Source organism: Lagopus leucura, unplaced genomic scaffold, assembly GCF_019238085.1.
Source record: "Lagopus leucura isolate 7727_CA_CO unplaced genomic scaffold, USGS_WTPT01 Super-Scaffold_100157, whole genome shotgun sequence".
Taxonomy (NCBI): Eukaryota; Metazoa; Chordata; class Aves; order Galliformes; family Phasianidae; genus Lagopus; species Lagopus leucura.
In genome coordinates this window covers 20,536,057-20,651,888 of record NW_024962334.1, presented here as the reverse complement: position 1 = coordinate 20,651,888, position 115,832 = coordinate 20,536,057, and the positions used below count along the sequence as shown (strand labels likewise).

At 41.6% G+C, this 115,832-nt stretch overlaps 3 protein-coding genes, 1 long non-coding RNA gene and 1 other non-coding gene across 28 annotated transcripts; 3 read left to right on the top strand and 2 right to left on the bottom strand.

Annotated features, from left to right (window-relative positions):
* The first annotated feature begins 42,722 nt into the window (after positions 1 to 42,722).
* On the top strand, positions 42,723 to 45,150 carry IL6 (interleukin 6). Its single transcript, XM_042889127.1, has 4 exons — positions 42,723 to 42,995; positions 43,078 to 43,191; positions 43,313 to 43,459; positions 44,803 to 45,150. The coding sequence occupies exons 1-4, from the start codon at positions 42,723 to 42,725 to the stop codon at positions 44,992 to 44,994; spliced, it is 726 nt and encodes a 241-aa protein (XP_042745061.1). The 3' UTR covers positions 44,995 to 45,150.
* Positions 45,151 to 53,205: 8,055 nt separating this feature from the next.
* Positions 53,206 to 57,159, bottom strand: TOMM7 (translocase of outer mitochondrial membrane 7). The gene is made up of 3 exons (XM_042888523.1): positions 56,990 to 57,159; positions 54,619 to 54,667; positions 53,206 to 53,424 (listed from the first exon to the last, which is right to left on the bottom strand). The coding sequence occupies exons 1-3, from the start codon at positions 57,090 to 57,092 to the stop codon at positions 53,409 to 53,411; spliced, it is 168 nt and encodes a 55-aa protein (XP_042744457.1). The 5' UTR covers positions 57,093 to 57,159; the 3' UTR covers positions 53,206 to 53,408.
* A 21-nt stretch (positions 57,160 to 57,180) lies between these two features.
* Positions 57,181 to 70,454, top strand: LOC122189379. 13 transcript variants are annotated; one of them, XR_006181802.1, is made up of 7 exons: positions 57,188 to 57,296; positions 58,028 to 58,229; positions 60,238 to 60,315; positions 61,877 to 61,921; positions 64,380 to 64,512; positions 66,603 to 66,670; positions 69,700 to 70,450. It is a non-coding gene; the product is annotated as an uncharacterized LOC122189379 (long non-coding RNA). The 13 variants fall into 13 exon arrangements; XR_006181795.1 differs by having other exon boundaries at positions 57,181 to 57,296; positions 64,380 to 66,670; positions 69,700 to 70,454; XR_006181796.1 differs by lacking the exon at positions 69,700 to 70,450 and having other exon boundaries at positions 57,181 to 57,296; positions 64,380 to 66,323; positions 66,603 to 68,720.
* Positions 60,522 to 60,609, top strand: LOC122189888. Its single transcript, XR_006182011.1, has one exon. It is a non-coding gene; the product is annotated as a small nucleolar RNA SNORD93 (small nucleolar RNA).
* Positions 70,455 to 75,630: 5,176 nt separating the features above from the next.
* FAM126A (family with sequence similarity 126 member A) lies at positions 75,631 to 111,730 on the bottom strand. Of its 12 annotated transcripts, XM_042888205.1 has the most exons (13): positions 111,233 to 111,414; positions 102,829 to 102,872; positions 99,564 to 99,679; positions 96,076 to 96,155; positions 93,519 to 93,620; positions 89,658 to 89,837; positions 88,685 to 88,765; positions 88,165 to 88,280; positions 87,746 to 87,841; positions 86,012 to 86,128; positions 85,186 to 85,273; positions 83,642 to 83,801; positions 75,631 to 77,997 (listed from the first exon to the last, which is right to left on the bottom strand). In XM_042888205.1, exons 4-13 carry the CDS (start codon positions 96,124 to 96,126, stop codon positions 77,441 to 77,443), a joined length of 1,548 nt encoding a protein of 515 aa, XP_042744139.1. In that variant the 5' UTR covers positions 96,127 to 96,155; positions 99,564 to 99,679; positions 102,829 to 102,872; positions 111,233 to 111,414; the 3' UTR covers positions 75,631 to 77,440. The 12 variants fall into 12 exon arrangements, with proteins under 12 accessions (XP_042744139.1, XP_042744136.1, XP_042744141.1 ...); XM_042888202.1 differs by lacking the exons at positions 99,564 to 99,679; positions 102,829 to 102,872 and adding an exon at positions 111,705 to 111,730 and having other exon boundaries at positions 111,233 to 111,328; XM_042888207.1 differs by lacking the exon at positions 99,564 to 99,679.
* Positions 111,731 to 115,832: the final 4,102 nt, after the last annotated feature.

The window sequence follows — 115,832 nt, the reverse complement described above, 5'->3', positions numbered from 1 at the left end:
CCCCCCCCCCCCCCCCCCCCCCCCCCCCCCCCCCCCCCCCCGCGCCCGAAGTGATATTAGGTTTTCATATTATGACAGTGGGAGAATACAGCTAGACACAGCTGGATGTTTCACTGGAGCAGCTCTGAAAGGGCATGGCCAGATTTGCTACCCTGGCTCCAGTTGGGAACCAGCTGTGCACCCAGGTTCCCCAGCAGAACCATAAGAGTTGCCAATGACGAGTGAGCCAGGCAGAGACCAGCTGGAAGCAGAGCAAGAGGCATCCATAAGCTGCTCCTAATGCCATAAAATATGACAGCAGTTGTACATCACTTGAATCAGACTTTTTGCTTTTGGTGCATCTCATCCCATTCCAATCATTGAAGAGGGCAGTGGCTCTTTCCACTGTAGGCTTCAATTTTACTGTCCGTTGCCACCCTCATCTCTCCTTCCTCTGAAGGACATTGATGATTCCTGTTCAGATAATAGTTCCTTTGTATAAATTACTAATGTTCCTGTCAGTCATCTTGATTTCTTCCCTGAAATAGAGGGATATAACTTAAAAAAATAAAGATGATTAAAAATCTCAACAATGCCTCCAGTCTTCACTGGAGCATTGCCTTGATCCGATTTCAGCTTCTTTTGAGTTACTTAGATTCTAAGAAACCTTTTTCATTTATCAGGAGGTGCTTTGTTTGTTTGTTTTAACCCCGCTTCACCACAGCTGTGATGAATGCACAGTCCTACACCATTCTGCTTTCATATGTGTTAAACCACACATTTTGGATGAGGCTATAGGAACCGCTGGATTGCGCTGTGGCTTTTGCTGCTGCCTAATGTAAGACTGACAGGTTCCTGCACAGCAGCAGCTCAGGTTCATTAGCAACAAAATAATAAAGACAGATTTCAAATACAAATCATTCAGCCAAAGCATTACTCTTCCAAAAGTGAAGAGAGAAAATCAAGGAAATTGAAACAAAAACAAAAAACTGCAATCTAGCTCTCTAGTGGCAATGCACCTAAGAAATCAGTATTAAGCAGTCCAACATAACTATTCAACAGCACAGAACATCATAAATATTCAGCACCTAAACTGCTTTGCTGCTGCAAGTATCAAAGCACTCTGAAATGGATCAAATGGATAGTTAATAATCATTGCGTATCCCATCAGCATGAAATTGCTTGTTTAATTCTGAACAAAGTTAATTCTTGGTTATCCGAGATCAGATTTATAAACTTAACTGCAAAACCTTAATAATCTAAAGATGTTTTTTTCCAACGCTGTTTATAGTTTGGCTTTTTTGAGCTGTCTTGAAACAGTCAGTTCTCTTCATTGCTTGCCTCACACAGCTGAAAGTTACGGGCACACAGATTAGAAAAACATGTCTGAGATCTGAGTAAATTAAAACTCCTCAGCCTGGAAAGGAGCAGACTCATAAGCAATGAGATAAACCCTACAGGACTGTAAGTGGCATAAAGAAAGTGAATGAGCATTCACAGTCTCTTCCAATTCAAGAACAAGGGACCTCCCAAAGAACAGATAATGGGTATAAAGCAATGTATGATTAAGCTGTGAAGCTCTAAGGTACAGGCTATGCAGATGCTTAGCAAGGCAAAGAATCAAGGAACTCTGCAGGAGCGTTATTAATCAGTGCTACTGGTAATTGAACTCCTCATTTCTACAGACTAGTGAGTATCAAGCCACTCTTCTTCCTGGATCTTGCACAAAGATGGGCAGCCACAAAAAGCAAATGATGAGTAATCCAATCTGGGAAGGTCAAGACATGCCAGTTTGGACACTGGAAATATATATATACACACACACACACGTATATATATTATATGTATTTTCTCCATCTCTAAAACATATTTAAAAAGATCATACATGGCAACTTTCTGTTATGTTTCTGTGACCATCAGTAACACTGCTGATATTAATCCTTACTTACTCAGTATTTTTATCTCAACATCAAAATAAGCTCTAGCACAATCGTCTCTCATTGGAACTTCTGACTTTTAAGACTGATCTGAAAGACAAAGCAAATTGTAGGTAAAGCAGAAACAATTTCCAATTTATTTACTGGGGTTGGGGAGCTCTCAACTTGTATAAGGAATAGAAATTGAACACTTTCCTGAAACAGCTCAACATACAACCCTAGGAACACTTACGGATGTCGATGATGATGTCAATGACAAACACCTTTACAATAAACACATGAGCAGGATCCAGCTAAAGACTTCATGCTCATCATCAGTCACAGAGGAAGCATTTCTGGTGGCTACAGCTTTTACCTAAATATTATCCACTGTTTTGAGAGACCAGCAGGGGACTGCAAATGGGTAACTACGCACTGACAGAGAGCAGAGAACTCGGGACAGCAGTAACTGATGTTTTAAAGACTTGGCCAACTCTAATGAAGAACATATGCCTGCATTTGTATTCCACTGAAGGCACACAGTACATTATGTAGCACATTAGACTTTAAAGCTCCCTGTGTATGTAATGAATTATGCAGCATTGTTTATTGAACAATTATACTAATAAGCCATCTTAAATTTAAAGATATTTTTACATGCAAGGCATACAGTAGAAATGAGTCATGCAACTGCAGTGCCCGGAGCAAAGTGTACCTCCCTTACTGGGAGCACACAGCCAAGAGTTTACCAGCTCTGAGTAAGAACAGAGACATAGAAACAAAACACTTCTGGTTCCTCTACCATTTCAGCCTGTCTACAGCCAGCCTTGTAGCTGGAGCTCAGGACTGTAAATGATGTGTGAGATGTGTGAGCATCTTACAAGCAGCATTAGCTGGCAGCCACAGCAGCAGGTCATACTGGGATGTATTATCTACTGCTGAATGGTGCCACAGATAGAAGCTGATGAAAAACCAAATGAGAATTCTGAGATGGTGAAGAGACAAGCATTTATTTTTTGGATTTTGGTCCTAATAAATGGGGATCATCCAAATATTCCAAGAAGGACGTTGGAAAGGAAAACTAGATTTGGTGCTCCATATGCTTTAGAATCTGAATGACTTGTATATTAACATATGGAATATTACAATTTGCCACAATTATAGAATTACAGCCATATTACATATTACACTACATAAAATTGGAATCAATGTTGCATAATTATCATACGAATAGTACACAAATTAGATTGTGTATTATATGCAATACTATGTTATAATGTATTCTGGCATTTCCCATGCTCCAACTTCAAGTTACCAGTTAGAGCATTTACTTAAATTCCTACCCACAGCTCACTTCAGATTGCCAACCTACTTTAATTTCATTTCTTCACATCTTGCACAGCCTTCATCACTGGCTTGGGCTCCACCACAATAATTTTGCCTTGGCACATGTGGTTACTCAGACCTTGGCCTGACAGATTTTAAACCATTTCAAGTTAATGCAGAATTGTTGTAGAACAATCACAGAACTACAGAAAAATAAAGGGAGGAAAAGAAAAAGAAGAAAAGCCAAATAGCAGTGGAGAAGCTAACTAGAAAATAATACTCTCTTGGAACTATGAGTGAAATATAGAAACATCCTTTAGTTTAAGTGATTTATCGCAAATCAGCATCTCTAGTTACTAATTGTTGAGTGTATCTGGAACCAATGGATCAGCTACAGTCTGCAACAGTCACATTATCACTCTATTAGCTGTGATGGCGATGCACTCTTGCCCTGGCTTGTCCATGGATCCACAGCCTTCGTTTCAGCCTTACTGTCTGCACTGCACGCTCCTGGCCAAGTAAGCAAATCCCAGAGATAAACATAAATTGTTCAAACTTTCCTGCAATATCAAGTAGCACTTGTAGTTTGGATGGCTGAAAGACTTCTGAATTAGAAGTTGCCACAAGACTGCTCTTGCTGCCAGGCACAGCTAGTGTGTGCCTGAGCCAGACAAGATGGGTGATACCATCCACAGCCATGCAAAGAACAAGCCAGATGCATTTCCATTTTAACAAGAAATAGTGTTTCATACAGATTTTCAATGGTCTTCTATCCAAAAGCCTTTTCTTCACAGAATCATAGGATGGCCTGGGTTGAAAAGGACCACAATGCTCATCTAGTTTCAAACCCTTGCTACATGCAGGGTCACCAACCACCAGACCAGGCTGCCCACATCCAGCCTGGCCTTAAATGCCCCAGGGATGGGGCATCCACAGCCTCCTTGGCCAACCTGTTCCAGTGACTCACCACCCACTGTGTCAAAAACTTCCTCCTAATATCTAACCTAAATCTCCCCTATCTCAGTTTAAGACCATACGCCCTTGTCCTATCACTATACACCCTTGTAAACAGCTGTTCCCCCTTATATGTTCCTTTCAAGTACTGGAGGACTGCAATGAGGTATTCCTGGAGCCTTCTCTTCTCCAAGCTGAACAAGCCAGTTCCCTCAACCTTTCTTCACAGAAGAGGTGCTCCAGCCCACTGATCATCTTAGAGACCCTCCTTCAGACTCGCTCCAAGAGCTCCACATCCTTCTTCTCCTTTAGCAATTCCAATAACTTCTCCTGAGGGCGAAGCGAGGAGCCCAGCACCGCAGGGTGCTCCACATAGTAGGACACAAGTTCCAGTCAGAAACAATTCTGCATTTGACCAAAGGGCATGACTGAAAGCAAAACTTCACCTTTCTCTCTGCTTTATTTAATTTACTTTCAACGTTTTTCTACTGGTCTCCACTCGTACAGTCTACTTTGCATTTTCGGCAAGACAATTTTCGTATTTTCCCCACTGCTTATACCCTATTCACTGGAACAGGTAAGGACAAATAAAGAAGGGAAAAGGCAAAGAAGAGACGAGCCCTTGCCCTAGGGGCCCCGCAGCATCGCGGGCCGCTGGCACCACCTAGCGCCCGCCGCAGCCCGAGCAGGCCCGGCTCCGCCCCGCCAGCTGCTCGGCTCGGAGGCTGCCCGCTGAACCTGCGCGGCTCAAAGCCTGCTCTCCTTCCTCCGCAGCGCACCGTGCTGACTGCCACACTTCAGGGAAGCTCTGCAGCTCTGCTTGGGGACTATTTTCTTCCCTGCCGTAATTACGCGCGGCTACGTTTTTAGCCTCTCTTTAAGTACATATTAGCACTTCAAATCCCCTGAGAATTGTATGGATTTTAAAATAGAGTTTAAGGGGGCTTCTGTAATCTTTTTTTTTCTTCAATTAGCTGTTATTCACACAGATCAGGATAATACCCAATGAAAGACAATGCATTTTTGCATGGAATTCACCACAAGCAAGCTGCAGCATCTTTTTGCTACAACTTCTGGAATTAGGGCTATTTTGTCCTTATTCCCATCTGCTTCGTCATCTATGTTCTGTGTGCAAGTTTTACTCAGTACAGCTTCTTTGCATTCCCAGCCCAACATAATTGACATCTGAGATGTGACCCAGCAAACCACGGCTTGCAGAAGCACAACAGAAAGTGGATTGAGCTCTAGGGCAAAGATGCTTCTATGTCCAAGAAGGACAGTAGCTAAGGGCCATTTGGTTTTGCATTAGAGAAGATGAGTGCACCAAAACTAAGAAAACCTGTAGTATTTCCTGCATATGAAACCAAACCATAGCTCTGCTTGCAGACCAGCTCCAGCAGCCAGGCTTCCTGGGGGCTTCCCAGACAGGAAGCAACCCACAACTATTTGTGGACTTCTGGTCACCTTGGCACTGAGAGCCATCACAGCAGAGTTGTGAAAGGGCTCAGATCCCCAGTCAGGACAGTGCAGCAATGGTGCTAATGTACCACTGGGGACAACATCTGACATCTGCAGAGCAGCACATGGCACCCAGCAGAGAGCTCAGCTCAGGAAGAACTGCTGCAGGAAGATGCTATTCTTGGTGGCAGGGAGGGCTTGGGAAGGACCAGAGACCCTTCCTTAGACTGGTCACCCTGGATGAGGCGATAGGTTGCCAGATGAAAGAGGTAAATAGCCCACTCAGCATCAGGATGGATCAGCAGGAGATCAGTAGCATCTTAAGAGAGTTACGAGAGCATGCAGAGCCATGAACCCAAGCCCAGTTTCATAGTACAAATGGATGGTCTTTGATAATAAACCTCGAAGCACAAGCACAGCCCATTCTGACATGCAGGAAGTAAGTGTGTGAGAAGGGCCCTATGGTAGGGTCATTCATTTCCTGGCTGAGCTCAAACAAAATGAAAGCACACAGAAGGGCAAAGCAAAAATAGGCTACCCAGAAGATGTATGGAGACACCACTTGAATTCACAGGAGCAAAGATAGAAAGGCTGAAGTTCTGGTTGAAACTTGCAGGTGGTATACAAATCGGTAAGAACTTCTTTTCCCCATTGTTACAAGATGAAATCTAGGGAAGACAGCTCTGCTGTATAGTGAGATGGGAAAGATAGCCACAGGAGACATGAAGTGAGCTGAAGTAAGTAATCTATGTTTTTGGTGGTTTTTGTTTTTTTTTTAAATCTTTCTTTTCTTTCACCAATACGGTCTGCCATCTGGTTTCTCATTTCCTTTAGCCTGCTAGGGTAATCTGTGGGAGCATGTCAGGGAGCAACAAAAAGAGAACTCCACCAGAGACTAGGAGCCAAGGGTAAGGACAGAATAGGCAGGGAACTTACCTGAAGTCCCACCAGTGACCATCAGGCAAAGCAAACAAGTCACATCTGAAGTCAAACCAATAAATTCAAATATTTCTTCATAATCAGAACAAAACAGAATTAAAAACATAGCCTAAAATTACAACATAACTCAAGAGGGGAATTGATAACCTGGGCATGAGCTTAAATAGTGCTCCTAAGATGATGGGAAGTGGGTGCATGGGCGGAGGTTCCAGCTGAGAGTGATCAAGGCAATTCCTGCCTATTGGTGCCCTCAGCGCCCTGGCAGAGTGGCTTGTTACCTGCAGTAGAAAAGGGCACAGCTAAGGCACGCTAAAGTCAATTGCATATATACAAGTCCATAGGACTATCCATAGATGTGCCTGGAAGTCCAGGGGGAGCTACTGAAAGGTCCCTCTGTGGCATCACTGAAAGGGTCACGATGACTGGAGGAGATGTGTAATGTTTGGGAAAACACAAACATCACAGCCATCCCGCAGGAACGATAATAAGGACAACCTAGGGAAATGAAGACCAGCAAGCTGCATCTCAGGTTCAGGGAAGTAATGGAGCAAATCCTCCTGGAAGTCATTTCAGCTACATTTATGTCAACAAGGTGACAACAAGGTCTTTATAGATTGGTTAAAGGCTGGTCATAGCTGATTAACCTGATAGCCTCCTCTGACGAGACTGTGTGGATCTGGTGGGTAAGGGAGGGGCAAGCTCCCAAGATCTATGTCTCAAGAACTTTTTTCAAGGGACACGTTTCATTTGCATGACAATGACACGTTTTAAGTTTTCATGCACTATTCCAGACAGTTGTACTAAATATGTTCCCATCAGTTTGTCCAGGTCGACTGCTGAGCAAAGGAGGTTCACTGCCTCATGGATGTGAGCCCAACTGGAACCCCAAGACCAGAGCTCTCCTTTGTCATGCATTCATTAAATAAAATACAACTTAACTACGGTAATGGAATAACTACACTGAAAAAAGAAGTAGTACCTAAGCACTTCTTTTCTTATTCTCATACTGACCTTTCTCAACTCCTTCAGTGTGACTAAATCTTTTCTTTCACAAACCACAATGCTTTTCAAAATATAAAGACTACAGCTTCTGCTGTAAAGGCTTCAACATCCTCTAAAACAGAGAAAAGATTAGTTCCTGTGATTAGTATTTCAAAACACGACTTTTCTTTTGCATTCAGGTAATATAAACGTGAGAGACAAAGTACATCAAAATGGCAAATAATTTACATGACAAAAAAGGGAAAATGCAATGGATTGGGAACAGTTGTGATTAATTTTGTAAATGAGAAATTTATCAAAGAAAAATGTTTCCTGCATACTGTGGTTTATAGAAAAAATGTAACCAGACTCTATCCAAAACTGAAGATATGCTTATCATTCCCTTTGAAGTGCCAGCACGTTCAGGTAAGATTGAGTGATAAGCAGTGTTAGCAACCAAAGTTCTGTCTCAAAGGTTGTGACCTTAGATCCTGCTGAGAGTTGTGCACATACTTAGTATTAGGGAACGACTGCATATGGTGACTGCCACCGTTCCTGCTGTGATATGGGACAGGTTCTGGGCTAGCATTATCTGCAGCAAAAAACAGAGGTGTCTGTGGTCTGACTGACTCTGGCCACACTTCTCCTTGTAGCATGAGCTGGGGAGGAATAGTCCACCTGTGCCCCTCACCATGCATTGCATGCAAGCCCATTTCTTGCCATTGTCTGTGAGTGACCGTCTGCTTCAACATCATGGATGTATTAAAACAGTTTCATTTTAAAGGGGCCCTTTGTTGGTCTTTGTTTTTGTTTTTTTTTTTTTTTTTTTGGGGGGGGGGGGGGGGGGTGTTTTTGTGGGTTTTTTTATGAGTCGTGGAAAGAAGGAAATTGTGATGAGGGAAATGCCATTGGAGTCATACTCGTTGCATGGTACTATTCCTTCCTCCACAACTGTATGCAAATTATTCATTGTGTTTCACTAGGAGCTGATGTTTCCTAGGGAAATCCCCTAGTGAAAATTATTCCACTACCAATTCCATGAAAAGATTCATAAAATAGCCATTCATGCCATTCTCTAAAATCATTATTGCAATTGCTTGATATGTGGGGTTACAGTAGGAAAGGGGAAATGCCCTGTTAAATATATATATTTATACAAATATGGAATTATTACATCATCTATTTTACTATAGTAATATAATAATGCAGCATATATTTTGTTATACATTTTGTATACATAATGATATGAAAATGTATACAATTTAGCATGCACATGTGTATACTCTTGTGTGTGTATTTATATATGGTACAGTTTATCACTGCACCTTTGAAGCCAAAATTCTTGAAGTGATATCAAATGAAGGCATAGCATTCACATTCTGGGGAAACTGGTAGGAAAAAAAAAAAAGCAGTCAAATAAATGTGTGAAAACAAATGCAGATGCCAAAAAAAAGACACAGCAAAGGTTTTCCAAATGGAAAGTTATGCTTCACAAATCTACTGGAGTTCTTTGGAGAAGTCTATGATCATGTAGATTAATGAGGCATATCCAGGTGGTACTGTCTACTTAGGTTTCCAAAGGACACTTAACATTGTCTTTTAAAGGAATAAACCTTTGATGGGATAAAAGTAAAGGAATTTTCATTTAAATTTAGAGTATCTGCATTCTCAGTACTTCTCTAACCCTCCATCTTTAAAAGGACATGAAATAACCAAAAAAAGAATACTGCAAAGATTACTGGGGGCAATCGAAATATGGAATAGCTTTTAAATAAGATATGTCCCAAACGGCTAGGACACTTCATTCTGGGAAGGGAATGGATGAGAAGGGATATTTCAAAGGTCTATAAATCCATGTAATAGTGCAGAAAAAGTGAAACACTGAGTACGAATTCAGAAGGAAGGAGGTTTTAAGAGGAAAATAGCAAGAAGAAAGTTCAAAATAAACAATACTGAGGCTGTGATTCTTCTTTCCACAGGATGCTGTGGCAGATAAAAGCTTAGATGGACACAAAAAGTAATTGAATATCTTTTTTCATTAATTTGATCATCAAGGGCTGTCTGTTACAGTGATAAAAATGAAGGTTCCCTACGACCCTGAGCCAAAGATCATTGGAATCTGAGAGACTGTATCAGAGAATTGTGGTTGCATGTTTGATCTGTTCTTACATGCCATTTAAGCACCTTTCATTCTGGTCATGCCAGAAGGATTTAGAGCAAACCCACTAAGACACGTGAGACTTGTAGGATGCTAAAGGTTTTCTGCAGAACCTCATGCGCATCAGCATCGCTGCTCAGAGCACACCAAGGGAAGACTGCAGTGACCGTAAGTGTGGTCTGTACCTTGTTGCAGGGCTGTATTCCCCTTTGGTTTGCATTTGGTAACCACTGCAGCTCTCCTGGTGCTGTGGTCCTGTAACAGCAAAGCTTGAAGGCACCAGAAACAGATTCTGCTAAACTCTGTGCATAAGCGTAGGCTTGTGATGCAGATCTGACATCAGAGGCAGTCTAGCAGAGGGCTGTGAGGCACAGCATGGTGGCTGCCACAGAAAGAAATCCACCTCCAGTACCTGCACATAAGTCCACATACTCATATTTTGTACTATTTTTATACTGAAGCAGAAAGTATCTGCATCAGTAACAAAGGCTGATCCACCAGAATTATGTCTCAGAAGGGCAATTGAAAAATTATTTTCACAGGATTAGAAATTTCATTTCAAGGGATCATGCCTTTGTCCAAAAAAGAGGAGAACACTTTACAGCAAAGTTTCACAGTGAAAGTTTCAAACAGCATAAGGAGTGGTACAACAAAAATTCTGGAAAAAAACCAGCTTTGTTTAGAAGTGTCTTAGAGGCAGTCTACGCGTTCTGTCAGGTAAGTGTAAGTACTGAGCAGCCATCAAGTTTATGACAAGATACTGTGCATAAAACAAACAAACACATAAACAATCTTTTAGAAAAGGGCATCTTAAAACCACCATGCAGAGAATTTCTTTAGGTGGACATGGTTTTAATTTCTTATTGCTTTCTTGAACTAATTGTTGGATTAATTGCCACATAGCTTGCTTTCATTTTATTATATGAGCAAGCTTTTTCTTGCCCCAAGTAAAACAGAATATCTGTCTTTCAGAATTTCTGTCCTACCTTTTGCAATACCATTCATTTGTATGTTGTAAAATCATAAGCATTTAGCAAATTACATTGTGGTCAAAGGAAGTTTGCAGCTTTCATATTACAAGAGGATAAAGGTTTTCTTGAGCTACAGGATTGACTAATGTGGGACATTTCCTGTTTCCCCTTACTTTGATGTCATATGTAGAAGTTTAAATGAAGGGCAGCAGAAATAATAACTATTTCACTATTCATTGCCATGACACTCAGCTTTAATGACAGCCAATTTAACAAGCTTGTAAATGTGCTGTGAGTGCTCCTACTCTCATGCCATGGGGCAGATTACCCCAGTATCATCCATGCAAAGGGTATGAAAGCTGCCTTTACTCTATTAGTGATATACAGTGATTTTAGTTTCTAAAGAAAATGCTCACAGTTAAATATTTATGATGGGTTTGCATTGGTAACAAAAATGGGTAAAAAAAACATGGAGAGAGTCTGAAAAATAAGCTATTGTTTGTTCAGAGATGTTTCAGGCTTACAATGACAAAATTAGTAAAATAGTTTCTTAACAATCTTCTATCCAATATTTTAGTTTTATTTTGGAAGGAAGGGAGTGTTCAGAGTAGAATTTTAGAAGTCCGTTTTCTCTAGAAAAATCCACTGTGATAAGAACAAAAATAGAGAACTAAATTCTGAAGCTGAAAAGTGAAAGTTCAGCAACTAAGGCTTTTTAAGCTGTTTTGTTCCTCTTTTTATAATTTTCATTTTACCAGCTTTTCAACTTCACAAGATTGCCAGCCTGGAATAAAACAGAAAGATCTTGGCTAGTGAGTCCACATCTCTGTCCCTTCAGCTGAGGCATGAGAGTTCGCAAAGGCAGATTTCAGAGACATCCGAAAGATCCCACACAAAATGGGGAAAACTGTACCTTACCTACTCCGTATAGTCAAAGTAAGAAAGTAGATAAAAGTGGAAGTATTTGTAGATCTATCATTTTTTACATATACATAAAATAAAAGAGATGGAAACCAATACGAAAAGAAAGGAGGAGGGAGGGAAGGGTGGGCAGATGGAAGAAAAAAGGAAGGAAGGAGGACGCTTCCAGCTGTTTTTAAATCACTTCCTCTGCTTGAAAAGGGACTTCAATTCTTCAAGTGAAATTACATGCATATATGCCCTTTAGAAAGTGCTTTACAGAGATGCTATAAAAATCCATCCACTCTAAGTCCATGGCCACTTTCCCTGATGAATATTACATACTGCTTAGAGAAAAGCGGGTAAGGAGGAAATTGCATACTTAGAGACAAATTAGTAAACGAAGGTCACACTGATTGCTCCAGGGTACAGACTGCAAGACAGTAAGACTTCAGGAACATGACCTGTTTTCTCTGAGGGATTCTCACCTCTTGGGGTGTGCAGGCTTTGTTGCTCAGGGGAGGAGACACCTACTCAGCACTTTCAATATTTGTTCAACAGATGATCACTCTTCTACCTACTTCAATGCAAGTCTTTCTTTTTCTGCCCTAGCAGTGGTAGAGAGGTGTTAACCTCAACAGGATTTCTCCAAAGACATCTAACATTTCAAAGACATGAACTTGCTCCAGTCCTCTGATTATCTTTGTGGCCCTCCTCTAGACTCTCTCCAACAGCTCCACATCTTTCTTGTGCTGGGAGCTCCAGGCCTAGATGCGATACTGCAGGTGAGGTTCCATGAGGGCAGAACAGAGGAGGACAATCACAGAATCACAGAATTGTAGGGGTTGGAAGGGACCTCCAGAGATCATCGAGTCCAACCCCCTAATCACCACCCAATCACCACCCTACAATCACCACCCTAGCCCTGCTGGCTATCCCTCTTTTGATACAGTCCAGGATATTGCTGTCCTTCTGGACTGCAAGTGCACGCTGCTTGCTCTGGTCAAGTTTCTCCACCACAGAACCCCCAAGTCCTTCTCTGCAGGGCTGCTCTCAATGAGTTCTTCTGCCAATCTGTACACACGCTGCCCTAACTCAAGCTCAAAACCTTGCATTCAGCCTTGTTGAACCACACTGGAGTCTTGTGGGCTCACTTTTCAAGCCTGTCCTGGTCCCTCTGGATGCCATCCCTTGCTTATTATATCAATCAAACCACTCAGATTATTATCATCAACAAACTTGTTGAATCCCACTGTCTATGTCATTGATAAAGATGCTGAAGAGCACTGGTCTCAAGACAGACCCCTGGGGGACACCACTCATGACTAGTCTCCACCTAGACATAGAGTCATATTTTGTATAAATGATTATAAAACACTTCAGGGAAGGTGAAGTTTTAAACCAGAAACAAGAAAAAAGTTTCCAACATTGTATCACTGTTTTTGAAAGGACCAAGACCACAAAAGCAAATCAGCCACTAGGGAACTCTCTTACAGTGAAGGTGGTTATGGTACAAACTACACTGTTAAACGACGTCCCCTCAGACCTCATTCCTAATCTTCTTCATCCGTTTTACGTTTCATTTCCATCACTGAATAAAGCCCTGAGGAGAAATAACCTTAATTATTAGTATGCACCCCCCACAGCCTCCTATTTGACTACGTCAAGCCATAGTCATTGCTCTGACACACCTCCCCGTAACTCACTGTCCAGTGCGGCACTGGATCTCCTTCCCTCATGTTGCATTCCCTCTCCACTTGGCTGAGGTCTGCATGTGGGATTGCTCGGGGTTGTCTGCCAACTTTGAAATGAGAGATGTGTCCAACCACTATTGGTTGATCTCAGTTCGTAAGGGCTAAAACAACATTATTTGAAGCTTCAGACGAATGCCAGAAAGGAAAAAAAAAAAATCTTTGCTGTTAATTTACCGGAACACATTATCACCAAGACTTAAAGGGAAGGAATTTGAAGAACAAATTGCACAGATTGTGCAAGCTATTAATTTTCCAAGCTGATGAACAAGCTGAATAACACATACCCTAGAGTAAGAATGTAGGTAAGAAGCACCCAATTCACCATCGTCATGTCTATCTTAAACTGACCAATTCCTAAATTCCCAGACTAACCATCTACTACACTGGCTCAAATAATGAATAAAGGAATTTTCTCTTCTTCTCACATCTAACCCCTTTTTGACCTCTAAATAATAAAATAAATTATCCTCAAGGCACTGAGCACAGCCAGTTGGCTTGCAGTAATGTTTGCTTAAATTAAAATTAGGAAGCAGCAGTCAGATGCTTCTTAAATCATATTCTTAATTCAGCCAGGACATGGATAGTAAGATTTTAGAAATAAGACCCAAGTTGTTGAAACCAATTCTTAAGAGACAATTACACAAGCCTCAAGGACACAAACTCTTTTCAAAAATGTACGCTGGAGGATGCATTTCCTATATACAATGTCCCATATCTTAATTATGATACATCAGCCAGGGCTTCTTATTCAAGAGATATCAGTATTTTTATGGGTGTTACAGCAGAAGTACTAATAAGATTTCTATTAAACACAGAACCTACTGCTGAACCACAAAATATCAATGTCTATATACAGAACTTTGCATGAACACTGGCATGTATGAATCTTAGAGGCACCAGAACATTCACAGGATTTTTAAAGCACATTTACAAGAAAGTTGTTCTAAAAAAAAAAAAAAAAAAAAGGCTGAACATGTTTTATAACAATATTACACAAAATAGCTCATAAATATCTTAAGGTAAGAAAAATCTTTGGATTATTTTGGCTAACAAAGAATTCTACTATCCAAATGATGCTCAGGACGTTTCCTCATTCTTAGGATTCTCTTGGCATTTATTGTTGCAGCAATTAGAGAGGGTCTTGTGTAAGTTAGACAGGAATTTATCCTGACATGAAACCTACTGATTATCCATTAGAAAGGTAGTACAAGTTCATGTTGCTATTTTTAAAATTCTACTCCAATGATCCAAAAAACCCACGCAGTTTCTAAGAAATGAAAAATATTCTGAAAGCCCTATTTTTTTGGAAAAGAAATCCAACAAGCAGTTCTCCACTGCCAAAAAAAAAAAAAAAAAAAGCAGCTTTTCAATCCAAACAACTCATTTGAGGATAGTTGTTTTTGCAGCATATCAGAGATCATTTCATACTCCTTGTACTCCAGATGGTCCTAAGAAGATACATAGTGCCTGTAGGTACAGCTCACAAACCAATTGCCTCACAGACATTTTGTCATCACCCCAAACTGGAGCTCTAAACCCACACCTGTTTTTTACACCCTTCTGCAGCCCTCCCATGCCTCCCCACATCCAGTTGCCATTATTTCTCACAGATCCCCATGCCCTTCTGTTGGGACAGAGCTCAGTACTCCAGAATTAAGATGCTGGGGCTGTCCTTACCTTAGAGGTCACTGCCTTTTCAAGAGATGCACAATGAGTCACACATTCTGGAGGAAGTACAAGTGTTTGGTGGGGAAATTGAAACTGTAGCTGTATCTAGCTATACACAAGATTAAACTAGTCACGGTAATGCTGCAGTTAGGATAAGCACTCAGCTAAATCCTCAGCTTCCTGGAAAAGTTTTGTACTTTATACCAAACCACCTGCTACTAAGAATATGCTGCCAGAAGATGCTCAGGGTAGCTACTTAAAATGTAATTACATCACTCACTTTGTTTCAAAAATCACCAGTATGGGGTCCTAGTGGAATTCTTTAGTTGCTGCCTTCAGTTTCCAGTAAATTCACATCCTCAATCCCTTAAAGACATGGACTGCAAGCTTTTAACCCACGCTATGTACAAGTTGAACAGAGTCAGTCTGGTGCTGAGCTGGGATGCTCATGAATTAAGGATGCACGTTTGCAGCCTTCCCAGCCCTCGTGTTCCCCTCACAACTGCTGAACTACTCTTTCAGAACAGGTGTGCATGCAGCATTCTTTTAGAAGACTAATCTTGTGTTCTTTGCTGCAAACGTGCTTTATTCTATTGTCATTATTGTTCCACAGTCAGCCCAGGCGTGATCCTTTTCCTATTATATCTCACGGTAGTAGAATAACATGGCAAAAATACCACTCACCAGCAATTAGTGGTTTTGCTTTTTTTTTTTTTCTTCTGAAGACACTTTTCGAGTCTCTGTTTTCTGAAAGCCATGGAGGTTTGTTGGGTTTTTTTTGCCAAAGAAAGGAATGAGTCAGACTGCTAATAGATAGTACATGCAGATCTTTTAGGAGCGCATTAAGCCATTCCCTGCTAATGTCTCACATCTGTCTTCACAGCCTGACACAGAGCAGGACAATCAGAACACCCATTAGCACATGAATCATGGAGGAACATCAGGTAGGAGAGCACACTGTGTTACGTCACCATTACATCAGCTCACAGAGTAATAGAAAAGAAAAAGAAATCAATCAGAATACCACTGTATCATCCAGCCTGATTAGAAGCCAAAATTCTGTGATGAGGCAGCAAAAAAGCACCAGCATACTTTCACACATGTTGCCCCTTCTGCCTGTACTGTCCAGCAAGTCAGAGAAAAATCGTAGTATCCAATGCTCCTGTAAACTTTTCGGCTGTCAAAGAAAGAGTTCCTTCTCCAATTTGATTCTGGTACAAAAGGAGGAAAAAGATTGCTTTAAAAAAAAAGATTGGAATAAGGACGGTGCACGTAAGAAGGCACTAAGGTATCTATTAAATATTATTAGAGAGCATCGTCTTGTTTATATATAGCTGAGGCTTGCTTTACTCTTTATGTGGGAGAAGGACACTACGAATGCTTGCAGTCCTGCCAGTCCTCATGCTGACTTGGTGTGCAGTTTGTTCCACCACATCTGATGGACCAACATGCTTCCCATCAGCATGTAGACATACCACCAGCTTTCTCTGTGCCAAAATCAGCCAGCTGCCTTACTGTCTGCTACACCGAGCAGAAATAGATAGATAAGTACAATTTAATCTAGAGAAACTCCAGAACACATTGAGGAGTGAAAAGACTTGCTTGCTGGAGGGAGTCTAGAGACCCAGTGAAGTCTGCTTCTTCACTGATCCAGAAGCTGGATGTGCTTGTGATTGCTCCCTGTATGACCTCTGCTTAGTTCACCATTTCCATATGAGTTTTGGAAGGTGCCAGTTCCGGAAGAGTGGAATGAATAAGTCATCCCTAAGATTGTGACTTCTTAACAATTGAAGTTGCTATTGAAAACATGATTTCTGTGGGGTGAGATTTACTGGAAGAGGCACTGTGAGGTTTTTGAAACTGAAATCTAGATTGCCAGAGTTGTATTCTGACATAATCCATTTAACAAAAAAACTTAGATCCCAGGGGACAGTCAATATTCCTTGTGCATTGAACTTTGCACAAGTATTTCAGAATCAGAAGTAAAAGATAAAAAGCAAGACCAATACTTGAGATATGTGTACAGGATACTCTAAGCACACCAAGACACGATCCCCGTTACTACCCAAAAACTAATGCAGAGGTCAAACAAAGAGCAGTCACAAGCACATCCATATTTTGGATCAATGAAGAAAAAGATCATCCCATTTCAGAGTGGTTCATCATCGACAGAATTTGCTTTTAATTTCAACTGATATTAACCAAACATTATAAAAGACTGAGTGGCCAGGTTCTTTCCTCCAGCATACTGCTGGGAAGCTGCAGTGCTTAGACAACGTAATCTCACTGACCTCAAGGAAATTCAGCAATAGCTTCCATGGCCAAAGAGGTGGCAGCAAGCCAGGTCAGTCTAACCCAGAAATTTCTGCTGCTGGTACATGCAGAGCAATCACAACCCTATATAAACATGACCAAGCTGACATGAGAACTGGGGAAGGTTTTCACCATCACAGAGTACCAAAGAACCAGCAAGATCCCACCCTACTCACTCCAGAATTTGCTTTTCCAAATTTATTTTTCAGTTAATTCTTGCTGTTAGTCATGAAAGTGAAGCCTAATTTTTCTCAGTGAGTTTTCCATTGGGACAGAAACATTAAGAACTCAGCAGTGTGGCATGAGGTCAACCAGTGTTAACACAAGGCACTCCTGGCTGCATGAGAAACATCAAGAAACAGGACAGTTTTCCTCTTTGAAAGGACCAAAAACCAATCTGAGAAGCTGTGGTCACATCGTGTGGTATGGAGGCAGGAAGAAGTGATACTGAGAGAAAGCAAGCAGCCACACTCATAGGAAATAGGATGTCTGATTCCCACATTATTCCTAACAAACTCCAAAATGTTTAAGGATCCTGTCAAGTTTTATCTGATGTTCGCGACCCTGTTAAATTGTTGCAAAATAATATATATCTATTTCTTTTAAAGGAAAAATTATTGCTGCACTGACAGGCTTCTGAAAACTCAGCTGCAAGGAGGGACGTAAATGGCGCTTGCAGGCTGCAGTATGGCTTAAATATCTCCCAGTTGTAAGTCTTAGAATATCCCTCAGAAGCTGCCATCTCTAATTCTACTGTAGCCCACAAGACCTGGAAATAATAAATACCAGAAGTCTATTTGGTTGCAATAGTCTATGCAGCAAATCCTAGAGCTGGAAAAATGCAGCATGACATTTAGTCATATGACAAACAGCTTAGTACAATCCTAACGAATTTGTGTTTGAACACCAAACACCTGTGAGTCAATCATAATAGAGTGAATAGCAACAAGATCCTTCGTAGCCTGTGCTACCAGGGTAAAACCTATTTACTCACATCTAGCAAGTGAAGCCTCAGAGTACAGTCATTTCTTGAAGAAGCTCTGCCCATTGGAAAGCCATCTGTAGGGAATGGGCAGCAAATTACTGTTAATTTGTGATTAACCTCCAGGCTCCAAGTTTTGTTACCTTAATTGTAACTTCGGACAAAGAAAAATTAAGCTGTTACATGGCTCAAAAAATCAGTAAAGATGAGTGTGAAACCATGGAATCATAAAGCATCCCGAATTGGAAGGAACCCACAAGGATCATCAAGTCCAACTCCTGGCTCCACACAGGATCACCATTCAAACCCTATGTTGTCCAAATGCCCCTTGAACTCAGGCAGCTTGAGGCCATGACTGCTGCTCTAGGGAGCCTGTTTCAGTGTCTGACCACTCTTTGGCAAAGAACCTTTTCCTGACCCATCCCGACACAGCTCCATGCCATTCTTTATGGCCCTGTTGCTGCCACCAGAGAGCAGAGCTCAGCACTGCTCCTCTGCTCCCTGTGAGAGCTGCAGCCGCCATGACGCCTCCCCTCAGCTCCTTTGCTCTGGGCTGAGCAAACCAAGGCACCTCAGCAGCTCCTCATACACCTTGCGCTCCAGACCCTCCAACACCTTCACAGCCCTCTTTTGGATGCTCTCTCTAATAGCTTTATATCATTCCTATTTATGGCACCCAGACCCGCATGCAGTGCTTGAGGTGAGGCCACACCTACTGGGAAATCAGCCAGAGATGCTGATGCTCTCCCTTTGGAATGCAATGTGCTGAGGTAACTTTGCAGGCTACAGGCAGCCCCACAACAGACTTCAACATTTTAGTCTTATAGAAATATTGTGGCTGGTTCTCTCTCAAAAGTCTTTGAAAACAGATTGGCCAAGTAATCTGAGATAGGGGGCTTCTTGCTGCTACAGGAGCCTGAAGCATACTTGACTTTTTCTTCTGACAAGACAACTTCCTCGCACCTGTAATTCCCTGCTATCACAAGGAGCACAGCTGAAGCAGACCTGCTGGGGGCTGCCTGTTTAGTGAATCCCTGTGATGTTGCCACAGCTGGGGACTGCTGCTCTTTCATGCCCCAGGATGCAGCACAGCGCAGCAGTTTCTTTCACAGAAAAGGGAAGCAGGACACAACCCTGCACAATCTTGGAAAGCTTCATCAACAGCCCCAGCTCTCACTCTCGAGAAATCACCACCACTTCCTTTTGCATTTCTCCTTCAACTCAGCATTCTGCTGACTGGCCACGGCTCTGAGAGTCACAGAACACCTTCAGGCCAACCTTCAAACAGGTGAATCATCCTGAGCCTGTGAAATATCAGGTAATTGGGCTTAGCAAATTGGGAAGAGAGATAAAGGGATAACATTCCCTTTTTTCTCCTCACGGGCTTCCCTGGAAATACTGTAAATGTGTTTCAGCCAACTGTGAGGCTGTGGGTCTTCACTTCCCCCTCAGCAGGTACAGCTGCTCTCTGCTGAAGAGATAGCACTTGCTCTTCTCTTTCTCCTCCGAAATGAATCAAACCACAGGCATCTGACAAATAACAGGAACAAAAACCACTTCATTCGCTTTCAGGGAGACTGTGAGAGGGTTTCTAAAACATAACAGGATGTGAAAGCAGCAGCACTGTGTGCTGGGCTGCTGCAAAGGCACGATTCCCGGGAATTTCTGCTCCTCGGCACGTCTCTCCCAGTGACATTGGTCATTCTCTCATAGCTTTGAAATTGTTGCCTTTGACGTCCAATGTTTGGCAAGGGAGGTCTGCTTAGAAAAAAAAACGTTCTAAGAATCAAGTCCATTTCTTCTTCTGTCCATGTTTAGGGTATTTGGAAATTACACAACAGTTTCCAAATTTCACTGACACCCCCCCCACCTTCCCAAGCAGTGAGCTTTCCTCCTGGCATCAAATACAGTAGGTCTGGCCTGCATCCACATTTCCCTTCATCCTAATTCTCTGTTTGCACAAGTGTTGTGACAGCTGCAGATATGTCAGGACTGGCCGGGTAGGGAGCAGGGGGTGAAGGAGGGGTGGCATAAGGCGGTTGTGACATCATTCATACAGAGGAAATTAGGGATTGTGTTTCAAGTACAGCTAAACTGTAAGAGCTCTCCAGGAAGCATATGAACGCCTATTTTTTCAGTAGCAGCGTGATTTTGTACATATAGTGCATTTTTAAAAAACTTTTAATCAAACTGTTTCCACATCTAGAACTTTTCCTCCCTCTTCCAACATGAAAAGCAACAGCTTCCACAAACACAGGGCTCTGGACTGAAACATTTGGCTAAGCAGTGGCACCTTCAGGGGCTGACAGATGCGTGCTATGGCATTATCATGCCATCTCATTGCGTGGAACCTCACAGGCTCCACATATAGGATTTCCATAGAATTCTAGAGGGAAAACAACTCTCCTTAAAATACATGATAAACAGGAAAAAAATAAAAAGTAACTTCCAGCTCTCAGCACCTGGAATGTTAAATGTAGAGTGTGAGCCTCAGGGTTCATTTCTGACTCCAAACCACTTCATACTGCTTGCTGGTGCTGAAAACACATGCCACGCAGCAAGGTGCAGACCCCAGGAGGCCATGATCTGCAGATAAAGTACAGCCAGCGCAGAGATGCCACACACCCCAATGCTCCGTAACACCAGAGCAAGAAAACCCTGCTCAGAACCTAGATTCCTGGCCGCAGGCTCTGGAAAGTTTATCTACTTATGTCAAGAGGTATTTACCATGTGACTTTGTGTGTGGAAACAAACTGCAAGCTGTTGCAACGTACAGTAAGAACAGTGAAGACACCAAGAGTGTTATAAGCATTTTGCTACCACAGCACTTTGTGCTGAAGAAAATCCCCGCAAGGCACTGACAGCTGTCCTCTAGCTAACAGGACAGAGATCAAGTGAGATAGCTGCCCTGGGAAGCCTCCAGCTATGTAGGTTCCCATATCTGAGAGAGAACGCTGGCTACAAACGTATATTAAGAGAGAAGGTGATATAAAAATGGGGCAGAAGCCACGTTTTCCATGACCCAGGCACTCTCCCTATGGTGGAAGAGAACAGAAATCAGGAGGTTTACATTTCTTCTTTGGGATTAAAAATAAATAAATAAATAAAAGGGTGAGAATTAATCACGAGGTGACAACTCTTTGTAATGCTGTGACTCAGCAGAAAACATTACTTGCTTGAAAGCCCCTAGAGAACGCAGCTGGGACACAGCCATGAGTCAGGGAAACCTGGAACGGAGCTGTTGCCCTCACCCGACCCTTTGCTTTTCCTCTGTGTGTGCCCTGAGAACAGGGCAGCTGCTTACAGAGGTGCAGACGTAACTGACGTCTTGCATAGTTAGTATGAGTTTAGATGCATGATAGAAGTGGGAGACATTCTTCTTTTTGTGAAATGCTTTTTAACACCAATCTCCCATAGTGAGTTCCTAGCAGAACGTGATGATTAACCACAGAAGAGCCCTCAGCATATGCGTTAATATAGTCCATGGTAGCATAGACCTGGAAAGGATGTTTCCGGGATGATCACACAGCTTCACCTTTCACAGCATGGAGCCAAAAGCACATAGGAGTACATCTCATTCCTAAGATTGCAAAGATAGGATCCAGTCTAATTGCTCTCTTGTTTACTGCAAACTCATATATAGTACCTCTTAAAACAGCTTTGTTAATGGTACTTACTCAGCTTACTTGGGTTACTCACACAAATTTAACTCAGAACATCAGTTACAGCCCCTTTAAAGAACACTACTGGATTTCTACATAAATTTTTGCAGAATGTCTGCAAAACACACAGTCTCTACACACAGGAGCCTCGTTTGCTCTTCAGGCCCTTGCTCTTCATGGTCTGGATGCTCTGAACTAGTCTATGGTACTGTCTGAGCAGATAAAGGAGATTTTTGGACTGCTAAGCTGTCCCATTCCCACCTAAGGAAATGGGAATATTCTCTGTATAGCTCTTTCATTGTTCATGTTAAAGCACTTCTGACCTGGAGAACCCAGCCAGAAGCAAATCTCATGGTAAATAGTTTATAGCTCACATGGAAGTTGACTTTACCCCATGGATGTTATAATCCAGGATACAGCAAAAAGGCAAGAAGGCAAATACAGAGACAAGGGGAAGGTGACATGTTGCAGCAGTGAAGATAAGTGTGATTCTGTGATCCACAGAGACCTGGGTAACTACAAACTGCTTCAGGATGGCTTGTGCAATAGCAGCAGGCAAAGTAGAGCTTGGTGAAGACAGTGTTTTCATGAGTTTTGAAATGCAATATGCAAAACCACGAAGCCAAGGACTTACTACAAATCCATGAAACTCAGGAGGGGATCTGCAATGTTATTCACAACTTCTCTCCTTATTGCTTCTCTAACTCTTTTAAGTCCCATTGCTCAGCACTCTGACATCTTCTGAAAGATCAACATGAGAAATATTGGTGGTTTTTTTAGCTTGAGTTTCTGCTGACAAATCCTGGTGACGTGTTAGAACACACTGTTGTTTATGGGCCACTGCCAGAGAATCAGCCAAGAAATAGGCTGCGGGAAGAAAACGTCGGGAGCAGGGACTTCTCACCACTGGAATTACAGGAGTGAGTGAGATTCATGTTTGCAGTGATTCCAGTCCAGACTGCTGGAAGTCATCCAAGTACTGCTATGGAGTTTGCTGCTGTCTCTCCAGGGGAGACACTCTAGCTCAGAGTTGCCTGTATCCTCCCCTCTGAGGAGTCCCCTCTGAGAAGCTGTCATCCCTCCAGCACTAACCAAAACAGGCTGTAGTTTACTAAGCATTTTGGAAGGTCTACACCAAAACAAAAAGATAGTAAGGCTGGAGAGATTACAACAATTCTTAACCCTATTTCTGTTCATCTTGTTCCCCTCTTCTACCCCCTTCCCATCAGTGGTACAAACATGAATCGGAGCTGGAAGCTTTGTCACCTGAAATCCAGATCTCCCCACACTTGCTGGGGCTCTTTTCTGCCAGGTTAAATGCACATCAAAGTTCAGTCTGGGCTTACACATCTACGCACCTGTTTGCTCACTCAGTCACATCACCATTTCTTTGCTTTGTTCCAACAGTACAACACTGCTCCCCAAAACCTGAGGAAAAAAAAGTGCAAGAAAATATCAAGGAGACATTATAAACTCAAACACCTTTACAGAGAATTTTGTTAGCTAGGTAGTTAAACTTGGAATTATTCAGAGCTCTGAACAGTTCCTCTCTGTCACCAGTGGCAGCATATCACCATGAGCTCACTGATGCAAGTGGCTGTTTATGAAGGCCATCTACATTCCCCTTCTCCCTGAGCATAACAAAGAATGTTACAAGGAACACGAGTAAACTGCCACCAGAAGGAAACAAAGAACTTGCATCAGTGGGGAAACACTTTCTCTGCTCTTAAGCAGAACCTCAGAACCTTCATGCACATCACTGTGAGTCTCTGGAGGACAAGCAGGCCTAGCTAAGGAGAGCACACACTTCTGTTCTGGAAAATGCATTCTGCTTGGAGTCTCCTTCAGCAAGCTTTGAGAACCACTGTATTTTTAAAAGGAGGATAAAAGCAATTGTAACACCTGTGGTAGATGGACCTACCACTGCCATTTATACTTTAAAAAAAAACAAAACAAACCTCTCTCTTCCTCCTAGTTTACTAATTCCTGAACACAGCAATAACCTCACCAGGTGGGGAGTCCCAGACTCTCTCACACAACAGAAGACTAAATGCAGCCAAGAAGCAGAATTATACTTTCCTTGAGGTATTTTCAGTTCTTGAAAATTATATAACTCTCATTAATCCTTGCTGAGTATTAGTACCACAAGTGACAGAAAGAGAACAAACGCTGTTATGAAGCAAAAATTCAGCTACACTAGACTAATGCTGGCAAAAATGTTTCTTCCACTGAAGGGTGGCCTGAAGTCCTTGTGCTTGCTTGAGTCAGTATCAACCTTCCCTATGCCAGTAATTTCCCTTGCAAATCTTATACCAGGATAAGATATTAATCTTTATTTTCCTGCTTAGGCAGCTCATTTTGGGAAGAATGACTACACAGGTGGTATGGACAAGCATTTCTTTACAGTCTCATTCACTGCAGAGCCTCATGACCTTCCAGTGTTTTATTTAGAGTTCCAGTATTAGTGATACCATTATTAGAGCCATAACATCTTCAGAAAGCTTAGGATGATCTTTTGATGATGATAATAACAACATTAGCAACAGTAATAAGTCATCAACTCTATTGATGACAGGTAGGTGTTTGAAAAACAGCTCAATTCTACCCAGTGCCTCCTCATCAAAGCAAATGTAGAAATAAGTAAATATTAAATGTGTTTAGCTTCTTGCTTTCTGGGATGCTTATTTAACAAATGGTCTGCACGGCAGACAATACCAGTACTGAAACCTCTCAAGAAGAGTCGCACTACAAAACCATCCACGGCAGAGAAGAAAATGGAATTAGCTGACTGAGTTCACCTCTTTCATGGGTCAGCAGATATAGGAGAAACGTCATGAGGTTTATCTGAGGGGGCCTAAATGGTATGGGGCAATCAGAGGTGAGGATTGCTCTTCCCATCTCTGGGTACCATCCTCCCTTGGCAGCACCCAAACTGTTCCAGCAGCTTGGACTTTCACTGCCATCGTACCATAAGGGGTTTGGGGGGTATATTTCTTTCTATTTTTGAATAGTAAAGAGAATATTCCTCTGGCTGAGTTACACTCAAATCCTGCATCAAGTCCAAGGAAAACACAATGAAACTTTTTTTCGAAGATCCTTTCAGAGCTTCAGAGCATGAAGCAGGTCACTTCCGCAGAATGAAAGGTGGAAGAAAGTGCTTTGGCTCACAGTTCAGAAAATAGTTCATGTAAACTCATCTGAAATCATGGCCAAAACAGAAGAATGATAGCTTCTAAAATGGGAAAGCTTTCTCTTCTTCACATACTAAGTTCTTTTCCTAAAACTACGCAAGCAGCCAGGCCAAAACAAACATAAGGGTTGATTGAATTGTTTGGAGCATTATTATTTCTTACTTCTTCTTTCCTTTTTAAAAGTGTGTATCAAACTACACTTCTAAATAAAATGGTAATAATAAATAACACATTCTCTAAAAGCATATGTAAAAATGTGTTCATTTTTGTGCTTGAGTTAGTTTGTTGTTCCTCTGGAAGTATGGCCTGAAATTGTGTTTTCTTTTCTCAGATGACTTAGGAAGTAATACATATTTTAAAAGGAGTTACCAGGTGCAGGTTATTCTGATTGTTTTTTAAGAGGATATGACAAAAGATATTTCTTTTACATGGGAGATGCAACTTACAAGAGCTAACCATTTAGTTGCCAGACAAAAGCCATAAGTTAATAACACTATTGCGAAGTCTGTTAAAAGGACAGGATGAAAAGTGAAATATTGAGTCATTCATTTAGCTTGCAGCTGTTCTACATCCATACAAAGTGGTATTCTATGTGAAAGAGTGACAGTTTATTTTGCTGATAAGTCTATTTAGATCACTTTGACGTAAATCACTTCTTTTACAAGAACGTAGACCAGCTGGAGGGCAAATACCTCTCAGTTTTTATCTTTCTTTTTTTCCCCTTTTGTTTCTTCATAGACTGTCAAACCATATACTTCATTTTGGGGGATTTGTATCCCTTTTTGGTGATACAAAATCACTATTTTGATGCTTTAGGCACATAAGTGTAAAATCTGTCTCTAAATTATGGGGCTGTGATTCTAGTTCAGTCTGAAGAGAACAACTGTAACACAATGGAAAACACAGTAATGACAGCAGAGCAGCAAGATCCCAGAGTACAACAAACAAGGAACTGCTCAAATGCAACAGCAGTGGAGACAGAAGTAAAAGAAAGATATTGCTTACCTTTGGAAGGACTTAGAAACACAAGAATCTCCAGAGAGCTAGCCTCCCTTCCCCTGCCAAATCTTAAATGAGCTCTGGGAAGGGGTGGATCCTAACTCCAACCCTTCTGGTCACTCAGGTGCATTGCTTTCACCTGAGCTCCCCTGGGTTGGTCCTTCCTACCAGGCGCTCAATCATGATTCAAGCCATGACTTAGCATTTCTACTACAATGACCTTGTAAAGTAATAAACAAAATGATGACTGGACTAAAAAGGATTAAGAAAACATTTCAGTGATTGAATTCTAATGGATCTTAGGTATACAGTTTAACTTCTATGTGCGTGTAATTGTTGTCTTAAATGGAGACTAAGTGAAGCACAGGCTTCTATGACCTTGAGCCTATGGAGTCTATGCTTCCCGAAGCCTATGCTTATAACCTAGGTCATTATACTGAAGCTTCTAGAGCTTATGTTATAACATCTATCATTCAGAATCCATCACAGCAAAATCATTCTCAGAGGCTGCAGCACTCATTTGAACCCCAAACTGGCTACCAGATTCCCTCTTACCAGCAAGGTTTTGGTGAAGACCTCACACACTGTATGTTCCCTCAGTCCAGACTCTCATTGAAAGAACCCCATGCAACCATGTGCTCCCAGTATTTTAAAATCTCCTTCATCCTGTGCCTATCATTACTGCCAGATCTCCTCCTGAGAACCAGTCAAAGTAGGAAGAAGGAACCATCCTAACACAGACTGCTGGTGTTTCCCACCAACACTGAGGGTGACTTTGATTTCTCCAATGCAAACATGAGACACACAACACAAGGTGGATCTGGCACATTACAACATGACTTGGCCTCTGCTGGGTCTCGCAGGAAAGACAGGTCCCAGCATGGGCTTCAGACATGGACTCTGCCTTCCACTGGTGTGCCTTGGTTGTGAGACTGTCCTGCTAAGAAACCAAGCAAGTCTAGTTATCTCTCACTGCTGAAGACTGGCTCAATTACTCCATGTCCAGGCTTTCCCATTTCATAGAGGGTTTGGCCATTACTTGTTTTCTCTAGGTGCCAAGAGCCACACATGTAACGCTACATCTCTGCTATCAAATTGCACATGGCTAAAATCATTTGCAGGCATTGAGACCCAAATTCATATTATTAAGCCATCTCACATTCCAAAACTGGTTTGGTGCTCACAAGATACCTATTAGGAGTAACTATCAATTGGTCCTTACCCACAGACTGTGCCTGAAAACTGTTTTGGAGAGTGATGTTTGCTCTAGACTGAAGTGAAGCCAGGCTGATAAGCGAATAACATAGGAGTCTCAGTCTCCTTGCTTGACAGCACCTTCTGAAAGCTCTGGCATCATCTCGAGTGGAGATACAGCCTGCCATTGATTCATTTCAAATACTCTTCCACTGTTCATACAAGCCACATCAGTAGGCAACCACCTCCAGACAATGTAAGGTCTCTTAGAATATCTACCCTGACAGCTTCAACAATTCCTCTACATCCAAGTAATTTCTGATGTAATTTCTAAACATATGTGTCCTCATGCATCATTTCATATGTGGATATAAACACACAATTTCTAAACATCCTGTCCTCACTGCTAAACCCATCAGTTTAAGCTGTATTCATCTCATGCATCTACTCGAGCTGACTGGAACTTGGCTTGTTCCTGGACCTGTCTCAAATCTTTACAATCAGTATTAAACTATGGTCTCACACATCAGCACTATCTCATGAGTGATCATCTATTTCACTGCTTCCTTTGAGGTGCAACCAGACAAGATCAAAAAAATCATAGCCGTCAGCTGCTTTCAAACTGTGGTCAAACTATCATCTGATACTAACCTTAAGCAGTTGTAAATACTCCGCAAGTGCACCTAGAAATTAGATTCCCAAAGAAGACAGGGTCAGGTGCAGAAACCACTGTTCTTACCACAGAATATGTGTGTAGGCAGCACCAACCTGAATATTGGCAATAATATCATAAGGCAAATTCCTCCTTCCCCTAAGGCATTGTTACCATCTCCCAGGAATTGGCTTAGCTTTGTAAAGGTGCCTAAGGTCCCCAGTTGGCCAGTGGCTGACTCCTAGCATAGTCATCCCCTTCCCCTGTGGGCTTGCTTCCAGCCCAATCCCCAGGCCACCCATCCATTTGCTGTCACCAGGCACCAAGTTCAGGCTGAACTCCTGCTTTATTCCTGTGCGGAGATGTCAGTGAACCAGCTGTGATCCTCCTGAGGTGGCACAGTGCTTTACAAGGCAGTGGTAGAGACAAGCTCAGCGCTGGGTTCAAGCCCTCACTCAGCAGTCCTTGGCATTCTGGAGTAAATAAAGGCTTGCTTTCATTGCCTTTTGGGTGTCGCCTTTTTGAAATCTGTTGTAAAACAGACATGGGAGCCAGCCAGAGGGCTGGATTTGAAGGACAGCCAGAATACCTGAAAAAGAGGATCAGGCAGGTGGGGAGAGCTTTGGGACACAAAGCGAGAGACAGACCCAAGAAAGAAATCCAGTGACCAAATCTGCAAACTGGAAGAAGGTATTGGAAGGGGAAGCACTTGGAATATATTCAAGAGAATATATTCAGAAGAGGCTGCAAAGCAAATTTGAAGTTATTCAAAGGAGTATCAAGCCCTTTAAGTGCAGAAAGATAGACAATATGTCCTGACAGGAAATGTGGGTAATGTAAAGCAAACATCTGTAATTGCTTGAGGCTGTTTCTCAAGAGACAACTACTGTACGGTAACCAGAGTAAAAGTGGGAAACAAGTATGAGAGGGTAGGGGGAAGAAAGCATCAGGGAGTTGCTCTGTCCATACAAGTACCAACACCTTTCAGTTTCATTTGGCCTCTATTGCTCTCTTCTCTCGTGTCCAGCTGCCCAGCCAGCATACTTCCCTGCTGCTACGTCAGGCAGCCTGACCTAAAGTGCCCTACGCCTTTCCCAGATGGATGTGACTTCCTTCAGCACCCTGTCTTGGGGCCTGCCATCTCAGCACATGTCCCCTTCACCTGGGCAGTGCAGAACTCACAGCAAAGCCTGACAGCAGTGGTAGTGCTGGGTGCTGTGAGAGGCCTAGGCTACTTGAGGTCACCTGTGCCATGGAGGTCACCTGGGAGGTAGCAGACTGCAGGACATCAGGACATCAGGACATCTTACAGTCTCTTAGGGTACATCCAACCAGCCACATTAGGAGAATTACGTCTTGGCTTGGTGAAGGTTTATACTTATATTTTGGGGCACATAGCTTAGGGCAAACTGAATCTTAGTTACTGGAAGCCACGCAATTGATTCATTACCTTTTTAACATAAAAAAAAAAAAAAATCACATTAACCTACAGAGACTGCCAGTATATGAAAATTCTTTTCAGATAGAAACAAAAGCAATGAAGAAGATATCCTGAGTTACAAATAAGGGATCTATCTTCCAGTCACAGAGATGAATGGACCTGATCCACTGCCTCTTCCTCATAGGAATGTTCTAGCTGAAGTGCAGCTCATTGGGTTACAGGAGTTGGGGCAAGAGGGCTGAGTCATATTGTTCTTGCTGCCTCTGCCCACACAAGTGCCCTCTCTTTTGTCAGTGCTGTAATTCCATGATTCAAAAGTGAAAGCAAGGTCAGTTTTGTTTCCACATTTCATTTTGCTTTTTAAACCATTAAGAGAGTATGCCACTGGAACTGCCAAAGAGATTGGAATTTGAGAAAGTTTCTAGCAAACTGTACTTCCTCTGACCTCTTTTTTTCTCCATCTTCTCTCAAATCCTCTTTCAATTTTTTTCCTCCCTCCCCAGTTATTTTCTCTATCTCCATTCTACCTCCTCTGTACTCTTCACTGAAAAATAATATTTTTCCCAACCTTCAGCACTTCTTTTTCTTCATTAATGTGGTCATTCTCAGCTCTCCTTCAAATAACCCTGAATCTTGTGAAAACTAAAGAGGAAATGAGTGATGAAGAGGAAGATAAGTAATTTGCTTGGTTTTTCTGTCTCAAAAATGCAGGGAAGGCATCATTTTTGCTGCTAAGCTGCGAACAAATGCTAAAAATGCTCCTCTGGAGGTCACCCAGGCCATCCTCTGCATACCCAGCCAGCTCAGAGCTGGAACATGTACTCAGTGTCTCATCCAGGGCTGGCGATTTGATAGCCCACCTGGGCACCTGTTCCAATCCCTGACCACCTCACTGAAAAACTTTTTTCAGGTTACAATTTTTTTTCCATGATTAGGAAGCACTTTCCCACTTGAAAATCACATTTCTATTCACAACTATTTTATTCCATGCATTCACTGATGTTGCCTCTGCAATTTTGTGTTGCCAGCCTTAATGTAGCATCCACTCCCAAGCACAAAGCTCCCCATCCCTGTGACTACTCAAGCCATCACTGGGTACCTGCAGTCGCAGTCCATTTTTGCTTAAGTATGAGCAATATTTAAATGGAATTTCACAAACATCTTGGAATAAAGGCACTATGCTTCCTTCTCTTCTGCTGGATATACCTCACCAGACTACTTTAAGATATCAGCAGCACATTCATTGTACACAAGGATCCTTCCCTTCCACAGTTGTTACCACCCAGCATCTTTGCTGCTATCACAGCACCCAGTTCATTTACTTCTTCCTCCCCACATACTCATTCACACTCCATGGCGCTGGCACACACCCACACCTTTCCTGCAGCTCTCAGCCTGGCCCAGGATCACCAACCAACTCCACCATCACTCTGTCTCTTGCTGTTGACAATAGCTCTGGAATTGCTGGCTGGGAAAACAACGAGGAGGAAAGGTGAAGTCATGAATGAGGAGTTAGTTACAAATAGGCAACATTTCAATTCCTTTCCAAATCTCGTGGTTGAGAGATTTCTGTTTCTACCAGCTTCTTTATCCTTTTCAATCAGCATTCCCAGCAAAACGGTTACCAGCACTGCTATTAGAATACCCATAGCTATAGCAGTTTCGCAATGTGGGGAAAATCAACAGGATGGATTTCGTTGGCCTCTTCCCAATCTTCTTGAAAACAGTGGCAAAAATCCCTTGGTACAGGAGTTGCTTGTATGAGATAATCTCCTATAATCTTTGAGAAATCTGTGCATAGGAATAGATTCTAAAACATCCTAATTTGATACTCCATATTGAGCCAGTTTTACTTTGTAAGTTCAAACACATACTGCAAATATTCTCCGGCACGTTGAGTCAAAATTCTGAAAATACGTTCTAGCAGTTTAAACCAGACATAAACTCTTTCATCTGCTCAATCCTTTACAAAATCTTCACCAAAAAAAAAAAAAAAAAGGCACAAGAAAAGCACTGCCAACAACAATAATCATAGCCTTCCGCTGCAAATCAAAGATAAGACCACCAAGCTTAATATTCAAATGGTGTGGACACTGCTATTTACCTAAGAGAAACAGTACCCACATGGTATGAACTGTTAGAGAAAAAAGAGATTTCTCACTAAACTTACTGGAATTAATACAGTGCAAAAGACTGGAAAGTTATAAGTTAGGAGAGAGAAATGAGAAACCATGAGAACATGAATGGTTATTTGTAATAGGATAAGGTTAGTTTATTTACGTAAAACCAACTGTTTTCTATGCCTGAGCATGTTGTCTTATGTCAGAGTCTTTTGCCTGGTGCTTTCTTGCACAGTCTCTTGGAAAGATTTCATTTGTTTCCAGGAAACATGTAACATATTCCTGCCACATTGCACAAAATTCTGCCTGAGAAAGAGGTATCCACATCTGCCAGTTCTGTGTATGCTGAGAAATGTACATTGAAACTGAAGGTTTCAGTCAGTATACCCTAAAAAAATCCAAAACCTTTATGATATCAATACCAGGTCCAGTGGGCATCCTCTTACGCTTCACTACTGCGTGGGCGCAGTGCCATCACCTGCGTGAAACATGGGTCAAGCACCTATCTGCAGATCTTCCATGTCTAAGAAAATACGGTGAAAATACTGTGAAAGAAGCTGGAGAAACAGAAAGTTACAAGTTTTTGCATTCAAAATGTGACCCTCTGGTGAGTATTTAAGAACAATTCCAGGCCATGTGAAATGCCTGAGGCCATTGCGTGGCTCCTTTTAGAGCCAGGACTAAAATTTCCATTAGAGATGCCTCCCTGTACAGTTTCTTCACTATGAAGCAGAGTACAGTACTGATTACAGTAACAGCAGGGACAGGAGCAGATAGATTTCTCCTTGCTCTGAGTCTGCAAAAAAAGAGTGCTGAGTTTTTGGCAGCTTTGCTGTGGATCATCCTGATGGAGCTTGAACCCCAGAGCAGTGCAAGTGTCCCAGGATGGCCAACCAATTCTGGCTCTCCCCTCACTTTCCAGGGCAAGCTCCTATCGCTGTCAGTAAAGCTGACATACAGTATAGGTGGTAGTATACTGTACTATATATATACTGACTATGGCATAGGTACAGATAGCACAGCTGGAGAAATCTGTCTTTTGCATCAGGCAGAGAAGGGTGATGTCACTGAGGACAGTATTCAAGATGACAAAGCTGTGGTTCAGAAAGGTCGTCATTGTGGCTTGCTAATTACCTACTTTCTGGATGCACTTGGTGATGACTGGACCTTGATGCTGGCAGTTTCTGGCCCCAAAGCACTTCTTCCTGAGGTGCAACACAGTGTTACTACCAAGCTTCAGAAAAAGGGATGTCAGGATCAGTCTTTCCCTGTTGTGATTTGTTTCTCACCTTTCACCTGATACGCTCAGCAAGCTAAGAAAGCTGGGCAGCTATCACAGCTGCCTGCAATTTAGCAACACAAGGAGCCATCCCTGTTCTTTTGAATATTTACAGATAAAACATCATATTTTCTATTTCACATGAATCACTCCTGATTTTCTAAACCATTCCAGATCATTAAAGGGAAGAACATAAGGGTGACGCAAAACTGCACTTCTTCTGCAAGGCTGCGTGATAGACTTTATTTACTGTAGTGTAACATAAGGATGCTTTTCGTGTGTCCTTTTTCTTCCTCATTTGAAAATGGCTGTTGAGAAGTAAAGCAAGAAGCAAAAGAGAAAAAGAAAATATAAAAGAGCAGAGGTAGAATAATTACCCACACAGGCGGCTCCAAAGAACTTTGTCAGCATATTCCCAGGGGAAAAAAAAAACACATGTATATTCTCTGATGCTGACTGAATGCTATCCTATGGCCTTTTCTGCCCATTCAAGATTAATGCTACCTGAAATAGTCCACAGTGAATTGCTGTCTGAAAGAAAGCCTCCCACAGGGGCACAGAGGAACATCCCAAGCAAAAGATCATTTAGGGGGAAAGAGACATTTGGGGGGGAGTGTTGAGGATGCAAAAAGTGTATGCATCAGTAGGGAATCAACAGCAAACTTCAGGATTATCAAGAGACATTGTACTATGGAACTGGGGGCTTCTACAGAGGTGAGGATCTATCCAGGATGATTCAGTCCATACTGAACAAATTAAAAGTGCTTCACAAACTTACTTTTTAAAAACAATATATTGGAAAAAATGTATCCTTTCTGTTAAATCCCCAGATAAATTTATTACAAAGCTTGTCACTCAGAAAAAGCTGGGACTTCATTTCAGATCTATGGAACTTCATGCTCAGATTGTAGTATATGACCTTTTGTGATTGCATTCCTCTTGTTGCTCCAGGCTGTGTCAAGATTATTAGTGTTTATAGGGCTAGTTCAGAGGAAGAACTGGCAGAACAGGCAAAGTGACTTTGTCCCTTGGCAATGAAATGTCCCATGTCAATGGTAAGCAAAGGATTCCAAGCAGATGGCATCTGCAAGACAGTGTCAGGTTCATAAAGTAATCAATAGAAATGTTGCCATTGAGCTCTGTGTAAACAAATTCCATCCTTTTACAGTAATTTATCATAAAGATAATATAAAAAACTTTCCCTCAGTGTGACACTGATCTTTCACTTATGATAAGCAGATATTTTCTTTACCCCTGTGGCTGTTTCTCCAAAACAATACACAATATTTGTTCAATATACACATTGTAAGAAAACTAAGAAATATGAAACAAAAAGGAAAGGAATTCCAAGAAAGCTAAAGGACACTCCCACACCAGAAAATACCATCTTTGTTTTGCTGACTTTTGGCAGGCCTTTTGCTCTGCAGAAGATCTTGGTAGACCAAAAAGCAGTGGAGGTTGCAACTACCTTACCTACCCACCCACCAAAGACCATTTTGAATGTTCTGATTTCTAGAGGTTGGGATCTCATAAATTTATAGTCCAAAGACCTTTTGGACTACATTTGCAACCTATTTGCAACCTCTTCAAATCGCAGAATCATAGAATGGTTTGGGTTGGAGGGGACCTTTAAGATCATCTAGTTCTAACCCCTCTGTTCCAGGCAGGGACACCTCCCTCTAGCTCACATTGCTCGAAGCCCGATGCAGCCTGGCCTTGAATCCCTCCAGGAAGGGAGCATCCACAATCTCACTGGGCAGCCTTTTCCACTGTCTCACCACCCTCACAGTGAATAATTTCTTCCTGAGATCTAGTCTAAATCTACCCTCTTCCAGTCTGAAACCATTGCCCCTTGTCCTCCCTCCCCAGCTTTCCTGTAGGCCCCCTTCAGGTCTTGGAAGGCTGCTCTAAGGTCTCCTTGGAGCCTTCTCTTCTCCAGGCTGAAGAGTGTTATCTGTCTCAGCTTGTCCTTGTAGAGGAGGTGCTCCAGCCCTCTGATCATCTTTGTGGCCCTCCTCTGGACCTGTCCCAACAGCTCCATGTCTTTCTCGTACTGAGAACTGGATGCAGTACTCCAGGTGGGGTCTCAGAGAGCAGAGTAGAGGGGCAGAATCACCTCCCTTGACCGGCTGGTCATGTTTCTCTTGATGCAACCCAGGATATGGCTGCAAGCACACACTGATGCTCATGTTTAGTCTTCCATAAATTGACACCTCCAAATCCTTCTCCTCAGGGCTGCTCTCAAACCATTCTCCACCTAAACTGTATCTGTGCTTGGGATTGCCCTGACTCAGATGCAGGACCATGCAGTTGTCCTTGTTGGAACTTCATGAAGTTGGTGTGGGCCCATCTTTCAGTAGCTTGGTATAAAAAAATCATCAGCTGCAGGCTTATCTATACAGATGGCAAAACATGCACTGAAAATTGTCTGAGGCAGTGGAAGTCTTCAGATTGACTTCCTTTTCTCTTTCACAGGCATCAGGAATCCTGCCATTATCAATGGAGTTACAATAGAATAAGACACATGCAATTGCTTTCTGAGATCGAGTAGGTACAACCGGATAAAAAGACTATTTAAGGATCAGCAAAAATGTCCAAAATAAAATCCGAAGCTGAAAGCAGCTGAGCAGTCACAATACCTTAGATATACAAATTGAATTTAGCTGCTAAATTGGCCTGTCATGAAAAGATGATGAACACTCTGGTTTTTCAATACTCACTACTTCTTAAATCTGTTTTTAAGAGCATATGCTACTTTGGAGAAGTGAGAACTGAATGTTATTTTGGAATGAGGTAAAACATGTTTTTGTTTGACTTGAAGACATGTATCTTATTATTTGTAGTTTATACACACCTAGGAGTCACCCACTTTACCTGTCTCCACCACACTGACACAAGCATTTGGGCAGAGTTAGAACTGATCCCACTGAAACCTGTCTTTATTCAGTTTCTTTGTTGGGTTGGTTTCCAACCATATGCTTTCTCCAGCTGCTCAAATGCCAACACCAACACATGTGGGGAACTGTGAGAAAAAGTGACTCACGGCGCAGGTCAGGCTACTGCATGGCAGTGCCATCCTCTTTGGCAGTGGCTTTCCCACACCAGTATCAACTCTCAACAGTTGTGGAACCACACGTGAAGCACCAGGCAAAAAGATTTCACTACATGGCATCTGGGCTGAGTGGGAAACATGGATAGCATCTAGCTGAAAAGCACAAAACTGTCCAAGAAACATGGAATCTCCATGGAATCCTCTACCTGAATTTTAAAAATTCCTTTTAAAAATTTAGTTGAAAATTGAGTTCTAGAATGTAGCAATTTTATAGTATGTATATAATATGAAACTTTGCACCAGCAATTTTGCATAGACAAACACATAACACATAACAAAAATATTATTAAATGAAACACAATTAAGATACTGTTTCTTAAAGGCATCTGTAATTCTCAACAAAATCCTTCCTCTCTGTTCATGTTTGCCAACTTTTGTTGAATTTACTGGAACAGAGAATACATTCCGCTGTCAGACATCTCAAAAGTGTAGGCACTTCATCCTGATATGCCCAGACACGCAGCATCAGAAGATTGCCCGCAGAAATCCCAAAACCAGGGCATTTACAAATAGAAATGGAGATCAGAGAACGAGCAGCAGGGAGTGACGTTTGATGCTGCAGAGCTAAGGCACAAAGATGACTAGGGAGACACCCAACATGTTCCCTCTCCACACCAAATCTGTCACTGTCACATGCCACTTCAGGCACAGGGGAGAGATGGGGTTTTTCAGATTCCAGTCGTTCGTCTGGAGTGCTTCTGTTTTTTGTGTGGGTTTTTGTTTTTTTTCTTTTGGTTTCACATGTATTTTTGAAACCAGCAGGGAAATCGCTGTGTTCAAGACAAGCGATACCCTGGGACTTTACGCTAAGCAGCACCTAACTGGGGCAGGAAGAGCTGTGGTGTTCCCATGAGAGAGGCTAAGAGATAAACTGCTCAACAAACCATGAGGAACTCTTGCATCAACCAAAAAGAAACTCCAAGGAAATGAGCGTTTCCCCCTCAGAAAGCAGGCACCTCTCTCAGGTAGTCAAGATCCTGCTCTGGGGAAGATCCAGCACCCAACCTCTGCTAGGTTTGGGAGTACAGACCAGCTCCTCCCAAAATATATGAGAGGAAATACGAAGGAAGCAAAGACAATACTATGGGCTTCCACATCTGCCTAGGCTTATCCAAGAGCTCTGAGGTCACAGCACTTCTTGGGATTCACTTTCTATTCTTGCCCAAAGGCCAGAATTCTTCTGCTATGTGTTAGGGCAAACATTGCCTGGAGTTCAGGCCAGCCCACCAGGGCAGCACAGCAGCACTCTTCCATCTTAAGAAAAATTGTTCACTTGAAGAGGAGAGAATGGAAAATGTTTTGGCCAAGATTATTTTTAGGGGTTGGAGAACTTTCCTGTAAAGTAGTAAATCTGGGTTCACAACCCCTTTACATATGGAATGATATGATTCACATCTCCCACACATCCTGACTGAGCAATTTAAACAAAATACATCAGACTATCTAATTAGCTGATTGGTAGAAATATCTGCTTGGGCCTAGACCACTTGAACCTTCTGGTGATTTGGACCAAAGTCCTTAGATCCAGTCTGACCCTCCGGGATGCTTCTGCTTCAATAGTAGCAGTGTGGGAAAAGTGAAGGTTCAGATTCAACACAACCTCTTAATCCTTGCTGTTATGTCTTTTTGATGTGCAATTATGAAGGGCTCCCACTGTACTAAGTAGGTTCACTTTAACAGTTTCAGTATAGAACAATGAAGGACTTTGCTAAAACGTGCACAGAAAAAGACAAAAAAAAAAAAAAAAAAAAAAATCAGCACTTCAGGCAATTTCTGAGCAATGATTTTTAGATTTCTTGGCAGGACCGAGGCCAAATGTACACTTACAGCAGCAAATTCCCTAGTAGATCCCCAATATCACCACAAGATCCTTGAGCTACAGAACATTTATGAAAACCACACTGCCATTTCTGCAGGTGTGTAACGTGTTTTGTTTTTCTGGTTACTCATCTCCTAAGAAAAATTTCCAACACACATAAATTGTCATTGAAATACTGTCTCCAAAAAGAATGCCTTGCGTGATCCTGGGAATGGAATTAGGATACTTTTGTCAGTGACCCTGTAAAGCATACCATCTTGTTGCATCACAGGTAATGCTCCAGGTAGACAGTCAGTGTGTCTCATTACCCTCAGATGGGATAAAAATTACATCAGTGTCCACTTCAGCCATCTTCCCATTCTTCCTGAACTGGACAAGATTTGGTATGCATTCACAAATGTGATTACTTCCTAGACAAACATTGATATTGCTTGGTTTTCCTTTGCTGTTGAGCAAGCTCCCTGGTGGGAGACCTTTTGAAGATTTTGTAAAATACGTTAAAACATGACATTCGTACCTCCCATATGCTGACTCCTCACTGCGTTCTCTTTCCAGCTTCGTCATCTTCCCCGATGACTGAAAAACCTCCCTCTTCTCCTTTGTCATACAACTTCTTTGAACTTCATCTTTCACGCTTAAAAGGGAACAAGGAAGTTCCTTAAACGCAAGTGGAACTTTCAGCCATTTTGGTTTTAAAAGGAGACAGAGGCTTTCTATTTTCGTGCTGCATGACAATAGAGGCATAGTAACAGCTGCTTTCCACCCATAAGGAAGGGCTGTGGAATCGCACCCTGGTGGCATTTACTGGTACACCCACAGCAGTTAATTACTCCTGGCACAAGTCTACTTTCCCTGATGAGTGCTGTGTAAATCCCATTAAGGTGTACAAACGGATACTTGCTTGCAATATTTTTGATTTGACAGGGATGTGTCTACTTGGAGTGATACATGGCATTCAGATAGTCCCCAAGGATAGTTCCCTCCAGAGCTTGGTGTATCAGCCATCATGGTGGTTGACTAGAGAAGACCATGGCATGATTTCTCTTCTCAAGGCTAACCAGATAAGGCTGCAAATTGGAACATAAATTGAAACAAACCATGAATTTTTCCTCTAGACCTCTACTTTAGCCTAAGGCATGGAAATTCACAGTATTTGCATATGATATGCTTGAGAAGAAAATTTAAGTCTGTTACTACATATCCTAGTCTTGTTTAAAAATGATGCAAGCTTGCCTGTAGGGAAAAAAAATGAGCAATCCCCAGAGTTCTTCACAAAAAAAAAAAAATCCCCAGATATCTGTGTGGTTCCTTGCTGGCTAACAACCAACAGAGAACCAAAGAACTTGCAACATAGCAATAGTGAAGGGCTGATTGTTCAGGGTGCCAGTACTCCTGGGTGTCATGTGTAGGTCCATAAAGCAGCGCTTGGTTATGAGAAACATCGACACGGCATCTTAGCATCCTGCCCAACATGTTCAAGTACAGTGCAGGGACATTTGGTTGCACTCTCACCTATTGCTGGAGCTGGTAGTATCCTACTTGCAAACATTTGGGGCAAAAAAGTTTGTTTTCTGAAGCCTGGGATTTTTTTATGCAGACTGATGAAGACGGTATTACTACTGTGAATGAGAGACACATAAGAACTCACAAATACTGTAATTTCAGTGAATGCTGAATACAACAAACCTTAAAAAGAAAGGAGCTGTAAAACGGGTGATGTGTTTGTATCTTGGTGAACAACAGAAATCCCATCTTGTACGGAGCTATAGGAACTTAAGATCTTATTAACAGTTTTAAGGATATCCACTGAAAGCATGCCGGAGGAGCTGAACATCAGCTTTATACCTCACTCATGACATCTACCATTATTTCATTTAATCATTGTTATGATTCCACTTACACAGTCCACCGGCAGCTGGCATTTTCTTCCACACATGAACTAAACTTGTACAGCAGTCCATTACATTTTAGTCATATTCCTTCTCCTGTTGCAAACACTACAGACTAAAGAAGCAATCTCTGATCAAGCATTAGTAGCTTGCATTTATACTGCAGAATATTGAAGACTATCAGAAAGGAAAAACACCACTAAATCAGAGTGAAACATACCACAAACCTAATAATCCTCTGCCTTTATTCAAAATCTTAATTTTTTCTATGCAGGATGGCCATGTATATGCAGCCAGGTGGCTTGCAGCACCAAGCACTGGGCAGCACTGGGCCTTACCTCAGCCCACGGTTGACAGCCAACAAAAGAGGAGTGATGCACTTTGACCAAAAACAGCTCTGCAGTCTGCTAAGCTCTTCAGGGGCAAAGCATTTACCCCGATGTTCTCACCTATCTCACCTGAAAACAGCCTCCTGCTTGCAAATCTCCCTGGAAGCAAAAGTGGCATGGGCTTGCTTGCACCCAGAGCGATTTTTTGAGTCTAGGAGTTACCATACTAACGCTAGAAATTCAGCATTCAACAGGTGGCATTATCCTGATTGGCTCTCTGGCTATGAATTCATCCCTGACTGTAGCTAGGATTAGTTTCCATGTGCCGAGAGTCTGAGAGGTTTTTTACAGCATTCATAATTGGCCTCTCTGCTCCCACAGAGCTTTACAGTAGTAGTTTCCGTTGCCCCGACAAAAGAAGGAGTTGAATGAATGCTGACAGTATTTGAGATCCCACCTGAGGAAAGTTTTGCACAGTGGGAAGCAGCCATCTGTTTTGTAATGTAAATGACAATAAGAGAGGACTAACCCACAGAGTGAAATGAAGAACAGTAGCAACAAAAGGGTAGAAGAATAGTAAACTGTAAGATACACCTGTACCTAGAAATTATGTCTTACAGTCTCAGTAATAGTGCTTGTACATATTAAAGTCCCAACAGCCCCAAGTCTGATGCACAGTTAACTGATGACCTAGCACTGCTCGTCCAGGGCTTACTGCTTTCTGGACAAGGTGATGAAGCAGCTTAGCTCAGAGCAATACAGAGCAGGCTAATTAAGCCCTTTAAGTCCATCACAAACTTTAAACATTCCTATAGATAATTCACTGCAAATTACTTATTTTAAATGCAGTACCAGAGAGAAAAGGGGGAAAAAATGGAGAGAGAGGAGGGAGAGAGATTTTCCCCAAGAAAATAAATGCAGTAGTAGCAGAAGTGTGAATTCAGGTTTCTCCTTCTCTTGAATGACATGTAAGGCATTCACGAGCGTCTGCCATGGGAGCATGCAAGGATGCTCAGCACTTCTGAAGTGACGCACACAGCCAGACAGAAAGAGCAAACAAACCAAAAATAAAGTAAGGGACAGCAATGGCAGAAGGCTTGGGAGCTTTAAGATGAGAAACAACAATTGAAACTTCATTTTATTTCACTTTGAAGGTTTAATCAAACACACTGGCAAGACTAGAGAAGCTGGGCTGTGTGCAGAAAGCGGAACATGAGCCATCCAGAACCGGAAAGAAAGAGCTCTCTGTGTGCTATCACACACAGAAAGTAGGAGGCAGGAACTCCCCTCCTGCTGCATTTGCTCCTGGTGGTATCAGAAGGCAAAACCTGGACTCACCTCATTGGGTTGCTCCTGCCCTTTGGCACCTTGCAGCTGGACCCATCAATTTGGTGTTGGCCAAACATGCTGCTGGCTGTGTGCTTTATTCTTGTGGTTCATACCACAGCTCTGGTTGGGGAGAACACAACAGAATATAATTGCTATAGCTCAGGGAGGCAGGCACACGCTGACAGCAGCTACTGAAAGTCACTGTGTTGCTTGCAATTCAGTGCTAATATCTCCCAAGTGGGCAAAATTACTGCAGCTGCCTTTGCGCTGTGGGCAGAATGGGATATCAGATAAAGAGTGGTATTCTGCCTCTTTCCCAAGACGCTCTACCCAGGCTGTTCTGGAGCTGCTAACATCTGGCTTCTTTACAAAGCAGTCTGAGAGTCTGAGAGTCTCCTACCTCGATTCCTGTGTCAGCGTCTCCCTGTGCCCCATGTTATGCCCTCCCCATTCCAAAACCGGGATCAGTTCTTTCTCTGTTTTTCTCTATTTGGCAAAAGCAGATGTTGACACTCCCAAAGCTGACCAGCAGCTTGCCCTGAGCAGCTTGCCCCAGCCCATGGTAGCACATGCCTGAGCTGAATGGCCACGCTCATTCTGGGCAAAGAATCCCTCAGCGAAATGCCAAAATTCCCAGCACCCCTCCCTGTGTGGCGAAGGAGATAAGGCTGCAGATAGCAGGTAAATAACTGCGTGGCATTTCCTGCGCCTGCTGCCCCGGGGAGCCCTGGGTGCTGACCTTCCTCCACCGCTGTGTGCTGGAAACACCGGAGCGATGGGATGTGCCCAGATGTGGTTCACAGAAAGGTGTGCGCGTGACAACGTTTAACATGGGCATGTGCAGCAGCTGAATCCAGGGCATCCAGTTTCACGTTTACAAGTAATCAAAACAGAACGAACGAAAATAGAACACAAGTAGAAAGAATTTCTGAAATTCTTAAAAACGAGAATAGAGATGCATAATGAGTAAAAGTAGTGAAAACAGGTACCAATGTATAAGACGTATAAAACACAATAAAACATAAGACAGGCCACGCCTGCGTGCAGGTACGGGGCTCTGCGGGCGGCTGCCGGGCTCATCCCCCGCCCCGACCCCCGGTCGAGGCCAGGTGAGCGGCGGCGCGGCCCGCAAGGAGTTACGGAAGGGGAGGAAAAATGACTTCATGCCTCTGCCTGGCCCGGCTCGCCTCCCCCCCCGGCCCCGTTTCACAATCCCAATGCTCTCGGACGGGGCGAGTGAGCGCTGTGTCAAACCCAGCGCAAGCACAGGGCACACACCCCCGTGTTCTCATGCTGGATTTTCCCGGACCATGAATAATCTCGAAGCCCCCTCGATAAATACACGTTCAGGGATGCCCGGAGCTCATTCGATCCGTCAGCCTCCCCGACGAGCAGAGAAGCCGCACCATGAACTTCACCGAGGGCTGCGAGGCGACGGGACGGCAGCCGGGGAGCGCCGGGAGCAGCCGCCGGAGAGCGCCCCGTCCCGGCCCCGCCGCGCTGCTGCTGCTGCTGCTGTCGCTGCTACTGCCGCCCGCCGCCGCCGCCCCGCTGCCCGCCGCCGCCGACTCGTCCGGGGAGGCCGGGCTGGAGGAGGAGGCGGGGGCGCGACGGGCGCTGCCCGACTGCGAGTCGCTGGCCTGGCTGCTGCACAGCCGCGCCGCCCGGCTGCAGGACGAGGTGGGTACGGGGCCGCGGCGGGGGACCTGCGGGCTGCGCCCGGGGCTCGGACGCGACGGCAGCTCTCGGTATCTCTCCGCAGATGTGCGAGAAGTTCTCCGTCTGCGAGAACAGCATGGAGATGCTCGTCCGGAACAACCTCAACCTGCCCAAGGTGACGGAGGAGGACGGCTGCCTGCTCGCCGGCTTCGACGAGGCAAGGAACCGCTCCTCTCCTTCCTTGGGCCGCCTTCGGCCCAATCCGAGCGCCGCTGAATTCAGCGCAACGTGCCAGGCACCCCGAACTGCTGCTGATGTTCTCACTTCTCTCTCCACAGGAGAAATGCCTGAGGAAGCTCTCTAGCGGCCTGTTCGCCTTCCAGACCTACCTGCAATTCATTCAAGAAACTTTTGCTAGCGAAAAGCAGAATGTCGAATCGCTGTGCTACGGCACAAAGCACCTGGCGGCCACGATCCGGCAGATGGTGAGTCGGTGTGCGGGGCACTGCCGCGGCCGCTGGGACGTGCAGTGATGTGCAGTCAGGACATGCCCGAGGCTGAGCATTTCCCGCTGTTACTTATCCCATCAGCAGCAGGTGCTGGCTGCCTGTGCTGCTTTCCCTTATGACTAACTTTCAAGTTTTACGAGCTCGTGTTCTGTACTCTTCTTCCAATTTTCTGTTTCCATTCCTACCTTCCAGACAACAATCAAACTCATCAGACTCCTTTAAAAACAATGTGCTCAGGCACTCTACTCAGAGCTGCAGTTTGGTCCCAGCCCCTCAGTGCTGGGACCGCCGTGAAGTACAGTAACTTTGAAACCTCACAGAAATAACTGCAGATACAAACAGCTGATTTTCTTTCAGTTTGGTGAATGGAATGATATCCACTTCTGACTGCTGTTTTCTGTGCTTTGGAGTGCTTTAAAAGATCATACTTCAAAACTGGCTTCATTCCTGCAGCACTTAATCACGCCCATAACCCTTCCCTTCCTATAACCCTTCTTACTTTGTCAGCAGTGAAACTGTGGGTGAGTGAGGGCTGCCTAGGTGAGGGGGAACCAAGAACTGCAAAGCTCTCTGGCTGTGATTTCCTGCCAGGTGTTTTCAGCACCTGAGAAGGACATTGTGTGCCTTTCCTACCACACTTTTTTTGTGTTCCTCATTCTTTAAGTGAAAGGGAGCTGGACTTCTTTCTTTCACACTGTATTTGCTAAGAATAATAGTCCTGGCTTAAGGCAACTACCGGCTTCAAACTTGATATATTGTTTGTAGAAGGTTTGTTCAAGGGCTGGGTGAGACTGGCCTTCTGTGGAATGACGAAGGCTGAGGCATCAGAGCAGGTGGCACAAAACAGAGCGGGTGCACGGAGCTCTGTGCTTGTAGGGACTGCTGAGATTTTGAGAAAGTCAGGAGCTCTGGCTTGCAGGGTGGAAACTTCTTCATGAAAGCAGTCCGTGTAAGGCTGTTTGAGATGGGGATGGCAGGTGGAGGCAATCTGCTACTTGTGCTCCAGTCCATCCATTAGCAAGCTCCCTGTTTGGATACCTAACACACTTGTGAGCGAGGATGCAGCAGCCAGTATGGTTTAGACCGAGCCACATCCCACGTCCCCAGCCAGCACAGGGCAGCAGACACTGTGGGCACTTTGGGCCGGGCCACCCCAACCCCAACAAGCGTTAATTGGAATTCTGGAAGAGCAGGGATAGGAGTACCTCAAAACCCAGCACAGAGGTGGGGCTGCCAGCAGCTGTACGGAGAGGAGGGCTACGAAGCTGGGTGGAACACATTTGTACCTATGGTCTGACTCAACGTTCTGTTTCCCACAGGTGATAAATCCCGACAAAGTGATCATCCCAGACTCAGCCACCCAGAAATCCCTCCTCGCCAAGCTGAAGTCGGATAAGGCCTGGATAGAGAAAATCACCACACACCTCATCCTCCGAGACTTTACTTCGTTTATGGAGAAGACCGTGAGGGCCGTTCGCTATTTGAAAAACACCAGGAGTTTCAGTGCCTGAATGTTTTAGTTCGGGCACAGTCCTCTGTTACCGATCTGTCACGTGGCAGATGGCAGTGTTGTTCCGTTTCAGGAACCAGATAGTAACAATGGTTTGCATTTATAGACATTCTCATTTCCTTCTAGGAACCTATTTATTGTATTTAAAATATTTATTCTTTTCTAATGTTTTCTATTTATATGAAATATCTTCAATATTTAGAAATAACTTAAGCAAAACACCTGTTTCATTTCTTATGGTACTATTCAGAATATCAACTTATTTATTGCGTATTCAATGCCAAGGAAAATGTCCAGAAGCCAGACTGTTGTATAACTTATGCTTTTAAAATATTTGAGAGATTGTATTTTTTATCTATTTATATTTTTTAAACAAATAAAAGCTCACTGGGAAAAAAAAAAAAAAAACCTGTCTGAACTTTAAATAGGATTGAAGAGCTACACCGTATCCAGCGTCTAATGCCCGGAATTATCAAAATAACCCCTTTAAATAATTTAATCTGTATAATTAAATCAGCTATCTATGAAGGCTGCTCCAAATGTAATGCCTCCTATTTCATTGTGTCAGTCCGCTACATCAAAGGTGGATGTTGGTGGTATGGCAGCAGAACCTTCCCTCAGTATCCCATTACATGTTGCCATGTGACAGATGGCAGCAGAGGGACAGTCTGACAGAATGGCATCTGACATCGAAGTGAGGATGAAGCAAAGGTGTGCCATTGAATCCCTCCATGCAGACAGAATGGCACCTAGTGACATTCATCAACACTTGCTGAATGTTTGTGGAGACCAAAAGTGGACGTGAGCACAGTGAGGCAGTGGGTGGTGTGTGCAACAGCAGTGTGAAAGACAAGCCATGTTTCAGACAGCCAATGCACAGCTTTCACACCACAGAATGAGGAGTGTCATCCACATGCATTGGCTAATGATGGTGGCTATACGGAATTACAATGTTTTGTAGCTGAGAACTTGCTCTATGAAATAGTGTTATTGTGCTCTTTGTTGTAGTTTCCGTGGAAATGTATGTAAGACACTACTTTCAGAGTGACCTACACAGGGCATCTACACATACATACACAGCACAATCAACATACAGTTCTTAAAACAGTGCATGTAATGCACACAGATGTACTGCACATCAGTGTGTACTTCGCTGCATGCACAGCAGTACAAGCATGATAAAGCATCACTGCTCTCGAGAAACAAATGAATGAGTTCTTTCTATTTAATATAGAACACTCCATAAACCTGTAAATGTAAGTGTATGCTTAAAAGTCAATCTAATTAAAACAAACAATATGGTCAGATACCAAATTAACAAGTTTGATTTTATCATCTGATTAGACACTGCTGTCTTCTAAGGGAATTCTCCAAATTGGATTAAACATCTGAGACAGAGGAGATTTAGGTTAGATATTAGGAGGAAATTTTTCACTCAGAGGGTGGTGACAATGGAACAGGTTGCCCAAGGAGGCTGTGGATGCTCCATCCCTGGAGGCACTCAAGGCCAGGCTGCATATGGCTCTGGGCAGCCTGGCCTGGTGGTTGGCAACCCTGCACATAGCAGGGGGGTTGAAGCTAGATGATCCTTTTCAACCCAGGCCATTCTATGATCCTGTGTTCTTCTCCCTTTCTCCTAAGAAGTGGAAAAAATCTTAAGTTCTTTCCCCAGGTGGAAATAATTGACGTATTGTTGCAGCAATGTCAGTGACTCTTGGGATCTAATCCATCTGCCACAGAGCACGAATGCTAGTCACTGAGCAATGCAGAGGTAAAAATAGGTCCTTAGACTGAGTACCAAACCACTGAAATATTCCTTAGCTCTATCACCTCCTTTGTTGTGGCTGTGAACATCCTCATATACCCAAACTTAGAGGAATTTCAGCTCATAGTACACACAAAGGATGGGCTCCCTTGAGCCTTGTTCTTCCAGCGTGAACAGCGGAACATTAATTACTCTCTCTGGAGCAGCACAATGAGGAGATGAAAGGTATGCTCTGGAATGTGGATAAGGATGTCAGTAAACTCTTCTCTTCCTCTGAGCGATCTTCTGATCCTCCACACAGACATTCCACTGCTGGGGATGCCAAAACAGTGAGCAGTCAGCTCACAGCCTGCATCTCAGAGGCTCAAAACAAAGCAAAATGCAACTGCTTTGCCCAATATGGTAAAACCATAGGCTCAAATTGTGCAACACCTCAGGAAAGAATGAAGAGACTTCAGAATGGTCATTTTCAAGAAGTCTGTGGTGAGTGAGATTTTCTTGCAAGACAGAAGATAGCACTTTAGTTGTCCTGCATGTGGTCTAAGAGACATAGCATCATAGAACAAAATACAGAAATCTGGTTGGTTTTTTCACAGCTTACCTTGGCAGAGATTTTCTTAGTGACTACTTGGTGAGAGAGCATTCTGGCACTTACCATGTCTGTGACAGCTATGGGAAAGCCATGAGAATGACTAAATCATTTTGCTCTTTGTGAGTAATATGCAACAATCTACCTTAAAGCTACTGGGCTGCAGTCTTGCATGCACGTGACTATGAGAAGGAAATAAGGTAATTAAATCTGTTCTGGTCTTGATGAAATTCTAGAGTATCTTCAGTATGAATTCAGTAAGTGTCCTTAAAAATACAAAGTTCTCTGACTGAGGTAATGTATGAGGGGTCTCAATCTTGCTCCCTCTTAGCTACAGATAAGGGCTTAGATTGCAGCTACGAAAAGCACAGTCTATTCACAAGTACAGTATGAATCACACTGCCTCTGATTCACAAAGGAGACCTCAGCGGGAATCCCGAGTTGGACCCTTTAAGCACTGTATTACTGTGACAGTAGCAGGGAACAAAACAAACAAAAAAACAGAAACATTCTGTCTCACCTCTACCAGCAGCAGTTGACAGATTGCCTAAGATCATTCTTAGTTACTGTGTACACTTCAGCTAAACAAACTCACTCTTTGGATTGAACTCCTTGAATTGCAGGAGGCATCTAAACTGCAGAGCAGTGAAATTTCACACAACATAGCTTAAATTAAACCCACATTCCCCAAAGGCACCCTTCAGCTGGTGGCTGCCTAAACTGTCCAGCATTCCAGTAAAGGTGTAAATGTTACATTTTGGGATGTAAGAGACAGCAAAGCTGCTTACTGGACAGGAAGGTCAACCTCAAGTTTTTCCTGGAGGGAAGAGGATCACTGATGCTGCTGATGCAGTTGCTGAGATAGTTTGTTGTTTGATAGTTAGTTGCCACAGTTTATCTGCAGCTCTTCCACAGACCTCTCCATAGAATCATGGAATCACATAGGTTGGAAAAAACCCTTAAGCCCAGCCATGAACCTGAGCTACCGAGTCCCACCGCTAACCATGTCCTTCAGTGCTACATCCACACGTCTCTCAAATACCTCCAGGGATAGGGACACCACCATTTCCCTGGTCAGCCTGTTCCAATGCCTGATCAACCTCCTCATGAAAAGATTCTTCCTAACGTCCAATTTAAGCCTCCTCTTAAGCAGAAAGTACAACAGATTCTTGAAAAAGTCTGTCTCCATTTCTCGTACCTTTGCTGACATTAATAAAGGCTGATGGCTGCGAGGTTAGCAAGACAGAGCTGGTGCTACAGAGGTGGAGAAGCTACAGTACCAACAGATCTGATGAGTAATGAGCCATCAGATGAGCTCAGCAAACTTGTGAAACTTCCCCTGACTTTTGCACTGTTACCTGCAACTAATAATTTTTCAGCATTCAGTTCACATGATGAAATGGCAGAAAGGTGAATATACAACAGTACCTATCAAGTCAAAACCTAAAGTTCCAGAACTGCTGCTGAATATATATACTATTACAAACCTTGGGTATTTGATAGGAAACTTTCTTTAAACTTCTGTTTTTCAAGTTGAATTATTAAACAGAATTTCACTGAGAGATCTGAAATTGTTTTCTTCTTCCTGGTAAGAGGAAAAATAAAACGAACACTCTCACACAGAAAATATGATCTCTGTAGACTCCAACACCAAAATACCATTTCCTCCCTTCTTCACCATACAAACTAATTTCTGCAATTTCAACGCATTTACCCAAACCTCGGAATACTTTCAAGGCAGACTTTGGGGGCTCTAAAATAACACAGTAGACAAATATCAATAGATATCATTCTAAACTCGGCATCATAGAAATAGGGCCAAAATGATGCACACAAATTATATTAACAGTTTTATTACCTCAGAGAATCCCTGCTGCTGCATACACACACAAAAGCACAATCACCTATGGAAAGTTCCAAGTCCATTCCTCAGCTTGGATGAACTGCCTGCTACGACACCACTGGTGCACAGCAACTGTCCTTGCCTCTCCTTACACTTATCCCTCCTGCTCACATGGCTCAGTGGCCTGGCACTGGGCTATAAGAGAAAACAGAATTTGTGAGAAGGGAGACCGTTTAGGATGAAGGCAGATGTACAGACGATCTTCCAGTCTTGCTGAGAAAGACCTGTTTTCCAGTTGCTGCACCTTGAATTGCACCATTTGGGAAGTTTCCACGAGAATAAAGTGGATCCAGAGAAATCACATAACGATGTAGTTGCAAATCCATGTTCACCTAATTTCCCAGGTCAGTAGCTGCTCACCGCTTTGCACTTGCTTTTTCTAATTTTTGACAGAAACTTGATTTCTTAATTGCAAGAAAATAGGAGTAAATCCTCTTTTCCACTTAGCAGATTTGCATCTCCTCTGCCTTACCCATTCCCTAATCCTGAATTAATATAAACATAATCAAGAAACAATGCATGTAAGCCACAAACAGTTACTGCATCACATACCATCATGGAAAACTATTTAGAAATTGCAATTAAATAGTCTGCTTTAAAAAGTAAATTAGTCATATGACATTAAACCAGGATGTGGTTTTTACTTCTGTGGTGAGAACAGATGTAATGAGCTTTTATTTCCAAAAGTCATCACTGGTATCATCATAGCTTAAATTCCAACTCCATAATGAGGTGTTTCCAAAAATACCCAGATTGCTTTGGCAAATTTTCCTGTTAAAAATGTGTTAGATCCCTGTTTCATTAACACGATGCAGCAAAGCCATGGAAAGCACTGTCATCTAGAGCCATCTTGCTGCACAGACAAGAAGCAATGGTTTTAGGCATAGCCAACACGTGGGCCTGTTGTTACAAAATTATGAAAGTTGCTTTGGTTTGCAGTGTTCACATGTTTGAAAACCGTACGATAAAAACTTTAAGTTTTACTGATGATTAATTAGGAGACCAAAATTACCACACACCAAGACCAAAACAGCCCCCAAACTCACAAACTCCCCAAGTACAACACATCAAGCACCACCAGGACTCTGCTGCTCCCTGTCTGATGTGCATATTTGTCTTTTTCTCATCTATTTTCCACTTCCAAAAATCTTGTCAGCATCTCCTTCTTTTATCCTCTTCTGATCAATCCTTGTCTTCTTTTTTTCTCCCAGAACCTAAGCTTTTTTTCTTGTTTTTTCTTTAGCCTAATGTCTCAATCCCCGTTCACTCTGTTAGTATGACAGAGAACGAAATACTCAGAAGGCAGGACATTACAGCACTCCCTGCCCACCATGCCTTCCCAATACTCCACTAGTGCTTCACATGCAGCCTGGCTACCAGAGGAGAAACAGCCCAGTTCTTCGTCCCTGGCTTCTTCATAGCTGCTCTCCTCAGACACCGATCTGAGGTGACACCATTACCTCGTGTCACTCTTGCAGGAAGAGGCCACAGCCCCTGTGGCCAGCACCTTCTGGCATGGAGCAATATTATCTTCTTCATATGTGAGGAGATGAAGTACAGCACATTCTTCTAATATTAATATCCCCGTATTCATATTTGGCAAGCAGAATAGTGAGCTACAGCAACTTTTGATCTTCCTACGAGTGGCTCAGGCAAAAACGTTCCCAAGCATAAACTTGAGTTCAGCTGTGGAATTCGGAGTATGCTTCTCTGTAAACTACCATCACTGACTTCATTTCAAATCTGAGTTCACAGTGGTCTCAAAGGAGCACACCATAAGCCTCATTACTGAAAAGAATCTGCTTGGCTACAGAAGCCACTGATTCACTCGACAGAGATTTACTGATCAATAGAGCGAAGCAGGAATTTGAACAGTGAGAGGTTCCATGTTAATGACTTTCCAGAACAGCATCTGATTTTTTAAAAGAACAATAACTGCAGCCAATCAGCAATAGAGAACGACCAAAAGTTTGCCATCTGGTGTGCTTAAAGTGAAATTCTGAACGTAAGGATTGTAATATTTATCCAATAATTCCAGATCTTAAAGTAAGCTGAACTGCAACTACTTAGACGGGAAATTTACAGCAGTGAATCCAGTCTGTGCTCAATATATCCATGCTTACGTACATACTTTTCTTAAAAGAGACAAGAACAGTTCCCAATTCTCTGCCTATTGCCAAATACTACAATTCTTGGCAAGCACAGAGCAACCATGTGGTGGTTAAGACCCACAAACCACATCCGCAAATGTCTGACACTGGATAGAACATGAGAAATACTTCTGCAGGTGTTTTGGAACATACACAGTTGCATTTTGAGTAGCCTTGTGGAATGCCAAAGTCGATTTTAAGAAATCCATGTTATTTTGCACCGAACAGCTTCTCTCTTAATATTGAGTATCTAAGGTCATGCCAACAGATTCAGTGAAAGGAAATTGTTCCTGGCCATGATCAAAGCCACTCTCAGATTATTTCATCCTCATTGTAACAGGATCAGTCAAGAAAAAGGGCTCTGAATTTCAACGCTTCCATAATGAAAGACAGTTCAATTGCAGTTAAATTATTCTCAAGTTACCATTAGAAAAGCTGCAATATCAACAGGAAACAGGATCACAACAGTATTCTGCACTCAGAACTTGCTCTTTGCCCATCCGCAATCGGTCATCATCTGCTATTCCACCATTCCGTGACATTTAATTATCGTGACCAATTGGACTTTAAGGAACATGCTGCTTTATGTTACCTTAGCTTCCCCATCTCCCACTTTTCTTTTTTTTTTTAAATCCTCGTCTTTTAATTTATTTCTTCTCTTGGCTCATTTCTCATTTTTTCTCCATTTCTCATAAGCATTTTACCACGACTTCCAACAGCAGATGAGAAACTGAGGCATCTCCTACTCACCACTCAATGTACAGTCAGAAAATCTGGGTTAAGCTGATCAAGAATATCTTTTTTCAGCATTAACTGGAGCAAACAAGATTTTATTTTCTTAAATACAGTGATTTTGTCACATACTCCTACCATCACTCCCAAACTGTGGAAAATTTCAATGGCATTTGAAGGTAAATTCAGTACAAAAGTGTACATCTGTTTTTTTTCATTATCTGAATATGCTAGGAAAAGAGTACATCACAAGTCAAAGATATCCAGGGGTGAACAAATTTAGAAGAAAACAAATACCAGCTCTGCACTGAGCAACAAGCAGCACGGGCTTACTTGCACTCAGCAAAAATCTTTCAAGAATGTCAAAATGTTTAAAACATCAACACCAGGCTGAGAGGTACAGTTAACACTCCAGAGAGAAGGGATGCCATCCAGACCTGGACACACCTGAGGTGGGCCCACATCAACCTCATGAACCTCATGAAGAACAAGGACAACTGCACGGTCCTGCATCTGGGTCAGGGCAATCCCAAGCACAGATACAGGTTAGGTGGAGAATGGCTTGACAGCAGAAAAGCTGGGGAGGGACTTTTTATAAGGGCATGTTGTGAAAGGACAAGGGGCAATGGTTTTAAACTGGAGGAGGGTAGATTTAGACTAGATTTCAGGGAGAAATTCTTTACTGTGAGGGTGGTGAGACACTGAAACAGGCTGCCCAGCCGGACTGTGAATACCTCTTTCCTGGAGGCATTCAAGGTCAGGCCAGATGGGGCTGTGAACAACCTGGTCTAGAGGGAGGTGTCCCTGCCTGTAGCAGGGGAGATAGAACTAGACGATCTTAAAGGTCCCTTCTAACCCAAAGCACTCTATGATTCTGGTTATTATGAAGAAAAACCTCTATCTGAAATTCATACTTGCTATGTAGATCCAAGAGGGTTGAACATTGCCAAATTTACCAAAATCAATGGTTACTTATATTTATGATTATATATAGTTACCTCCACATTTAAATGGTTAAATACATTTTAAAGGAACTGTCACTTTATGTAATAAAGACTTCAAAACAACACATATCCATTTCAAACTAGATTTAATTTTACCATAATCCAAATAAGTTACATCCATACAAACTCCATTGTGTTGTATGTACAACCTATGCCATTAGCAAGCTGACAGAGTCAGCTGGTGAAAGCATTCGCCTCATCCTCTGGAACGTATGAATCTTCAAACACTTTCTCTGTCCATCAGCTGGTTCTAGAGCAGACAGCCACATCTTTCATCCCCAAAGCAGACTGAAAGGGGAGGGGGGAGGAAATGAAAGTCAGATTTGCAGTACGTTCTTGTTTTTAAATAAGTTTCTCTAAAAAGCAAGTCAGAACAAACAGCCCTATAAAAATACAGCATAAATGCTACCAAAAAAACCCACAAAAACCAGCCAGAATACATTGCAACAAAGCTACCTACCCAGAAAAAGAACTTGTAAGCCTCAGACTAGACCTAAATGCATTTCTGTTACCTGTACACATACCCTGGTATCAAATGCATACTTTATGCTCTGCAGACATGCTCAATACAAGAAAAAAATCTCAAGCTGCTAGTGAAACTGAACACAGGAACACTGCCAGCAAACAAACAACTTGAGCAAATGACACCATAAGACAAAAGATTTTACTGAAACTGTAACATGACCTTGACATTTTTCTCATTCTTTCTACTGTTAGAAGTAGCTCCTTTATATCGTGTGAGGCAAAAATAATCAACATATAATTTTGCAAACAATGCAGACCATCAATTATTTGTCTTAGCAGTACCTGGCTCTGTGCTGTTGTCAAATTTCAAGATCATTAAAAGAGCCACATTCCCTTCAAAATCTTAATTTTAAAAGTCTGACCCATGGATATGCTTCAATAGAACTCAAACCCCACAAGAATTTATGGCCACTAATGCCAGGACATTGCAGCAGTGACAAGTTGTCCCATAATAAAGAGGCAATATGAGCAAATGCATTTTGATCCACTGCAACGACAAATACTGAAGGATGTATCTCTGTATTTAATGCCGTTTTTAAGCAGCTTTACAACCATATTTACAAAGAGGGAAGGAGAATGGATTTTGGTTAAAACCCCTGTTAGAAGTATAAGTAATTATTTCTAGGTGTGAAAAGACACTTGCATAGAACACCTCTAAAACAGATTACAAGGGCAGCTGCCACTCAAAAAGGCACAGGAAGTCCCATATATTAAAAAAAAAATGCACAGGATTCAGAACAAAACACCAAGGCTCTTACAAGAACCTGTGTTTCGCTGTTTTTTCTAGTTTTGATTTTAAAAGAAAAAATAACCTGACCAGCTATACTATCACCCAAGACCAATTAAAACAGTGGATAAAACACCTCTTGCTGTTTAGTGTGAACAACCAGAGGTAACACCTAAAACTGTGACCAAGAGAGCTCTGCTTTTGCATATACATTTGGACACAACACGTACCTCCAGATTGTGGGCTCAGGCATTCCTGGATCTGCACCCCTCCTAAAACCTGAACAGAAATAAACATTAGATAAACACACACATGTATGTGTAGACTCCTACACAGCTAACACAGTATCAGATTATCCCAGTACATTAAACTGAGATGCAAAAGGAGGGGGGAACTGTGATTCACGAAGTTGTAGACTCATCTCAACAGAAAAGTAACATTAACCAGGGTTAGAAAGCAGGCAAAATAAATACAAGCGTACCATTTTTAATTTTCTTTGTTGTTGTTGGTTTTTTTTGGGTTTTTTTTGTTTTGTTTTTTAACTCTTACCTGCATCTCTATCTGATTTAAAATTCAGGAACAATTGAATTTGAAGCTGTGAGAGATGATGGAAATTATTTACCCTGAAGATCCCAGCACACACACATGCATGCACATATACATAACTACCAATGAGATTTTAAATGTTGCTGAGAATGCAACTGAATGAGACAGCACCAGCAGTGACGCCTATACCCAGTATAAGCAACCACTGTGAGCCTTAGCAGGCAGCATTCTGTAATGAACTTACATTTCTATTTCAGTAACTGTTTATTTAATTCAGGGTGAAAGAATTCTAAATGTTCAATTGATTAAACTTAGAGCGCTTTGTTCTAACTGCCTTGCAGGGCAAGTTAATTACAAAGACTTCATCTCCAGCTAATGACTTAACTACTGATTCACTAAGGCAAACAAATGCTAGATAAGCAATTCAAGGTTCAGTTTATCAAACAGCTTTCTTGCTGGACTGTAAATTAAGTCTTGAAGCACAACTATACATGATGTATGCTGTTCAACGTGCTTTCCCACAAATGCTTGATAGAAATGGATGCTATATGGAAAATATATTATTCCTCTCCCTTACAGATTATAAGTAATGACAGCCCACCTAAAACACAGGCCATGAAGGTTAATGGAAAAGCTTCCATTAATGTGGTGGGCACTAGGTTACCTCTTTGAAGATAACCTTGTCAGACTTAGACTATTAAATATTCTGGTCCGTTGCCTTTTGTGGCCACACTTACCAATAAAATTGCTTTGAAATACATGAAGTTGTGTTAGCAGTCATACTACATGTGTGTGTGACACAGATTTAGCAAACAGTACTAGGGAATAAGGGCCAGAAATATTACATAAGCAATCCAGTTTCACAGAACTGTACTGGCCTAATTTACCTACTTCACACAGGAGCAGTCACTTCAAAGCAAGCATAAAAACACCTACCAACGAGCTGCAATTGCACAGAGCACACTCCCTCGCATGTGTCCTGAATATCCCACCCCAACCTAGGTCTTTCACTGAAACATTCCATTGGTTACAGTGCATTTCATACATATGGGCCGATACAAACTGGGATCAGCAGCACCAAGCACTGCAGTGCCGCTGTAACTGTAATAGAGGATTCAGTACTACAGACTTCCGAGTCTGTGCCACCTCCAGGGGTCAGGAAAGGGTGGCACCTGTATTGGTGTCCCTTCATTAATCACAGCATGAAAATTGCTCAGGCGGCAATGCGGGCTGCTGGGGGAGCAGCACATTTATCTGTCGGAGGCATAAAACAAAGCTCCTACAACCCAGTTCCTTACAGTTACACAACAGAAGTACGCGGGCATCCAGGCAGAGGTACAACTGCCCACACAGCGCACCAGCAGGACGTAACACTCGCGTTACATAAGCGCGCATGGTGCCACAGAGCAGCTCAGGCTGCCCAGAGAGGTTGTGGATGCCCTGTCCATCCCTGCAGGTGTTCAAGGCCAGGCTGGATGGGGCCTTGGGCAGCCTGGCCTAGCATTAAATGGGGAGGTTGGTGGCCCTGCCTGTGGTAGGGGGGTTGGAGATTCGTGATTCAGGAGGCTCGTTCCAACCCTGGCCATCCTGTGATCCTGTGATCCCTCCCTAAAGGCGGAGCCCTCGCAAACCCCCGCCGGATCGAAGCAGGTCGCGAAACGCTGCGGGAATCCCCGCCCCCAAACCCATCAATTTTAAAATAATCAATAAACTAAGGATGGGAACGCAATACCCTAACGTTGCCTAACGCGGCAGAGTTCAAAGCAACCTTCTGTACCAGTTAAAGCCCGCCGGCTATCCATCAGCCCGCCGGCCCCCCACACCGACCACCCGCCCGTGGCCCCCCCCCCCCCTCTCGGCGGGGGATGCGCGGACAGCGCAGGGCGGGGGGAAAAACCCCCCCCAACCCGCGCCCTCACGCGTCCCCCCGCACCCCCGCCCTCCCCACGCCCGCTCGCCCCCGGCCGCCCCGACCTCGTTCCCCGCCCCGGGACCGGGGCCGGCCCGCAGCCGTGCAGTGCGGGCCGCTGCACGCCGGCGCCCGCCGTTACTGACCTAGGTAAAGCACGACCGGGATGAAGCCCCAGCGGATGGCGAACTGACCGCCCTTGAAGAGCTGCTGCAGCCGCTGCTTGGCCTCCTTGCTGAGCTTCGGCATGCCGGCGGCGGGGAGAGAGAGGAGCGGCCCGCCCGCGGACGTCACTCGGCTGCGGTGGGCGGCGCTCCGGGGGCCCTTCCGGGGGCGGTGAGCAGGGGTTCGTTCGGGGGCGGAGGCCGCGGGCCGCCGGCCGCCCTCGTTTGTCCGCGGGCCGTTCTTGTGCCCCGACGTGCCTCTGCGCGCCGCTCTCTGCCGAGGCTGCGGGTAAGTGAAGGGCAGAGATGGAGCGCCGAGAGCAGCGCTTCCGGGTGACGCCGAAAATGGCATTCGCGTTGCGCTGTCCCAGCGTGCGCCGTGTCTCACGTGGCCCGCTGCCTTTGGCTGCCGCGGCGGACGCGGCGCTGCGGCTGTTCGGTGCTGCCTGGGGAGCAGCACGGTCGGGAGCGGCGGGCTGTGCCAGGGCTGCTCCCAAAGCTGGGAGGGGATCCAGTTGTGTATGGAAACCGGGGAGGGGGGGGGGAGAGGGGGAGAATATCCTAGCGGATAAATCACAGCTTGTGGCACTGCAGACATCCACATAGTTCCTGATAGAATCATTAGCGCTGGAAAAGACCACCGAGATCCTCCAGTCCAACCGCCAACCCATCCCCACTGCCCGTGTCCTTCAGTGCTACATCCACGCGCTTCCTGAACACCTCCAGGGCTGCTGACTCCCCCACCTCCCTGGGCAGCCCATTCCAGGGCATCACCTTATGAAAATATTTTTGCCTAATCTCCAACCTGAGTCGTTTAAAATCGCAGTTTACCAGCCAGATGCAGTTATAAAGTTCTGTGTATGTTACATGTTGGTTTGCTTAAGGCACCAGATGGCTTGCAGTTCAGCAGCTCACTTGTCGCATTAACAAAAGGGCAGTACTTTTCGATTAAAAAATAATTCAAATCCAGGATCATAATAAATATCACTTACATAGCTTTTTCTATATTTATTCTTCCAGTACACAGATGCATATGCTGCCTGTAAGAGATTATGAAGATACGAGTTCATACCTTGCTCCTTGCTTCTCAGATATGGACGGGTGACAATCTACAAGCCACATGAGTGATCCTCAGCTGCCTTGCCACTCTCTACCAGTAATCAAAGTGTGGGGGACACAGAAGTGTCTTGGTGATGGAATGACAAACCTGCTGTATGTCAGGGTATAGAATGCACAAACAGCCTTTGTTCATGAAATCCAGTGCACATGTACTCATCTATGCATTGAACAGGAGAGGAAAAGTCAGTATCACATGGTAATATATCTGATGATGTCTAACAGGTAAAGCTGAGGCTTGGAGTCCATGAGTGGCTTCATTGTCAGCTGAACAGCTTATCCCTGTTGGGGTTAGGCAGCATTGTCATGGTTCAGTAGGTGAACGTCAGTATGAAGGGGACTGTGAGTCTACATGTTCTCCAAAAAAGAGTATGCCTTCATATGTTCTCAGACACTAGGAACCAACAAAACATTCTCTAAATAATGCCAGCCATAGAACTTGTTGTGTCAATTGACTCTGTTAGTTATGCTTGATGAGGATTGCCAACAACCAATTCTTTCTGCAGCAGGTGGGCTGCTGGTGTAGGTAGAAAAATACTGGTAATTCATACTTCACTGCACTTCAAAAAGACAAATTTTCTCAATATAATGTTCCAGTCAGAGCTTTATCCAGTTGTTAAGCAAACAGATTTTGTTATTGTTAGCAGATTAATGAGGCGCTTTCAGTAACAAATCCAGAATTTATGGAACATATTAATGAAGATTTTTCTGTGGCAATCTTAGGCAGCTAATAACACAGACAACATAGAAGGCAGAACTGTTTCTCAAATGCTCTGTCAGTTGTTTTTACTAGCTAGTATTAAAGGTTATTTTGTACTTACCAAAGTGGTCACACATTCCTGCTTTGTCACATCTAGCGCAGTAGTTCTGCATCAGCGTGTTGCTGTATTTCCATTCCTTAAATTGAGTACTTTATGCCTATTGTTACTTTTTTATTATTATTATCTTTTATTAAAGCTGGAAATTTGAAGTCAGTAATGACTGCTCATGTTCAACTTAGAAGTGGCATCTTCCCTCCCAAGAACAGCTTTTATAAAATACTCTAAAAGATCGTGAATCCTGTTGTACCATGCCATGTGTCAGTTCCTTTGTGACTGCCATACCCATTGCATAGCACTAACAAATTCAGATCTTTCCACTTCTTGCCTCTAAGGAGATGTTTTCTTCAATTTTAGGTAATTGTAGTGCAAGTGGGATTCATAAGGTTGAGTGTACTAAATAATTGATCCAAATGATTTAACAGCTCTGTCTTCTTCAGGTATAAACCTGTTTAACTGTCTCTAGTTACATCAGTATGGATGTTCTTGAGAAAGGGTATTTGTAAAAATGTGCCATCTGTGCTCCTTCTTCCATCCTTTCCTTTACATATCAAGTCAAGGAATTATTTTCAGAGAACGGGAACTTTCCTTGATAGCTCTCATTTCTTGCATCTGCAGTGTGTTATGACTGGACATCACATTTTACTTTATTATGATAATTAAGCTGTCTTCTGTGCCCTTGTAAGGATGGTCCTTTTCTTCCATTCCATTTTAATATTCATTTAATACATCCCAGCTACTCTGCAGTACCATTGGTCTAGGAAACGCAGATTTTCAGTTTGCAGAGACCACGTTTTGCAGAGATAAATAGAAATGGAAAGCACTACTGCAGCCAAAAAAAACTAAGGCTATGCGATTGTGCTGCTTGGGAAATGCCAGAATTCTGTGACATCTCATTTTCTCTTGATAGTTGTAAAAGCAATAATACTTGGGCTTAAATATGTTCGGGTTTCTTAATTTAGCATATTTTCAAAACATATTTGAAATGCAGAGCAGAGATGCATATAAATTTTTTTTCTGTCTGGATTACTGTCTCTTTCATATGATTTTCTGTGTGATACACCATTGGCTGTACTCTGGCCACTGTAGGGTATTGGATAGCTGCCTTGCACAGAGATCTCAACAAATTAAGGGGCTGGCAATAATCAACCTCATGAAGTTTAACAAGAGCAAGTGCTGCATTCTGTACCTGGGCTGGGGCAATCCTGGCTGTACATGCAGACTTGGGAACAAGAGGATTGAGATTTAATATGGAATTGAGAGCAAACACAATAATAATATTATTTTCCATTTCAGCTCCTGAAGCCAGTGAGGGAGAAACAGCTGTCTGAGATGAAACAACATTCAACAAAACCTCATCAAATGCTTTCAGAGGTCTCTGAAAAAAAAGTATTGTTGTGCTTAAAAATAGAATATTATCTGCTACTCAACTTTATTTTCATTTGGAACCTGACTGTCCCATTATCCTCATTTTCATTTAAGAATGAAAATGTTGCATTAAAGATACTGCTACCTTTCTGTAAGTGGTTACTCTAAAAACATCACAGTCCTTATACGCACATTGCTGTGATTGCAGTATTTGGCCAGGGATGAAAACAATCATCTGATTACTTGCATACTTACAGTGATATGCAGAAGTCTGATGGATTAAAGGATTTTCTGAGGCCAAAACTAATATCCATATTCTCTCATTCTTTGTTTTTAAATTAACTTTTGGGTTTTTGTTTTGTTTTAAAGCATCTGAGGAGAGCAACTGTCAATGGCTTTAGAAAGATTTTCCTCAAAAAACATTTGAATGCATACTTTCTAATTGTCAACCAATCTCATCTAGAGATAAAATCTGAAAAGATTTTATAGGATTTAAAAGGCCTGCCTGTTTTAGGCAGATTCTTACTATGATGGAAACAAATGAGGAAAAGAATGATGATATTTCTACAACAGTCTTTGCTCTTACTGTCTTTGTTTATACCAATTCCAACCTTAGTACATTGAATTAAGGTTAGGCAACCTTAAAACAGAGAATGTAAGGTCTTTATCATAGTTTACACAAAAATGGATATGAAAATGAGGTATTTCTCTTTGGTAGAGAACATGGATGTGGAGCATTTGAAAAATAAGAATTGTAATTAAAATTCATATACAACCTTTTTTTAGAGTATCTGCTCTCAGCATTGACATACTGACAGCCTGAGACACTTACCTGCAGTGTTCCTTTGGACTCTTTCCAGTAATGCATAGAGTACTGTCACCATGTGGGAAAATACTCACCGGTGTTTCAATGTGGCATTGCTGTTGCTTTTCACTCTGGATTACTAAAAAGCTCCTATAGTTGATCTACAAGGGCAAAATTGAGACGTTCTGGATACTGGGGTTATTTTTTCAAGGAGGGTGATTTGTAGCAGCAGTGCATATGGCACTAATCAATGAGAGTTGAGAAGACTTTGGCCTAGCATCCTGCCCAAAGAAGAAGAAAAGAGGTTACAAGAGATTTGCTATGTTCCTTATCATTGCTTCATATGAAACAATATACATACTCCTGAAGTTTTTATTTTGAATCATTTCTGCAATAATTTTATCAGGTGCATAGGATATCCAAGCAACTTTTGAAAATTCCTTATGTTCTGCGTTATAAAATCTGTTGTCGGTACTTGGCACAGGCTACAAATTTGACCCTTATTTTCAAGCATTTAAAGGCCCAAAATAAAATTATCGTTCTGTAACACTTTTTTTTTTTTCTTACATTTATTCAAGATTGCATTAACTATATATCCAGCAAAATTGCATTTTACTCCTTCATTTTAGGAGTAGCAGTCTTTAAGTAGCAGTCACAGGAGATTAAATGCGGTTCAGCATAATGAAGCATGAAGATGACAAGAAAAATGAACCAGAGGTGCCTTATCTCCCAATTCATAGCAGTACAAATTTTATATTCCAGACACGGATGCCACCTTGGGATTGAAGTCGTACTGTGTGAATCTGTGTAAGTATTATTTTCCAATTACCTTCCTGCTTTAAATGTAGAAAAGAAAACGAGTCCTCCTGAATTAAGAGATGTGTTAATTGCATGTGGGATTTGTGATGGAAAGTTCTCTCTAAAATAAACAGTAATAGAAGTTGGTCTTTCACCTATCAGGAGGAAAACTTGCTTCTAGTGAGAGAATGCTAGACTGGACTGACATTGGTCTCTTTTATGACGTTATTACTGGACTGACATATATAGCACAGTATATTAGAACTGTTAATTGTATCATAGCATAATATTTTTCTGCAGTTTTTCTGTTAAATCCCTCAAAAACCACGTGCAGAAAAGTACTTCTCATGTGTATGTTAGTTTTGGCAACTGTCTGATCTGAATGAAATGCTGGTGGGCTTTTAAAAGCCTGAAGAACAGGAATCAGGCAGTGAGCCTACATGAGCCTTTAAAAAAAAAAAAAGATATTTACAAAGTATTTATCTATTACAAAAATGAAAAAAAATAGAAGTTGTCTAAAGGTTTCAATTAATAAACTGTCAGCCTTTATGAATTTAGTTCCCCTTCTTCGTTACATAAATATTAATTCAAATATTATTAGCAGTGTTTCCTTAATACCAGTGGAGGGCAGACTTGAACTGGAAACTCTTTTTCTGCTTTGATTTCCTGAAATTAAAATACAAGATAGTTCCTCAGGCTCAGAGCTGATGGCGTTCTCATCACTTCTCCACAATTCTAATTACTCTTGCACTGGGTAAAAGCTTCTTTACAATTGCTGTTTGACAAAATGAGTGTTTTGCTATGTCACAGAAAAGAAATGGTGAATGTTTAGATAAAAACAATCATGTGAAAGTGGATGAGTCAGTTTATTAGCAGCTGCGTGATATTCCCCAGGGAGGATCCACACTGCTAAGCAATTAATCATGTATATCTTAAAATGGCTTTTAAAAGTGAGTGAATATCATTATCCCCACTTTGCAGGTGAAGGAACTAAGGCGTAGGGAGGTAGCCTTGGAAGATGTCTGTCTAGGTGACTTGCAGATGCAAGAACAAAATCCAGATTTCTGTGATTTAGTCCAGTGCTCAAGCACATTTTTCTGCATAAATGACAGTAGGACAAGCTGTTGCAAACACTGTGGAAATGATGCAGTTGAAATTGCTGAGAAGCTCACGCTGGTGAAATAGACAGGTAACCTGAGAGACAGAGCATAGGTGCTGAGAAGAATATTGTCCTCAGGAAGTTAGGTGGAGGTCAGATCAGGTGGCCAAAGGTCTGCATTAAAAATAGCGTATTTTTACTAAAACAAGTACTCTGTGTTTTTGTATATATTTGTCATTAAGTTAGATTGTGCTCTCTCCAAGGAAGGAGCCTTTCGATGTAGGCCTTCAAAGCCATTCCAATCTCAGTAGTAGGAAATGTGTACTTAAAATGTAGGTGAAGGGTGAAGATGCTAAAAAATTGTTCCTCCTCTCCCATCATCTTAAATTGTGAGCAGAATGTGAGGCTTCCTATGAGTCACCAAGTCCACCGTATCTACTGTACCCACGGTCAGTAGCATTTGTGAGGTTTATGTGACTCACCATTGAATGCTATCCTTCATTAAGGAGCTACGCTTAATAGCTAAATACAATCACTAATTTTATTTGATTAAATACATGTATTCCACTTTGTCTGTGTGCTCTTATGAAGTCATTATTAGTTATAATAGCTTTTTAGAGCATAAAATGGCTCTGCTTTTTTTTTTTTTTTTCTCCTTAATCAGCCTCAGCATATAGATTGTTCTTTCCCTTTCTAGAAAGGGCTGGAGGCACACCATTACAAAGCCTCCCATTTCTAAGAGTTGTGTAAGATATACCGCAGAACATTTGGTGTTGCATATTAAAAGCTCTGTAGATGTAGAGTGAACAAGCTCCTTACACGCTGCATTTTTCCCCTTTTTTCCTCTTACTGCCAGTTTGCAGTGGCAACATGCTGATGGTGTGAATTAGTCATTAGTTTATGACTCCGAGGAAAAGGACTGGTGAAAATTGTAAGTTAGAACGTAAGTAAGTGGACACTCACCATTCAGAATGAAATACTGCATAACCTGTGAGTGTGTTACTATAATTTCTGGTCTATTTCCAAACAAATGATGTTAAAACAGGAGTCGGAAATATCTGGTAGGGATTTGAAGTTCAATGTGGCAGTAACCCCAAAGCCTATTACTTTACATTCAAGGTTTCTCCGTTAGACCTCTTTAATTCATCCCTGATTATAAATTGCTGTCTGTAAGTTTCCAAAAAATTGTTTAATACTCCCAGGCCTAATGCTCTAATTTGGGGCAGAATACAATACCATAATGCCATATTTTCAGTGCAGAATTACACCTTATCTCCAATAAACCACCAATGTCTTCCAGTATTTTTTAGATTTAATGTATTTCAGCACGCAGAATCTTTAGCTTGTGTGGTTAATCTTTTTTCTTAGTCTTTAAGCAGAACTGAGTCTCTTCATTCTCAGTGCAGAAGTGCAGTACAACAGAAGAACAAATCCATTCTGCAGGTGGAAAGAGAAGCTGTGGGTTCATGGTGAGGACAGCACCCATCTGCCCCAGATAAATGTAAGTCCATCTTCCCAGCTTGTAGGTGCCTTTGTTTACCTTTTGCTCCATAACAAAACCAGAAGCTGCTTGATAAAATTCCCTTTGGATTACAACCATAAATAAACCCATTCTGCATTCTTAAATACAGAATGCAGTTTTTGTGGCAGATAGCTTGTAAGCTGTAAACATAAAAATCACATACGAATAAATAAGCGTTGAGAAAGCAGTTATGTGACATAAAGTGTGTATGAAGAAAATGCTCTGAATATGGGAAAAAATGAAAGGATAGCTCCACAGCAGTAGTAGCTGTACCTGCTCAATACACTGAGTTAAGGGAGACTTCTACCTTGCTGTTGTTGTCTCTGTAACTAATTACATCTTAAAATCTTAAAACCACTGACAGTTAAGGGAAAACAAACTTGTGCATTTGGGCATGGCAGGTCTTTTCTGCTGCAAGCTTCACAGGAGCTTCTGCCTCCACACTGATCTTTTCTTACACTGCTCTTAGGTAATGTGTCTTCTCTCTTGTTTGTAATTATTTCTCCCTTTTATTTGTAATACACAAAATATTTAAGAAGCTCATGATTTAAGAGTAATTAAGATAGTGCTACCTCAAGAACATCAAATGTTACTCTTATGTACGCTCATATTTGTTCTGCTGAGCAGGCCCATCTCAGTGACAGAGGGAACTGCAAATAATACAGGCTGACATCAAACTAGCTATTGCTGTAAGCAGGCAGAACAAAAGTTATTTCTGCATTTCTTGACACAGAAACACATGGATGGCTATATATTGTGTGAAAAAAAACCACTACATTGTTGTGTGCTTATGACAAAAAAACAGGAATCCTTTGCCAATAAAATACTGTTATTTTTGGATAAACAAAACCAAAATCAAAGAAGAGCAAACAAGTCTATATATGCCGTGCATAACACACAGTCCCATTTCATCAACATTAGTGATTTTAGCAGTGTACTTCCTGAAATGGGAGTTTTCACTAGAATGAAAATTGCTTCCACATCACTTGGAAGTAAAGCTCACTGCTGTCAGGTTGCCAGAACCCCTAAATGAGTGCTCAAGCATCATTACCTCTTTCAGTGATTTCATATATTTATACTTACTGTCACAAGTAGGAGAGGATCAGCAAGGATTTGTTCCTTGTTCAGAAGATCATGGAGTCTGCTACCTGCCAGCAGGCCCTGCTTCCAGCAGCTGAAGCTCTTACTCATCACAAATCTTGTTCCTGACATACTTCAGCATCCAGTACTTCTTTTACACCTTCCGAGGTCCTTTATTTAGGTATTTCTTCTTCTCCCCAGTTGCTCCAAGCCAGAAACATATCCCTTTACATAGAAGATTCTTGAATTTGTTCACACTGCTTTTTTGGCATTTGTTTCCTTGGTAAGTTCCACTTCTGTAGACTGTTCAGTACTAAGTGTATTGTGAAAGTCTAGGTGGTATTCTACATTATAAATCACAGATACACACAAGATTGGCAGGATTCTTGAATACTGGCCTGCAGCATCCCAGATCCATAGTGCCAGAGAGAGATGCGGACAGATCTTTGGTCTTGAAGGCCAGAATTTGGTCATATTCACAGACACGTTTGGAAGCTTGCAAAAGGTGGCCAAGAGAAGGAACAGGGGATGTCACTGATGAGCTGTGCAGAAATGTCACCTCCTGGAGAACCATCTAGTAGATGGACTACATCTGAGTTCTGCTAATGCTCTTCATTAAGCAAACACGTTCAGCACTGCTGCAGTCACGACTGGAATACACAGCACACCAGCATATGTTGAAATCCAGGACGCCCAGTTCAACAGAAAGAGTGAGTAATATAAATGGCATTAACTGAAATAAATTTCAGGATGTTTTTTGATGGAAAGCATGCTCATATCTCAAAATCAAACCTTTCAGTAGACAAATAAATGGCTTCAACATTTTTCAGGGAAATCTCAGTAGCATTCCTTGGGCTCGTAGGTCAAGCTTACTACAGTCGAGCAGGCTTAAATGCAATATTACAATGTTTTTTGCTTCTTACATATTTTGAATGGAACATAACAATGAACACACATTCTTGTGTTTCTGATGCATTCTTTTCCTGCAGAAGCCCCAGCTGGTAGTAAAGCAGGTCACAGCACAGACATTTCTGTAGAGGAGAAGCTCCTGCAGCAGGTGAGCCCTGTACTGACAGCAAGCAGTTCTCACACTGCAACATTGTGATTAGCTGTGTTAAGCAACATATAAATCATGAAGACAAAGTGCTGCTGAGCAGTGAGGCAGCTTTCCCTGTCCAGGTTGTAAGAAGCAGCCACAATTACCAAATCAGTGCCTTGGCACTGAAAGTGCACAGCACAGTGGAGCAGGTTAGTGGGCTTGGGTCCCTTCCTCTAGAGGAAAGTTTGTGCTGCAGTTTGGCCTCACCCACCTTCGGGCAGCTGAGTTTCTGTTGACTCGAAAGGAAAGCAAAAAGTTTGAGAAATGCTGCTAAAAGGCCTCACATTGTCTGACATCCTGAGACAAGAAAAAATGGACGTTGACTGCAAGCCGTAAAGACTCTGACCTGTGTGTAACCTTTCAGTACTGCTGCGTCCTGCTTTTGGTTTTGCCCTGCTCACTTGGGTTATTCCGTGCATTGCACAAAGAGTTTCAAAGACAGCTCCTGTAAGCCAGTTACCTGTAACCGATCCTGGGAGCAGTTACACTGCCAGCACGGAAATAAAAATACTGGGCCCAAAAGTCAGCCTTGTCTTGTCTGTCAATGCAGTTTCCATGTGCAGGAACAGCTACAGGGGAGCTGCTGCCACCAACCAGGAGTAGCTCTCAGAAGAAGCATGTATCCATGTGGCTCCGTAACAGTGTTGCAAAAATACCACATTTGATCTCTGGGTAAAGTGGAAAAAGCAGAAGGGTGGTTTTTTTACACCACAAATAGAGACAAGTGCAGGCAGTGCGATGTACGAACACTTAGATTTTAAGCCAGCACTTCTGGGCACGCTGTTCAGAAGTGCAAATGCTTTCAAAAAGTGCCTTTCAGCTCAGCCTGGTAGAGCAGAGGACCCTAAGCAACTGCCAGTGGGCTCACATCTCACCTCTTGGCTTCACACATACCCAAGTCCACCTTCATTCCAGGTGTGTGGAAATGCCTGCACCTCTCCTTAGTGACAGAGTAAAGCAAAACTGTATCTGAAGGATATTGCACTGATTTCAGAGAAAAAAAAATGCATTTGATTGTGGGGTAGCACATACAGTGAGATTGCTATCTACCAAAATCAGATTATTTCTGTGCTGACCTTCTGGAGCAAACTTTTCTGACTGAAGTTATTGTGAGGAGAACGTGGTAGCAAAATGGGCAAACCATTAATTATCCTACTATTTTCCACCTATGCTTTTGAGTCCTCTGCATCAGGTGGAAATGATGTCTTCTTGTCCCCCAGGTACAGAGGATAAAAGTGTCAGTGACGCATTTTCACTTCTGGCTCAATGCATCGGGACATTTCCCCACCTTCTAACAGCTAAATGTTATCAGGTCTCCTCTCACCTTTTCAACAGAATGCTTCAACACTACTCACCAGTTTTTGTTCAAGACAGCAGGGAATGAAGCTCATCAAACACATTGCCTACAGCATGCAGTCTGACACACTGGACTAATAATAGCTTTCCTGTCATCACAAAATATCACATTTATGTGTGGCATCCAGAATGGAGCCAACCAAACTGAGCTGCATGGCCACACGTCTGTCTACACACACTTATTCACATTGGTGGGCACCAGGAAAGGACAGGCAGCAGAGCAGCCATCCACATACTGTAGACACGATGTGTTTTTCAGACAAGTTTCCTTCTCTTAAGCTCTGTAATTGCTGTCATTAACACTGAGCAGTATGACAGCAAAAGAAGAATCCCACAAATGTAATGGATCAACTTATGAAAAGTTAAAATTTGTCAATTTTAAGTAGCTAACCATCATTTCCCTTTTGTCATATATTAGGAGGGCCACCAAGATGATCAGAGGGATAGGGATGGAGCTCCTCTCCTGTGAAGAGTGCTTAAGGGAACAGGCCTTTATTTAGCTTGGATAAGAGAAGGCTCTGGGGAGACCTCACTGTAATCCTCCAATATTTGAAGGGAGCTTATAAACAAGAGAGGGAATGACTTTTTACAATGATAGATAATGATAGGACAAGGGGGAATGGTTTTAATTGGTTTTTTTTTTTTTGGTCTAGCGGTTGGCAATCCTGTCCATGGCAGGGGGGTTGAAACCAGGATGATCATTATGATCCTTTTCAACCCACACCATTCTATGATTCTGTGATAAACTAAGACGGGGAGATTTAGGTTTGGTATTAGGAGGAAGTTTTTCACTCAGACAGTGGTGACACACTGGAACAGGTTGCCCAAGGAGGCTGTGGATGCCCCATCCCCGGAGGCATTCAAGGCCAGGCTGCATGTGGCTCTGGGCAGCCTGGTCTGGTGGTTGACAATCCTGCACACAGCAGGGGGGCTAAGCTAGATGAGCATTGTGGTCCTTTTCAACCCAGGCCATTCTATGATTTTATATAATTCCATGCAGTTATTGGGGTTTTTTGTTGTTGTTCTTTTTGAGATAATTCAGTCATGTACTATATAACATCTCACCTAAATCTCCCCACTTTAGCTTAAAGTCATTAATAAACTAAGTGTCCAGCCCTGCTGTCCTGCTTCACAGTGCAGGCCCAGTAAGAAAAGCTGCAATTAATAAGTAAATGAAAGCTGTCTGCAAGCACGTCCTCACAGCACAGCAGATAGCATGGAGGCTTCTGTTACAGCTGAAGGGTCATAGAAATCTAATCCATTGTGATAATTAAAAGCTGACAGGAGATGAGCCCCTGACCTTGTGATTCATGGAGTTTTTCCTCAACGGCACAAGGGTTGGTTGCAACCTGGCCACCCTCTGAAGCCCTGAGGTCCCCCTGAGGCACACATTGCAAAATGGGGCACACTTGGACATGCAGTGCCCAACCTCTCCGTACCCCTGAGTACAGCAGGTGCAGCACTGAGCGATGTACTGAGCGCCACGCTTCAGCCTTTGGACGTGCATCGCTGGACTGAGTGACCACTGGGTGGCAATGACAATCTCCTGGAAAACATTTTCCTGCATTTGCTGATATCAGCTTCCTTTCCTGCTCCTCTCCTTCTTTTCGTTATTTTTTTTTTTTTCCTAGGGATATTTTGTTCAACAACTTCCAGAAGAGATAAGGATCTACACTTATTGATAGAATTTGTCTTCCATCAAGAAAACCATCAATGCTCAAACGCACACAGAGCAGAACAGAGCCAGGGCACTGCCCGCAGCCACCCCACGCTGATTCCCTGTTTGGTTCCCACAGCACTCCCCACTGCCCAGGATGCCCCCAACAAACAGACACAGCACAAAGCACAACTGAAAGGGGCTGCCCGTGCTGCAGTCGGCTGGGGCTCACGGTAGCAGAGTTCTCCTCTTTGTGTCTCGTTTTGCTCAGCTTCTTCATTCATTCAGAGCTGCCTGCAGAGACAGATACAGAGGAAACGAACCAGACAGAGCCGCTCTCACAGCTCCTGTTTTGTTCTCCAGTCACCTATTTCCCCACAGCTCAGCACATAGTGTGCTTTATGCAACGTCTTCTTTCTTTCAGGCATGAAACAAAACTGTCTCTCAGTGCTGAGCAGGACCATGCCAGCTTTTCATAGAGGAGGAAGGAGTAATTACAGGGATTACGAGTGTGGCGCTGAATGTCAACATATATTAAAGCTGTTTAATATCTTGAAATAGAATATCCTTCCACCTGAGGCACTGTCTTTCTGCCTAGAATTAAATTATGGCATCAACTGCCTTGGATCTACCTAGTAACTCATTTTGTTGGCATACTTAAGAAGTTGTTCATCTCAGCATTACCAGAGCACATCAAAACTATTTTGTGCTCGCAGGCAGCACGGCAGCTTCACCCAATGCTCCTCTGAAGGCACAAAAAACACTCTGTCACTCACTGAGAGCATGCTGCTGCCTGCATCCCCTATGCCAACCTCTGGAAAAAAGACAGGTGATAGCAGTGGATGCTACACAACACCATCACCCAGTCCTTTCTTCAAGCTATTTATCTCTACACCCCTTTGCTTTGGAGTGATGATGCCAAGCAGTGGAGTAATCACTGAGAGACCAAAGCGCAGTGGTTCAGGAGCACTGCTAGGGATCAATGGTGGGTCCCATCCTGGACCTCTGAACTCACCCGTTCCAGCCCATGTTGCTGCCTGCAGCCTCCTGCCTTTCCTCCTTGCAGATCTCTGCCCACCCCAAGGCACAGGAAGAAGCCAGGTTCATATTAGGGTCAATGACAACGCTTCTGTAGCGAGGTTTCCTGAACTAGCAGAACAAAAACAAGAGCTCACACAACTGAAGGTATTTCAAGTTACAAAGGCAGCCTGCAAGGCAGGTGAGAAGCTCCTTTGCAGACTGAACAGCAAATGAAAAAAAAACCTTACATTTGTCAGAGGATTGAGGTAGAGCTGAATAGCTGTCACTCAGTTACAGAGATACACTCACATCCTTGATGCTATTGTACATTTAAACCTCAAAGCAGCTGAAGGTATTAGATATTTTTAAGTGGGATTCTGACTAAAGAATGGCAGAAATAAGAATGCAGTAAAGAGATCTGTGCTCCAGTTCTACCCTCCATCCCTGCTTTAGGTGTTCAGGAGTGCTGCTATTTCACACTTACTCAAAAAATCCAAACCGATTCAGTTGAACTGTGGGCCCCCAGTACCATCTCTGTTATTTCCAGTGAATCACTGCCTCAAGGCCTGCAGCACCAGTGAGTCAGGTCTATTCCTCCTGGACTTCTACCTGTTAGTAAGGCCCGTAGTGAAAATAGGGCAACTGCTGGCATTACTCAGGGCTATGCTAAAATGATTGATCCAAACACTTGTTTGAGTGTATTTTGGCCCTGTGCAGCGAGGTCCTGTCCAACAGGAACATCCTCACACTACAGAAATCCACCATCACACTTCAGCCTGAGAAGCTGCAGCCAGGAGCATTGGCCTTAGTCAGCACTACAGCAGTAACAACTGCTGGGCTTGTCTGCGTGACTCAGCCCCGCTGCCACCAGACCTGCTGCACCATTACGTTCAGCAATGTCCCAGGAAATTCAGGGTAACAGCCAATTAAACTTGCCCTCATTTCAGAGTCAATGAAGCAACACCTGCAGCAGAGAGGCTTGTGCCGCAGCGGTTGCCCCAGTCACAGGGGCACGCTCCTGTCAGCCAGAACTGGCAGCTGTTGTTACCCGGCAGCCGCCGGGTGAGAGAACACAAGTGTGCTGAAGTTCCCTTTAATACAGAGCCAAATTAACACTGAATATAAAAAGCATCCAAATTAAATGCAGGCGGCCAGCTGTACAGTCTATACAAACAAATGCCATTCCAAATTCTCAATGCTTGCGCTACCTGCAGGTTCCCCTCCCACTCCACAGTGCCCTACAAAGAGGCTCTCTGTTCTATTTCCCCCCCAGCTAAGAGCTGTGCTTTGGAGTTACCACTATTTTCTTTTGTACTTCCTGCCACATTTTGGGAAAAGGAGATTCAAACTCTCTTCCACTAATCAGTAACTATTCCTACTTGAAACCACATTAAGAGCCCATCCTAAGCATTCCTTTTCACTCACTGTCACTGAGATAGCAAATATTACACTCTCCTGGGACAGTCACAGACCCAAGTTCAACCCCTACACTTCCTGGCTAGGAATCCCTGGCTAAACCCTTGCCATACCAAGCGAACTGTTAAGAATCTGAGATTTCCTTTCTCATCTACTCATACAAAGGTAATTCGTGTTTTGACCATTTGAATCAACAGGTTAAAGATTTGGGATTTAAAAAAAAAAGAAAATGAACATTGTTCCCAAAACATAAGATTCTCACAGCTGCTATTTAGACAAGCTCTTCCATTCATGCAGGTTCCTCCAACAGCGTTGCACCAGAGACCACATTTGTAAGGGTAGGTTAAGGAACTTTGTACAAAATGCAACCCCTCACCTGCAAACACACCTTGTCTGTTGGGAGACAGGGAGGCCATCCTGAAGGGCAGTGGGACCCAGCAGAGCCGGGGGCTCCCCCAGGCTCACAAACTGGCCCATCCCAACACACTGGAAGTCAAGCAGAGCCAGCAGGCCTGTATGCACAGACATGGGGCTCTCAGTTCTACTTACCTATGAAAAGGAAGCACACAAGAGGTGGAAGCAGGAGACCAAGGAGGATTACAGAGACTCTTTGAGCATGCACAGGTAGGGCTAGGAAATCCAGTCTTCATGCAGTGCCCAGGGGCAGCGCAAGGGGCAGTGAGCACAGAACCAAACTGCATGTGGCTTTAAGCTCGAGGCAAAGGAGGTGGATGAGATGATCTCCAGCCTCAGCCATGCTGTGGTTTTTCTGAAAAAGGAACCTAAGCACCACTTCTGTACTGTCAAAGCTGGAGAAGTGATACACTTTCTGGCTGAGCAGCACAAAAACCACCACACTACTTCCAGAGTTTTACAAACATATCATTCCCAAGAGACTTGGTACAACTGACCTCCAGGATTGCTGGCGCTTCAAACACAGAAATAGTGAGAACTGCTGAACAGAAGATCTAATGAAGATACAGAGCAGTCGTGTATCAAAATGCTGCTATATTAAGGTTATCACAGAGCTGCCCAAACAGCACCACATCAGTGACAAGGATGGCCACGTTTCTGGCTACAACTCACCTGCTTGCAGGCACCTGAGGGTCAGCACTTCTCAGCCAGGTGGGTTGGGCTGGGTGACTTGCCTGCTATCATAGAGCCCGTGCTGTGTGCAGGACAGCTGTTTGGCATGTTGAAAGGAAGGAAGGCAACCTTACCAGGGCTTCTACACACATGTAACGAAAAAGCTGAATATGTAAACACTGTACTTCAACAAAGCCTGTAGAAACAGGCGACTTTTCCTGCTGTATTAAGTACTTATGAAAGCACCAACTTCAAAATCCACCAGTTTATTTTACTGGCCAAAGTATTAAACACTAAACAAAACAAGTCTTTAGTTGATACAATAGGAATGTAAATTTTCTTGTACAATTCAGAAAACACTGCAAGGTTAAAACCTTTACTAAAAATTGCTAAAGCAAAACATCACTCAGCAAACCAAAAACTGAGGAAGTGTGGCACGTTCAGACTCAGACCCTCAGGTGAAGAAGCATCCAGCTGCAGTCATCCTGCTGGTTTCAGCAGACACTGTGAAGTGTGCACATCTAGTCTGCTGTTTTAGAATTACAGAATTAAACAGAATTATACACACATATATATGCAGCAATGTGAGCCTCAAACACTGAGAAAAGTTGTCAAATAATTCACTTAGAAATTTCTAAAATCCTCATAGACCACAGACCTACTCAGCAGGGTGGCAAAAAGTGCTGTATTTTTGTACTCATCAAATCCATCGGGTATTCAAGACAATTCAGTGGCATTTCACTCCCTTTAGAAAACCCACTGCAGTTCTAGATCAAGTGGTTGGAGGCCATACAGTTTTTGCACAAATGCTATAGATTTTCTAAACAAAAACAATTCTACTCAGCTTTTAAGAGTTTTGAAAATGTTGCTCTTCAAAGTTGTCATTGGCAACAGTTTCCTCCGATTCAAAACAATGAGGTCAGTTGTAAATGTCAGCATTCAGCAACTTCTGTCATTATAATTGGAGATGATTCACTCCCACATAACATTTTTTCCCTGCAGAATGTTGCAACTATGTGTGACATTTGGAGTGCATTCATCAGAACGACCTACTACCGGGTAGACTACAATATGTAACGATAGAATAGCCAGAAAATAGGAAAAAACTGCTTCTTTAGTATATATATTAAAAAAAAAAAAAGAAAAAAAAAAAAAAAAGAAAAAACCCTGCTTGTTTAGTATACTTTTCTTTCAGTCTAAAATGATCAGATAATGCTAAAAAAAAACTGAGGCTTTCAATATTTCAGAAGTAACAAGAAAGAATTAATAGCTTTGTTTCTGGCCCCACCTTCCCTTTGATTCTGCGTTGGAAGCAGTGCAGCACATCTTCTGGAACACACTGCAGACATTCAGACAACAAATAGTTCTGCCTTCCTTCCCCCACTGCATTTTTGCATACTTTTGAAGAAAGCAGCACAGCTGGAAGTTATATTATTTTCATTAGTAAAGAAATTGTTGAGACTCTGTCAGCATCAAGGAGTGATGACTGTTCACTAAGACATGCTTATTGCCTGTGTCACCCCAGAGACTTAAGCATACGTACTTACAAGGACACACACCTATGGAAGCAGCAGGCTCTGGTACCAAGAAAATTTCCCTTCACTTTCTAAAGGAAACATGAAGACTCAATGTAATCCTGGTCATACCAACATGAGTTTCTGTTTCAGGTTCAAGTGAGACCACAACTAGAATTGTTATTTGTATAAAATAAAAGGATAAACTAACTTTATTGACTTAATAGCATCCCAGTCATGTTATGTATCTACACTCAAGGGCATTTTAGATGCTTCAGGACTGGCATGACTTGCAGCTGAGGTGGCTACATCTCCCAGATATAAGGGATGCCTTTGACATAAACACCTGGTTTGAAACACTATCTACTCTGACACAGTCATGAATTAAATGAATCCAAACCAAGAGAATTACATGGTAGTTCTAGCTCCTCAGTGCTAACTCATAATCAGTGCAGTCACATTTGCCAATTGCAATTTTATCTACCTATTCTCGTTTTTATTTCAATTTTAGTTACTGTGTTTCCATGATATCGTTAAACACAACTCCACAAGAGGAAATCAGGTGGCAGCTGGGAGTTCTGCAGGTTATTTTTTCATCATATCCAACACAGATGTCAAGGAAAGGAAGAACTCTACATTCAGTATGTGCTTGCAGTTCTCCAGCTGCCTGAAAAACCCTTCTGTTGCCTCGCTCTATTGTTACTTATGTTAGTCCAGACATGCTGGTCAATGTGAAGCAAACACATTAGTATCAAATGTGTATTTCAACAAAGTCTAATAATAATTAAAAAAAAAAAACAAAAAAACAAAAAAACAATAACAATACAGGCAAATTTTCTGCTGTATAAAGTACTTACAAAAGCACATAATTTCAAAAACTACCAGTTTATTTTACTGGCCAAAGTATTAAACACTAAACAAGTCGATAGTTTGTACAATAGGAATGTAAATTTTCATGTACAATTCAAAAGACATTTCACTGTGAGAAGGTGAAATACTACAATGCAAAAACAAAACAGTGTCATTCAATGAACTGAAGAACATGAGAAAGCATGGTACATTCATTTACACTCAGACTCAGCTGAAGACAAACACCTTGGACTGCTGCAGCTACTTCAACAAGTTGAAGGAATATCATGAAATGTGCACGACTAGTTTGCTGTCTTAGAAGTAGAATCATACGACTAACCGCCTATCAGTTACGTCTTCTCATCTCTTAATTAATCAACTACAAACCTGAATAACATTAGCTGCTTAAATGTTACTTGTGCTTCAGTTTAAGTTAAAAAAAGGACACCAACATTCATCTCTAGGCAGATCAGAAAGTCTACCAGAACGTTCACGTTAGTGCTTGGGTCTGTTCCGAGGTCTTTCTACGTCCTTGACACAAAGGATCACTAGCTGCAGAAATCAGGACTGCTGGGAATTAGCAGCCATTAGATCCTCACCCCGATTCCACACCACGCACCAGGATTTGCTGTCTATCAGATCATCACTGCCACTGATTTTTTGCTTCTCCAAATTTCCACGTAAACCATTTTAATGTTTGTTTTTAATTAAAGCCTGAAGCTTATAAAAATTGGTATCAAACAAGGTCACCATACAGGTCAGGTAACTTAGAACATGTTACACTTTGACAATTTCTAACTAGAAAAATAATAGATACAAAACACTAGCAATTACATTGCTAGTTATATTTACATTGTAATTTCCCTTTGTGCTTGCAAGTTTCCGAAAGTACACATCCTTTGGTACTATTAGTCTCAAGTAACAAGTTCACGGTAAATGCAGTTACACTCCTGAATTGTTTGATTCAGTGCAAAGGGTTCATACCTTATTTTCCACACGATACCTCTACGTAAGCACATCTCTTCCTCTCATAAATAATGCAAATACCAGTGACAGCAACTTTTCCATGAGAAGTTTTGTGCCCAACATTTAAGAAACTGAATACAGAGTCAGTCACACTTGTCTGAAAAGTGACTATTAGAGTCGGTGATAAGAACTGCCATCCACAAGTACTGCTACCACGTGACATTTGGCCCAGTTTCAAAGATTCATATATAAAACAAAATGCATCTTTACCTCAGATACTTGTAGGCGTACAGAAATATGAACACTGCAGTGTATACTGACAAAAACCACCATAACATCAAACACTAACTGATGCTTCTAGTTTTAACCTCACATGTAAGTATACCTTCCTCATAACTCACAGAAGAGCACTTGTATTCTTACAGTGCCTTTCCAAAATGTTATACTCATGCTGCAAGGCTCCTCTTAAAAGAGATACTTGCAGTTTTATGTATGCTAAGTAGTAGTGAATAGTAGAATCTGGGATAGAGGATCTCTCTGTCCCCATATAGTGCATCTGTAAAAAGCCAGACATCTTGGTCAGTAGCTAAACAAACAATATTTGTTAATTTGGTAAAGATGCAAACTGCATGGAGTCATAAACAATTGGTTGATAAATGCAGGATGTCAGAGAGGAACTTTCCAACCTATTAGAAGCTGACGCAGAATAATTAGAACTCTATTTACCACTACTGTCAAACGTGAGCAGAATAAGAATTTACAGGTTTGAGATTTAAGAAAGTAACACAGGACAAACTAGGAGCTTAAGGTACAGTACCAATATCTGCATAAAACCCCATATTTCATTTTGCCAATGTAATGATATCAATCTGTTGACAAAGTTATGCTAATACTAGGAGGTCGCTGTTGATTAGGTTGTTTGCTTAATGCTGGGAGGTCTGTTCTTTCTGTTCCATAGATAAGTTTCTCCTCCTGGAGACTGCAAGCTGAGAACCTGTTTGCCTCTGTACCAGATACACCTCCACGATTATTCACAACTGTGACACCACTGACCTGTTCAAAGGATTTACTAAACACAGTCGTGGTAGTTCTGGCCAAACTATGGCTACCAGGTTTAGGCAGGGACTGGCTTGTTGTCAGCGTCAGTCTCTTCAAAGAGACAAGCTCTAGGTTCTCACTCAGGGCTCTCTGAGTTTGCTTTCGTGACAAGTGTTCTCTACAGGTTTCTCCTTCTTTTTCTCTTCCTGCAGCTTTGCTTCCTCCAGATCTTCGTTGGCTCTTCCCTAAAAGGTTCTTACTGCTCGTGTTGCTGCTATTAGATAAAGCAGGCTGACTTGTGCTAGAAGCAGCCCTAGAGTAAAACCCTTCATCAGTTTCAGATACTTCTATCAGTTCTTCTTCAATTCCTAAGTCTGTATTTCCTGTGTGGTAGAAAAAAGAAAAAAATAATTAACATTTGCCTTTCTCACATCTCACATTGACTTTATGCATTACTAGACCTTGATATTTACAAGCATGAAGCCATAAAGCAACAGCACAGAGAATAGAAGACCAAAACTTACCTATTACATTTTGTAATCAAGAATCATTAGGATATAAAATGCCAGCAAATAATGCTGCATTAACCAAATCAAAAAGCATGCCTAAAATTTCATTTTGTAGTGATTTTGATTTAAAAAAAAAAAAATGCAGCATTGTTAATTCATGCAGATTAGAAATAGATTAGAAGATACCACACAAAAGTGCAAATCTCATTTTGAGCAAGTGCTCCAATACAAGTTTTTGCAAAGCTCAGTAATTATAAATGATCTGTGATCAACGGCCCAGAAAACCCAGCATGGCAGCTGTTCATTCAGCAACCCAAGAGTGCATTATTACTGAAAGGTCACCTTCTGCACTATAGGCCTCATGGCATGAGTTGGAAACTCATGCACAATGGAACATGAAACCTCCAGTATACCACAAGTGGAATTTGGAATATTTTAGGTATACAGGGAGACAATTTTCACTTCCTTTTTGATCAATTCTTCATAATGTTCATCGCTGGATTTTGTAAATCCAAGAAATATGTTTAGGAAATTCAAGGAAATGTTGAGTCTCACAGCGTACAGTTTCCAGATCAAAAATATCTGCTTGTAAGTATGTTGTCATTGTCCATGGCACAGACAGAGCTGTGTGCAATACATGCATTTGTGTTATTACACATGCAATATATTAACTGCATACTTCAGTTCTTCAAACATGCAGCAGTGATCCTTTCAATCAGTGGTACCTTAGAGTGCAGCTACAAGTGCTAAAACTGCACTCTGCCAGATGAGTTTATTCCATCCTCCATCATTTTTCTTACAGATTTTTGCCTCCTGATTTCTGGCATGCATTTGCTGTCAGTTCTAGGGTCTGTAGCTGTTTCCTGTACTCCCTGTATATGCTGAGCATCATTCTCTGCTAGTGCTCTGCTCTTTTCCCCATTCCCGGTTTTCTCTCCAGACACATTTGTGACACTAATTTCAGGTATGACAAAGTTGCCCATTTCAGTAGCATCATTACCATTCTCTGCTTGTTCTAGAATTAAAGATGGATAAGGAAAAAAAAAGACAAAAATGATGCCTGAAACAAAACATGGAACAAAAAACAACAGAAACAGATGATTAAAGCATTATGAATTAAAGCAGATGTTCACACATTGACCTCTTGTTAATCAGCAGTATTAGTGAGTATGAAGTTCTCTTAAATAGTGTGAGTCTACCTTCCAATGATCATCCTTCACCCACATACTGGGAAGTCCCACATTCAACATTTCAGTTTTGAAACACTATTTTATCTGGAGGAGACCCTCCCCCAGCTCCCACCCTGAGGATCCCTGTGCAGGCAACAGTGCATTCCCAGGCAGCATGCTGCAGCCCTTGGCTCTCTGCTAACGCCACTGCTGTCTGCACTCATCACAGAAGAGAAGTCAGTCCCAGACAAAGAAAGATACTCTGACAGGGATGGACATCACCATCCCTCAGTTAAGAAGCTATCCCTGCTTTTACCTGTCATCATTTGTTAACATGATTCTTTCTAACTGACTAGTCAGCTACTTGTGGAAGTGTCAATTTAACAAGTTGCACTAGTCAATGGAAATGGAATTAATAGCTGCTGTCATTAGCTACTAATTTTCTAATATTTGTCAAGAAACGAATTAAAAGTTGCAATTATTCTTCCTTCTAAGAGGTCATCCCTTCCACAGAGTTCTTTTATCAGTAACACAGTAACAGTTGCAACTGAGCACTGTGAACTGCAGCTATATTAGAATACCATTATACACAGCACTTTTTCTAGAGACACATGAGCAGAAAATTAAGTGAGGAAACCACCACTCTTTGGCTCCAATGGTCTCATTACACAGGGCTGGGGTAGCTGTGCCTCTCCTACAGCAAATCTCCAAACCGGTTCCCTCTTCCCCTGTCAGTGCCACTGGAGGCATCTTACTCCAGCAGAGCTACTTCCCAGGATCCACTGAACTCCACGTGCACAAGTCTACTCTGGAAACTTCATTTACAGCTGGGAAACCAGGCTGAGGAGAGGGCAGAACAGAGCCTGCAGTCAGTCCCTTCTCCACTACGAGCAGAAAAGCATTAACAAACAGCTGCTCTAGAGAAAGGAGATTCAGAATGCACCAAGTCCACAGCATAGCAGAGACTGGAAGAAAAGAGGAAGAACTTTCTACATCACACATTGGGTGATAATAGCAATAATTAATTATTGTGGTTTAGTGATGTGCATCTCTAAATGCAATTGTGTCCTATTGTGTATCAACACTCCCCATCGCTGCTGCATTCCCACTGCTGTCACCACTACAGTAAGGAACTGAAAAAAATAGGTCTTAACATAAAACTGGCAAAACTAGTCTTATAGACAAAACTGAACAGTTACACTGATTTGAAAGCTAACAGATATATGCTGTAGCATTTGTAGGAAAATGCATTTGAGTTATGCTTTCTGAAGGTTTGAATAGTACAACCAACCTTAACATTTGCATTTCACAATTACCAGCTGCTAAGGACTAATAAAAATGATTTCAACTATTGTCCACCTCACTGCTACAATTGCCTTTATCATTGACCTCTTGTATAAGTAAACTGCCCACATGGAATGCAACTCAGTTTTAACCATCACAGGCTCAAGCTGCATTTCCTACATAATAACATCAGCACCTTGAATTATTCACAGGAGTATCAAGCTCCTTTCTCCCAGTATTCATTCCAGAACCCCCTCCCCAAAAAAAGCTGTCATTATTTCAGGTAATACTGTTTCAAAATAAATAAAATAAAGGGAAATTCTCTCCACAGAGATTCAAAGACTGACGTTTCTCCTATGCCTTGTGCACAATCTAGAAGTCAATTCTTGCAGTGAGAAAAATTATTCTTTATTCTCTAGTCAACATCTTTAGTTTTGTTACGTACCCTACTGTCACCTGCTCAGCTCCACTTACTCAGTCTGTCCCATCACAGCATGCCTTACATGCACACAAGTTTTTCCAACAGCTCTTTGTGGGGAAGTTGGAGAGATCTCAAATTTAGATCACTACGAAAAGCATTGCTAGCCTCATCATTCTTTCTGTACACCTACCCTGAAGATCTATTCCACATCATTCATAGGGGATTGTGGGACACTGAATTTTATGAGGAATTGGAGACATTTCATTCTGATTTTAAAGGCTTCTGTTCCAGTCATAAACAACAGGGTTTTTTGTCCTGTTTTAGAATTTTCTGATGAGGTTTTGGAGTAGCCTAGCTCAAGTGCTACGTACTTGAAACACTTGCCATGTAAACCAAAAAGATTTTGCTGATCAGTCAGAAATACAGTCCTTCTTTACATCCTGTACCACTAGACCAATACAAAGCTTTTTCAATAACCCAAATAGAATGATGACAAGAGTTCGTTAGTGGAAGGTCCTCGGTGTTCCTTGATCTTCAGTCCTCGACCTAAATACTCACTACTTCTCACTTCTGTCATACTAACTAGATTATCACTGTTTATCTTTTCCTGCTCTCTTCACCCAATTTCTACAAATCCTACTTATATTCTTATTTCCCTTCCACCTTACTGCTATCGCTTACAGTGAACACCTGTCCCACCATTGGTTCTTGACTTTCTCTCAGTATTGGCCCTCCAAGAAGAAATAGTTGTAAAAACTTTCACATTCTTGTATTTGCTGAAAAAAATTGGATTCCCATTAGGATAATTTTATATTTCATTTTCTTCTGTAAATGCAAGAGCAAAGGAAACTTTGTTTTAATACTTCCAATTCCTCTGAATGAATATAAACACTCAGTGTCCCTGATCTGCATTCCCATTTACCGCTTGAAAATGATAGCAAAACTGCCAAGCTTTAGAGGACATGTCTGCATTTAGAAGCCATTATTATACAGTATCCTGACACCAGGTCAATATTTCCTCCTCCTTTTAAGCAGGAAGAAAGGAAAATAAACAATAAAGGCTAAAACGTTCCTTAGCAGTCTTGAAATCTCAGAAATGACTTACACTCTTACTACTGAACCACACTCATATCAAAGACACTAATGTTCTGCTCCTCGTCTTCGCCTACCTGTTAAAGTTAACAAATCAAGCATTTTATTGAAATGAAAAGAACTTTAACTATTTTAACTTCCTTTGCCCTTCCTCGCCTTCAAAAGCTTACTACTGGAACTCACACCAGCATGTATCATCACTGTTCAGAAATCTTTCTTGTTATTTTTAAGCCCTCTTTTATCAGAATATTTATAATCTTCAACAGCTACCTGAAATATCCCCGTGTGGTGCATTGTTGTTTTTGTTTGTTTGTTTTTTTAACACAGATCTATGCAATAATTTTTTGAACTGAACCTTTATATAATCAAAGAATATTAGGCTGTTACAATCACAAAATAAACAAGAGAGTTAAGGCGAAGTAGACTCTGATAACAAAGAGAATAAATGGAAGGCTTACCCTTATGTTGGACTCACCACAAAACACCAGAAGGAGGGATCTCCAGAAGAGATCCATCCCCCCTGGCAGTCAGCTCTTAAATGGGTCTAGGAGAGGTGCAGCCTGGCTCCACCCCTTCCAGCAGCACAGTGAATTGCCTTCACCTGTGCTCCCAGGGCTGACTCATGGCTCGCCCCAGGTGATCAATCAGAGGTTCAGGCCATGACTCAGCAGTTCCCATACAACTTTATATATACTACAAAAGAGTTCTTATAGCACACATCATATAGAAATCATCATGATACTGTTTTAAAGTCTTTATTTAGCCTATTAAAAGAACACTTATCTACACTGACTTCTCCCTTTCATCAGAATTACAAACACAGCACAGCAAGCCACTGGAAGTTTTGATCTCTGGTTCAGCAGCTCTTCCCCCACCTGAATCTGGTAGAAAAAGTGGAATACATTGATTGTCCTTTTGCAGTATATTCAGCACCATTTTTTTCTACTCCTCAGCATTGACCTGTGCTTCACTTTGTTGAAGCCCTTACGCTACTTCACCTCAAAAGTAATAATTTACCCCCTCTAGCCTTAAATATTGTTTTTATTTAGATAACTTAAAACAAATGAGGCACTGTAGCATATTTATTAAACATTTACTTTGCTTCAGGTATCATACACTACTTTTCAGAAGAGAACAGGAACGTAAGTCTCTTGAAAGAATCAAAAACGTTGTACAGCAGCATTTAACAAAAAGGTGTTCCATTAAAAGAAAAAAAACAGGATTGAGGAAATAGAGAATATACTTTCTGATCCACTAAGTTTCTCATTTACCAGTTATCTAACTATCAGCCACTCGATTACCATCATCAGCAGAATAGCACCCATGTCCAACTGTGACATGTTTCATCTAGTATATAGCGTCTTCACACTGTTCCAGACCCAAATTAATAATGTAAGTTTAAGCGAAATTATATAATTTTAAGAATAAAAGCACAGTGTCAGTTCACTAAGGGCATTCTCATTAGCAATGACAATGCATAAAGACAAAACCCTCAATATTATTTTAAACAGCTGTAAGAAGCTAAGAAACCATTGTAAATTGTGCCTCTTACCGTGTCTTTTCCATCTGTGCCCTCGGATGGACATGCTAGTCACAGCATTTCTTGATATCCTGGATGAAGTAGGTGTAATTTCAACCTGAATGCATTTTGTACCTTCTTTACTAGACTTCATGGCACCCTGAGGCAGTGAAGCTTTTATTGCATTAGCAACCTAGAGCAAGGAAAAATGCAGTTTAGGCTTGTATCAGGAATGGTGTGGTGAGCAGGACTAGGGAAGTCATCCTGGCCCTGTACTCGGCATTGGTGAGGCCTCACCTCGAGTACTGTGTTCAGTTTTGGGCAACTCAGTACAGAAAGGACATTGAGGTGCTGGAGCAGGTCCAAAGAAGAGCAACAAGGCTTGTGAAGGGCTTGGAGAATGTGCCCTGCAAGGAGAGACTGAAGGAACTGGGGCTGTTCAGTCTGGGGAAGAGGAGGCTGAGGGGAGACCTCACTGTTTTCTTCCAATATCTGAAAAGGTGCTGGTCTCTTCTCATAGGTGACAGGACAAGATGAAATGGCCACAAGTTGTGTCAGGGGAGATTTAGGCTGGATATCAGGAAAAAACTTCTTTACAGAAAGGGTTGTTCAGCACTGGAATAGGCTCCCCAGGGAGGTGGTTGAGACATCATCCCTGGATGTGTTTAAAAACCGTTTGGATGTGGTGCTCAGGGACATGATTTAGCAGAAGGTTGTTAGAGTTAGGGTAGCATTGTTACAGTGCGGTTGGACTTTATTATCTTTAAGGTATTTTCCAACTTGAGCTGTTCTATGATCTATGAAGTTTTTAAACATGAAGGTTGAAATTTTAGAAAATAATTATATCCCTACTAGGGATCCCTAGCAGTTCATAAAGATTCAGAATTAGATGATCTTGCAATCCAAGCCATTCTATGATTCTAAGCCATTCTATAAATTTCCTTCTTGCCTTTTAAGCGAGAGGATTTTTTACACACAATACGTATGTTCATAGAATCATAGAATCACAAGGTTGGACACGACCTGTAGGATCATCTAGTCCAACTGCCTTCTCATTACCACTGCTACCACAAACTAAACCACATCTCGTAGCTCCTCATCCAGGTGCCTCTTGAACACTGCCAGGGACGGCGACTCCACCTCCTCCCTGGGCAGGTTATTGCATACAACTCCAATTTATGTCAAATAAGCACACTAGCATTTTGCACAAGTCATAAAGAATGCGCGGTGCAATTAGCTTTTAGAATTAATTTGTATTTAAGATCTGTCACTATTTAAAGCAGAGTCTTCAGTTTAATGACTATATGACTACTACTTAACATTAACTCCAGAGTGCTTCTGCACTATCATTACACTTTCAAGTCTTAGAAGTGTTCTACTGTAAACCACTTATTCACTTGGGAAGATGATAAAATAACTAAGTACACTGAAAATGTGTGTATATATCCTTATAGATCTAGCTACTCAAACAAGCAAGACACATAGGCCTCATGAGATTCAGGTTCCTCACATGATGTTCACAGAAAGTATTTACTGAATTAAAAACTACTTAAAAAATGTTGGACTTCATCACCTACCAGCAGAGGTTCTGGATACAGTTCCAGCTGTGCTCTATACAAAATGTCATCCATAGCTTTACGAGCCAGATCCCATTCTCCATTATAACTGCAAAGTTAAACATATACTTAATAGTAAGCACCTGTATCAATGGATGAACCTTCCTGGTCATGACTTTCAAGAAATTAGTGTCCCTTGGGAGCTCAACTGAGAGTTAATCTACTTGTGCTTATTATCAGTAAGCCTGCTACTTTAAAATGTTGTTCTGAATTAGTGCATATGGAGGCACTAGTTTTATTTTTTATTGACCTCTCTGAGCAGCTTAAAAGTAATATTGCTAGTTATTGATCAGCTAGTAATGAAATATTCTGAAATTCCAATAGGATGGTCTTAATATTAAGCCACCTTTTGAATATCCCTATGTTACTAGCCTCTGACTATTTCAGTTAATGAAAGAGCTTTACATATCAACACGACTATCAAAGGGTGGATGACATTCAACATTTTAGAGAAAGAATGCTAAGACGTTTTGCCTTAACTAGATTGATGTCAAAAACGTGGACAGCAGACAAAAGTTGGAAAAGGTTTTTTCAGGTATTTTTTCACACCACCAGTTATAACTGTTAAGTGTTATTCTAGCCTTCATTCCTCAGTATCACACCGGTTATGTCATCTAACAAGTTGGTGAGCTGTGTTCTAATCCTGAAGTCTTTATTGCTACACCCAGCACATGTCCATTAGAAAATAAAACACCTCAAAAGTAGCATGCCTAAATGAACATATAAGTTAAGCTAGTGCTCCTTTGTCTTGTGTGAATAATAAAGAAAAAAAACACCTCTCACTTACAAGGCATAATAAATCCCTGTTAGCATTTGCACCATGAATTCAGATGAAACTGGAATCCTGCTGTTTACTCCCTTATACTTCCTCACTTGTTGGCGAGGATATCCGCAGACACAGATTCTAAAGAAATAAGGCATTTGTCACTAGTAAATAATGAAGAACCACCTTTGTATAGAACACCACTAAAATAGATGTTTGGTGTGTGTTTTAACAACAGTAGACCCAAGGACATTTTTGTATGTTGTTCATCAACTGAGAGCTAGAGCAGATCATTTCTCAGTATGGAAGAAGGGAATGCCCTCTACTGGCAGTGTTCAAATCCTTCAAAATAGAGATACCCTTGATGGCAATGCTTATACCACAGTTGAACACTGAAAACTACCATTAAAGTCATTCTCAATTAAAAGCATTTTCAGTAGGGTAGACAAAAAATATTAATGGTATTTGAGGAAATGAAACAGAAAAAAAAAAGTATGAAAATAGCACACAAATTTCAAGCAAAAAGACTAGAAGAATCACATTTAAAAAAACCATTCTAAATTCCAGTAGAAGTCAGCAATTGAATTTAATTCTGATCCAAATTCCACATCAAATTTTGTAGTCAAAAGATTCAGGAAATCAAAGATATTGTGTAGTTAAATATTTAACTTATTAACTGTTACTTCCAGACTTAAGGAATGACTTCTGTGACATTAATAAAAGAATTTCCTTCTTCATAGCACAGAAAGCATCCATTTCAAAAAGCTTCAACCCTTCAGCTTCATTACTACCAGAGAGCTCCTAAAACACTACTTTAAAACTCATTTATGGCCCCCAGCAAAAAACAGATTAAGGTTGTATTGCTTCTTAACGTTCAAATTACAGCTGTAACAGAGCTTTCAGGACCCCTTTTTTTTTTTTTTAAATGAATAACAACTTTGCCACTAACTTACTATGCTTTTTTTCTTCTCTATTCTGCAATGCATCTTCTGCTAAGACTAATTCAAAACAGAACAAAACAAGAAGAAACAAGCACCCATTACTCATTTGTTTTTCTGGATTTTTCTGTTTGTTTACTTGTATGAGGAATCTAGAACCTCAGAGCTACTAGTGGCAAACAGCTGCTCTGGGTCTCCTTGGTTGCCTGGGTTAACAAGAATGCTCAAACTTCCTTGATTCAATGTCAACTTCCAAAATTCCAGAGAGACAAGTTCACTAGCAGTTCTTTCTCTTTAAAAAGAAAGAGATAAAAAAGGATGAATGCCTCAGCTTTGTCTTTTTAGTTGCTGTTATACCAGATTTAGGGAATATCCAAAACATCCGTAGGAACGAGCATATTTCTAGCTTTAGTAACTACTATATTTTCAATTAAGTTTCAACTTGTACAGCACTGAAATGTTCAGTAAGCATGCAGTGCAAAGTTAACCAAGATCTTAGAAAACATTTCTGAATTACTTGGATAAAACACCTAGTACTACTTCAATAAAAACATAATTCCTTAGATTTGACTTCTTCCTCCAGTTTACAGCACTGCTTATAAACCAGGTCATTGCTTCTCCAATTCTGAGATCTCAGTCTACAGCCAATTAAGAGATACTTTAAGATAAGTAATGCAGCTATACTTTTTTTTTTTTTTTAATCAAGTTTACAAGCAAACTTTGGGAATGAAAGGACTTTTTTCATTATTGTTTGCTAAGTTCAAACAAATTGCATTTCAACTTGATAACATTTTAAGTATAATCAGCCTACAGAAGTTACCTTGAGCAAATTTGACACAATGACTGAAGAGAAATTGCAGGCATGTAGCTTAAGGCAGCATTGTAGCAGAGCAGAAGGAAAGTCAACACTTCAAACCTGGAGTTTACAGAAAACAACAGGTTATATTACCAATTTTACGTTGTTTTTTTTTTTTTTTTAAACAAGTAAAACTGTTTTACAGAGAAATTTGCAAGGGTTATTTGAACAAACTTGGTCTAATTCAATAAAATTACTGATCAATGACTTGGGACTACAAGCCTTCCCTTTTCCTATGCATCCTGCATCTAAATTTAACACACACAGAAAAACAAATGAAAGAAAAACCAGCACACACTCATTCATCTTCTGTCTATAGTTATTAAAAATTCTTAGAAGATTCTTAAATGATTATGAAGATAAATCCTATTATACAATTTCACCTGTTCTGCGCTGTCAGCATCTCCCTCTGAGGATGAGGTCCACTGTACACCACCCTGGACAAACCATGCTGGGATAAAGCTCCTTCAGTAAGAGCCATGGAGCCAATACTGGAAGGCTGTAGGGGGAAAAAAGAAAAAAAAAAAATTAAAACACATCCAACCTGAAGTCTTGCTACAATGCAAGTAAAAACAGACAAGAGATCAGTATCATCATATTTCTACATCAATTTTATCTGAACACCTATATACCTTAGACTTAAGAAATCACTTCTCAGCAGGTAAAATATAAGGTTTCAGAACAGGAAGAAATACAGTTGGTACATGCATATCACTCAGTTATGACTACTGAGTCTTCAAAAGGCTCCAAAGAGCAGTTAGCAGCAATGAGTAGACTGAGAAACGTGTTACTAGGTCATGCAAAATGCAAAGACTAATTTTCACTTTCTTTCTTCACTCACAGGCCCAAAATCACACTGCTTTTCACAATCAGTGACAACTTCATGCTGTAAGTGCCACTTACTTCATGATATACTGAAGGTTTGGACAAAGATGGAATAGTGAAACTCAGCACTTTGCTGTGTCCCTCTTTGTCAACTATCTCCTGAAAAAGGCAGAAGACAACAAGACACCAAGGGTTATATTGTTCTACAGAAACCAGACAGAAGATACCTTCCTGCAGTATATCACTGGAGTGGAACATTGGCAGGCCTCTCACATCTGTAAGTTAGCAGAAAGCTAATGAGATAGGCAAACAAACAACAAAATAGGGACCACACATCACAGAAGAACACTGAAGTACTCTGGATCAAAACCTTCAGCAACAACTTCTGAAGCAGACCTAACCAAAACCACACTGCCTTTAATTTTAAATTTCAGCAGCAAATTTCACTTATCCAAAGGCAGAGATTAGAAAGGAGTTTCAGTAAAGCATCTCCTAGCACAGACTAATTGCATTTTGCCTGTAACAGCTAAAACACGATGCTTTTCAAGGTTCCCTCAGAATTCTGTTTTTCAAAGGATTAATTTAACAGCAAACAGTATATTTTCATGCAAAATATACAAGAAAGTCAAGGATATTACAAAACGAAAGACTTTTATTTTCTCAAGAGTGAGCAATCTGTTCAACCATCAAGTACTAAGAATTTGTTGAAAGTGCCTTTATGCATGATCTCTAGTCAACGTGGTCAGAATACCACAGAAAGCACAGGCAACAACTTCAAATGTAGCACCCACAAAGGCTCTCCAGCAAAACGCAAATTTAATTGCCATACCAAGAATTAATGAAAGCAAGAACTGAAGAGCAACCCTTTTCAAGTTCACATTACAGATTTCCAACTTGAACATAAATTTAAAGAGAGAAAAGTACGACACTCAATCACTTGTTTTCAGTTCTGAAATAAGAGAGCTTATCCCTTCTCCATAAACACTTTGCAGTATCCCCTTAAAAGGGCACTAATATTTTTAGGCCTGAATAATTAGGTGTAAATACAAACCAAGTTATACACTCCTAGAAGAAGGGCTTCTATACATCCACTGCTCTGCAAATCTCTGCTGGCTGAGACAGCAAGGTAGCACCACATCAGTTCAGGCAGAAACTGCAGTGTGAATCGTAGTAATTGCTCCTCACCACTGCGATAGAACTCAAAGAGCTGATGGCAGACTGGCTCCAGAAGCTGCAATTACAACGAGGTTACTGTTAACGAGTAAAAAAATTACAAGAAACCACAACTTTGTGTAGAAGCATAACCACTCAGTAGGGGAAAAGCTAATAGATGTTCCATTGTAGCTACCTGAGTGATCAGCCTGCTAACTACCAGGTCACCTTGCACAATTTCAGTCTTCTACACTTTAGATGATACAAGTGGAGTCTTCCACCACAACAGAAATACTTCCATTTCTGTTGGAAGTAACAGCTCCATCCCCTCCTTTTTTAGCTCATTTGCTCTAGCCTCACCAGCTTAAGTTAGTAGAGGATGCTTACTATCACTGCATCTCATACCATGACCTCAATACATCATCTACACGGAAAAAACAACAGCCCAAAAGGCCTTGTTGTTCTAGAGCTCCAACAACCAACACACAAAAGTCTAAAGATTTTACTCTGTAACTGAGAAGAGCTACAGGACACTTGTACTCAAAGTGCCGCAACAACTTAGTGTACTGTAGATAAACTAAATCCTTCCATTCATCCAGAAGCTTCAATGTATTCATAGGAGTTAAGGCCAAAAATAAAAAATAATAATAATAAAAAAAAAGCTGCTAAAGGTCAATATACAGTGTTAACTATGTGTCACTACATGGGGGTAAAGACTGTCCACAACAGCAGATACTTTCAAAGTGAGCAGAACAGGATGCTGAGGCCTCAGTCAATATAAAAATGAAAAAATCCAAAATGCTTTTTGATGGCAAACATGGCAACTTGCTCATAAGAATTTGCAACTCTTAGAGGATTTGTTCTTTATGTTCCTTAAAATGCCCCTAAAAAATGGAATTGGGTTAAAAAAAAAAAAAAAAAGATGTTTAACTAAACATTGTAAATCAAGTGTTTTTAAGCAGTAACAAATAGCAGAAACTACTCCTTTAAAAGAATCTAGGTAGTAGTTGCACTTGTACTTGCAAATTTTACAAACTGAAATCTGAGATTCCAGCTTTTTAGAATTCAATTTCTCAACCTCAGCTAGTATATTAAAAATCATTACACAAAATGTGACATTCTCCAACTGCAAATCTCAAAAGACTGGATTTAAATGCAACACATCTGAAGGATTAGTTTTATTGCTTTGTTTCTTACCTCGGAGGCTTAATATCTCTCAATGGTTCATTTATATGACTCACAGAAACAGACTCTAAATTAATTTAAATACCAGGAATGTTAAGGTTAGTAATAGATTGAAATGTGTTCCTACACAAAAATCCCCAGAAGCTTCAACCTGAAAGTGACAGAATGAAAACCAAACAGGCTAGTCTCTAAAATGCATATCTAAGACACTGTAATCATGAGAATTGCCACTGCACTTCAGAAAGGAAGGTACTATCCAGCATCTTCCTGAAAATTCTTAAAGACTGTGATACATGTACAGACATGTACAGATATGAAGTACAGACATGTACTTTCTTATCAGTAACATGCAGATCATGTTTGCCATTCATTTTGGCTCAGAAAACTGTGAAAACCTAAGGCAAAAAAGCATACCAAGCTCAACTAGTATCTTCCCAGAGATGATTAGCAAAGATCCTTCTAGAAGGCTTTACCAGCACAAGTGCTTTCCATCTTCAGCTTACATATTTCACAAAATTTGCATGCTTCCTTTAATGAAGTATCAGTTCTGAATGATGTGCTTGAACACATCATTGTGTTGAAGGCACAGAAATAGCTCTGACAGGTATCCACGTTCATATCGTTATCTCAGTTGAGACAGCTTTGTATCAGCATGTTTCAATGCGTAATCAGTACAAAAACAGATATTCTTCCTTGAAATGCCACCACATGCTAAAACCTAATATCAAAACACATGAGTTGTTGCTGTTCCAAGATAATGTTTTCACACTAAACCAGTTCTAAAAAGCATGAAAACTTCTAGCGCTGGAACAGAAGAACATTGAAGTAATTTCATCCCTCCTCCTTTGAAGTTGCGTCCAGACACGTTGGACATTTCAATTCACAATTTCTAATACTTACATTTCCTAATGCAAATACCTGAATGGCTGCTATCTGAAAGGACAGCAGTACAGCTTTAGGTACACAATAAACAATCTCAAATTCGTTAAGAAACAAAACCTTCCAGAAAAAAAGCTTGCCAGTGAATTTCTTGAGTGTCTGCTCAGTTGAAAGTCCTTTAAATCTTCACATCCATTGAAGACTCTTCTACTGAATTATATTTTCCATACCAGTGGGCCAGGAACTTCAAAATAACCAATAAAGCCTTTGCTAACAAAGCTACTATGAAACTGCTGTTTCTCAGTATAGCAAACACAGGTAGTTCATTTCTCTCACCAAATGCTACATTTTCAGAAATGCAAACAAGGTATATGAAAAGCAAATATACAATGCAGGTAATACATCTCAAAAACAGAAAGAAGTTGCTTGCTTTTTTAAATTGCTGGTTTAGAAGTATTTCCTCTATGTGGAAAGCTCCAGGTACCCCATTCCACAGTTTCAGGCAGTAAGGATAAATAGCACAGATTAAAATTTTAGGAGAACTGTCAGCATTGGCAGTTTAATGTCAAGATTCAGTTAACGGGAATCTTCAATACTTAGCCCCTCCCAAAATTCTTTTTTTTTTTTTGGGCATTTTTTTAAAATCTTTTTTTTCATGGCTTAGAAACCATCCTGCAAAAGTCCGTGACAAAACTAGTGATAGCCATCAGTAGTAATAAAATTACAGAACATGAAAGTATCAGTTTGGCTATCAACAGGGAGACTCATCGCTATAATTTACACATTGATGTGCATTCTGAAGACCAGGCAAGCTTGACTCAGTATTTGGAATGACTCAGAATGCCTTCCTGAGCAGCACAGAAAAGTGAAATGACATTTCTTCTCCGCTGTACAACCTGTATTTCTGTACCAGCATCCTCTCTAAAAATGTATGAACACTGGAAGCATTTTACCCTCTGCCCACCATTGGCATTATCTCAACTTTGGAGAGGCTCCTTATGCTGCACCTTTTCCAGAAGAGGCATGAGGACTCCATGTAGTTTAAAAAATAATAATACACAAAGGTGTGCTGGGTGGTAGAGAGTGCGACCAGGATACAACTAACACCAGTTCGGGATGCTCTGTTCTCACCTAGACATTTCAAGAGAAGCACAGTCATAGTGCATGAGCCATTCTTTACGTGGGCACAGTGCAAACCTGCCCCATGCCACCTCAGAATTTCTAAGGAAGTGACAGATCAGTGCTGAAGTGATGGAAGAAAGGCATAAAGACCTAAATCCAAAGCACTAATATGAAAGGAATGCAAAACTACCTAACATTTATCTCTTGTCATATAAACAGGCAAGCTTCTGGTAGCTACGGATTCACATTCAAGTTATGGTGAATCACAAAAATAATTCAGTCAAACATCTTTTCAATTCCTTAACATATTTCTCATTTCCATACACAGATCCTGATTATGATCTACAAGATCAGTCACAATCAGCAAATAAGAAACAAATCTACAGATAGTTTCCATAGTACTATATTCTTGCGAAGAAAACTTTCCAATAAAATTAAAAGGAAAACACTGTGATGAAGACTCTTCATGTAGTTCACGTAATTAGAAACAGAATTAACTATTACACAGCATGCAAGGTTTTACTCTATTCTGCTGGTGTTACATCAGACATTACCAGAGATACACCACACTCACTTCACTTTGTGGCTCCTGAATTACTCTGTAAAGAGATGAAATCAGAGCACTCTTGTCTTTCAGGTTTGTAGCATAGCTGGATATGGATGCCTCTGGCAGCGTCTGAAAAATATATAGAATATATTTATTGTAGTTACTAGAAAAAATAAGGTTTAATGATTAAAGTGTAGCAGCTATTTCAACAACTATTTTCCTTAGAAGTTACTATTTATCAGAGTTTACAGTGAACTAAAACTTGTTTCATAAAGAAATCCTTGCTATAGAAATCATCATTTTTCACAGCAGCAAAGTTGCCAGAAGACACACAGCGCTATCATTTGGCAGAGAGCTTCTTTAAGAGATCAATGACATTCAATGGGAAATCATTAAAAAAAAAAAAAAAAAGGGGTGAGTTTCAGAAGTGCAGTGCCACTGAAAATACATCATGTTCTGAAACCAGAAAAAAATGGCAATGCACTTCCCACTCTTTGCTGGTGTCAGTGACAACACGTGCCCACTGTGAAATTTAAATACTGTGAAAGCTTGCTGCTTGCAGACCTGCACTTTACTGTCAAGACTGACAGTACACAGACTGTAAATATTATTACAGGACACATTATTACCTGAAAGAACATAAACTCAGGTTGACAAGAACAGCTATCCTTTAATATAAATGGGTTTCCTTACAGTACTTAAGAGGTTAAAAAGCTAATCTCTTTGACAATCCTTCGGAAGCTACACATCTAAACTTATTATTCATAGCTCCTACAGTACTACCTTTCTGCAGCCCTACAAAGGAAATCATATCCCATTATAAAGACAGGAAAACAGATATCTAGCTGGACCAGGACAAAAATCTGTACTCACATAAGTCCCAGCCCATACTCAGAACAGCAAGATCACACCACACTGTCAATATCGGGAGGAGAAACAAAAAATAGAACAAAAAGCCAGTACCAAAGTTTGAAAAGAAATCCAGCAGAACTTCACAAATGCCAGCTAGCAGTTTCTGGGGTTTAGCCTGTGTGTGTGCATCCAATTTTCAATTTCTGTTGTAAAAATTTTCCAGTTATTCAGCAGCAAGATTACTGAACACCATGCTGAGGACTCCCAAGACATTTCAACAATAGCAAGAGCCATCCAAGGAGTTACTCAAGACAGTCTAACACAAAGAAATTAGGCTGATCTAGAATCCACTTGGGTCCAAAATGGAGGTATGCTGCATTTTCTTCTAGTCACAGCATTCTTAAAAGTCTTTAATTTCAGCATCTTACAGATACACATACAGCATGTGAATCTTCCAGTCAGGGTGTTTCAAGAACACAGTTTGACCATGATTACAAGATATGGTTTAGTAAACTAGGGTTATAATCCTAAACTTTTCTTTCTAGCGATTAAGCTTGCAAAAGTATTGTGCTTTGTTACAAAGCATACATAACAGAGACATGTTCCACTTTTTGGTTGTTAGCAGACCAGAGAGTGCAACTTAATAAAAGGGAGCTGTATGATTCATCCCTCTCTGAAGGTAGGGACCATTAGCTGTGCCACAAAATTCCTATCAACAGAAACAGAATAGAAAACACTGAATCATAATATTGTAAGAAAGATGCTACTTCCACTTGCTCCTTACTTCTTTCAAGTTACATAAACAACATTTACACACCGATAAAGTGCTGGGCAAGCTTAGCAAACTTGTTCTGAAGTAACAGAAAATCTTGGCTTCATAACATAAGATACAGACAAGCTAGTTTTAAGGAAGCCAATATTTCTATCTGCTGTTGCATTTGCCAGATAAAGGCCTGAAGACATAGAAAAACTGACAATTCTTTACTTCAAAGTTGTCTTTACTGCTGGTAGAGTGAACACTCTGGAAATAAAAAAATAAAAATAAATGTGGCTTTACGTGTTAAACCCAAACATTTTTTCCTGTGGTAAAGACAGACAGAGATAATGCATGATATCCACTTCCTGCTTTCAGATCTTTCCTTCCATAGCATTTGCCCCTCTCAAAGTCAGAACTGACCTCACATACTGACAGCACAATGACTGAGAAATGCCATCTGCAAGGAACACACCTGGACATCTGACTGTAAATAAGTGCTCTGAAAAAATAAGCAATCAGAACTACAGCACATGACGGAAATTCAGCAAGTTCAACAGGTAAAGTGATCAGCAGCTATCACAGCATCTATCACACAGCACTGAATTTCTAATAATAAAACTTAAAGAAGCTACACCAGCAAGAATGAGCATGAATAACTCACTCATGTAGTCCATAAAAAGGTAAATGAAAGGAAAAGATCGAAAGCCTGAGATTTGGGGTACAACATTACAGCCTGCAGTACATTTTTTGCCATAGGCCACTGAAGATTATTTCCTGGATCAGGAAGTAGGCAATCCCAAAGACGACAATGAAAAGAAGACATCTATCAAGTCGATAGTTGTACACATCAGATTACCTTAGAATCCAAGGTTGCTAATCATCTTCATTTTCTACAAAAGTCACACACTTCTGCATACGACTCCAGCAGCAATTCAGATACCACAGGTTAAGTGTCTGATGGTGTGTTATTATTACCTTGAACTCCGATAACCACTCCTCCACAAGCCCCGTATCCACAGCTAACATCTTCCAACATCAGTTCCAAAACCTTCAGCCTGAAAGAATGTGCAAACAGTCTGTAAGAACTGTGCAATCACTGCATTAAATACATGATTAGATTAAGTTCCTGCGAATATTTAAGGAATCTCATCATGCTTTTACTCATTAACATTTCACATTCTGACACACTTTGAACTTTTATTCCACTTTGCTTTTGCAAGCTGCTGGAAGCATTAAGCATGAGTTGTCAGATACAGCAGTTTAATAAATCCCAAATACATACTGCGTGGGAAGCTCAGCAAGTCAAAGATTTGCAGAAGGGGCATTTTGGAAACAGAAAATATTACCTTCTCAATTTCTATTTATTTTTCAGCTTACAGAAAGAGAGAAAACTATAGGAATTCACTGAATAGGAATTACTGTCCAAGCTTTTTCTAAACAACTGTTTTCTTAACTTGGAGAAGGACGCTAAAAGTATGATGAAAACTTTTCAATCCACCTCTATCACTACAGCTGAAAGACAAGACAACGAGCCTGCAGCCTCAGCATGAAGCCCAAGGTAGAATTCCTTGCCTAATTCCTCAGTCAGAGCACGGACAGCGGTACTCAGATGAATACAAAAGATGCAAAGTGGCTTTTGAAACTCATCCCTTATTTCCCTTAATTTATTTAAAAAAACATCTTACAACAAATGCTCTTTGGAACAGTTTATTCTGAAGCTAAGGGCAGCATTCCATTAAGATAAAAAACTACTAAAAGCATGCTGTGGAGGGTGCCCTAGGCATATCTTCGTTATTCTACATTAACTTACCAAACTGAGATCAGGTATACCAAACAATGACAAATACTCATCTCAGGAGAAAATTAACAGTTACTTGAAGAAACATTCAGACATGGGTGAGATACCTTATCAGACTGTTCCAGTTTAAAATTAAGTTCTGATATCCAAGTATGGGCGTATATGAGAAGTTACAAACAAGGAAAGAGGGGAAGAATTGTCTCATAACATAAATAAATTTCAAGAATTGAAGAATTAAGAAAAGAACCAAGCATGATAATGGTGAGAGCTGTAAGGCCGTAAGGCCTCCAGTAAAGAGGAAGAAAAAGTTGCTTAAAAGAGGTTTCACTTAAAAAGAGAAGTACTGGAATCTTTTAAGGTTTGTAAGAGAATAACTATCCAACATGTACTGCAAAAGCAGTACGACTGGACAGGCTATCTAGAAACTTCTTGCATCACATTCATACAAAACAACAGGATAGCGCAGATAATGCCAAAGGAAAGGGAGAAGGCAAGGAGGGGAACAGACAACCAGCTTAGTCACTAGTTGAAGTCATGAGTCCTTAACAATCTAAAATTCAATAAAGAGGCACAATGAAAATGAGATCCATTTCAAATGACCGTGAGGCGCAGCTATGATCTTTATGAACCCGCATCAGAAAGACCCAGTGCATACCACAAAACCCACTGAGAAGACAGTTCCTTCTTTCTCTCATTCAGAGAAGAAACTCTTCTGGAAGAAAGCATAAGAAAGGTTTGTTTCTGGTTTTGAAACTAGTCAGGTTTGGGTTTTGCTTTCTCTTTTAAGTGACGACTGAAAAACAGTTCACTGTAGTTAGAATACTGACACAGCTAGCACAAGCAAAAAATAAGAACTCACAGTATTACTGGGAAAGAATTTAGCCTAGGAAATCAACAGTCTGGTCAGGGAAAGAAACCTGAGCTCTTACTGAAAACAGCTAGTGCAGGTAGCTGCTCCAGAAAGACAAGAGAGGAAATCACAAAGGAAACACCTAGCTAAATATCAGCTCTTTCTGACCAGCTCTGATGATCTCTGAAGGTGTCATGAAGATATGGATTAGTAGCCTCTAAATCAAATCAGGTTTCTGTGCCAAACCCTGATGCAAAAGTGTAGTTTTCATGATAACATCACTGTGTGCTAACGAACACAAAGGCTAGACCGACTGCAACTCCTGAACCAACAGCCTCATCGTTTCCTACAGTCACATCTGCCAGCCCTACTTTTATTCCTGTGAAGGCAGATAAAGGCTTCTGCAATGCCTTATGTTTCAGCAGGGCTGGCAATAGTAACCATTCTTTACTGAGCCTCATCTATAGCACAAATGCTTACACTAATATTGACTTCTGCATCCAGGATTCCTGGATACTCCAGTTCATGGCTGACACCAAGTTTATGGTTTATTACACATGCAGTATACATTTTTTTCTTTTTTACCCATTTACGTTGATCTATCAAATGTTATTTTCAGACTAAAGACTTCCAGAGAACACAAAATTTATTTGACCAGTGAAAATAATAAGAGCATCTTTGCCTGGCACTATCCACTGGGCTAAAAATGACACTTCAAGACTTAATGACATTGTATTTGAAGGTAAGTCTTCTTGTTGGTGTGTCAGGCACAAGCATAGGCTATAGAAAGCTGAACTAAAAGAAAAAGGAAGCATTTTTGCTGATTGTGTCACAGAAAATGCAGACTGTACTTATTTTATCTTGATGCATTAAAAAAAAGTCACACCCTTCTAAACAAATGTTTTAAACTTAAGCACGCATGCATCTACAGCAATACACTTACAAGTGTCACAGATAAAACCTAATTGTCTACTTGTTTTCCTTGAAGACAAATATTATGATTACTTACTAGGCTGATGTCCCCAGAAGGAAGAAGCACCAATTTCATACAGCAAGTATGAAACTGGTGCAAGTATTTAAACAAGCAGACAACCTGCTGTTTTGCTGAGGATTGCCAAGTTTCACACTAGCTAGATAGACCATGCTGGTCTTCAGCAATGGACAGATTTGGCAAACACGTACTGAGATTGCTCTAAAAGACTAACAAATTTAACAATGCAAGTTTTTCTTAGCACTAGACACATATTTTCTTAGTTTGTGCCACATACAAAGCAAAGCAACTTTAGAAGACTTATTCATTGCAAGTCTTACCACATTACTTCCCACTTGTCACATGATGAAAACAAGCAAAAGCACAGCAGCCCAGATAACATACGGCAGATTTAACTGTTTATGTTAGACCTGCGAGTTGAAAGCATTTTGGAGTACCTTCCACAAGACTTTCACCTGCATTAGCAGCAAAAAATAAGATTCATACTAAATAATAAGTAACAAACAAGCTTGGCTAGTAGAACACTTATTTCAAACAAGCATACGTAAAACCATATAGACTTTACTAATCTCTAACATTAGAACCCTGTGCCACTTGAGCACTAATATCAACAAGAAAAGACTCGAACTCACATTCCATTGAAAGTCTGCAATCCATTTTGACTTAGTTTGGTATGTTCCCAAGCAATAAGCTGAGTAAGAGCAACAAATTGATCTTATTCTGTTCTAATACTGTAAGAAAACTCTCCTTTGATAGGAGATGGCAATTTTTGCTTTGTTTCAGGATAAACAGTGCATCTAGAATAAGATATAAAATAAGCTTACCTGAGAAAAGCCAAGTCTTGTTTGGAAAGGTCTCTACAAATGTCTACGAAGACCCTTTGGTGTCAGGAACTTACTGCTTCAGTAACAGAGGCAGGGAGAAGTTGCTATGCACCAAGCTGGTGGAGGGCAAGCCAAGATCAATGAAAATATATTCTCTGGCAAATCTACAGACAGATTCATCTACTCAAATGACTTCAATTTTCTGTATCAGTCACTCAAAAGTTTTTCTTCACGTTTTAATATCAAATGATGGCCTTAAACGAAATCAGACAACAGACACGCAGGCTGTTCTTAACAAATAAAGAAGAAAATCTCACAATAGATGGCTTTCCTATTTTTTTAAAGCTGCCCAGCCTTTGGAGAATTTATCCACAGGATGTGTGTGCGTGTGTGAATGAACTCTGGATAAAGTACAAGGAGGCTGGACTTGGATGAAGAATGAACACTTGAGTTCAGAAGTGACCTTCTGGAATCACAGTGTGAGGCATTTGATAGTGGAAAAAAACAAAACCAGGATCCAAAAACTGATCATGTCCCATCCTTTGGGAACTGCTGGAAGAGGAGGAAAAGCACTGATTGTGCCCTTACCTAATCTGAAAAGCATCTGTTTGGAAGTTTGTACACTTGCTAAGAAACAGGGTTTTTTTTCAGTATTCAGTTAAACAGAACTACAGGAAATACATTGCAAAACATAATGATTTTTTTTAATCAACTATGAGCCAAATTTGTGAACTCAACTCGGAAAAGTAACAAAACAAAATTCTGAGCATTCCTTTACAATGCACCAGTTCCATAAGAAACCAAGTCCCTGGTACACGTTAATTTCTTTTTTATGTAGTTCATTTTCAGAAGTAGGGAACAGCCCACTAGGACTCAACATTTTTGGGTGGGGAGAAATTTTTGGTCAGCTCTGTATATTACGTCAAGTTCACTTAAGGATTACAGTCTATACTTGGAGCTCACATTACTAAGCCCTTTTCTCTCCCAGCTCATTACATAGACAAAGACAAAACCTTGGTAGGCCTCAGAAGAGGACACAGAACTGAAGAAAGTGTATCTTTAACTAAATCAGCAATGAAGCAAACTTATTTTCCCCTGGTGTTAACGCATGACTAATGCATACTCGAGCAATACAGTGATCTATTCATTAATTATGAAATTTCAGACACTGTCAAACTATCATGTTAAAACAGATTCTCACAGTTGCAGTAGTGGATAGCAAATTACTCAAAGTCTGTCAAGAAAAGAAACCAATGCTGCTCCGGGCTTTGAAAACCACTTTGGAACGTTCTACAAACCACAAAGGCCAGGTCTGACTTCTCGACATTTTTCAAACTTGCACAAAGAGGAAGAAACAAAAAAACCCATTGTACTGTGCCTGAAACAGTCACATGCTCAATGCATACAACGCTCACAGACTCAGCATCAAGTATTCTCTTGTAATTGCTGCCTTCGTTGTGAAAGCAGGCATTGTCAACAAGACAGCTAAAGGTGCTCCAAGTGTCACTGACACAGGCTCAAAGAAACTCCTAAAACGACAAGAGACAGCCATTTAGCTGCTTCTAATATGATAACTAACAAGTGCTAAGGCTCAAAACAGAAGGAGTTACCAAAAGCAACGCCAAGGAAGCATGTACTGATTCCCAAGCCAGAGTACATTAAGTTTACATAAACGCACAGAAAAAGCCCAGATGCATCCAGGGAAGAAGAAACCATCAGCAGCCACTAAATGTAGGAACACATCCTCTAGTTCAGAAAGTCCACGTCAGAAGCTAATCCCCAAGAAGCTGACTACTCATCTAGCTTTCCCTATCACCACATGCCTGGCCTTCCTGTCTAGGAGCCTATTAACAGCGTTAGATAAACCAGCTTCAGAAATTCTAGTTTGACTCAGTATGGTCAATACCTCAGTTATCTTCACCACTGCAGCACCAAACTCATGCTAGCACTCAGCTTGTTTCCAGTGTGTTTGGTTTTTGTTGTTTCCCGTAAGGGTTACAGAACCTGAAGAGCTGAAAATGCAATGAATGTGAATTTCATGAACTGTTCTCCAGTCTTGTGCCTTTTTTCTCCTCTGGCACCCAGTCCATCAGCACAAGAAGCAAATGCCTTACTTGAAGGTAATATTTTATTATAGATCAGAGAACAACAGCTTTGAAATGTCAGTGCTATTGTCCCATGACAGACTTAAATAAGATTACCTGATCTTGTGCTCATATGCTTCTTAAATGGCGCACTGTTGAAATATGTGAATGTTTGGCACTCACAGATAATGAAAAAAATAATTATACCGAAGCAAGAAAGCGTACAATAGAGTGCACAGAAATGACAGAAAGCTGCCTCAGATGCATTTGTTTCTTATGTTAAGGATACAGCACCACAGAATGCTGACACTATGCTGCCCCAAAACCTACACACAAGTACTGGGTGTATAAACTACAACTCACCCTTCTACAACCCTCAAATTCTGTAAACATAGCTGGAAGCAACAATTGAGGTCACAATGCCATTTCTCAGGCTGGCCACAGGTGACCCAAACCAGTTCTGGAGAAAGCTCTCTATAGTCTTGAGCAGTGGTTGGGTCCCTTAAGCATGTGCTGTAGCAGATTTTTATTCTGATCTTTGACTCCTGGCAATTACATTCGCTTTGATTTCTGATTAGAGAGCAACAATTATAAACCACCTTTGTACACAACCAACTTTGTACTTGCCCTCTACCAGGCAGAAGATAACTCTTCAAACACAACCGGATGACTCATTCCAGCTAAATAAATCATGATACAGAAGAAAGATTTAATACTGATACAGTCCCTTGAATTTATACGAGCCACAGTAAGTCACATTTAAACTGTTAAAGCTACACAAAAGCAACCCTCATAGTACAGTACCAAACTGGAGTAAAATTAAGTAACTTCTATAGCTTGATTACTTTTTTTTTTTAGTTCTACTTTACCATTTCTTCATTGCTGCCTTCTGCAAAAAAGCACACCTTAAACAAAACCATTGTCCTCATGACCACAGCATCAGCCAAACCAGCCACAGGAAGCCAGTTTACCCTAATTACATGCCATTCTTCAGCTTGTAGATGCCCTACTCTGTTTCATTTGCAGTATATCCTCAAGTGTAAGTTTTCCAATGAACTGCAATAAAGCAATACCTCCATGCATTATAGGAAAATAAAGCAATACCTCCATGCATTATAGGAAAATAAAGCAAGAGCTATCACTTTCAAAACAGTTGTTCTGAGCAACCTAAATATACTTACTTCCTCTTTTGTCCTGTTCCACGCACACACTGTTCTTCCAATCTCTTAAAAAAAGCAAATATAAACAACCCAGCCTCAGACAAAATAAGAAAACTGGTTGAAAAATCTTGTCTTAAACTACGTTTGTACTTATTGTGGCTTAAGAGAGTTATCAGTTTCACATACATAAAGAAAACTCAAAGTAATAACTACATGAATCACAAGGAAAGAGAGTTTAAACTCAGGCAATGTTAAAGGGAGTACAATCAAAAGCTCAACCAAACATCTGGACTAACAAAGAGAATTATGTGAAAGGGAACAGTGTGCTAATACCACTGAAGCCACCTAATCCATACTGGTTTTCCAGGTTTTGCTCTAGTCAGAAAATTTCACAATATTAAAATAAAGGTATTATCTTTACTCTCTGAAAGAATTGAAAAGCTTTAGAAAAAGTTACATGCTTTTCTTACGTGTCAGCATTGCTGTATCTTATGTCAAGAAGCACAGTACACAACCCAGGGCTCTCACCACCTCTGTAAGGGAACACGGTGCTGCAGAAGTTGTCCACTTCCAAGAATTCTCCACACAACTCAAAACAAAGCAAAGCTAGTGTTCTCACAGGACCTCTTTCCCCTTAGCCCAAAGAACGCAACACTATGATGAAGCCAGGAGGTACCCCTGAAACCCTACAACAAATTCAAAATGGTGAAATAGAACAAAGTATGCAGAGAGAATGATCACGTTGCAGCTTTTGTTTCAGTGCCACGTGCAAGCTTGGAACCACCAACCAAAAACCTTAACAAGAACACTAATCATTATTATGCTAGCAATGCCATGACCTCTAGTTACCTTCTCTGCATCATCAAATTTCAGTTTTATTGTAGTTTCCCTTTACTAACAGTTGCTCATTTCATCTAGCTGTTTGTAAAGTCTGCTTGTTGCTAATTTTAAAAACAAGCTTTCCCTCCTGTGAAAACTGTAAGTCACTTTCAATTAGTTCCTTTGTAAGAGATCAAAAAGAAAGGTGTCAGGTAATTCAGCAGTCGGGAAAAGACTGTCCGTGTAATGAGCGAATAAGCAGATGCTGTACAACAGCTTGAGCATGACCTAAAAAGCACGCAGAGTACTGAGCAGAGGCTGTGCTCAGCATCAACTGTTAAAGGCACAATTCCAACACCTAGCATAACAGCTAGTTATGAAAGAAGAAAGCTAGAGAAAGCAGAAGAGTGTATCTAGCAAAGAGTTAAGCAGTAGCTCTTACCAACAGACTCAGCTCACAAAGGGGCAGCAATCAGAGGAAGCTTTTCACCTACTACTTTTCAGTAGCAACCTTAAGAATGCAACACTTGGCCAAAACCTCTTGGCTCTCCTTTCTCAGAGCACAATTTCAGGAGATTTGCCCATTTCCAACTCCAGTCTAGGTAGCTACTGCTTGCCTAATTGGAAAGGCAGAAATGCCTGCCTCCAGACCGACAGAAGCCATACACAAGTTACAGGAAGCTGCATTTTCCAAAAGAGAGGTACATCAACACTGAAAATAATCTTAGGCCTTTGTTTGCTTGAAGTGGTATTTCTAGAAGTAGTGATCAGTACGTTAGTGTTCGGTTACAAATTCAGAGCCCTATTCTGGAGCACAGACTTCAGGACTCAGTCTAATAAATATGTCTGCAGCCTGAAAACAAAGCAGTCAAAATTTGTTTCTATAGTAATCTCAACTCGAGGGACTTCAACTTGTAAACAGAATGCACTAAATCAAGTTCCAAGAGGCAAATGAAAAATCATTTGAACTGCTGAGGCGATTATGACAATGCATGAAATTGGTCATTGACTGCACACAGATTTGGGACACAGTGGACTCAAATGAACCAGGGCAGAACAACATCAGGACAGCTTAATAGCCCTAGGAAGCAAAAGGTTATGTTCATGAACACTGTCAAACCCACAGCAAAGAAGAGTTGCAATGAAGCAAAAGCAAAGCAAGCTATCCCACGAGAGGAAATGACAGATAACACAATGAAAATAAATCAGTGACTGGTCACACTTCCAACAGTATGGCATTGTTTTCAAGGAGAGAGAGAGGTATAATTGCTCAATGCAAAAGGACTGTACTCCCATCATTGAAAATGAGCAACATTTGAGGAACCTCTTAAAGGGTAAATGTGGTATCAGCTGGTTCCTGTTGGTTTCATCATCCACTTAACTTCCTATTCACATTTTTCAAGTCTTCAGTTTACTGTGCAAGCAGAGACTTCATGTAAGGGTTTCTCCTCCCTCTGACATCAAGCATACTCACACCCTACAAAGTTACTAAATTTATATGGGACTTTGGCTTCACCACACTGAAAAGCAGTTATAAATGGTTAAGTGATTTAGCTCTTGTCACTTTATTTCATGGGAACAAAGCTGGACTATCATTGGACTGCTTGACCAAAATAGGGCAAAGCATCTAGGACATTTTTAAATACCACTGAAACAGGAATGAATCAAAGATTTTGATTAATTCCTTAAGGAATAAATGTGTATGTATATGGAGCTGCACAGCTTAGAAATCTTTTCCAGTTTGGCTATGTTTCTGGTGGAAAATCCTTACTGGGTTTTCCCAATACATTGACAGCTCGCCAGTACCAACAGTTTGGCATATCAGTCAAAATAACCATTACAGCCTAATAAGACCTTGGTAATCATTGCTAATGCTTTGGAGACTCATCATTTTGATGCAAGACAAAAAGGGTCATATTAAAAATGCATACACAAAAAAAAAGGCAGCAAACAAATTAAAGTTAGCAGGGATTTCATCACGTTAGAGACTGACTGAGTAGATTACCAAGTGCTGCAAGAGCAGTTCTGCTGTATTTGCACAAACAACTGAAAAAGCAACACAATTTAAAATCAAGTCTATAAAGTATCTTGACCGAGTTCAACCAATCCTAGCTGAAAACAGAATCCAGATACTTCAAACTGCATCATTAATTACACTGCCTAACAGATGTTTCCTTTGATTGTGTTTCACTACGTGAGGTGACAAAAGTGATTGTCTGAAACACAGTGCTTCATGACAGCACAACAACAGTGTGGTGAAAATACCTGCCAGTTACAGGAATTACGTGAAATGCTGCTGAGATAATAGGGGGAGAGAGACAGCTTGATTTTTTATTTCTCCTATAAACTTCGCAGTTAAATGTAAAACACATTTTCTTCAGCAAGAGAGAAATTGGTAAATACCATACCAGTGCTCACAAAGCTGTGCGAGCAGATGTACAGAATTACTTTCAAAAAGCTATCACATGCTTCTCTGGCTGCAATGGCAATACAGCTCAAAGGAGGGGAAAAAAAGGCAGGAACCTCTTACTCTTTCTCAGTCTGATATAGAGAATAAATACAACTGGCAGTGGGAGAGATGAGGAAAGACTACAGCCTAAAAGCACGGCATGAAACAGCTAAACAACCTAAAGAGAGGCAATAAGAAAAGTATTATCTTAACCAAGTAGGCAGTAAGTGGCTCAGCTCAGTGCTACTAACCACAAACTGGACAGCAGTCAGAATGACACTGCCAAAATGCAGTGTGAAGTTACCGTAAGGAACATTAAATTGTTGCTCCAGTACCAAGCACCAAGAGCTATGGAAGTCCCTTCTAACACAAAATACATGAAATTGCAGTCTGACTTCACAATCTATTTCACCTCTGGAAGAGAACTGCATAAATTCCTTTAGCCAGCAGGCACAGAAAAAAATCTTATTGTGGAACAAAGTTTCCAATTCTGTACCTGAACATCCTATAAAGACACAGAGGGGTAATGGTAATATAGCGTACTAGCATGCCTTAAAGAACAGACTGTTAGAAAATATGCAAATATCCCAAGATTGAGAGATGACATATGGCAATAAGAGCTATTAGAGATTTTTAATAGTTAGTAGGCCAACTTAAAGCTTTCTCAGATTCGAGTCATTTCCTTCAATACAGGGAATACATCAGGATTAAAAAATTAAAATTACAAAACAATTGTATTTAGGTTTGAGAAGAGGATTCAAGTACTTGAAAACAAAGCACAGTGATATAGTACAGCCCTGTCCACTAACCAGGTACCCACGAAGACCTTCTGTTATCCAACACAAGCTAACATACAACACTCAGACTGCTAGACAGCTTAATTAGTGAGTATTAGACTTAATTCTCTAACTCCAATCAAAAATCTTCCCACAAGAATCTATACAGTTTTGCACAAAGTACACATTCAAAGTGCAGTGGGTTGCTTCTCCACTTTTCTAAAAGAAAAAATAATAATAATAATTGAAATAAATACAGTAATAGCACTGAACTGTGGTGTTTAGTGCTAACAAAAATATTAAGGTTGTATGCACTATTCAGCAGGTTGAATGAACACCTTGCTGGAGCTTTATTCATCCAGTGCAAACAGCAGGAAACTTAAGGAGACAGCATGGCTTGAAGCACTCAAGTGAGTTAATTAGTATCCAGTGCAGCTTCAGAGCATGCCATGCTACTTTTAATTAAAGGTTAGCTTCCAAACAGAGAAAAAAAGTAACCAAAAGCAAAGGATATCTTATCTCTTACTCAGGAGAGCTGTCTTCAACAGCTATCAGAAGAACTCGAAACACACAAAGCTTCTGTCACTAAATTTAGAATAGGAGTACTTACTCCAATCACGATGGAAAGCAGATACTCTGACCTGTGCATCAGCCATGGGTATGTCCTCACCGTTCAGCTACTATTGCTTTTACCTACACGTCTTTGCTGTGCTTTGTTTGCTGGGCAGCATTTCTTCTCACCCACAGTTAGAGACAGCAGAACATAAACATGTATCTGTTTTGGAGAGATAACCTATTTCCAATCTCCCTCTCAACAGCCAGGTGATATGCAACTGTATCTTCCGCAACACTGACCATTTAAAATAGGGTAAAAAATGTTTTTGTGCATCACCTCATTCTTCATTGCATTCTCCACAGACAAGAGCGATGATTACTGAGAACATATCTGCATTCCACACACCTTATTGATTCCAATTCTAATAAATAACACTCCTGGTAACAACTGCTGGTTGAGCACACATTACACTGCACCATTCAGAAATTACACTGAGGCCTTATAAACAGAGTCCTTCATCACACCGCATCAAGTGCGGCACCATTCTCCCGTTTCTTCCACTGCAATGAGATCGGGCTGCATTCAGGCTATTTCAGCACTCACCCAGGCTGTCAGTCACGTTACTTTCACTCACAGCTCTCCAGTTGTTACCAAAGCATGCAAGTTCACGTGGGGATGCATCTAAAGAAATCACTGCTACAAGTCGCCTTAGCAGCCTAAGCCAACACGCTATTTTTATTCGGCTGTTCTTAAGCCTAGGCCTAATTAGGAAAAGGACTTCACAAAAGTTTTGCCAGATGTACATGCAAACACTACATACCCCACATTCTCTTATGTGCTCCAGTTCAGAGCTAGTATTGTGGGGGACTCTGCCAGATGCTTTTTTATCCAACCAAAAGTGTTTGAGTATTCAAGCCAGCGAAGTTCCAACACTAATTTTGGTGGAACCCTAATGATGTACAGCAAGAACTGATGCAGAAACAAAACTCTCAGCCTCAGAGAAAACTTTTTCTTGAATTTCTCCAATGTTTTCTAAAAACACACCACATATTTTAAGCACCAGTTACTTCTAAAGATAAACCTGAGAGCATTCAGAAACACTTCATCTTAGAAGCATGTGAGCCCACTTAACGTAACCTGTATGTTATAAAGATAGGGGAGATTTTGGTCCATGCAGGAGCTAGGAACATATTTCAATAACATGCAGAGCTTGAGTGCCCTAGAAGCTTCCAACGTGGCCCTGCAGCCCTGACAAGCAATAAAATCATTTTTCCATACCTGAGTACTCACTTTCCCTTCAACCACACTGACCTGACACAGATTTCAGACTCCATCCCGACACTACTCTGCTATTGCCTTCCAAGACAATCTCACAAAGCATTTCAAATACACTAACCCAATTTAAGTTCCTAATTTATTTATGCTAATAAAACAGTGCTTTAATTCTAACACGTTCTCTGCTCTCAAATGTGCATGTAGCATCCCAACATTTCATTGCTGGTGACTGAGGCCAGTGAATGTCCAAAAGGCTTTTTTTTTTTTTTTAATTATATGGATTTAAAGAAAAAATAGCATACCTACAGTTCTACTTAGGGTTTGGATGTTGGGGCCTTTCAGATACTCCCATAATGAAACAGACCAGCATTAGCAAATCAAAAGCTTGTCATAACCTTGTCATGCAAATTATGAGATTACAGTATACCATTAAGAACCTTCACATATGTCCTATCATAACTAAACCAATACAAGAAGTACTGCATACAGAATGCAAGTTTAAGCACATCCTATTTTCATAGGACCACACAAGAAGTCTGGGAGGTTACATACAAGCCACTCTCATGATCAAGCTCATAAGAAGATCAATACACATTTGCATGGCCTTCCATTTGGCTTTAGTTTTTTAAGCATAAGAGTTTTGGACTCAATATCTCTTAACCTCAAAGACGACAGCATACACACAGTAAAGGTCACATCATCAGGCTTCTCATTTCCTGTACAGTGGGACAGGATCTCCTGCTTAAACTTCATGACTATTACTTCTGGAAGACTGACTACTTGATACCTGTACTATTGTATATATCAGAGGTGGAGATTACATGTGTGTTAACAAAGCTACCTGCACCAACCCCACAGCAGACTGAAGTATAAGCTTTGTATTCAATCTCACATTTGCTAGATGGAAGGCATGCCAGTTCATGCTGAGAGGGCATTTGCCTAAATGAAGGCTTGGGAATGAAACCTGGTGATCCAGCTAACGGATTTAAAGTCTAAGCTGTCCCTGATAGAGGCTTTGTGCTTTTGCAGAGCACGCAGGTGATCTCTGTAAGCATTTAAGACCTACTGCATTTTAATGCTATCAACATTTAAGCTTCATTCAACTTCCATTTGGAAGCTTCAAATTTACAGAGCACTCCACTGGCTACTAGTGCCAAAGGAAAGCTTGGAAACTGTGACTTTCCTCTTACAAATCATGCACAGCCTGCAGACTGAGCACCTTCTACACAAACTGAAGCAAACAACAGTGTCAAGTTGGGTCAAAAAATGTGTATTTATTTTCTAATTAAATTAGTCAACATTTGAAAATTAATAGCAAGAAAGTAAATCCCCAGAAGGAATGAGGTCATTTTCACTTTGCACACATTAGTCATAGGTTAGAGGGAACCTAATACTTACCATCAGGTAAGCATTAATGAAAAAGCATTTATTGACGTGAACATAAGGGGAAAGATCAAGATATTTGCGGGGGCTTTTTGGCATTCAAAATAGCACATTAGCATATACTAAGAAACAGACCAACTCTGTGGCTTACTATCAGGCTTGACACAGCCAGAACATCTGCGTCAGTAGGAAGGCTCACAGCTTAGTGCCAGCCCCATTGTGTTGAGTAAAATACAGATGACACATAGCATTTACAGGGCCTAGCCTGGCAATATGTTATGCACATGCTTGTTTGCAATACAAGTCTTTACAAATTAGGATTTGAGTGACTTAACTATCTGGCTATGTCTGTGAACACGTCTACCATGGACTTACACTCATGAAAAAGAACACTCCTTTTCATAAATCTATGGCAGAAGCTTGGCATGATTATCCTCATGAAAGCCTTCTTCCCTGTGAGAAGTATTCAGAATAGATAGTACCTTAAGACAGCTCAACACTGTCAGGAAGTACAATTAATAGATCATCCAAAGCAAGACTGCCGCTCCTCAGAAGTGGCACCCTTCTGCTCATCAAAAAGATCATCACTGAGCTTTGCATCTCAAAAGTATTTTTATGTCGTCACCTTAGTCAGAAGATACATCCCAAAACAAAGCTGGATGGATTCAACTCAGGAGTACATCACTATTACCTAAAGTACCACACCGATAAAAAGTAAAATCGATTGTTTGTTAACTTGACCATGTTTGGCTTTTCGAACAGAAAATTACTTGTTGGAAGAAGACAACAAAGGCAGGGCACCACCAGCGAGAAGGACATTCTGTGAGAAGCACAAGCTTCTGAAAAGGTGCTTTGTAGCATCTAAATGCATTCTCGGAGGCAACAACCGCAGACAACTCTTTCAGAGGCAATGAAAGCCCAGTACTGATGTTGCGCTATACTTCCCCACGTAAAACCGTCCAGCGACGTCTTACCGCTTTTAAAAGAAACCCTAATCGCCTTTCGGGATAGCGGCGATCAGAAGCACCGCGGCACCGCCTCGCTTTCCCCGCAGCCGTCAGCACACGCGGCGCCGGACGAGCGGCCGCGATTCAGCGCGCGCCAAGTTCAGCGGCGAAGCCCGCAGGAGCGCGGCCGTCCCGCAGGCAGCCGGCACTTCCTACTCACCGACCGCAACCGCAGGCTCTCGGCGACGAGAACTGCTGCCGCCGCCTCTCACATCCCCGGCCGGGCACGCCGAAGTCGACGCGGCGATAGAAATCCCTTAACAATAAGGCAGAAGAGCGGTGTGAGGAGCGACGCATGGGTAGCGCGCGGATCCGCTCTCCCCCGAGCAGCGGCGCAGCCCGCAGTCGTGCCCCGCGCGGGGCAGCCCCTTTGTCTTTCCGCCCGCCGCCTCCTCGCGGCGGAGAGAGCCCGCCCGGTGCCCGCGGCCGGCCCAGCGGAGCCCCTCCGCCCCGCCCGGCCGCTAACGAAAAGGAGAAGGAAGAGGAGAAGGCGCGCGGGACCGCCGGGCTCCCCTCAGCCTCAGCCGCCGTTAGTTATCCAACGGCCGCCACCGTCCCACGCGGCGCCCAGGGCTGCCAGCGCCCCGCGCGGCGTTCAAAAGTTGGCCCGGCGGCAGCGTGCGGCTACTCACGCTCAGCCCGCCCGCCCCGCGGCGCCTCCGCCGCCGCTCACGGACTCCCTCGCCCGCGGGGAGCGACGGCGCTAAGGGCGGGAGCCGGCGGGCGGGCACCGCCCGAGCGGCCACTGCCTGGCGGCGACGGCGACCAATGGGCGGGCGCAGCGCGGTGACGCCAGCCAATGGGGAACCAGAGCGGAGCGGACGGGCGCCCGCGCCCTCCTCTCTCCCAGTGGGTGGCACCGCCCCTAGAGGAGGGCGGGGTGGGCGACCCGCGGGGCTGCGAGGGCGCCTGGGGGGGGCGGGCGGCGCCGCGGCCTCTCGCAGGCGCGGGGCGGCGGGTGGCTGAGCGCGCGTTCTCTGCGGCGCTAAGCCAGAGTGACTCAGGCCGCGGGCAGCCGCCGACCTCACCGAGGAAGCGGCATTCGGGAGAAGAATGCCACCGGGTCGCCGAAACCCCGAGCTGGGTGTCCGGCTGCACAGCGCCGGCACCGGCCCTGGAGCCGCGGGCAGCCCCGGCGGGAGCACGAGGTGCTGGGCGTGTCCCTGTGCCCGGGGCTCGTGCTGCGCTCAGCGCTCTCGGGGCTGTGGCATCCTCGCCACTCCACGGCCTTTCTCAGCTATGAACGCTTATGCCTTTTCTTCATTTTTACTGTCTTAAGCCTCGGACCGCTCCGAAGAATTAACTTAAAATAAAGCTGAATGCAGTATAATTCTCTACTTTTTGTTTCAATTATAGCACAGTTTTATATATAATATATATAATATATATATTTTTTGTTGTTGTTGCATGTTACAGAGTTTCTTTGCAGGCACGCTTTGAGGATTAAGTTTCAATAATCCTTAGAAGCACATGCTTGTGATAAGCTCCAGAATTAATAAAGATTAAATTAATCAGTAATCTAATTGCAGTGTGGTGAGACTGCAGCGGCTGGTCAGTGTCAAATGCTGCTCACTGACAGAGCCCACACAGCACTCAGTGCTGCCGGGTATCCTCTGTGTGTCTTCTGTATCATCTTAATGCATTGACAATGAAATATATAGGTTATTTTCAAGGCTCTTTCATAATACAAAGACAAAAAGACTGCTTTCAGAACACAAATGCCTTTCTTAACTCCTTTCTCTTTGTGTTACTCCTACTGTTTTCATGGTCTAAATTCATTCTGGCATCAGTTTCTATGACAGTGGATAGAAAGGTCTGAAAAGAAAGATGGAATTGGTTCCAACAAAGGTGTGAGGGAGCTTTGTCACTGTACTACAGCATGATGAAGAGACAATTAAATGACAATCTCCGAAACAACTGAATAGAGTGAAAAGTATGCTTTTTCTTAACCTCTGAAAGAACATTTGAATCTTTTCCCTTCTATGTATCATCAAGTAACAGAGTGCTTTTCCCCAACTTTCTGCTAACAACAGTGCAGGTGTAAGGTTCCATCAGAACACTTTCTATCTATTCCTAAGACCCTCATGGTTTCTGTGACTGTACAGTCAATGGATATAAAGATGCTATAATTATGAAATAAACAAGTGTTTAGCAAAGCAGATTATAATAACCAAAAGAGAACAGATAGAAAGCTTACCCACATCCTGGGCTCACTACAAAGCTCCAGAGGGATCTCCAGAAGAGATCCATCCCCCCTGGCAGTCAGCTCTTAAATGGGTCTAGGAGAGGTGCAGCCTGGCTCCACCCCTTCCAGCAGCACAGGTGAATTGCCTTCAGCTGTGCTCCTCTGGCTGACTCACTGCTCACCTCAGGTGATCAATCAGAGGTTCAGGCCGTGATTCAGCAGTTCCCATACAGTGACCAAACAATTACCTGAACAGACAAACCAATTCACCTCATCATGAAGATAACCAAGTGAAAAACAGCCTGTTTTAAAAACAGGATTCTGTTTCCAGACCTGGTTTCATGCTCAGTCCTGCAGATCTGGGAGCAGCATGCGATGCTGCAATGCAAAAGGAGCTTAAAACCCAGTTTGTTGGCCTGTATCCTCAGACCTGGCATGCATACAGCATCAGGAAGGGGAGTGGGTACTGCTGGGAGCACCACATCCCAGTGCTGATGAGGGCTGTGACACAGCTGACATACCAAGTGACCCTGTTAGTTGCAGGAAATGCAGCGAGGTCATGCTGTCATTAGTTATTAATGGTACTGATGTGTAACAGCTCTAGCAATTAGTAAAATTAATGAATCGTGCACAAAAGGCAAACAATTCACATACAGCATATGAGATACACTGACAGTTCTGCAACTTCAAGTCACGTTATCTAAATAAAACAGTTCAGCTGGCATTCATTCAGCATATTTTAATACTTCTACTTAAATTATTGTAGTGCTTCAGGCATTCTTATGACATAAGCCTTAAATACTTCAAATGCTCCAAACTGCAGTACATCTTCCCTTCAGTAATTGTTGATAATTCTGTGCACACACATCCCATTTTACTTCCTTTTAACATTATGCTTGTAGCAACTTTTTTTTCCCTCCCATTAAAAATCTATTTCAAGTTGTCCTCTCATGGGAGGGCTACAGAGCATCTAAACTTTTGTTCCACTTCCCCAGCTGTCAGGGCAGCTCAGTGTTGTTTCAGAGAGGTTTTCCAGGAAGCAGTTTTCTTTAGATTTCATAAAGTATTCTCATCGCTCAGGAAAATAGTTTGAAACGTAAAGGTTCAGCCCACCTTTGCTATTTTTCGTGCATGTTTTTCATTGTAAGTTCTTATATTTAGATTGGAAGCTATAATGGAGTTGTTTGCCTCTTCAAAAATAGAAATCCTCGATAAGTGAATACGTAACTGTAATCTCCATCATATGACCATGTTTTTAAAGCACAATTCAGTGTTTAAAGAAAACAGCACATCTGGACATTGGGGAAAAAACAGCAGATATTTCCAGTCATCTGAGCTGATACAAAATCCGTAGCTGTAAGACATTGAGACAGGCACTGTTTAGGGACAGAGATAGAACTGCAGGAGCAGCCCTCTGTCCTAGCCTTGCTGTGGTTGCTCTCTGTTAGCACCTTTGCAGAGCAATCCAATTTCAATCAGGGTGGAACAATGCTCACTTCAGAATTAACAGCATCTCAATCTTGATTAGAAAATCAGCTAACATTGTCAATGATATCCAAAACTTGCTCTGCTAAGGAGCCTCTAATTGGGACCATGAGCAAGCACCAGGTCATCCTTCAAATCAATACAGCTGCAGGAGTTTGGTAACAAACACAGAGCACTCTGTAGGCTCCTGGTGTGATGTTCTCCTTGAAAACAGTTCTAGTAACTACATGTTAAAAGTAACTACATGTTAAAAGCCTGAAAGAAAAAAATATAGTAGTAATACTGCAGGCCTAGGAAGAAAAAAAAACCAACACAGATCTTCTGAAATCCCCTTTCAAAAGGAAATAAACCAACAACACTTTCTATAGAATGCAAATTCTGCTATTTTTATTTTAGGAAACAACTGACTGACGGATTATTTTGACAGTGTCAGACATTCAGCTTTGACGTACAGTTTTCTTCTTAATATTCTAGCTTTAACCACAAATAAAATATTTTGATAGCTTTTTCCTGAAAACATAAATGAAACTTCTCTGCTCCTACAAGAAGTTTCATCAAATTCATGTTTTGACAGAAATTTGCTGTAACAGAAAGCTCTATACCAGATCTTCTGGGAAAGTGAAAAATCGTTAACATCTGTTTGAGATCAAACATTGAAGATCTGAGTCTCCGACTTTTCATATTATTGCAAAACCTTTCAAAGAAAAATGCTCAAGAAAGAAGGCCTCTATAAACATCGCACTGATCAAGCGGCTGAATACAATCATTTTCAATGCTCACAGCCATACAGTCTAGGCTTCGGGTGGTCCTGTGGCGGGCCAGGAGATAGACTCAATGATCCTTATGGGCCCTTTCCAGTCTTTAGGATGTTCTGCTTCTATGATTTTAGTACAAAAATTAATTGTCAGGTTAAGAAAATGATACATTGACCCAGAACTTCAAAAATGCCTTTACATTATTAAGTATGCTAAGTTTCACTCACTCAAAATAATAAACAATTTTATCTTATGATTTTTACTGACCTGAAGTCCTGCAGGCCACCTGCAGTTCTCCATAGGTTTCCTTTTTAGCTTTCCTAGAATCAATTTCC

Bases quoted from the DNA above. Each gene is read 5' to 3' on its own strand.
- TOMM7 (XM_042888523.1), bottom strand. From the start codon at position 57,092: ATGCCGAAGCTCAGCAAGGAGGCCAAGCAGCGGCTGCAGCAGCTCTTC. The intron at 54,668-56,989 runs GTCAGTAACGGC...ATTTCTGTTCAG, and splicing joins CCCGGTCGTGCTTTACCTAG to GTTTTAGGAGGGGTGCAGAT.
- IL6 (XM_042889127.1), top strand. From the start codon at position 42,723: ATGAACTTCACCGAGGGCTGCGAGGCGACGGGACGGCAGCCGGGGAGC. The intron at 42,996-43,077 runs GTGGGTACGGGG...ATCTCTCCGCAG, and splicing joins CCGCCCGGCTGCAGGACGAG to ATGTGCGAGAAGTTCTCCGT. The intron at 43,460-44,802 runs GTGAGTCGGTGT...TGTTTCCCACAG, and splicing joins CGGCCACGATCCGGCAGATG to GTGATAAATCCCGACAAAGT.
- FAM126A (XM_042888202.1), bottom strand. From the start codon at position 96,126: ATGTTAGCTGTGGATACGGGGCTTGTGGAGGAGTGGTTATCGGAGTTC. The intron at 88,766-89,657 runs GTTTGTATTTAC...TGCCTTTTTCAG, and splicing joins TTCTAGGAGTGTATAACTTG to GAGATAGTTGACAAAGAGGG. The intron at 88,281-88,684 runs GTAAGTGGCACT...TTCCCCCTACAG, and splicing joins AACCTTCAGTATATCATGAA to CCTTCCAGTATTGGCTCCAT.